Source organism: Amblyomma maculatum, chromosome 1, assembly GCF_055883805.1.
Source record: "Amblyomma maculatum isolate TAMU_Amacu chromosome 1, ASM5588380v1, whole genome shotgun sequence".
NCBI lineage: Eukaryota > Metazoa > Arthropoda > Arachnida > Ixodida > Ixodidae > Amblyomma > Amblyomma maculatum.
Genome location: NC_139344.1, coordinates 23,450,406 through 23,594,584, shown reverse-complemented (window position 1 = coordinate 23,594,584; position 144,179 = coordinate 23,450,406). Strand labels below are relative to the sequence as shown.

The following is a 144,179-nucleotide window of genomic DNA, read 5'->3' as shown; positions in this document are numbered from 1 at the left end:
CCCATTTTAGTCTTTGGTACTGTCATTTTGCGGGCCAATCTTTTCCTATGCCCTTTTACGGCTCTACTTTTGGTTGCGCGACATCACACCCTTGACGTCACATTACTTCCCTTCTTGTTTACCCATTTTAGTCTTCGGTACTTTCAAATTGCGCGCCAATCCCTTCCTATGCCTTTTTTCGGCTCTACTTCCTATTACGTGACGTCAGATCATCTACGTCAGTATAATTAACTCCTTGTTTACCCATTTTATTCTTTGGTACTTTTAAATTGCGCGCCAATCTCTTCCTATGCCCATTTTAGGCTCTACTTCCGGTTGCGTGACGTCACATCCTTGACGTCACATTAATTCACTTCTTGTTTACCCATTTTAGTCTTTGGTACTTTCAAATTGCGCGCCAATTCCTTCCCATGCCCTTTTTCGGCTCTACTTCTGGTTTGTGTAACGTCACATCCTTGATGTCACCCTAATTGACTGCCTTAATTAACTATAGTCTTTCGTACTCTCAAATTGCGCGCCAATCCCTTCATTTTCCCTTTTTTTTTGGCTCGATTTCAAGTTGCGTAACGTCGCATTAATTGACTGGTTTAAGTAACTATTTTAGTATTTGATAATTCAAAATGTGGCGCAGCCATTAGCTAATGAGACCATTTCGCCTTTACTTTTACATTTCTGTATCTAATTAATGACCTAATTAACTTATTGGATTAATTATTTTTTCAGACACAACATTACGTCCGCTTCTATCGATTTACACTACTCCTTAACCTCTATCACTTTTCAATTACAACTGCTGCGGACAAGATTTTGCGGACACGTTCTGCGGACGCGGTCTGCGGACAGAAATCTGTGAACATATCGATGTAATTCTTTCGTATTAATAAATTGCAGTATGTATCTAACAAAGCGAATTGACGGCTTTCTCTTCCTTTTCTTTTTTTTTTTTCTTTTTTCTTTTTTTTTTTTTTTTGCCTGCGTGACAGACCGCCGCACATCTACCGGTCGTAAGTGACCACCCACTGATATAAAATTCCGCTTTAATCAACCCGTGCTAGCTTGCCTGCGTGGTGTGGCGTAGCTTGCCTGACATGACATCCATAAGCACTGGAAGATTGATGGTTATCCCAATCTCAAACCTCACGTCAAAAGCCCGCGTTGGTGATACAGTTATTAAGACGGCAGACTGCTGTGCCGCAATACCCGGGTTCGTACCCGACCACCAGCGTTTCGATGGAGTCGAAACGAAGAGGCATCCATGTGATGCGCAATGTCAGTGCACGTAAAGATCCCCAGATGGTCGAAAATACTTTGTGGCCGTCCACTACGGCACCTCTTTCTCTTTTTCCACTTTCACTGCCACCTTCATCCGTTCCCTTACGGCGCGGTTCAGGTGTCCACAGAAACAAGTGTGACCGATACACTGCGCTTTTCCTGTGAACCAACTGCGCCAGCGCTGCGGGGCATGCTACAGCACCTACCAACTTGATGAATCAGTCAGTGGTCAGCGATATCAAGCTGACAATCACGTGCCAGAGCCATGCCCATGATTTCTCGCTAACAGCGATCAGCTGCTAGTCATGATAACAGCTGTAGGCAGTGCTTCAAAGGCTATGATTTTTGTGCATATTTGCTACACTAACCTACGCCGATTTTTTTTCTCGCTTAGAGCAAACAGAACTGTTTTGCACAGCTATGCGCATGTTTTAGCATGACATCTAGTGGTATGTGGGTGTATCGTTGGCTCTCATGTGGCGATCGTAATCACTGTGTATTCTTATTTGTACACCACAAAAACGGCTTTATTATGTGATGAGAACATAATTCCTGCTCCTTTGGTAAAAGCTGCCGGGCAAATTTACTCGGTTCCTGAAAGACAGCGCTAACGGCTTTCTTCTGACTCGACTTTAGCGTTGCAGAATGTACGCTTCCGTCAGCGTGTCAATTCTGAGGTGAACATTGGAAGCGAAGCAATATCTTTTTCTCCCTCAAGTTTTGCTCGATGATAAGTGCCTGTCACCTGACTTCGCCAAAGCGGCATTTTCGCATCTTGAACGACCGCGCTTGAAGCCACTTTCCGGCCCGTTCGCTCTTCTTTGTGTCGAGAACAAAGCCATGAAAGTGTTGGTGCCGCTCTGCGCTCTGCTGAGCGCTCTGCTAACGGCATAATCTACCAACGTGACTAACCGGCTCAAGTGAGGCCCACAATTTATTTGACTTCTTCTAAAAGCTCTGGCAAGTTCTCTGCGATAGTGAATCGACTGAGGCATACCGCAATATAGTCTAGTTTTCGAACTATAGGATTCCGCTGTTCATATTAAATGTGTAAGTTAAAGAAAAATAGAGTTTCATTTGTGCTGCTATACACAGTGACTGAAGAGATACTCAACTTTAATGACTTGTATCCTTGTACGCTGAATTTGGCCCAATCTCATTGAAGCTACAACATTGGATGGATAGTATTTGCGTTTGGAGACATCTCTCGCAATATAAATGGGAACACGTATCGCTTTTATTTGTAGAGCTACAGAATTAATACCTTTCTGAAATTATGCGCTGGACGTTTCAGAAGCTGACAAAGCATAATTATGCCATTCCCAACAGGTTAAGTAGCGCTTTCGAGTAAAACGGCACGTAAGGTTATTGCAATGTGGCCTCCATAAAGGTTCGTGAGTGTTTTGTTACGCAATATTGCAGCGTTTCAATTTCCTTGTTTTTCTTTCCTATGGGCAGTATTAGGTTTAGGTCGCGTGCGCCTGGGTAGCGTACCGCTGCCACCAGTTATTACGTGCGGCTCGCGGCCCCTCGGTAGCGTTGGCCTGGCGGCTCCGTGGACGGCATGAACGGTCCCAGCAAAGACGAGGCGTCTTCTAACGAAACAACCTTTACTAAAACATCATGAAGGAGCGGGCAGAGAAGCTGACCCGGAGAGAATACAGACACGTTCACACAGCTGGTATCTAACGTCGTCTCAACGGCGCGTCAAAGTAGTCTCTGTCGCAGCGGAGTCTGCCGCTGCTTTTTATAGGTTTTCGAGTTCACAGGGAAAGGGGGAGAGCCCTGTATAATCAGACACGGCGATGACTCAATCGCAGGTGGCGCGACCACATCTCCTCCACCTCCTGCACACGGGCGAGGGCGGCGCACTCTCCCCCGAGCTCCGGGCTTGGCCGGCGTTCGCACACACACGCACGCACACACATTTGGCGCGTGGCAAGATCACGTCGAAACTTGCCCGCGGGAGGAACCGTTGCGCGGCCGATGAACGGCGCCGAAATGGCCGATCCGCTCGCGGTTCTGCCTGTTGCTATGCGGTGGCCGCGTCAGCTGTCCCACTTGTCGGTGGGGAAACGTAACAGCAGCCAGCCGTCTAACTGAACATTAAAGTTGCTAATTCATTGCACAAAAAGTGTGTCTACCACTTAATCTAACTTTTTTTTTCGATGTCACGGGGGTTTTTGTGTACTGGTCATATTATATTGTTTTATATTTAAACATCTAAGAAAATCGCTATGCAGCTGTGCACGAAGAATTACACGCCTACCATCCTCACAAAGCGCAATGTGATTGGTTATTCAGTTAGTCCGACTTAGACTCTTTAAGAGCGCATCAGGTCACAGTCCTGCAAGAAGATTTGATATAACACAATCGATCATGTCAAATTTGAATGCTTCGGTGATCAAAGTAGATCTTTAATTCCGCTCAATCTTTGCAGGATTCCTCTGATATACGTCGGCCGCAACTACTCAACGTACCTGGGACGATCGCCGCTGGCGGAGCGCCTCAGCGCGGACAAAGGCGTATGAAGCTAATACCGCCATATGAATGTCAAGGCCGTTTTTCAAGTCATAGTGTGCCTCTCCAAAAAGCAGGTCGTAGTTAAAGGGCCCCCGAGTTTCCCCCCGCATTTTTCGTTAAAGCTCTCTGATACCAGCCAGTCTTAATAGCGTGCTGGAAGATGCCAGACGCGCCAAATCTGCACGCCCCGCTCCCAAACAATAACTAATAGCACTACGCGATGTTATCTTCAACTGCGCCTTTCTCAGAGTGCATTTATAAATCGCTCGCAAAGCTGAAGTCCTTTCCTTCCGGCTGAGGCCACTGGTCAGCGACAGCACGTTGTCTCTGGTAATGCGCCGAGCAGGTAGCCGATGGGAGTTATGGGGAGGGCAGACGATTCCAAGAGATAGCAAACGTAATGGAAAGATTCAAGTGAGCGGATCAGCTTAGTAAGTTTGAAGGGAAAGGGCCAACGCAGCTGGTAAAGGACTGTGTTAACAATACGCCAACGAAAATGAGTTTGTCCTACAGTGGATGTGGTTAGAATGACGACAATGATGACTGCAGTAGAACTAAAAGAACTTTTAGACGGGCTAGATGGTTTTCAGCTTCAGACGGCATTTTTAGCGCAAAAAAAACACACACGCACACGAGAGAAAAGGAGATTGTACTTTTGGGGATTGTAGGCAGATGTTGGTAGCGCTTGTCCCGTGCCCCTCCTTTTCTCTCGTGTGCGTGTGTGTTTTTTTGCGCTAAAAATGCCGTCTGAAGCAGTAAAACTAGCGACGCAATATGCTCGCGTGCTTATGGCTTGAAAAGTGCATGGTTTTAAGAAAACACATGGACTATTCTTCCACAAATAACATAGGTATATTCAAAAGGTCTTTGTCGTACCGTTCATTTTAGGTTTCGCCGGATTCAGACGACAGCCAGTACCCACCTCGAAAAAGATGAAGCTGTATTTCTTTCCAACAGATGCGCTATGTGGGCGTCATCTCAATGGGCACACCACCGCAGTCGTTCAAGATTCTCTTTGACACTGGTTCCGCGAACCTCTAGGTGCCATCGATCAAGTGCGTGGATTCGAACTTAGGATGCCGTAAGACCTTCAGCTTCTAATATTTCCTTTGTTTATAAGCGATTTGGCTCAATGGCACGATGCAATGAGTTTGTGAAAACAAATCAACGGTAAAAATCAGTGACGTGTTCGATGTGGCGTTTCACACTTTCGAGGCGCAAAAAGCTGGTTGTGCGAGCGAGAACCTTAATAGTACCAATGAAGGAAAGAAGCCAACAGTCGGCGAGGCCAAGGAAAGCATTGGGGATTGTACTTTATTTATTGTTAATTTAAGCAGCGCGAACAGGAAGACACAGGACAAGATAAAAGGAAGCCACAGTACAAGAGCTGACTCACAACTCAGCCTAAGCCTTTACTCCAAGGCCCAGATAAAAAAAAAAATATGATGAAAACGAAACGATCACGTGAAACAACCCCTGGGTTCACCAGCTACATAAAAAAGTCCCTCAAAAAAGAAATCTCTTTGCTTCAAAGAGCAAGAGAAGTCTTGCTGACACACTTATTGTCCTTTGAAATAAAATATGCTTCAACTATCTCTCTCGTAAACTTTTCTTTGTGGCGATACAAAATCCTAGCCTAGTCAAACATGGGAGTACACTTCTCCTTCTTCATTGTTTCGCAGGAATGGCAATGTGAGACCAGAAATGCTTTGTCCACAATGCTTTTTTTGGCCTCGCCGACTGTTGGCTTCTTTCCTTCATGTACCGAGCACCCTCATTTCCCCTTCAATTATCTGCTTGCAGCTTACGAGGGCCTCTGTTTTGGCAGTGTATTAACAAGAGACTACTGGAACACCGGAACAATTTGGAAAGTGGAAAGGACGAAACATTTATGGTCTCACATTGCCATCCCTGTGAAACAGGAAGAAGGAGAAATGTACTCCCATGTTTGACCAGGTTAGGATTTTGTATCGCCACAAAGAAAAGTTGACGAGAGAAATAGTTGAAGCATATTTTATTTCAAGGGACAATAAGTGTGTCAGCAAGACTTCTCTTACACTTTCAAGCAAATAGATTTCTTTTTTGAGGTACTTATTGTGCAGCAGGTGAACCCAGGGGTTGCTTCACGTGACTGCTTCGTTTTCGTCATATTTGTTTTTATCTGCGTCTTGGAGTAAAGGCTTAGGCTGAGTTGTGAGTCAGCGCTTGTACTCTGGCTTCCTTTTATCTTGTCCTTTGTCTTCCTGTTCGCGCTGTTTAAATTAACAATGGATACTTACCAACAAAGTATCTTGGTAAGCCATATTTTTTGTACTTTATTTCTTTTTTTTAATTTTTACTTTGGTATTCACCTAAATTAGTAAGGTGATCTGTTTAGGGGGAAAGATAAATACAAAGTAGAAGGAAAAACAACTTGCCGATGGTGGGAACCGAACCCACGACCTCCGAATATCGCGTCCGGTACTCTTACCGACTGAGCTACATTGGCGGCTGTCCAACCTGCTACTTTCTTAGGCATTGTTGCCTGTAAACGAATCTTGAGAGTGTTCACCAGCGCCACCCTCAAGCATAGTGGCGAACGTGGAACGTCCTGTGTTACCACCAGCATCACGTAGAACATGATCAAGAGGGAGGGCGAAAGCTTTGCTAGGACCCTCTTACGCTGCCTATGACTTCAAGACTGCCAGAACCGAGACCCTCGTAAGCTACAAGCAGATAATTGAAGGGGAAATGAGGGTGCTCGTTATAATACACAAAGGAAAGAAGCCAACAGTCGGCGAGGCCAAAGAAAGCATTGTGGATTGTACTTTTATTTTTTATTTTTACTTTGGTATTCACCTAAATTAGTAATGTAATCAATTTAGGAGGAAATAATCAATACAAAGTAGGGTCACACTAGTGAGCATGACGGGTAGGTCGCCTTCTCGAATAGCTTGTTCGCAACGACGACTGTCCAGATTGACGCTGCCTGCGACATGAAGTCGGGTAGAAAATAAACTGCGCGTCCCATCAGAGGTGAATTTGCTCGCATTTGCAGCTCCGCAATTCAGGTCTGCAGGTCACAGCAGCGCTCGACCATTCTTCAGTCATCATTCAATTAGCCCTATCAGTGTGTTCAGCTGTCAATCGGGATTGGGCTTATTGAGTTCTTATTTATTGCTTGCAACTCCGCCTACTTTCAGTGTTCACATCAAGAGCACGGCGAGGCAGGCTGCGTAGAGAGGAGGCAAGTGCATACAGTGCATTGCATGCCTGCGACTGCACCGCGCAGCTTATACAACCGGGAGACGCGCAAAACGATCCCATTACACCGCAACATTTCCCCGACGTGCACAGTAGCCGTACGAAGATATTGAGAGACCTAAAAAACTGTAGGCGGCACGATTCGCACAAGCATATTATTAGAGGACTTAAAAACATGCGGCGCCGATACTAGACGGCAAAAATGGCATTGTTTGCCTGACACCCATACGTAATAGGCTCTCGAAAGTTCACCGGCATTCTATGGGTACCAAAAAGGCCGGTTGATGAATGGATGGCAGAACAGATTTTATAGCTTTAACGCAAGAGGAAGTTACGTTCCACTCAGCCTAACGATTATGAAGAGTCCTGTGGTCCGATTATGTGCACATATACTCGTTAGAGTAACGATGCAAGATACCATTGTGCGTGGAAGATCACACGACTCACAAACCCATGCTTGTTCACTATAGCCATACAAGCGTACATTGAGTGCCCTATAGTCGGTAGCGTGACAGGCCCGCAACCAGAGTTCGTGGTTTCCGATCCTACCCGCAGCCCTTTAAGAGTGATCACTTACTATAAAATCGAATCACTTGAGACACGCGGCGACCTTTAATTCGTATTACATGGCACGCTTTTGTCAGCTTCATCCCACACGTGACGTTGTGTTTGACGTGAGAGTCATGAGAATGACATTCCTCCTCGATATCATATGGCTGTGACGTAGTTAACTTATCAATTAATCAGAATTTCGTGCTCACGTCCAACGATATCGCAGACATGCTACGCTTATCCGGAAAGGGATTTGTACACGCCAAGAAGGCACTAATGATTGCCTCTGGCTCAGCTCACCCGTGGCAAGGGAGGAATTCAGAGTTAGACTATAAAACGCAGCTGTACGCGAGGCACGCATTCAAGGGGCCAAAGCATCGATCGGTGACATTCGGTCATGTCCGAAGTACTGCACTACATTCCCACTAGGAACCGCCAGGGTAGGTGGACATGGAGGAAGAGGCGTAGGGGGTACGGAGCAGTAAGTGGTCACGAAATGATTCACAAGGCGGTACAAGACAGGAAGACAGGCAAGGGAATGCACTGTGAGCGAAGTAAGGCTAAAATCGGGGCTTTATTGCTGAACAGTGGTTGGAAGGCGCAAGCTGAAAACAGGCGCGCGGGATAAAACACGGTGCAGCGGAACAGTCTTCAGAGCGGTCGTGCCGTCTTCTGCGGATTGTAAATTGAAGCAGGCAGGGGAGGAGGCGAGATCTGGAAAAGAAATGATGCAACAGCTTTAGTGCATAGTGACGCAAGAGCAGCAAGAGGCGTATGACACAGCAGTTCCGAGCCATGGCATGACATACTCGAAGGCTCCGGCCTAAATCACCGGCGGGTCGAACGGCGGCGAAGAATCAGTACTAGAGCATGTCGTACATAGTAATGTCATCGCGCCTTTGATAGAGCCTGCGAACTTAGGCCGACCACCAGAATGTCTGAAGCCACCCATTGCTGGTGCAAAAGAACGATTATAAGGACATGAAAAAAAGTAACCTTCGAGAATACAGGGTGGGCCCAATTGTGTTCTCTACCGGTCATAGGTGCGGTACGACAGGAAGACGAGAATTAAGGATAAGACTCAGCGCATGTCTTCTTTGCCCACGAAAGTGACTTGGAATTAGTTGGCAATAGTAACAAAGGGACCCGACAGGAACCTCCAACGGGAGAAGTTCTGTGCCATAGCTTGTCTTAAACAGGCAACACAGAATCCACCACCCAGGAAATAGTGAAAGCAGCTCACCCAATTCAGGTTTTCGGTAGTGTACTCGGCAGATCGACTGCCTGACATCCGGGAAGCCTAGCCGCTCACGCCGTTGTCCGATGACGAACTTCCGCTATTGAGACCGTTGGAGTCCTCGACCACGGACGCGGAGCGTGGCTTGACGACGTTCGGCTCGCTGCCAACATTCACGTCCTCGGAAAATGTCACAGACCGTGTCCTGTGCTCTCCTCCAGCTCCACGTCGCACAGGGGACCGCAAGGCTGGTGCTAGCGGCGGATCTGCCTGTAGTGGGGCTTCCTGCGGCGGTGGCATGTTGAACTCCTTGATGTTGGAAGCGACAGATCCGTACTCGATGCCTGCATGCAACTCGGGTGCCAGCACACTGCGCTCATCGACCTCCACTCGTCGGCGCACGAAAAACGAACACAGGCAACCCATTGCTCCTTGTACTGCAAGACTACGAACTTGAAAATGCTAGAAAAGAGCAGGCGGGTTGCAGCTTCTTCCGGGTAAGAGGCGTAGTCCAGTAAACTGATTGTGGCGACGTTCAGCGCGACCGCTCGCTGCGAGGCTGGAACAACCTGAAGGGAGGATCTCGTGAGCTGCGATGTCGCTTTCTGCCAGCGGCACGGGGCTGCCAGTCGTTTTAATAGCCCTGACCACGGGCGCTTTGATTGGACGAAGGCAAATATAAGCGTCACCGTTAAGTTCATGGTAAGCGCGGGCTCAAGCGCAGGCTCGAAAAGTAAGTGATAATTATGATTGTCTCGTATTATCAGGCAAGATATGCTCACGCTGAGGACATCAGATATAAGGGCAATGAAAAAGAAACTAAATTTCGAAGGGAAAGCATCTGCGCATGCACTGTTTCATCTTTTTTGTTGGCGCAAGGCGCTGTAACCGGCTCCTGTTTCCCTTTGAAAGAGACGACGCCGTACAAAAGTTCTCACAAGAAACTGCGATTGAAATCTTGTAGTGTTAGCATTAAGCAGGGCAGACGTGGCATATCTCGAAAACAGCTTAACGCTCGAGCGCATGGCCAGCGATACCTGCAACATTGTCTTGTGGTGCCAACTTTTCTTTTTATCATGAGGCTTCGCGCATCGTGTTCCGGGCCTTGGACCAACCAACTTGGACCAAGGTTTTAAAATATACAGTTAGCCCTAACACAGTGAAACAAATTCAGAGATCTTCAAAGTCACCTATCTATACCTCCAGTATTTTTTGTTCACTACAGTTGAATAATTAGCTTGAGAGAAAAAGTGTCTATGCAAGAGTTGTAGATCTCGAAAAACGGATAGCTACGTTGTTTCCATCACGCTACGACTTACGCCTCCCTATCAAAAAATGCCTTCAAAAAAATGCTGTCACGTGACCAGCTGTTATTTTAAAACCATTCGCCAAGTGCGTACAACCAGCTTCATCGTAGAGAGCATGGCCTAGAAAAATGTGTTTTGTTATCCCAGACGTGTCTCGAGGCTTTAAATAGACGCCGCAGTCACGAGGAAGTGTTTTTATCATACCAGGCGTTGGTTTCGGCTGGCAAAAATATCACTTTACGTAAATGCTAGTTTGATGAAAGCAACGTGGCAAGCTGTTTTGTAGCGTTAGCTACACTGGCCGAGGTTGAGCAGTTTCGCGTGGCTCCTAGAAAGCCATGCTGCGCAAGAGCGAGGAGCAGTGACGTCAGACGGCCACTGCCGCACGCGCGCCTCGCTGCGAATTCCAGAGGAGTGACGTCAGCCGCGGCAGACGCACTGGCGCCGGCGCGTGCCCAGCTGTGCGCTTCCGTTGCGTAGTAGCATGTCTGACGCTGCCCGAGCGCTCCGCCGCGCGCGCGCCTCGCCGGTCTGCGCATTCCAGAGGAGTGAGGTCTTCCACGGCAGACGCACTGGTGCCGGCGCGTGCCCAGCTGTGCGCCTCTGTTGCATATAATCCATGTCTGACGCGCCGCGCATGCGCAGAGGTATCAGTGGGGTTATATATATATATATATATATATATATATATATATACAATGGGGCGTTTGCCAGTGTGGTGTAGCCATGGAGAAAGAAATCGAAATTGCTGCTCAGCGGCGCAGAAGAGCGTAGAAGCTTAACTCATTGAGAGTACGAAGAACGAGCATGACAATGCTAAACGTGCTGGGAAAGCTAAGAATAACCAGCTGAGCCCCGTCATAGCCGAGCTAAGCCACTGCCACTTTTTTTTTTTTTTCTGGAAGATCTACAACTTGTGTATTGACACTTTTCCTCTCAAGCCAATAATTTAAAAAAAAAAAGCTAATTAGTCTTTACTAATTAATCAACTGCAGTGAACGAAAAAATACTGGAGGTTAGCATAGGCGACTCTGAACATATCTGAATTTGTTTCGCTGTGCTAGGGCAAACCGTATATTTTTAAAACTCGGTCCAAGTTAGCTGGGACAGCCTATATATTGTGAGGATGAACATGCAAGCGCATGCGTCTTTTCAGGGACGAGGGTTCGTGGATTCCACTCGCCAGTCTCGCCGCAACCATCGGCATTCGGGAAGAATGCGCCCTCGCTGCGCGCCGCGCAGGGCGACGGCACAGTAGCTTTTTCCTGAATAAAATCAAGCGTCATCGATCGCTCTCCGAAGGATTTCATCATTGAAAGGTTCTTTCGAAACCTTTCAGTTTAAAGTAACTGTAAGAACTCGCTTATGGCTCATAACCCCTGCATACGTGACCATTCCACTAGCACAGCTGGCTGCAGCGAGAATCTGCAGCGGGCATCACTGAGCGCGCGCTCGCTCCATACTGTCGATAAATCGAATCGTTTCGACCTCACGAACGCTAGAAAACATTAAGTTGCGTAACTGGAAATTCCACGTCCGCTTCTTTTTCAAGCGAAAGCTTCACTACGCTAGCTAAAGCCGCGCTTCGCGTGTCCGATAATTTGACCTTCAAGGGACTTTGACAGATGGTGCGCCTTCCTTTTAAAAACCAGTTTACAATTGAAGCGAAAGCTTCACTACGCTTCAAGAAAAGCTTCAAGAAAACATAAAGCGGATTAAGTTTTATACTCGTCTTTTGAGAAGCATACATAACACTCACATCATTCCTGGCTGAGTGCTGAAACACGCTTAAAGGTTATAGTAGTTATTCCTGTCTGGTCAAGCGCAGTACGCTGTGCGTCTTTCTGAAAATTTCACTCCGAAATTAAGAGCGGGCCAGACGCTTTTTAGCTGATCCGCCCGTATAATGTGTGTTGTCGCCTTTAGTGACTCTTGACTGAATGTTGTATCCGTAATATTTTAGAAAGCTGGGGGGGGGGGGGGGGCGGGTTCGTCTCCACGCGAAAAAGAGGTCTCCAGAGTGCGGTACTATACGCTGTTACATTTTTTGCTTAGTACACAACCAGAGAAAAAGACAAAAAAAAAAAAGCATAGTGATTTCTGGAACGCGAGGTGCAAACCACACCGCAGGCGCATACTCAGCAGAAAGAAATGCAGCCGGAACAAGCCACTCAGCCGCCTTTGACGAGTGCCGTGCACTGGGACCGGTACGCCCTGTGTAAGTATACATTTTGTATTTTCGATAATTTACTCAGGAGCCCGCAACAAGTACGACAACAGCCAGTCGTCAACCTACAAGAAAAATGGACAAATCTTCAAGGTCAGGTACGAGTCCGGCCAAGTGCGGGGAACGCTGAGCAGGAATGACCTGGGCATAGCCGGCGCGAGCGTGAGGGGGCAGCTGTTCGGCGAGATCACCCACACAAGCGGAGAAGTCTTCAAAGTGGTCACCTTTGACGGCATTTTGGGCCTTTGGCTACCCAGAGATCTCAGTAAAGAATCTGGTCCCGCCGTTCGATAACATGCTCAAGCAGGGGCTTGTCACGGAGCCGCTCTTCTCAGTGTTTCTCAGCCGCATGCCTAGCGAGGAGGACGGAGGCGAGATCCTCTTCGGGGGTGTCAACGCCGCGCGCTACACCAAAGAAATCACCTATGCGCCCGTCTCTAAAAGGGGCTACTGGCAGTTCTCCGTGGACGGGTAAGACGCCTCTTTCGTATGGTATATTGACTTTATAAAGAAGGAGCCGATGCGAACTTATGCCATTTTCCAAGAATGACGAACGCACCAGAAGCGAATATTGCTGGAACATTTTAAAAGACTATAATAGTTTGCGCATGCTAGCATGTATAGACACAGACGAAAAACAGTGTGAACAGCGCTATGCATTGTTCACATCTTTCTTGTGTTTGTATTCACCTGCGGCGCAACAACCTGTCAGTATTTGGTGTTTTGCACACGCACATAAGTGCGGGATGAGTATATGCAGTGCGATCGGCGGCGTAAGTATAGATGGCATCGTATGGCGACCACTCTTCCACAGGCCTCGAAAATAAGTACGCTTCGAGTATGCCAAGTTAGAGCCATGCCCTCGGAAACTATCAGCTAAACATAGTTCTGACCACCTGAATGCATGGAAGATTTTCGGAGCTCTGGAGCGGCGAGATGTTACAGGCAATAGCCACGGCACACGTCCCATAACGATAACCACCAAAGTATAGGTATGTGCAGAGACGCCGGCTGTCAAATCATTGCACGAAACACCATATGGTATGAGCATTTCAAGGCCCGCAAACATCTGTCCGATCAGCCAATCTACACTTCAGAGTATCTTTTTTCATATATATATATATGTGTGTGTGTGTGTGTGTGTGTGTGTGTGTGTGTGTGTGTGTGTGTGTGTGTGTGTGTGTGTGTGTGTGTGTGTGTGTGTGTGTGTGTGTGTGTGTGTGTGTGTGTGTGTGTGTGTGTGTGTGTGTGTGTGTGTGTGTGTGTGTGTGTGTGTGTGTGTGTGTGTGTGTGTGTGTGTGTGTGTGTGTGTGTGTGTGTGTGTGTGTGTGTGTGTGTGTGTGTGTGTGTGTGTGTGTGTGTGTGTGTGTGTGTGTGTGTGTGTGTGTGTGTGTGTGTGTGTGTGTGTGTATATTTCCGGAGTCGTCCACTACGGCGTCTCTCATAGCCTGTGTCGCTTTGGGACGTTAAATCCCACAAACCAACAACTGTGACCATCGATGATCAAATCCATCACGGCCAGCCAGTATCAATGATAATTTCGTTGACGTATATAGTTAGGTTTCATTTCACGAATTCCGACAAGAGGACTGATTTCCGGAAAGGCTGCTTTATGTACCATCGGTCGCAAAAGTTCACGTGGTGCGGATGCGCTGATTTAACGTGTGCTTAGATCATGTGCGAATTAGGCGCCCTATAACTTTGGTTTTTCCCTTTGGCTTCAGGTTTCAGGCCACAGGTACCCTTTACTATATAAAGTCGTAACTTACCATATTAAGTCAAAGATCACAGTACATATATATAAGCCGCGCTAACGGGCCTGCATGATCTAAAAGTAGCGTGTCTCGCTCGAGACCCAAGGGTCCCGGCGGGTTCAGTTCAGAATTATACAAAATTTAAGGCGGATCTACCACGCCCGGATTGGCAGCGTCTTCCAATTCAGCCATGAAACATAGTTCCTAGACGTCGCACAAAGCGCCAATCAACCAGTGCCTGGTCATGCCACATGCCAACTATACCACCTGGCAGAGGTGCGCTCATGCAGAGTATCGGACAAACATTGACGAAATCCCGCAATGGGGATCTTAGTGCTGGCCCAGCAAAACTTATTTCAGCGCAGTAACGTTAGCCGATCGCCTTAAATGGCCGTAGATATTGTGACGAAGAAGAATTGAGGGATTGAGCAGAAAGACGACGACGCTAAAATGTGTGCAGTTAACTGGGCGCTACTATATTTCCCGCTCTGCTACATTAAGCAGATTGGGTTAACTGGTCATATCAAGGCCCCCGTAACACCTTGGTGGAGGCGTTGGGTAAAAGTCTTACCGACTTTTTTGCGGTAAAATGTCGGCCAAATTTCGTCCTTACTTGTGTGGCCGACATTTTACCGTTGTTACAGACCACTACGCCATTTGCTTGCTTTCTTCTCTTAAATACGTGTTGGAAGCTGGGCGTTACGACTCCTGTAGTACACCTCCTCGATAACTAATAAATCCGGTTGACATAATCGTGATGCAGACTGTTTGTCCCGCTACCCAGTTCAGTCCCCTCCTTCTTTTGAGTGCGGAGTTGGCAGCTGCGTCCTCTCAATTTCCGATTTCTCTAACATCGCCCATAAACAGCACTCGGATGTCTTCCTTGGCAGAATCATCGACCAGCTCACCACCAATCCAACGCATCCTTCTGTTGCCCAGTTTGTGCTACAAAGGGATAACCTGTACCGCCGCAATCTGTGCCCGGATGGCTCAGAGTTCTTGTTAGTTGTACCCCACCACCTTCACTCTACAGCTCTAGAACAGCTGCATGATGCACCCACAGCTGACCACCTGAGCGTTACCCGCACCTATGACAACGTAGGTACGTCGACGTTTCTTCTGGTCTGGACTCTACCGATCTGTGCTGCGCTATATAACTGGTTGCGAGCTGTGTCAACGCAGGAAGAAGCCCTCCGTACTTCCCTCCGGAACTCTTCAACCGACTCCCATCCCGTCCACTCAATTTTCGTGCATTGGTGTTGACCTGCTCGGACTGTTTCCAGTTTCTGTATCAGGAAACAAATGGATTGCTGTTGAGACGGAATAGTATACGACGCGCTACGCCATCACCCGAGCCATACCAACAATCTGTGGGACAGACGTCGCCAACTTCCTGCTGAATGACGTCATACTGCACCATGGCAGTCTCCGACAACCGACCGCGGACTCTGCTTCCTGGCATGGGTGGTAAACTAAATCCTTCATTCATGTTCTGTCCGTCCCTAATTCAGTACATCTTACCACCCCCAGACTAACGGTCTCACGGAACGCTTCAACCGTAGTCTCACGGAGATGCTCTCTATGTACGTCTCAGATGATCATCGCGATTGGGATGTGAGCCTACCTTTTGTGACCTTCACATATAACTCCACCCTCACGACACCGCTGGATACTTTCCTTTCTATCTTCTTTTTGGAGGAGATCCAGTGTTTCCCGTCGACACAGTCTTCCCTTTACTGATGCCGTCAGGTACACGCAAGATACGATTGTCCGAGCTAACGCCGTCTTTCAAATTGCCCGCAGCCGAATTTCTGCCTATCAGGAAGCTCAAAAACGCCCTTACGACAGCCATCATCTTGGCGTCCATATATGCACCTCGCTCTCTTGTTTTGCTGTGGCTCTCGTCCCATCGTGTCCACCTATGTGAAAAGCTCTTGCCGAGGTACAAATGACCTTATCATGCTGTTCGCAAAGTGACAGACGTTACAAGATCGAACCCTTGGTACCCAACTCCTTGCTACCCGCACCACCATCTGAGATCATCCATGTGACCCGTATCAAGCCTTACCAGCCGCCTTCTCCGTTCCCGCCGTAGCAACCACCGGGACTGTGCTTTCAAGGAGGAAAATCGAGGGGTTGTGCAGAAAGGCGGCGACGCCGAAGTGTGTGCGGTCAACTGGGCAGTACTATAAAATTAGTAGTGGTTTAGCTCAGGTTAACCCTAGTTGAATGGAGAAAGAAACGGTGGAAGCTTCTTTTTCCTGCTACATATTCCCCCTATCACGCCCTATTTTGCGAGGAGCTTGGAGATGCCGTGCTGTAGCAGTGGCTCACAGAAGTGGAGAACTCCAATGATGGCCTCCAGCAGCCACAGCACAACACGGACGTAGAAGAAAGCACCGGCAGCGAGGTCAGGACAGCACTCGTCGAATTCTTCAAGCACAGATGATTTCACATGGCTGCTGCGGCTATGTGTATACTGCAGTGTACCAGGACAAGGATGTGCCGAGTTTGTCAGAAAGACACAAAAACGGTCCTTTTCAGGACCACCAAGTGTGTGCCTTGGCAAAGCCACAGTGCAGACCCCTCCGGAACCAGTTCCCTCTCTATAGTGTGTCATTATTTACAATACACACATCTAGACAGTCAGATTACCTCCGAACTCCCTGTAAAGTCAGAACACAACTAATTTCTACTGCAATAGGACATAATGTACCAGAGCATGGCAGTACCTTTTCTTGCATGTCTGTAATAACAGATTGCATTGAATATTTCAGTGCAAAATCAATGTTTGAGGCCGTGGTGACATCACCTAATGTAGTGAAGAAACAGCTTACATAGCATTGCTGTAATTTCCACTGCATTGCCATTTCTACACACAATAGAAAGTGGTGAAGCTGCTATACTTATACGTCGTTTCACAAGCTGTTTGCAGCACTACGAAAGCTAAGAACGATCTGGGCCAATAAGGATAGCACACATTGCGTGGCTGTGTTCCTGCGTGCCTATCGCTGACGGCAGCACAAATGATTATGAGCATAGCCATGCAATGCGCACCACCCTCATTGGCCCAGATTGCTCTTAGCTTTCGTAGTGCTGCAAAGAGCTTGTGAAACGGAGTACAGTATTTTTAAAGACGCATTCGTAGCAACAGGCAAAAATTTAAACGGGCTAAAAGCACCATGTCAAAAGATGTGCACCATGCATCATAAGCAGCACTGGAATGTTTATCATGCATATTCTGGAGCAGACAAATGCTTCATCAAAGCATGTGCCTACATTCTTACGAACGAGCTTTCAGCCAATATAGAGGTCTGATTGCTGGCGTCTCTTCTGGAGCACACAAAGGTCATGCTGTTATACTCAACACAGAAGTAGCACAAATTGTTAACAGTATTTTATTTTATTTCTGGAAGTAATCTTTCAGTATATTAATGAGTTCAACTTGCAGAGCAATCTGTCGCTCCCTCTGTTCATATTCTTTTGCGCGGGCTGCAAGCAACTGTTCCCGCAGAACCTTTTGCTCTTGCAGTTGTGCAGCTTGAGCGTCTGCTTGGCAGTTTCCCTGCAGCTTTCTCTTTCTTGCCAGAGGCGTAGGGTGTGGTGGTGCGGCACACGACTGTGGTGGCGTAGGCGGTGTGGCACATGGTGTAGGCTGTGTGGGACATGGCACAGGCTGTGTGGCACATGGCGCAGGCGGTGTGGCACATGACGTAGGTGGTGGTGCCACCTCGAAGTCCTCTGCGCCAGGGCTGCTGCAACGCAGGCCATCGTCCGTGCTGGGCAGGGGTGCTGGGATCTCCTTCAATGTGCTGGGATCTTCCCCTCTTTCCATTTGCAGAATTATCTGCATGGCAGTCATAAGAACATTATGCAGGAGAACTGAATAGACAGCAAAAGATTCTTTTCACAAAGCTCCACATTTCTATTTTTTTTCTTTATTTGTTCTAAGAACAAGTACACACAGTCTGTTGGACCCATAACTTTTACGGCTACTGATGGGTCGAAATACAAAACAAGCACAATGTTACTGGCAGACATGGTAAAGAAAAAAACTTTAAACGCACACAAACTACTACATTCTTACATTTCGATGGACATTAGCTAGTGTTTGATAATGGGTAGCCTATATTCATTTATGTACTTAGAAGAAGTACATGCAACTGCCCTTAATGACATGGCTATGCTGAAATAAACACTGCTTTGTTTAGTTTACTCCTGTTGTGCTGTTTTCCTATGACATTGTGGCACGGACAGTGTACTGAAATAAACTTCCTGTACAGGCATCCCGGCACAAACGCAGACGGTGCATCAGCTCCTGTTTTCAGCTATATGAATGCTGACTGCGATTTCAACCCATTTCTGGGCATTAACTTCATAACAAGCACTGGAATGTTCTCTACTGGAAGAACACTAATAAAGAAAAGCACGCTGTGCAACAAATACCACTGCTAAAAGCTGCAATAAATACTACCGCTTACTTCCTCAACTGTCACGTCGCTTTCCTGCGCCGTAGTCGGGTCATTGAGTGGGAGCGTCCCCAGAAATCCATGAATTCTCCAGAAGAATTCCCAGGGGACAGCTCCCGAGCCCGTCGTTCGCTTCCTCAGCCACTGCCTGAAAAGTGTAGGCAGTCAACTGTTCAGAAAAGAGAATACAGGAAAGTGGAATGGGGAAAAAAAAAAGTGATTTTGCGCTTATCTAGCCTAGTGCATGCAAAACTATGCTGGCTTTGACCACTTCAGCAGGTGATGTTTACAAACTTGCAAAGGCTTGTGGAATCATTTTGTTAGCGGTAAAAACACGGGCACAAAGAACACGATACACAAGGGACACTTAACGCTAACAAAATTATTCGAAGAAGAAATTACCAACTAGCCCAGCTTGCAGTTTTAACGAAGTTGCAAAGGCTCTGCGCCAACATTTTAACGCGACGGACACCATGAATATAAACCCCGTGCACAAAAAAAAAAGTCACTTACCGGTATGTTTGGCCTAAATTCTCTATCTTATTGTGGACCTTGGCGCGCGTCCTGAAGAAGCCGTAATTCCGCAGGGCTGCAGCAATATCTTCGTAAATCTCCCCGTTCCTTTTCTGACGACGGAGGTCGTTGAGGCGATCTTCCCACAGATCTATCAGCAAATACGTTTCGCGCTCACTCCACAAGTGCCGCGACGCCGGCGCGACGGAAGCACGTTTTTTATCTTGTTTAAACGTCATGTCAAAAAAAAAAAAAAAAAGGCACGTAGAGAAAAGGAGGGACAAAAAGAAAACACCTGATAACCGCTGGTTCAATTAAAAAAGAAAACGCTTTAAATGAAATTGTAAAATTTAACGAAAGAAAGGCAGAAAAATATTATTGCTAACGATCGACAACCGTGCACCGTGGTCCGAGGACTACACCAAAATGGCTGTGCTTTTCATTGTGTTTGCTTTTCTTGGCGGCGCAGGTTACAGTGGTAGATAGCACAAATATAATGCGCCGAAAATAAAACGATGCTATTTTTAAATTATTACGCACACTAATATTTTACCGAGTAAATTAAAGATATGAAATAATAACGCTTTTTAATGTTTTGGTATCGTAAACGCGTTGCGCGCGAGGGTGCGCGTGCGTCAACGCTAGCAACCTTGCGCGACGTTCGATGGCCTTCGAAATCTCGATAGAGTTCTGAGCTGCTCCGTTAACTCGATAGACTATCGACTCAATGGCCGTTGAAAACACCCGTGTGGCAGCGTTCGAAGGCCTTCGAGTCGATAGACAATCCGTTCGAGGGCCTTCGAAATGCCCGTGTGACAGCGGTATAAGGTGCTACATTATTGGGGACATTTAAGCTCATCCTTTAAGCTCACATATAAATGAGAAGGGTTCAATGCTGCTGAACCGAATGTGGAGTGAAAGGATTAGCTGCGAGTGACCGAGCGTTCTTCTTCTTTGTCTTCATCCTCTTCGTCTTCTTCTTCTTCGTCGTCGTCGTCTTCTTCTTTTTCGTTTTCCTCGCGGCTGTTCAAGGTCATTCGTGACTGCAGCCACGGACTACGCGACGGGCCGAAACCTGGCGAAGTATTGCTATCGCAATAATATCCCGCTGTGCTACATAAAGCAGATTGGGTTAACTGGTCATATCAAGGTCCCCGTAACAATAAGTGGAAAAAGCAAGTGCATGGTAACATTGTCATGCGGCTTGGTCGCAAAGCAACAATATTTTTAACGCGATAGCATTTAAGGCCATCGTTCTCCAAAAAATCCGGCGTTGACGTCCGCAAGCGAAAAATCCCGACCGTGCATCTGGCAGGTGGTAGTTGGCAGGTGGCATGACCGGTCACTTACTGGTCGGTGGTTGTGTGACGTCAGGAGACACATGGCATGTTCGAGTTGGCAGGAGCTACCAAATCGGGCAGCTAATTTGAAATGTAAGGATGAAACATGTCAATCTAACCTTCTGGGACTCTTGGATTCCGAGTCAGAGACCATGCAGGCCCGCTCATGCGGTCTGTTAGTAGGTGGTAGTTGGCAGGTGGCATGACCGGGCTCTGGTTGGTGGGAAGATTGTGTGACGTCACTAGAACACATGACATGGCCGAGTTGCTCCGAATTATTAACTTCTACTTCCCTGAAATGAGAGTGGAACCTTCCGTGACCCTTCGATCCCGAGTCGCAGACACGTGCTACACAAGTCACGCTGACACATTTGTACAGCTTGTTTAAAGCGGGGATTTAATCTATGTCAGATGGGCTTTCAGATATCGTGTTATCTTACGAATACTTGCTAAAGAGTATGTGCGATATAAGAGAGTTACAAATCGGAGGAGTAGCTAAGTGCATTTACGCGAACATGGATACGCAAGGGAAGACAGCAGACGGAGCCATTAACGCCCTCATGTCCTACCCCCAAAGACGTAGCTTAAATGACCCCCAATTTTTCTTGTCCGGCACAAGCATCCCGACAAAGTTCGAGGTCGATAGTATACCAATCGAAAAACTACAGAACCATGTCAAAAATACGACAGATTATTCTGCAGTTAATTCTGTCGTTTTTCTGTAGTAGTTTTCTGTTGTCTGTAGTTATCTAGTACTTTTCTGCTGTAACTGCAGAAAATCCTGATGTTCCTATAATAAGTTTAGTTGTCACAGCAGGTTTCCTGTCAAAAATAGCACACAAATTTTGTCGTGACAACAGAAAGCTTTCTATAGTTTTTTTCCAACTGGACACGTTCTTTTCCTTAGGTAAATCGTAATGACATGAACAGATCTGGCTCTTAGATAGAAAAGCAAATCTCTTTACTGTTATTTCGTTCTTGAAGCTGAAAAGTGGGCTTGAAGTGAGCAAAGATAAGCCCAGCAAACTAGCGCTGCAAGCGCCAGCGTTATGCCAACCGGACAGCCAACTGCTACGCAGCCTGTTGCGCAAGCTCCGTAATGGTTGGCTGTCCTCGTGCATTGTGTCCCAGCTTCCACTACCACTTTTTCAACTAGTGAGTTGTCATTGCCAGTCGGGGTTATTAAGGAGGAAGATGTTCTAGTCGAACTTGGAAATTAATGTCTTGAGCCTCTCGAGTCTCAAGAATTTGATTAAAAGCTTGAGAGTGTCCCCGTCGCGGTGGTGCAGTGGTTAAGATGCCTGACTACTGTGCCGGAGTACCTGGGTTCGATCCCGACAGCCGGCGGCTGCATTTCGATGGAGGCGAAAGGAAGAGGTGTCCGTAGGCTGTGCAATGTCAGTGCATGTTAAAGATCCCAGGTGGTCGAAATTACCCCGTAGCCCTCCATTGCGGCTCCTCTTTCTCTCTTTGCTCTTTCACTTCCACCTTCCTTCATTCCCTTACGGTGCGGTTCAGGTGTCCACAGAAACAACCGTGACAGAGTTTCGGTGTTTGTAATTTGCTTTAGTCTTGTCTTCCGGTGTTTAGCCTTAATGGTACTTGGCGCACGCTGCTTGCTCGACTGGAAGCCCGATCTCCAACAAACACTCCCACTGGGTATTATTATCCACCCAAGTGCCGCCATGCGTACGGCTACAAAAAAAAAGCTACATACAGTTTTCTCAGTGAAACACAAAGTTCGTCCTGAACTGGGGTTCGAACCTCAGACCACCGCCCAGTCCGGGCAATCGCTCTCTAAAACAGGACGGCTGTTGGACCCCATGGTAGGGCAAGAGCTAACTGATCAACAACCCGAAGGGTGACCGGTGTTTCAGTTAAATACGTACAGTCTCGCAGGAAGCGGCTGCTATTCATGACCTTCCTTTTCAGCTTGGAGGCCGCAGGCGGCCTTGTCGCGTACAAGCTGCCGAAGAGAATAAATCGAGGTTAGCTGGGTGGCTCTCCTTCCAGGGGCGCATTAGCTTTTTGCCGCCTCTCTTGCACGGTTCACCAGCCAAAGTTAGCATTTCGGGTGAGAGCTAGACAGCGCTGCCTCCAGTGCTCATTTGTAAGGTCACTGAACCGAGAAATATCTGGATTACCAAGCAGTTAAGTTTGATCACGAGATGGCAGCGCCGCATTCTCCCCAGTCCACGGCCGGTCTCGAGGGAGAGCGCGCGCTCTCCGGCCGTGCCCAGTCAACACCACCTAGAGTGTTGGCCCAATCTCCCCAGGCGGCGGACTTGAAACATAGGGGCGCTGCGGTAGCCGCGGGATCGCGATCGCGGGATCAGTCTCTCTCGGCCCGCTCGGCTAGTTTCATACATAGTACGTGCGGCGAACGAGTGGGAGAGGCGGTATTTTCGCGATGATAAAGCGGTAGGTCTCGCCGAACGAAAAAGGAGGTGCGAAGTATTGCTTTGCCGTGGGCCACCACAACGAATCCAGCCATGTAAAAAATTGCAGCGATTTAGGCCGAGCAAGTGGTACGAGAATGTAGGGCGACAAGCGTGGTTCACCGCAGTTAGGAGAATCGACCGTGCCTTGACGGCTTCATCTCGCTTTCTGCGACGGCTCTTGCAGTTTTCAGCTTCCCTTGTTCTCTTTCAAGTCCAGAAGGCATACACGTAACGACTGCGCTAAACCAGAAATTTTGTAAATGCCGATTCACTATCGCGTCGCGAGACCAAAGCCGTGTTTTGATACCCCGTATTTTATCGTACGAAGACGTCGATACGGATATACAGCTCTCGATTCGGCGTAAACATGCGCACTGGAACGACCAGTTTCAGTTTTTTCACTGCGATGGACGGATAGCATGCATTCAAAACTACTCATCTGAACAGGTGCGGTGCACCTCATAGCGACTATCAATCCTGCGTTTTGTACGTCTTGACAAAAGAAAGCTGACGAGAAGGCTCAAGTTTAACGCAGCTCGAAAACAAATTGTGGAGGTTGATCCCGACTATAGCTATTCCGAGCATAAGAAATGTTATGGATGGCTATATACACTGTAATGCTGACGTTTCTTCTCGCTCTTTGTCGGTCTCTGCTTCTAGCCGATCACGCTTCCTTTCGCTGCTGCTTCTCGACGAGCTATACAAGACCTTCGATATCGCTAAATGATCAGATTCAGCCCGAGCCGAAGCGTTGACGTACTCGGGCCGGCACGCACCTCATTCATGGCGAGACTGAGCAACCAAGCGCCGATAAAGCAGTTCTAGTCACATGGTATCACCGCGGAGAGCCTCCGTGTCCACGATCTGTACGATCGCTCGGTGGCCCCGTGTAGTGAGTTCTACGGATGAGGAAGCCAAAGAAGTGGGCAGTGGCGTGGACAGGGTCTAGAAGCGCTCGCGCTAGGCCAGGTTCGGTGGCTCAAGGTCAAACGCGCGAATTAATGACCTTAGGAGGGTATGAGAAGAATAATGCGAAGAGTAGAGCTAGGCTCTAAAAACAGACAGCCTATTGTGCGGTCGGGGGAAGGACCAGCGGAGTATTTTAATCTATATCATGCGTACTTGGGCATCTAGGAAGCATTAAATGGCAGAAAATTGTAGGTGGAATATTTCTGGAGATGGTACTGTCTTGTGATGCGTTTTATTTAGTGTATCGAGGCTGTTACTTAAACTGGATGTCTCCTCCAGGCACATGATATCAAAACGATGCCCAATTATGAATTAATTTTCATTACTGAATTTTATCTGAGAATAATAACTTGATTTAGTAATAAAATTTGAATTAATTTTCATTACTGAATTTTATCTGAGAATAATAACTTGATTTAGTAATAAAATTTGAATTAATTTTCGTTACTGAATTTTATCTGAGAATAATAACTTGATTTAGTAATAAAATTTGCTAAAAGTGTAGAAATACGAGGGGTAATTCTGCTGCCGGGTAAAGTGTTGAAAACCTTTTTTCTTTAGCTTTTTTTTTCATATAAGGCATGCCGCATAAAAGAAAACTATAGACATTGAGTGCGTCTTTTTTCCATTTCTTTTTCGGTGCAGTCAACACGGATGACTCAACAAACGGAAAACCCGCAGCATACGGAGTCATAATACATATCGTCTAGTTTTGTTGGCAGAAAGGTTGCAATGCTCACTAGCTTTTGTTCTTTGTCTTACGTATACATTCATGCATGACATGAATTTCCTAAACATTGGTGTCAAATGTGTATAAGGTGCAAAACATGTCCATTTTCAGTGCTCCAGCTGTGATTCTACCGCATATATGTTCTTGTGGAATTGTGAAGTCTACCAGGAAATGGACATTGGTAAGGTTAATTTAATTCTTTATTTACCCTGAAGGCATTACAGAGAGGATATTACATGTTAAAGAAACACCAGTAACAACAACTACAAGAGTGGCAGTGAAATTCGTTTCTGTGGCCCCTGGCATGTGAGCAATCATTCTGACAACTTACGCTTTGCTAACCACTGGTTCCGTTTTAAGCCTTCACACCAACGCCAGCGCGTGGGAGTCGGCGCAATGCTCTTCCAGGTTCAGTGTGGCGCCCAGCATGTTATCGCATGCGCAAACCGCACTTTTATCGAAAGTCGAACGCAACTACACGGTGAAAGAAGTAGAAAGGTTTTCCGTCGTCTTCGCTTTTAACAAATTTCGATCCTATCACGTGACCGTCACTTCAATGTAATCACTAACCATCACTCCCTGCGTTCGCTTGTTGGCTTACGCAACCCCTCTGGTCGCGTCTCCAGGAATGCAACTTTTATCATATATAGGAACCGTCGCCGTCACGCTGACCTGCAACCCCTTACATTATTCAGGATGGTCTGCTCTTCAAGTAAAACTACACAGCTGGTGGTGCCCTTCTGCTGCTTGTCGTGCCGTTTTCTCAGGCGGCGCCGTCCTACATTATGCCATGCATAACGACCTCACCACAGGTGATCTCAGCATTGCCCTCACTCTCGAGAGAGCCTGACATTTTTATTGGCACAAGTTGTAAACGACAACGAAGCGTTACGTAGTAAATTGAGCCCCTGCCAACGCCTGAAGCGATGCACTACGCCACCGGCTGATCTTCAACCGGTCAAGCCCCCTGCACTCCATTTTGAAAAAAAAAAAAAAAGAAATGAAATTGAATGGTTCTTTGTGATGTCGCCCCACGACCGCCGATGGATTATCATAACTGTTCACTACTTGACTCTATATGTGCCCATATCTGCGCTCGTTACTGGCAAAGTGGCCGATGTGTTCCACTTTTTGCTGCACCAATCATCCTTCACAACGGCACGCCCCGAGTGATCATCAGTGACCGCGGTCAACAGTTCACTGCCGACGTTGTGGAAGAACTGCTCCGGCTCTGCGGCTCAGAATACCGCCATTTTACTCCCTCAATCCACAAACAAATGGCCTTACCGAGAGCCTCGGCCGGGCTCTCATCAACATGATTATGTATGTAGCGCCCGATCATATAAGAACTGGGACGCTGTCCTGCCCCTTGGGACGTACACATGCAGCACAGCTAACCATGAAGTGCATATTCTCCTTCCTTCCTTGTTCTCTGCGTACCCTTACCGCAAACCTTCCAGGATACAGTTCTTCCCTTCTCCGTACACGATTCCGCCTCGCAACACATCTGCCTCTGAGGAAGCCCGTTGTCTTGCTCGACTGCGAACCATCGCATCCCTTGCAAGACTGTGTAAAGGTCCAGCACGACGCAGCGTATATGTTACGGTCACTTATGAACCAGGAGGTCTCGTCTGGCTTTGGACGCCATTACGACGCCAAGGCTTGTATCAGAAGTTTTTGAGGCAATACGCGAGGCCCTTTGTCGTCTTCAGTCGGCTGAATGACATCACCTATGTCCCCGCAAAAGTGACCTTGACGAATCGCTGCTCACGCTAGACGCAGCTCACTCACGTAGTTCGATTAAAATGCTGCTGACCTGGACCTTCTTGACTCGCTCGAAGCCCAGCTTCCTTTGCCCGGGGCGTGGTGCGACGTGCGCATGAGGTAGAAGACAACGAGGTTGAAGCGCGAGGCCTTGGATAGGCTTTTCCGATAACATTTCTAAATTTGCGTTGGACGCTGTGTAACAAAGAAGCCAATGTTCGGTCAACGACGCAATATTTGGCGTTGATAAGCGGCCCACCTTTCCTGCCTCATGGCTGCTATGAAGCGTCTAAAGATGAGCATTTCTGTTGTTGTTCAGTGGTCTTTTATTATCGGCGTAAGCCAAAGCGATTCTGTTTGAGTCCTGACTCCTGCGTAAGGACGCCCTTTGCCAGTTAATTCAGCAATTTTAGATTTAAATATGAGCCTGCCCGAACTGGACCTCTCGGAGAATACTGGGAGGAATTCATGAAGGAAACCTCGAGTTCGTTATTAATTGATAAGCAGTAGGCTCTTGCATGATCCCTAATTGGCTTGAACATATTTTTTTTCTGAAACAGAAGTCAGCTGCACGAAAAAACAGCAGTGGTTTTGCTGCCATTCCATGTCCACTCATTGACATCATCGTGAGCGTAGTGTGATAGAGTTGAGAGCACAAAAAGGGCCATCACAAGTCATAAATAAATGAATCCGCGTAGACTAATCATAATGCATGCAAGCATGTGTGCACTCTTACATGAACTGTGGACAGGTATTGTATAACGCTTGATGTGGCACTGCTCGCCAAAATATAGGCACATTTCTTTTTTTCTAAAACAGCTGTTTACCTGGCGGCACTAGTGGTGTACATTTAAACACATTTATCAGTCGACGGGAAGTAGTGAAACTTCTCCTGAATCTTGGACGTTCGTTTGAACGCCAGAAAAAATTGCATTGTACAATAAATAACAGAATACATCTGCCCATAAATCAGTAAATTTTATTGAGTTTTATTTCGCTGCGGACAACACAGAATGCTGAGCGGAAGGACGTCACAATGTATCGAGTTCGAGTCAAGTGTAAATGGAATTATGGACCATACCTAAAACGTCCATGAAGACAATGTGTACCGAAGGTTTTCCCATGAATTGAAATTATGGGGGTTCAGATTTTTACGTGCGTTGAGGGTATACTAAGAGCTAGGTGGTAATCATTTCGGCAACCACCATGCTGTGTTAAAAAATTGTTACGATTTAATGGGTACATTCAGAAAAACAAAGGGGGTGCACATATCGTATGTGTAGGCAAATCATTGACCAGATACATGCGGCCATATATAGTTGGATTGAAAGCGAGCGCGGTCGAAAGAATCCGTTTCTCTAGACTCTCAGAGGGCAAGCCAGAGTTGCTGGTTACGCGGTCTTTACACAAAATCTAAAGAGTGAAATATCAGGGTCTGACGGTTAACACTCTTGGTCGGATTGGGGGCGAGCACATACGCCTAGGGTTCCTCGATGCACGCGCTTCTCCGCCGCTCCGTGGCGAGAGCATGCATCGATGCACCCTGTTACTAAAAGGCGAGTATAGGAGGTATTCACATGACGTCACAGCTGACGTCAGTATGCAGCCGACGCCATCTTTGCGTCCTGTTTTGACTAGTACTAGTACGGGGCGGCGGTTATGTTAGCTGTTCGTGCGCGTTCGTTTGCTCTGTAACTCTGCCTCATGCCAGCACCGTTGTTATGAAAACTCAATCGGTATCATGAGTGACAGTTCGATTTATCAGCAAAGTGGGCGCGATGCGGACAGAGACCTGTACGAAACAAAACTTCGGTACCAACCCGTGTGCAGTCGATATGCGCAACTGCACGGTAAGCGTCGGCCTGTGCCCACGCATAAATATGTGCGACATTCATGAATTCCTTGTCCTACAGACGAGCTTCATTACAAGAAACCAATTGCAAGCCTACCGACCACTCGAAGAACGCAATTACGTGGGTTAAGAGCCGCGGTTGAAGCAGACGAACTCGTTCTTTGTGCAATTACGTGCGTGTCGTCCAACGTTTATACCAACTAAACCACTGAATTTTTGTAGCCGATATTCTGCATAGAAATGGCGTTTGGTAGTCAGTATCTTTTATACAAAACTTGTTTGGTGTACTTGCCTAAATCGATCAGAAGAAGTCGGATGTTTGCATCGTCTGTGGCGGTAAGGAAGCAAAAGAAACCGCTGCCACACGCCACAGCGATGACACCGGTAGCGCCACCTCGTTGCCTTGCGGGCTCGAAATAACCTTTTGCAGCAAAACTCTTGAAATACAGCGCAGTTTTGGCCAAGCTAAACTTGATTTATTATTAGAGATAAATTTGTTTATAAAGTTCTTCAAACCTTCTGCAAAACAACTCTGCCCGCCTACGTTCCTTCGCCGAATCTGCATGCGGTCTGCTTGATTAGCAGCCGACACAGACGATGCGAACATCCGACTTCTTCTGATCGAATGAGGCAAGTACGGCAACACAAAGTTTAGCGAGTCCTCTTTGAAGGATTTTATTTCAACAAAACACAACCAGGAGGTGTTGGCGGCGCGCTGAATGCATGCGCATGACTGTAAGCGATACATTGCCGCGCTGCTCTTTTACCGGGAATGCGTCTTCCGAGTGCGTGAAGAACAGTCGTGCACAGACAGTGACAAGAGCTGGCTGCTAGAGCGCATCCGGAAGATTCCAGTCAGCCCATTTTGACATACATTTCTCATATTCCATGATAATTGTGCGGTTGTGCCGTGCCAGCCATACGTGGCTTCGCATCTCGGGGAAGTGTCTCGTTCAGGTGGAGTTCGTGTGTAATTCCGGAACCTAAGTGCACAGACAGTGACAAGAGCTGGCTGCTAGAGCGCATCCGGAAGATTCCAGTCCAGCCCATTTTGACATACATTTCTCATATTCCATGATAATTGTGCGGTTGTGCCGTGCCAGCCATACGTGGCTTCGCATCTCGGGGAAGTGTCTCGTTCAGGTGGAGTTGTTCGTGTGTAATTCCGGAACCTTAAAATGCCGAGGTATTTCGCGCAGCTCTTCAGCTTCCGTTGTTCACACTGTGCACGCGTCTATTACAGTTTACGATAGCTCAATAAAAAACATATAGCTGCGGGTGCCACTGCTTGTAGAACCGCACGACAGCACTTGATACGTACGTTCGCCCTGTTCGTTCCGTGGACACAAAAATGGCCGACTGTGCCTCAATTACCCACAATGCACCGCGCACAGCGCGTCAGTGAATACCCCCTATAGGTGGAATTCTGTAGCTGCCACAGTAAGCTACAGTGTGAGATTCTGCCTAAATAAACGTGGCGGTCAGAAACATGGGGGCCTCGTATCGATTAAAACTATCACACTCGGGTAAACGCGGCTAGTGCACCACAAGATCGTATGAGAGCGTGCAAGGGCACCTGCGATGGAGGTTAAAAACGCGTGCTCGAACACAACAGAGTAAGCATCGCAAAAAAATCTATTCGGCTATCATCTCTTGAGGATATTGTACATTCATATGCAAATAAAATTATCACGCACACGGTGTCATTTATATAAATGTTGCTTTCCTTCTTGTGTTTTTCTACGTGCATACACGAAACTAGATCGAATTTCAAACAACGCGGTTGTCGTAATCGTTGCACTAATTGCGAGCCACCTAGTATGTGAGGAAGCGCCCTATGCATACGCTTTTCTGAGCTCCTTTCAGAATAACGGGGATGCCGGTTGTATCTTTTTTTTCTGCGGGAAGCGATTGCGACGCATCTATTTTTTTACTCGAGAGCGCATACAGCTCGTTCCGTGGAATATCATCGCCATAGCACAATTTCGGCTCGGGTGTAGCGGAAGTGTTCGGAACGTGGCAGAAAAATTGTCAGGAGTTGTCGGTATGGAGGCCTGTATATATAGTTGAGGCGCTCATTTCTCTTACAGCGTATTTCAGGTGTCTATCGAGAACTAGGACAGGTACTGCGCCTTTCCTTTCCTATAAACCAACTTACAAAAGTGCTATTGCTTCTACTCATAAGGCGAAGCTTTCAATCTCTTCTTTCAACTGCTTTCTACACACGGCAGTGATGCCAAATTTTTGGGCTCCTTATAAATTTCAAATTTGGCGGCAAAGGTGTCATATTTAATACACCAATCAGATGATCCTCTCACGAAGGTGAACATTTTTGGGATGACGACAATCTAGATGCTATTGCATTTTATTTTTATATACTTAATGGGCACAGATATGAAGTGAAATGAATACCGAAGTAGGTACGTCCAGGGCCCCATCTACTGGTGATCAGTTGGTTTCGCTATGGAAGGAACGGAGCAAGTGTGGAGCACTTTTAGCCCAGTTTTCTTAATTTCTGTCGTCACTTCAGCACTCGCATTAGTATTTACTGCAGTGTTTGCCTACAGAACGTCAAAGTGCGGCCGTCTTTTAAGCAAACACGGAACGTCTCTGGAGCCTAGTGCTGTTGTAAGTGGATATGGCAGATTTTGCTATCTTAACGTTTATTAAATCTATTGATGGCGCGGTTTTGTTTACAGTTAATGATGTATGAGATTTTACATGCCATGCATTTAAAGGTCAGGCGAGTACTGATAGCGGGACCTGTCCGACTGTAATTAAAGGGGAGCGAACTTACTTCGGGCTATGTAATATTCATATGCGTAATTAAACGTAGGTTCAATCCTCCGTTACATGCGGCACTGCTTCCTGCTGCATCTGCAAGTGAAAAATAGAAAAAGAGTTCGCCTCCTCGGGGAATTAAGCTTCATTGTATCAAAGGGTATAAGTAATACGTCGGAATATCCAATCAGCGTTTGTAATATACGTCAGACATGCCTCAAACTATTTTGCGCGTTTGGCTGGTGACGCACGCAACCACTCCGAACTGCGCGCGGTTGGAGCAGGACAGCTTCTGAAGTGTGCAAATGGCTTGCCAGTCGTACCACTCAGTTTGGTCCTCATTGACCTCGTGTGTGTGAATTATATTTTTGATTCGCGATTGTTTTTCCACTGCCGTGATTGGGATTATTGGCGGCTGGTGACAGTATCCCAAGTTCGGGAACACGCGTTCTGCTACGCGCATAACATGCATCATGTGTCGCAGTTGTGCTGTTTGCTGCACATCATATGGGTCTTGCACGCGAAGCATAGAATTACTCTTGGCTGTTTCCGTGCAAACACAGGAACCTGTGCTTTGCTTCCATGCGTCATCAAGCTGTTAATGTTTAACATATCTTTTGTGACCCAGCGCATAAGAGCATTTGTGCAGGGTTTGATTTCTGCCATCTTTAAGTGCGCTTCGATATAATGCTTGCAATTTGTCTACGTCTGATAAGTACGCATGTGCATTCGTGATCGCCAATTCGGTGTGCATATGCAAATAAGTTTTCAACAAAAGAGCTCTGTTCAAAAGGATACCTCCTGGCAGGAGACCATTGAGGTCATTCTGATGGTGCTCACAGCATAACTGTCACATAAAAATATGCTATAGACAGTTAATTCTCGTGAATGTAACAGCACTACAAACAAACACTGCGCAGTTAAAAGCATGAAATTATACTACTGTTGCAAAGAAAATATATCTGCAGCTTACGATTATTTTTTGCCCATTAGATGTTTTATAAGGAGAGTGTAAAATAGCACCTCAGTGTATGTTTGTAAATAGTAGTAAAACATGCTCACTGAAGAAGTGCATCAGAAAATTCATGTCAAACTGGACAAGGAAGGAAATGTTGGACATGAGTTTGGCCTTGAGAAGTCTCTCCTTGCTGCAATGTTTGCCACACCTCAAATGAAAGCTTGTAGGATATATCGGGCATACATTGACACACCTTGTATATATATCTGGTACATTAAAGTGCTACAAATTTAAGTGGCTCACCGCCTGTATCAGAAAGTCCCATTGGTCACATGTACCTTTAACATATTGTACCTCATGCCCAATTTTTGTAGCTGTTTGAAAGTGGCTACTTCATTCATGCGACATTTGTTTGGTTGTGCTTTACTACTTTTGCTGCCCCGTTCTGTAAGCTAGGCAGCATGTTACGGTTGTTTCTCTTTGCAATGTGTAACTGTTCTCTCTCAACTAGAATGCTGCCAACTGTGGTAACCAACTAAATTTTATGCATTGAGGAGCATGCTGCATTACATAGTAGTGAAATGGCAATGGGGGTAAAAAAGGTTGACAATTGACCAAAATTGTTACTGTTAATCAATTCACAGCAGCTGTGTAATGTGGCTAAATCTACACATTATATGCTGTGACTTTTGTATTGCTGTTGCTGACATGACTTTAAGATCTTTGCAGTTCTTTGCTGCCCATCTCAGCTGCTCAGACAAAATGGTGTGATAGTAAATTACAACTGGATATGAAGTGTCGATAGTAAATCTGGAAGGACTATAGGCACCTCATTTTTGTTTCATGTTTCCTCCCTTGTAATATTGCACAAGACATTAGAAAACATGGATCACCATACAGTAGTTACCTATGACCGCTAAACGATTTCATTTTGAACTTCTCCTCTCATGCTGTTTTGGTTTTTGGTTTTATAAACCGAACGATAGCTGTGATTTATAAGATGTGTTTAGGCCACGTGAAGCATAAAAAACTGCAATATAACTTTCAATACTTCATTTATTGTCACTCCAGGCCTTGAAGCACACTGTTGTAAGCACTGTAGTGAATTAAAACTATGTATCAGCTAATATATTGCAGTTCTTTTAATGCCTCACATGGCCTATACTATTCTTCCATGTCGCAGCCATCGTTTGGTTGATGAAACCAAAGGAGCATACAAGAAAAAACACAATGATGAATTATTTAGTAGTCTTAGGATAATACTATGAGGTGAATCATTTATAATACTGTCTTATACATCATTACACGGAAGAAAACATGTAACTAAAATTATGTACCCATAGTTTACTAGCCAGTAATTCCACCAGCCAAAACAGGATTACCTAGTCAGCCTGACACTGATCCACTTGTGAAATGCAGTGTGCATCTTGAAAACAGTTATGCTTGAAACATCTAGTACTAAAAGCTGTTTGTTATCCATATATTCTGTCTCAAGTCGAGACCTGTAACAACACTTTTTAATCTAGTTTTACTCTGACCATAATGTAAATTCTTGCTTACATGTTCAGTTACCTTTGGTAAATGCATTTTATAGAAACTTATGGTCTAGGCAGACGTTTTAGTCGGCTTGTGAGTGATAACCCAGAATAAAGACAAGGCATTTGCCGGTTGATCTCCCAAAATATGGGCAAGGATGCCAACAGTAATTAGCCATAAGTCAATTTTTAGAAATAAAAACTGGGACTTGAAGATGAGTTGCATATTAGCTAATTCAAGTCTTCTATGCATGCGTTATGTTCAGCAGTACATTTGTATACAGTTAATTCACTGCGTAAGAAGTGAGGAATGTCTATAAATGCATTTTTCATGTCAGGTTTTTCACAAAATTCTTTAACTTAAGGGACATGTGGGTAAAAAAACATTGGGTAGGAGCAGGTTTTTGTTTAAAAGTTAAAGGTGACAAACTAAAGGTGATGAATCCACTAAACGTGACACATTACACGTGTCACGTTAACAAAAAGTAGTCCAGTTGTGTTTGTTTATTTTTTGTATTTATTGCTTGGAGTAACCTAGCTATCCAAGTTAAAGAGCTTGAACATGCATGCATCTTTGGAGTGCATTGGAGGGTTAATCATGTTGCTATTACCTTAAATCAATTTTACAGAGTGCCGTGAAAACCACTACAGTGCAAAGAAGACAACACAAGAAAGAAAAATACATCTGATATGCACTACGAACTGTTTATTGGAAGAGAAGGGACATATTTAAACCATCGGCCACGCGTGTGTTCAAATCTTAATCGCTCTCAACCCTGCCGGTATCAGAAATCACCAAATGACATTACTAAACACTTAAAACAAAGATAACGAAATATAAACGAAACAACCCTTAGCAATAGCGGGCAGTCAATCGTAGCAAAAGCAGTGTCAAGTATTTGAAGCAATAGCAGTCAAAACCTAAAACTTAAAAACAAAACAAAAACAAGGTAAAATAACAAAAACAAAGGTAACTGACAAAAAAATTGTAGCAATAGCAGTCAGTCACTCGTAGCAAAAGCAGTGTCATGTATTCCAAGCAAAAGCAGTCAAAACCTAAAACGAACAAACAAACAAAAACAAACAAGGCAAAATAAAACATTACATAGTGCCACCCAAGGCAGGTCATCAGATACAAATAATTTGTGGCGAAGCAGATCTTAATAGAAACATTTACAGAAAGCAAATTTATTTTTTCCTAAAAGCCACAGAGTTATCACTGATACACATGCTCCCCTTCTATTTAATCAAACAGGCTTCAAGAATTTCTCTCTTGTGTTGTCTTTTTTAGCGCCGGACTGGTTTTCAAGTCATGAACCAACTCGCCCCACAGGCCGTCATTCTAATGTACAGAGTGCCACCGCATCTGATCTGCTGATTAGAAAATGATGTGTATGAGTTCAGATGGGTATGTGCATAGAACTATATGCTCATACTGAATTTTGTTTTCAGATATGTATATGAATGGTTACTTGGTTTGGGTTGGTTCATGTGGGCTTACCCTTGTATGGATCAGGCCACAATGGAATAGCTTAAGTATTTCAGTGGCCAGACTGTGTTGTGGTTATTTGGGTAGGTGATAAGCTCAGTAAGCCATGATTGCTCTGAGGTGTGATAAATTTGTCCATGGGGAGCTTTATTGTACCATAGTGCTTCGTTTCATACAAGATTGTTATACTCCTGAGCATCTTTTTTTTTCCTAGTGCATATTCTAGATGTGGCCTGCAAGAAGCTTTTGCGTGCATCAAAATAATTCACATAATTTTGCACGTTGATTCATAACGTAATAATCAGTGCTTAATGTGCACTCATTTAATTTGTATGTTCAGCAACACATGTGTAGATACTTGCTGTATGCATAGAATGCTGTAAAACAGCTGTATGCTACATGTCAGCATATACATAGCAGAGTCCTCCTTTAGGCACACATCATGTGTATTTTTATCACCTGCATTTCCTTCTGATCTTAAGTACCTATATGTGCCAAAGGTATTTTAGAGCAAAAGCCAGTTGAAAAACATTTACAAGTGCTTATTTTGTCAATTGTGAGCACCATTGTCATAAATAGTCTTGGGTGGGGTGTAGCTGCCACTGTGCTGTGGTGTCCTCATCACAGAAGAAGGTGAAGAGATATGCAGTTTATTTAGATGAGTGTCATTCACACTGGCTTGTAACATCCAATAAGGATGTTACATACCCATGATTGAGGCAAGTATGAATAATTCTATTCATGCTTCTTGTCTTCCAGGGTTCCTGTGTTGATGAGTTGTCTGATGAGGAGGATGAGCGTATACCTGCGAAGCCACAAGCAGCAAAAGCAGCTGAATCATTAATTGAGGCTGCCATGACAGAAGAACAGAAGACAATGGAAAGAGAGTGAGTGGAGAATTTTATGGTTATTCCAGTGAGAGAATACATTTGCTACTAATTAGGTATCAGGTTTGCTTGCTAATGCATACATCAGTTACACTTAGAAGGCAGTCCACATTAATTTAGAGTTTCAAAGCAGTCCTAAGGGTGTTTCAGCGGGGCTGCTTTGCCTCATAGTTGTGGAAAGTACAGAAGTCCTCTTGGAAAAGGTAATAATGCCCGGAGGAGAAGCTTGAAGCCATCAAAATTGCTTTGTTGACTTTTTGCACATATAGCACACAGAATGAATTAGCCTTCCTAGGAAAGGGCAAAAAATAGACGTATAGAAGTATATGAAACTGTAGTTCATTAAATGCTCCAAGTTACAGTTTATGAACACAGTTTTCGGGATTCAGGGCAAATTACATTACATACCATATGGTACCAGGGCTGCATTTGAGTTGGTGTAATTTTTCTTAACTGCTTTCTGTACAAAGCTTCTGACAGTTTGTCGCTGCTTCATTCCAGAGCAAGTCCTGTACATTGAACAGAAATCATAAATGTATACTACATTAAGTGATGTTAGTTGAAGGAGTGATGCAAAAGCTATTTATGCATGGTTTTAACTAGGTAGCATGCAGAAATGCACAGACTGTATGTTGCTGCAGTTGTCCTAGACTTAGTTGTCGCTTTTTGTCTGCTTGACATGGGGTGCATCGTTCGTGAACCTGGTCAGTTTATTTCGAGTGGCAACTTATATACCAGGTATCCCAATGTAACATTAGTTTGGAATTTTACAAATTTGTGCACATTCCTGGAATGAGCTGAAGCAGCATTCTTGGCAGTTTTCACAAGTAGGCAGGGATGTTTTTGTGACAATAGCTTTACTCGGAGTAAAAATGAATTTATTGTCAAACTTTGAAGCTAAATGTACGAAAATATCCAACTAGCAAGCTGATCAAGTGTCAAAAGGAATCGCAAACAACGTAATTGGAACTTTATGTGGAACATGCGATCTGCACAGTGGATTTCACACATGAAATCCAATTTGTCCTAGCAGCAGTCCTGTTTTGAATGTCTCACATCCAGCAGTCTTTCACTACCAGCCATTAATGTTGTGTGCGTATTTCTGCTGCTGCTATCAACGTGCTGAAGCTGCAGTTTTATGTTTCTTTTGAGCTTTGTAACTTTTCTAAAGAGTACAGCAAAAAGTGTAATAAAGATATCTTTACAGACATTGTTTCATTTGTTTCTTTTAACGGTCTGAAACTTTTTCATTATTTTTCTGTGCGTAAGTCCTAAGTGGTTCAAAAATTTATGAAATGGTTTTAGCTCATTAGTTCAATTCATACAGCATAACAAACATTCCATATATATATATATTCACCTACCTCCAGTACTATCTTTCTGTATCACATACCAATTTTTCTGTACCTATGGCTTGACACTAAAGAGAATGTATAGGCTCTTCGTTTCAGCAGTGTATTATATTGTCATGTGCTATGGTTATGTGAAGAGAGAACTGTTATATTTTGAAAGGAACATATTGCAATGAGATTTACTGAAAAGTTACAAAGAACGGGGCTGTAGTCTGAAACATACTGCTTGTAATGTGAGAACTAAGTGAATGTACGAGTGATTTTGTAAAGGTAATGGAACAATCTTTTTTATCATTTATTTAATAATTACAAATTTTCTTGCGTCTTTCTATTGCTGGTATGAATTTAACAAAGACTGGGTGGGCCGACTTTATTCATGACAAGTGAAACTGTTCATTCTGCATTATGGCACATAGGCAACTAAGGCCACCATGCTCCAAAGGTTTAATGTGTTTGTGTAGTCAGCAAAAATGAAAAGTATTTAAGATATTATAACTCATTTTAGGATCACTGTTTCTTTTGAGATACTGAAGACAGGAGCAAGCTGAGAAGCAGAGTGATGTACTAATTATAAAACTGTGTAAAATTTTTAACGCAGGAATGCATTTAACGGCTACATTTTCACCTTCCTTTGTCCTGAGTAAGAATGGCAAGCTGGGCTAAATGGTTTGACATTACTAAAGGTAGTGAACAATGCAAAAAGGACAAGGGTAAAATAAGAGGACACATGTTACGTACATTGTTTGACCATCGATCTATCCACACTGCAAAGAAATGATTAACTCAGCTTAGCCATATAAATTCAAGAAGAGGTCAAAAATATTCTGATTCACACTAGATTTTTCGAAGGTTCCTGTAACCAAAGGAAACTAATTGAGCTGGAAATAAATTTGGGGGGTCAATTTGTGTATGGTGGGAGGGCTTAACCCAAGCACTTCTGATTGCAAGATGGGCATGCAGCCTATAGGCCATGGCCATAGGGCTGTCTTCTGATGGAGTTTTCCCATTTCAGTGAGTTGTCATTGTGTATTATGAATTATATCCATAATTCTTTGAATGTAAGCCAACCTAAGAGTTTCATATTGCATGTAAGCTTAGTTCAAATATATACAGCAACATTTGGTAAACATGGATGCACACATTGGTAGCTTAATTATAGCTTTAATACTACAGGCACAAACACAGTGACTGCTTCAGTGTGTGACAATGATCTTCAAGCTTGACCAAGGTCAAACTTAGCCTACTGCCATGGTACAGGTGTCCACCAAGAAATGTGAAAGATACTGTGTCTTTCCTGTAAACCAAATTTAGCCAGCCTAGTGACAAGCTTCGCTTAGTGTGGTGGGCTGCAGTGAACTGGTGCATTATAATGTGGCTGATTGTTTTACTAATTACACAAATTAATTACAGGAAATCAGTTAACCATGATTAAAAATTGAAATTTATGCTACAGCGTCAAATCATATATCATTGGATAGCTCATGTCAAGTACAGTTGGACTGAAATAATTGCAGGTCTCGAGTACCATTATTTAATTAACTGTGAATAAAATTGAACTTTAGGCTGTAACATCACCGGATATATTGTTAAAAAGGTTTCGAGTAGAAGCAGAAAATATGTGCACATTATCCTACAGCTATCGCTCGACCTTGGGTGTAACTAGGGCTAAAACCTATGAAATGTTTCCCCAGTTATCTTGTACTGCTTCACTTCCTATGCAATTTGTTGTTTTTGAGCCGTCTGTATATAATTCTGTGTAGTTCACATATTCATGTAGCGAGAGGCATTCTTGTAATATATGTTAAAGTGGTGTTTTCTTTTAACATGCCATATATATCGGCAAGGCTGTACAATGATGGCAGTGGATTGTATCTTGATGTGGTAGTAGGAAGGGCATTTAGTATTCGTAATTCTTGACATCTTTTACTGAACTGGAGTATCAAAGGTCGGATCACAGTTTGGGTGTTTCAATAAGGAATTTATTTTCAGCACATATGCACATGTAGCATTGTTCTCTTGTCTGTCTGTGAGATGTGGTTCATTGGCTTTTACTTAAGGACTGTTTATGGAGTAATGCTGTACATTAGGATTTCTTTAGGATGACGGTCTCGAAGCCCTATACATTGTGTACAGTCGTCTGCCAAAGTGGAGAGACCATGCAAACCACTACAGTTACTGTTTGTCAATGTAAAGGGGCACACCTAATGAAAGCAAGCAGGCAAACATTTCTAGAAGGGGCCACCTTATGTTTATCTCAAAAACAGCTGCTGCACAACACCGGCATGCAGTTTCACCACCGTGTTCTCTCCACTTTTGTACCTCGAAGCAAGAGTATATATTATCAGCATCAGCTAGACTATACCCATTGCAGGGCGAAGGCCTCTCCCATATTTCTCCAATTAGCCTTGTCCTGTGCTAGCTGCACCCACTTGACCCCTGCGAACTTCTTAACCGCATGCGCCCACCTAACTTTCTGTCGCCCCTTGCTACGCTTTTCCTTCCCTTGGCATCTAATTTGTTATCCTAAGCGACCATCGGTTGTCCTCTCTTCATACTACATGCCCTGCCCATGTCCATTTCTTCTTGATTTCCACTAGAATCTCATTAACTCGAGTTATTTCTCTGATCCACTCTGCCTGCTTCCTATCTCTTAACGTTACGCCTACCATTCTGCGCTCCATAATCCTCTGCATTGCCCTCAGCCTAAGTAGAACCCTTTTCGTTAGCCTCCACGTTTCTGCCCCATAGGTGAGTACAGGTAAGATGTCAGTGTATATACTTTCCTCTTGAGCAGTGCCGGTAAGCTGCTAGTCATAATTTGCGAATACTTGCCAAATGCACTCCATCCCAATCTTATTCTCCTGGTTATTTCTCACGTATGATCCGGATCTGCGGTTACTACCTGTCCTAAGTAGATATACTTGTCTACGACTTCCAGTGCATCTCTACCTATTGCAAACTGCTTTTCCTTCCCTGGGCTGTTGAACATTATTTTAATTAGTCTTCTGCATATTGATTTTTAAGCCCACCTCCCTGTTTTTTCTGTTTAGGTCATCAATCATTCTTTGCAATTCATCCCCGAGTTACTTATCAAGACAGTGTTATCAGCGAATCGCAGATTACTGAGGTGTTCTCCATCCACCCTTATCCCTAACTGCTCCCATTCCAAGTCTCTGAATACTTTCTCTATGCAAGCTGTGAGCAGTACTGGGGAGATTGTGTCTCCTTGCTTAATACCTTTCTTTATGGGAATTTTGTTACTTTCTTTTTGCAGAACAATGGTTGCTGTGCAGTCACTATATATATCTTCCAGTACTTTCATGTACGGCTCGTCTACACCTTGATTTTGCAATGCCTGCATCACCGCTGAGGTTTCTACTGAGTCAGAGGCTTTTTTGTAATTAATGAATGCTATGTATAAGGGCTGGTTATATTGCGAGGATATTTCTATCGCCTGGTTGATGGTATGGATATGATTGATAGTAAGTACGCTTTCCTAAACCTTGCATCATTAAACCCCATATAACTAACTTTCCTAAAACATGCTTGATCTTTTGCCTGATTCAAGTCTAAGGTTGTCTTGGTTCTGTTATTGATTACTTTGGTAAATACCTTGTACGTAACAGATAGTAAGCTGATTGGTCTGTAATTTTTCAAGTCCTTAGCATTCCCTTTCTTCCATGATTCCGATACTGTCTATGACACCAGGCATTGCATATATAGGGTCGTCCTAGCACGATGTCTCACCCGTCCTTCAACAAATCTGAAGTTACCTGATCTTTTCCAGCTGCTTTCCCCCTTTTCATAGTTTGTAAAGCTTTTTTAACCTTGTCCTTTGTCATATTGTCCTGACTACTTTGCCTACTGTATAGATCAGTATAGAACTCCTTGGCTACTTTGATTATCTTGTACATATTCCTAATGGCATTGCCTGCCTTGTCCTTTAGCACATACATCTGATTTTTGCCTGTGCCTAATTTCCTATTCACTGCTTTACGGCTGCCGCTGTTCTTTAGAGCATGCTCAATTTTTTCCATTTTATGCTTCCTTGTGTCGAACACTTTGCACCTATTGATTACCTTTGATAGTGCTACAAATTCTATCCTGTCTGTTGGGTTGGAGGCTTTCATGCTTTGGCGTTTCTTAAATTTTTCGTCTGCTTAGATAATTTGCCGGTACCCTCTCTAACTATCCTACCACCTACTTCTACTGTGCGTTCAGTAATGATATCTCTGAAAGTATCGTTCATCGCTTCTATACTAAGGTAGTCACCCTCGGTTAACATTGAATATCTATTCTATAGCGAGATCCTGAACTCTTCTGCCCTCCCCCTCACTGCTAATTCGTTGATGAATATCTTTCTTACTAATCTGTTTCGTTCCCTCTTCAAACCTAGACTAATTGGAGACTTTACCATCCTGTGGTTACTGCATTGCACCTTTCAGATTACCTCTACATCCTGTATAATGCCAGGGTTAAAGCATAGTATGAAGTCAAAGTCAATTTCATTTTTAGTCTCCCCATTAGGGCTGTTTCATGTCCACTTCCGGTTCCTGTGTTTGCTAAAGAAAGTATTCATAATCCTTAAGTTATTGCATTCTGCAAACTCAGCTAGTAACTCCCCTCTGCTATTTCTAGAACCAATGCCATAGTCACCCACTTCCTGGTCACCAGCCTGCTTTTTCCCTACCTTGGCATTGAAGTCGCCCATTAGTACAGTATACTTCGTCTTTACCTTCCCCATTGGCAGTTCTACACCTTCATAGTATAAGCTTTTGACTGCCTGGTCATCATGACTACATGTAGGTCCGTAGGCCTGTATAACCTTCAGTTTATACCGCTTAGTAAGCCTTATTACGATGCCTGCCACTCTCTCATTAATGCTATAGAATTTATTTATATTACCAGTTGTGGCCTTTTTGACAAGAAACTCCACTTCTAGTTCTTGTCTCTGCGGTAAACCTCGATAACAGAATACATGCCCGCTCTTCAGTACAGTATATTCCTCATTTGGCCTCCTAACATTTTATACCCGCCAGTTCCTCGAAGACCACTGCTAAACTAGCCTCACTAGCTAGTGTCCTAGCAGAAAATGTTGCCAGGGTCAGTTTTCAGTGGTGGCCTGTCCGGATCCAGAGATTCTTAGTACCCTTTGCTGCGTTACAGGTCTAGCCGCTGCCTTGGCTAGTTGCTCAGCAGCCGCTGGAGACTGAGGGCCAGGGGTTTGTTGGAGTGTTTGTAGGAGGTAGCGGCCAATTACTACATCAGGGTGGCCAAATCCTGTTCTGGTGAGGGAGCACGTTTCTGGAGGTGTACACCGGCATCAGGTTGTACTCCAAACATGTTTAGGCAATTCCATCGACACGCAGATTTTTTCTTTCTTTCTTTATTTGTAAATCTGGTGGAGAATTGCACGGCAACGAGATTCGAACCATGGTCCTTTTGCACGCAAGTCGGATGTTCTACCTCTGCGCCACCACTGCTGTCACAACAGAGTGATAAATGTGTAAAAGGCATTTCATATCGGGCCTCCAGTGTTTCCCAGGGAGCAGTTAAGTTTGTAGCGATCTGTTCAAATAATCTATCCTTGAGCTTTCGCTCATGATGCATTCCATACACCACAAGGGTGGCCTCTCACCAACCATCACAATAGTGCATTTTCTTGGCTAAAATCCGCGCAGAGTATGTGCTAGCTGTCGTGCTGAGCTCGGCTAGGAGACTGGCCACCGCCGTTCAAACCACAGGAGACGGGAACGGGCCTAGAGACAAGGAAGATAGATGGGTACTGGTAGGCTCGTCTGGCGACACTCGCACAGGTTGTTGCGAACAATTCTGAGAGTAGGTTCAAGGGTTGAGAGGCTTTCTTTTTGGGCATGTTTTTGTGAGGCAAGAACGTGAGTTCTTCGTCTTTGTTTTGAGATTTGTTGAAGTGAAACTGCTAAAAGACACGTACAGCTGTTATTTGTAGCATATTGTTTCCAGTAAGTGTGCAGTGTCTAGGATATTGTTTGTACCTAATATAATGGTCAGCCTCTTATAAGCGAGTGCAGTGCAGCAATGTGAAGAGAAAGGAAGCGAGCGAGGGCTTTGTTCTGGGATGTTTTGTATTTTCAGCACTAGCTTTGAATCGATAAATTCAGTCCACCTGAAGGATGCTCTTGAGAGACCATTTTGTATCATTAAGTCAGCAGCCATAGAGGTTGCCTTGTGACCCTCGGTGCAGCTTCCGCAGTTTTAGAGTAATAACATTTATTCTTCAAATTCATACTTAGGTGAAAATTATAGTTTGTCAGTTATTAGCAAATGTAAGAAATAAAAAAATAGAAGAGTTAAGCATTCTTCCGTATCTGTTGTGTAAAGAAAAAAAAATGATTTCTTATGAATTTCAGAGCACGGCTTTCAAAATATTGAACACCAAGGTGAAAAATGAGGGGTACCATGCTGCAAGCAAGTCCGAAATACCTCTACCTTTAAACACAGCAACCAGTAGTAATGACTAAAACTAAGAAATTTTGGAGTATATTAGCTGGCTTATTTGTGTCTACACAGAGGAACAGTTTTGTTTATATTCACTGTTAATATGCATTTCTGATGCCACATTTTTGCCATTGGAGCTTTTTGTTGTTAGACTTTATGAACTTTTAGTATTATCAAGCATTAATATAGTAATATATGACAAGTAGGTCATGCAAAAGCTTTTGCGCACAAGTGGAAGTTGATGGAGACGATTACATACAATGCAGAGTGCAAGAGTGTGTTCACAGTCCGCACAAGGTGCAGTTGATTGCGGTAATAGCTATGACAGCTTGTATTCTGTTCCCACAAGAAATTCTTGGGGTCTAGTTTGCTCCGTTCTAAAATTATTTCTTAGTCTGAGCTCGACACATGCAAGCCGCAACATTCTTTGTTGGGTTTGTGAAGTTGTGCTTTTGCACTAGGATTATCTGGGGTTTAGTCTGGTTAGACCGATGATACCGTGCGAAAGCTGTGTTCGAATTACCAGTGCCATTGCACGTGGACTGTGGCGTCACGTTCTGGCGGGCCTATCAGAAATAAGGCACACAAGATCCAAAGTCCTTGCTCAGTTCTGGTGTCCGTGTGAAAACTTGTTTGCCCAGAAACCTTTTCTTTTACTGAATGTTGGTGAAGTTTAGAAGTACCTTGCTGATCACTTCTCTACATACAAGTTTATTCTAACCAGTGAGACTCCTTATTAGTAAGAAATTCATGCACGCTGGTACCTTGATTCTTAAGGAGGCATGCTCCTCGAAGACACTTTTCGTAATATTAAAGCTAGGTGAATGAAAACTGCGCCACTTAAACACCTTAACTTCGTTTTTCAAAATTTGTTTCTAAATTTAAGATAACTTGATGCTTTCTTGTTCTATATGCCATGCACAACAGAACAACAGTGCATGCTTGTGCAGCTGCTGGGCATGGTAGTAAACATGACAGAGCAGTGCAAAATGGTCTTGTATCTAACACTCCGCTATGTGCAACTGTGCAAATTAATTTTGTTCCTTTAGCATGTACCCTTCTGAGACAGTTTTACATCTAGTGAACTGTTTTCAGTGACTGATGCCTGAATGTTTAAAAAATTCAGAGTCTTATAAACTATCGTCGAATAAATTAAAACCTAAGTCATTGTATTCTGCACATTTTTAAATATAATGTGTGCCATGCTTGGACAGATTAAGAAGTTGAGGAAAACAGGATTGAAGGTTATAAAAAGGTCATGTGAAAGACTTCAGTTGTTCAATGAAAATTATTATTGTTACTTTCTGGAAGTGTCAAATGGCAAAGCCATCCTTTGGAAGAAAAAGCATAGGCCTGCCGGCTTGCACAAGAATGTCTGTGGGTGACGCCTTGATTTGATGCACCATTCACTTGAAAATAGGTCAGATCAGCACTGCTCATAACTGCTGCAGTTGCTTTCATTTGAATTGTTTAATTTGTCAGTTATTTGTGGCTCTGGCTCTTCCTTTATGTGAAAGAGGAATGATCAAGGCTGCTCATTAGTCAAAATATTAAAACTCGACTTTTAAAGAAAAAATTATTTGTCAGCAAGCATGACCCCTTAATGGAGTTCTGTTTATGACCAGAACTAAGATGCTGAGAAACCATGATTTAAGTTTTATGTAATTTTTCATAATTATAGTGCAGCACAAATGAGGACACAAGAATAAGAGGAAACCTATGAACACCAATTTCTATCTGTTAACAGAAAATCGTAATATGTAGGCAAGCCACGACCAAATATGTGAGCATCGGAAGCATATTTCAGTGTAGCCTCATATATTGAAGCTGCTTGTAAGAGAGAGTGATTGAAGAGTTTGATGCATGTTATCTGTGCTACCAATCACCCCACCTCGGGTCAAGTCACCACTGTACCTGTTAAGAGTACACTTTTTGAGAACTGATCATTACTCTTCGGATCTTCTAGATGATTTTTCTCTCAATGTAGGCATATTCCTTGAAATTCGAAGGCCAATTGCAATGGCCATAAATGCTCATGCATCATGTGTTGAATTTTGTGGTGGGTGTATGGGGTAAGCATGTAAAAAAAAGGGCAGACAGTGCAAAGGGCACTTGACTTTGTCTTGTCTGTTTTTCGGCACTGTTTGCCCAGTACACAAACCATCACTGAATTATCCAATTTTTATTATACTTCTGCTTCATGGTGATTAATGTGCGTGTGAAAAAAAAGCTTTTTTTTTCCCTTTCCTGCCTCTCTAGGGCTCAGCAGAAGCAGTTAGAAGAAATTTATCGACTCATGGCAGAACACAGCGACAAGTTTGGCAGCACTTCAATGGAGGAAATCGTCAGCCAAATGGCATTGTATCGATGATGAGGGAGGGGACAACTGTGGACATTTTTGCATTTTTCTGCTAGTTGGCTTTCAGTTTTTTATGCCTAGTGTTCATGTCTCACACTATCCTCACTGTGAATGCAAATATACTTCGAAAAGCCATTTTTAACATTCATCACATATGCCAGCATTTTTTTGTGTACAGGCAATATCTAGAGTTAGTCTGTGCTTTATGAAGCAGTGGTTACTTAAATAAGAAAAAAAAGTGCTAGGTTTTTAGTTACATTCCAGCATTCTTATAAATTCTCTTCCTTTCCATAGTCATGCTACTTAAAACATTTCACTGCCATGTTAGTAAAAATGCTAGGAAAGAGACGAGAGCTTTAGTTTTCTTCAAGTAATCATTTTATCTGAGTGCAAGATGTCATTTAGTGGTGTTAAGAATGAACTGCACAGGCCACAGTAGCATTTATTGTTTCGTGCCACACGTGCATAAGCTAAAGAGATTACATTGCTTGCTAGCATCAGGTAAGGTATTTTTTATTTATTTTTATTTACAACATACTGCTAGCCTCAGTTGAGGCTGTCGCAGGTTTGGGAGATTGTATTTTACAAAAGGAACAAGCAAAAAGATGGAACAGAAATTGTAGGTGCCCTTCAGGAACAAAACAAAGCAACGAAAAACACGTAGTTTACTGGTGTACCTGTGCCTCTTTTGCTGTCTGCATTTTGTATTGCTTAAGTTATTTTGGTGAAATACTTGTCACATTTCTAAAAGGTTATGATGTTTGACTACTGAGCATGAATTTAAAGGGACAGAACACTGACCAAAATATGTAGTGGGATTATGGTGGAAATGAAAAGATCTTGCCTCATATGGAATAGATTGAGCGCTACAATATCCAACAAACGAGGATTTTTTAATTAATTTGGCACTAAAAGTGGCATGAAAACAACCAGTGCCGTCTCTTGTGGCGAAACACTGTACTTATCACTGGAGTAACCCATATGCAGGAGCATATATTGGGAAAATGTCACTGGTTTTTGTGAGGGTGCAGTGTTCTCTATACTATAAAGAGTGCTCGCGTTAATTTATTATATTTTTCACTTTCTCGACTGCGCCAATCAGCAAATACCAGTCTCCTTTCATATTGCCTATGATGTGCTTTTAGCGTTTGTCACTAGATAGCACCATAGTGTTGAATATTTTGGATGAAGTGGTGACCATGGCCCACTAATGGCGAATTCGAGTGGGAGAGCAGGTGCGCTAGAGAGCACTTTGAAAGTGCTCTCATACAAGTGGCTGCCCTCCAGTGGGAGAGCAGGAGTAGAATCACTGGCTTCCAATGGTAGAGGAGGAGGGCTTTTCCTCCGCTGAGAGCAACCGAGTGCACTCCCTGCTGCTCTCGCCGAAAGCGAGTGTAGAGGAAGTCACGTGGCATAAAGCGTCATATCCGCAATCTTTTTTTCTTTTTCGCTTGAGTTGACGACGCTCAAAATGGCGGCTGCAAAGCGTTGGTGCTCGGTGGGGCTATTCGGAATCAAGTGAATTTGCGTCAGGAGCGGAAAGCATTGCACAGGTGCTCTATGCATGTTTGAGAGTCGCTGCTGGCGTCGAAAGGGCCAAAGGAGACAAATAGCCGCACTGTGAGAAGAAAGGCATACAAAATAAGCAGTTCTTCACGGAGCGTTGGCCTCTCCTCGGGTTGCAACTGCCACCACTGTCGGCAGGCGGAGAATGCTGGGGAGAGAAGTGATCACGTGGTCGTGACGCGCTAGATGCTCTCGACATGCAGAGAGCGTTCCCGTGGGAGGACTGTTACACCCTCACTCAGCATGCTCCTGTACTGCTCTGCAATGCTTGGCACCTCTGCTCTCGTCCCCCCAACCGAATGTGCCATAAATCTCAATGATGCATACGTTTGTGTGCCGTGACACCCTTAGGTGTAGAAACTAATCTTAATGCCTAATTACTGTCTGGCAGATTAAATTAGTTTTTGGTTCATCACTGTCAATCATCATTACGGTCGCTACTAATGGTTTCCAGCATCGGCTTACATAAAAACGGGTGCATGCACTGATCTAAAAATTCTCGATAAAATTTCTCTACTGCATTTCTGGCAAAACCATTACGCAATTGACCGCTTGAAACAGGAAGCTTTGCATTGCGGTGAAAAAAATTGGACACTTCGAGTGCAGTATTCTGTCCTTTAACTGGATCTCAGGAGTGACGGTTGTATGAAATGCAAAACACCTGAGGCACCAATAATGTAGTGTACATTGAGGAACATGCATGCATGGTCAGAATTAATCCAGGGCCCTATACTGCAGCATGCCTCATAGCTAACTTGGATTTGGTCTGGTTTATGGGGTTTAACATCCCAAAGCGACTTAAGGCTAAGAGAGATGCCATAGTGGAGGGCTACGGAGTAATTTCGACCACCTGGGGTTCTTTAACATGCAATGACATTGCACAGCACACGGGCATCTTGCTTTTCACCTCCATCAAAAAGTGGCCACTGCGACGGATTCAATCCCACATCCTTGGGCAGTGTAGTTGAGCGTCCTAACAACTGTGCCACCCTGGAGGGCTAACTTAGATTTGGCATGCGAAAACTTATTAGGTCTGGGAAAAATACTTTTTAGCAGCAGAGGGCTACTTTCAATCTTTACTGTGTTGTACACTGTATGCTTTTGTTATTAATGTGAATATAATGTTTTAGTTAATGGCTAAGTTTGCGTATTTTTGGCTGTGTGAAAAGTGCACACTCTAGTCAAATATATGGTGCAATGAATACTCCCCTAGTCTATCAAAACAAGGTGTTTTTTGTGGGCACGTGACAGCCTGAGATGTTTGATAATTATGCGACTTCTAGGTAAGTGGGTATTTTGCTGTGCACTAATCACTCGCTGCATTTTAAGAACACACTCTTGCGCACTGTAACATAAACCATTACTATATGATGCACTGTGATGGGCCGTTGAGCACTTGGAGCGTGCCTGTGAAGCTGTAATTCAGTTAATAAAAAATAAAATCAGCTCCTCTAAATTGTGGTCCCATCACTGAATCCAACTGTGCCACACACCATATTTTTTATTTACTTTTAATTTGTTGTGTGCTTGTGGATGCATGAACACAAACCCTTTATTGTTGGCCTTCGTCACTGGCTCACTTTTTCGTTAGGTCTTTTCTCCCCTCCTTTTCTGAATTTGCAGTTAAGGAGAGGGGGTGAAGGGTAATGGGGAAGCTGTGGCCATCAGTGTAAAAGAAATCACAAATGATGGGGGTGCCTCCAAAAACAAAGGGATGTGTGTGGTTTCCCAGATGGAAATGAACACTTGTTAGGCTTTCCTCAGGCGTATCCATTCCAGCTGGGAAAGCACTTTTCCAATTGAATTTCCAGCTGGATTTGCGTTTTCCAGCTAGAGGGGGATCAGATTCCATCTGGACCTATACTTCGTCTCGCAAAATATCTTCAGCACTGCGAAAGGCAGAGGAGCCCTTACAATTGTGCTCCTAAGTGCCTCTTGCTCCTGCACACTATAATAGAGAATTGTGCTGCTCCTGTCACCCCCGCCAATTTGGGGGGCAAGAGGCGCGTAGGAGCACTATTCCCTTCTGTAGTGTGCGTGATCCTGAGTGGGCCGGGGTGCCTCTGCCTTTCGCAATGCTGCAAACATCTTGTGAGACGAAATATAGGCTGAAAGTAAATTTTTTCGGGGACAAAAAAGGAAATACGCCCGAACCGAAGGGCGCGTCAGGAGACGGCGGTTTCATCCCCCTGATCGCCGGCCGAGCGGCCACTCGCGAGTGTGTGTTTGTGCGTGTGAGTATGTGTGCGCGCCGCAGTGCTCTTCATCGGCTTGTGCAAAAACGGCATGACTGCTTCTTGCTACTGTCGGCTGGCCGGCGCCTTGTCGCCCCTCAAAGCGTCCCACTCCACCGGCGCCGTTGAAGATGCAACCGGAGCCATAACTCACGAAACTCTGCGGGCCTGCACCACATGTCAGCAGAAGTTCTTGGAAACCCAATGGGCACAACGATGAGCTGAACCGCGTTCAGGCCGCGGTGATAGAACGTTTCAGGCTTGGACATGTAACGCGCGTTACACGTCCCATGCAAGCGGGGGACCTCCCTAGTACGAAGGAGGCAAAAAGAAAAGGGAAATAAGGCAAGGCCTGGAGAGCGGTACATGACAAATCATTAAGGGACAGTGGCTTGCAAGACGCCGAACGAAACGGTCGTTTGTATGAATTGCTGTAGTTTTCATCATTTGTGTAGCCATTAAATCAGTTTGTTCAGTTTCAGCGGAGTTTTCTTATGTGACCAAAATATCCCAAAGCATACATGACTACAACAACGACAACAAGTTTTCCAGCTGGACATAATTTCTGGTTCCATAATCCAGCTGGAAAATTTGGGTACACGGTTTCATAATCCAGCTGAACATGAACCTTTTTTCGTCTGTGTTTGGTTTTGGTTTATGGGGTTTTAACGCCCCAAAGCGATTCAGGCTATGCGAGATGGCGTAGTGGAGGGCTCCAGGAATTTTGATCACCTGGGAGTTAACGTTGCACTGACATCAAACAGCACATGGGTGCCTTGCATTTCGCCTTCATCGAAAAGCGGCTGCCGTGGCCGGGATTCGATCCTACATCCTTGGGCACAGAAGTCGAGCACCCAAACCACTGCACATGTCAGAGCAGATGTATGGAGATCACTGCTTGTACTTGTGAGCCTTCAATTGAACACATACTATAGCACAAGAAAGTTATCCTGGAATAGTTTTCATCCGAGTACACTACAGAGGTTTGTGTTGTGGCACAGTGTACTGTTGCTCACCCTGCTGTCTATTAAGAGTGAAGATCACTGGGAAAAAATGCCAACTCCAACTGTCACAAGTATTAACTCTCACTTCAGGGTGGAATACCTAGCCTTCAATAAATGGGATCCTGAATGCCCCTTCAGCAAGTGTAAAACATAATTCATAAGGTGCTTCATGACTGTCATCCTAAAGAGAAGAGGAAAGAATTAAGACTAATACATTCGGCTTCTATATTTACCCTCGCCCTGAATCTTGTTTCTCAACTTGTGCAACTGGGAACATATCCTGCATATCAAGGCCATGTTCTACCACAGTCGCCCCTTTTACCCTGTGCTGGCCAATATCGAGCACAAGCTCTGACACGTGGCGGTTGCTTTATAGTTGCAGAAATCATATGGAAAAGAGTTTAATAGATGACAGAGATTACCTATGCATGCTGCATTCGACTAACCTGACTGGGATGCTCACGGTGACATACTTTACACAAGAAGTGTCAAATTGCCCAGCTCAATGGATGGACCAAGGCCCATTTATGGTGAGGTGAGAGTTTAGTAGTAGTAAGAATAAAATATTTCGAAGCACTGGTGTAATCAAAGCCAGGATAATGAAACTTGACACAAATGATGCACAGATGTATACGTTACAAGTTTCAAATTCTCCAGTTTCAAAAATGAATGCTTTCTACACATTTGTACCTTTCTCTTAAAGGTGACCAGTTACTTCTACATGATTCACGTAAGATCAGACCGGAAGACTTCATCAAAGCAAGCCACTCCCGAATCGCCTGTTACAAACACCCTTCCACTCTTGAGGAATTTTACTGCTGTAATAACACTTTTACTTTTCCTTTTTTCTGCAAGCAGTGCAGATTAGAATGCACTAGATGCTTCAGTTGCAGTACAATAGACTGTCCAGAAATTCCTGGTGCTTGCTGAACAGACTATTACCACCTGATCTGTGTTAAAGCATTGGTCAGAGTTTCTAATGTATAACTGGTATTCTCAAAGTTGTCTTTGCCTTTGTTTAATCTAAACCCATCCTTTCTACCATATAACTACTTACCATTCAATAACCGTCGTATCCAGAATCTGTTCCTTGCACCTATCGTGTAAAAACCCCTGTTGTGGTTGACGATATGCTGAAATAAATAAAACGAATCTTAAAACTATTTCCCGGCCACAATCAGGAAGAGTAATGTGGGCAACTTTGACGTCACCAATGAAAAATCGTCAATATTCACTCTGCTTTTGCTGAGGAACGAAAATTCGAGGTTTATTTTGGTAGTTTCAGACAAATAATGACCCAAGCTGTCACCAAAAGTCATCAGTTTAGCTAAACAATGCATACACAGTTGGTTTCATGACAGTGTCTGTCACCTTTCATGAAGATTTGGGGTGGGCATCATAATTGGCTCACTACTTTGCTGAAAAGCAGACCACATAGCCTGGAAACTTCTGACCAACCCGATGCATCATAGATGTGCATCGGTGGCATAGAGGTAGAACATGCGCCTCGTGTGCAAGAGGACTGTGGTTCGAATTCTGGTGTCACGCGATTCTCCGCCGGATTAAAAAATATGTGTGTCAATGGAATTGCATAACAAGGTTTGGTGTGCGACCTGACGCTGGTGAACACCTCCGGTAATGCACTCTCTCGCCAGAAGAGGATATCGCCACCCTGATGTAGTAATTGGCTGCAACCTCCTATGAATAATCTAGCAAAACCCAGGCCCACAGTTTCTAGCAGCTGTGGAATAACTGACCACTGTGGCGGTCAGACCTGCAACTTAGCGGAAGATGTGAAGAATCTTTGGCTCTGGACAGGCCACCATTGGAAACTGACCCTGGCAACATTTAGTGCTAGAACCCTAGTTAGTGAGGCTAGTTTTCAGTGCTCTTTGGGAATCTAGTATGCATGAAATGGGATGTCAGAGGGCTTAGTGAGGTTAGGATGCCAAATGATGCATATACTGTACTGAAGGGCAGTATATGCATATGCAATATATGCAGTATATGCAATATAACATGGAGAAAATCGGGCATGCTGTAAAGAATGGTGGTAGCCATAAAGCAGTGAAGAGGAAATCAGGCATAGGCAAAAATCGGATGTATACACTAAGAGACAAGGCGGGCAATGCCGTAGCTAATATGAACAATCAAAGCAGCTGAGGACTTCTAAACTGACCTAGCTGCAGTAGTCAGGGCAATAATGAGATTGGCATTAGTGAAGAGCAATCAGAATTTCTACCAGTGATGAAAGACGAGATTAAGAAAACTTTAGAAGGTATAAAAAAGGGGGAAGTAAGGAAAGTAGACAAGGTAAGGAAGCACTTGAAGTGGTAGGCAAATATGTCTGCTTAGGACAGGTAGTAACCACAGATCCGGACCACAAGAGAAATAACTAGAATATGATTTGGCAAGACTAGCATCTTACTGGTATTGCTGAAGAGGAAAGTATATGAGGCTTGCACCTTGCCTGTCCTAACCTACGGGGCTGAAACATGGACAACGAAAAGGGCTCTACTCAAGGACAATGCAGATAGCTATGGAACGAAAAATGGTAGGTGTAACATTGAGAGGAAGCATGCAGACTGGGTCAGAGAAATAACTCAAGGAAATGTACTCAAGTGGAAATTAAGAAATGGTCATGGGCGGGGCATGTAGTTCAAAGAGAGGATAACCGATGATTGCTAAAGGTAACAAATTGGATTCCAAGGGGGGAAGGAAAGCGTAGCAGTAGGCAGTACTAATTAGGTGGGCGGATTAAGTTAAGAAGTTACTAGGGGTCAAGTGGATGCAGCTAGCATAGAACTGGGTTAATTGGAGTAATATGGGAGAGGCCTTTGGCCTGCTTTAGGTATAGTCTGAGTGATGATATACATCATGGAGCACAACTAACTGATTAGCTATTTTGGTTTCATGGCACAAAATTATATATTGCAAGGTCAAAGTCAGCCAATACCAAAAGCAAGACCACAGTATAGATCTCCTGAATTTGCATTGTGATTCACAATATGGACAAATGAAAATGCACTTTTAAACTCTCAACAGTACACAAATGTCATCTTGGCTACCTTGACCATCAGCTCTTGGTGGGACACATACCAAGAGCCGTGTGGTTGTGTATCCAGCTAAATGATTTTTTTTGGCAAGCAGATGCAAAATTTTAGTGCACATCATTAGTACTGATTTTTGTTTAATGCAGTGTAACTTGCAAGCCTACACGAAGCTTCATCTGCTTCCTAGGAAACTTCAGCTACGACCTTAATTAGTTCCCTCCCAATATGCAATGTTTCAACCCTTCAAACATTCTTTAGTACCGGTTGAAGCGTGCAGAACTGCCAATATTGTGATTTACCGCGGCTAGAAACGGTCTCGAGAATATACAATTAGTTTCATTTTAATTACACGACTGGCACCTCAACGTAGGCGGCATGACAGTTCCGCTAAGCAGTTCACCCTGACATGACACGCAGCGTAAACTGTCAGGTATATTGATTATGATTACCAATCATACCTTTACATTAAAATACCAATGATGCAATGTTTGCAAGCTCTTCCTTGGTCTGGTGCTTGGCTTCTCTTCAGTGATACTTTGAAAATGGGTTTTGCACCCAACCTTCTGTAAATACCTTGTGTACACTTTATTCTATGCTGTCATTGCACCATTCAAATTTAACACCATCATGCTATATGCCTACAACTGAAATGAACGACTGCCAAGCCCTGACACCAGTACTAGAAAATACTGCCCAATTATGCCTGAGCAAACCCCCTCATCTACATTGCCATGTATGGCAGGTGTTGTTTAGAAATGCACATCTCTGTTCAGATGTGCTCATTGCCTTGCAATAAACGAAAGCAAGGTCAGGCATGGAAGCAGGCTCACATACTTGGTGCAGCTCATAGAGCAGTAATAATGCCATATTGGAGCAGTTTCGGAGCAATAAAACAAGTTTTGGAGAACGTCCTAGGGTCAAATGCTTTTATGACTGCAATTCTCCATTCTTGACATACACAAAAATCCAGTTTGATTCGTTTTTATTCAACATGCAGTGCTTTGCTCACTATGCATGCATCTGTGGCAAAAGAAACATCCTTAAAATAATACGAGTGACCAGAGCTGCAAATTACAGGACTAGCAGCAAACAGAAAGCTTGCATCTACACTCGGTAACTGAACATGTTTGACTGAAAGCTTTCCACCATTTTGATCTGATAGATTCAAACGTGGAACATATTACTTTGACACACTCAATCACCACTAGTTTGAGTTCACATCAATGTGTAGCACATTTCTGCTCCCTATCTTGTGCATGTCCTTTTTAATCCTATGCCTGAGTTAATAAATTCCTGGGCACCAGTAGTGCCTTCAGGGAGGTCAGATAATGAAGAGCAGCCTTTCCCTCCTGTAGTTTCACTTCACTGCCTTCTGCCAGTGGCTCATGCCTTAATCTGAGCGACGCTGGGGCTTCCTTAATTTGAACATCATTGGCAATAGGCTTTACAACACTTATAGAGAATGTTTCTAGTGATTGGCAGCTTTGTGGCTCTAACCACATAATGCTTCTAGTACACTTCTGTAGGCCCGAGTTGCTTGTTATAAGAGGGAAGTACCTGCTTTTCAAAGCAGAAGCATTAGAACAATGTGTGTAGATCTTTTTAACTGGACACATTTCCCAATGGACCCCGCCGGGGTGGCGCAGTGGTCACGGTGCTCGACTACTGTTCCCAAGGACGCGGGATCGAATCCAGGCCTCGGCGGCAGCTTTTCGATGGAGGCGAAAAGCAAGGCGCCCGTGTGCTGTACGATGTCGAGGTGGTCGAAATTTCCGGAGTCCTCTACTACGGTGTCTCTCATAGCCTGAATCGCTTTGGGACGTTAAACCCCACAAACCAACCAGCCAACATTTCCCAATGGCTCTTGGTAGTTTGCTTTGCTTGCTGCTTTCACCACTGTTGATTCAAAAGGTTGGGAGGCAGTGCTGTGTTATGTAAAAATGTATTTTTTTTTTTGATATTCCCTCCTATCACTTGTGCACCATATCACACCTAGTCTATGGAAATGCACTTGGCATGGCAGCATAAAGGTTTGGCCAAGCTGATGCAACATGCTTATTGGAAGGAATGGTGTGGCAAGGCAAGATGTGGGTGAAGGTAAGAAAACACATTTCCCATTTTATATTTACCGGCGCACAATAATTTATTACGCTCCATGCATTTCTAGTCAGAAAATTCTATTCCCAGCGCAAGAGGAGTTATGCTGCCACCAGTGTGCTGCCATCTTTTCAACTATGGCAGTCCCTACAGCATGGACATGCAACTCTCAACATGCCACCGGCCTGCTGCGCTTCTCATAGTCAAATTGGATCAGACCACATTTTGTGGGCAGTACCATTATTGGCCCACTGTGTGGCAAAAGCCCATGCTCTGCTAAATTTGATGGCAGCTGGAGCAGCACTTTCACCTATGAAGGCTTATTATTAGACAGGTGGTAGTCGTAAACTGGTGCTTTCACACCCTTAACTCCACGCAAACTATGACTAGAACAAATATAAAGATGTTTTTTTTCTATCAGATTATTCATCCACATCCGATTTAAAATAGAAAAGAACATCAACCTTTCATGCTTCTCTGGTTTTACTGGTCATGCTACAGAATTATTTTTGACAATATTATGTTACACAGTGGAGACCACTTACAACGAAGCCACTTACAGTGCCGGACCAGATATAATGCAGTTTTTGCTGGCTGCTGGTCTGCCTCCCATAGGACTCAATGTAGAGTCATACCACTTGTTATGCAATCACAAGAAACGAAATACTGGTTACAGTGCACTTCCAAAATCTGCTTGGCAACAGCATGGAACAGCAAGCACACTTCGGTGTGGCACAGCACATCACACCACGTTTATAGGGCACCACACGTGCATGTTGCTCGTTTCCTTCTAGTCTTCCCTTGTTGCTCTCATCTTGCACAAAATTATGCAACAGCTACTCTTCCCTTTGCTTTTCTTCTTTCCATGCATCTGGATCGCACATTTTTTTGCCATGACTCCTCTAAAGCTTTTTTTTTTTTTTTTTTTTTTCACTCACATCACTCTTGTGTAAAAAAGTGAGCAGTAACACTTGTTCTGATTGTGTCTTCATTTAAGTTTGGTCCCGCAATGGCAGCAAATTTTCCGCTTAGCAGCGAACTGTGAAACATTGAGGTAGTCACTTGAGTGACACTGGAGCACCGCTAGCACACACTCTGCTAGGTTCTCGTGATGTACGTTGCACGATTTGTGAGAGGCAGTATTTCCGCGATGACACAAAGGTCCCACCAAAGCAAAGCAAAATATGGGTATGACGTCGTGGATTGCCACAACAGTGCAATAATCACCCAGTCAGCCTCACTGCAAGGCTTGCTTTCCAACCAAATGGTCTCATCCCGAGACGCTTCACATTCGCTCTCGGAATTGAACAGCCAAGTGATATCTTAGCATATCCATGGTGGTCATGCTGCATGCCGAAACTAAACTAAGCATGAAGCGGAGTTAGTGGGATTCTTTTCATCTACCGATCAATAAAACATTTTTGAAAGGGAAGCTACCCATGTGGCATGTAGTTTGACTTCAAAATCTAGTGTTTTGATTATAGTGTGGTACTGTTTACAGGAAGGATTTTCTCAGTTACCACGACCTACGTAATAAGCAGTCTACACTGTATATAAAGAAGTCCAGTGTTGCATACACAATTTTCTACGCACTTGATTGTGTAAGTAGCTTGAAGCGTCGAGCGATGCGTCAGATGGAAGTGGAGCCAAGGTGAGCTTTCAGATAATAATAGCTGGTGTGAATACACAAACAAATTTGAAGAATATGGTGTTCTTTTACAAAAAGCATTTATTTCAATTCTACAAGTAAAACCAAAACATACACTTTAAGTCTTTGTGATGTATGTGCACATAAAAAAAACATAAAAGATGCACAACTTCCTTCATAATGTTGTGAACTGACCTCCTAGGATGGATTCACTGACTGGCGTTTATTCACAAGGGAATAAAAGCAGAAGAGCAATGTCCTTTCTGAACTTATATACACTTGTAGGGTAAATTAACGTAAGCCGTACACAAGAACAGACAAGTCAGCCATATCCACAAGCTAAAGGAATGGCAGACAAAAGCCCGTTCCTCATATGGTGACACGAAGGCTATTTTACAGTCCAGCTGGTCACTAGCAAGAACAGTTTCAAACAGAACACAAGAGAGCATCATGTGATGCTAAAACAAAACACCACGCATGTGAAATATGTTTAATGAACACTGCTTTTAACCTCAGCATTACCGGGGGAAAAAAAATACAATAAAAGGGAGGAAGGTTAAAACACAGGCAATTCCAATTCTGTTGAGAAACTGTATGCAATCCAATGATGTAGCAGCTGATTCAGTGGTGCACCATTCAGCTTCCACCTAGAAAGACAAGCACTACATTTATACTAAAGACAAGGATACGGCAAAGGAAAAAGTAAACCGCAGGATAAATACAATGCAAGATTATTTTACTAAACAAAGGCCTACTATAAGATCAAAATCTGCACAAGTCAAGCAATTACAGTTCAAACAGCTCTTCTGTACAAAGCTGCACTGAAGTACAGAAACTTGATCACAAAAATATTTCTTCGATGGCGTATGTACTGGCCACTTGGATGCTTCTATTTTTCGAATACCACTACTCAGAGTGAGCCCTCTAGCTAACCTTTTCCATACCGTGCCTATTGACCATTGTTAGCCTGCTAATGATTAACGCTTCAACGCCGTTCTTCAATGAGCTAATCTATCTGCTTTGAAGCCAGATAGCTACAGTGTGATACTTTCTGCTCAATGTAACTTTACTCAAATCTCAACAAAAAGCAAGCCTGCTCTAGTACACAAATGCATATTTCATGCACCTACTAAGCACTACATTATGCTGAGTACAAGCATGCTTATTATACTCAATGAAATGCAGTCCCGTTAAGGGCATATGCTATCCTAACAAGGTAGAAGCTCAAAAAGGTATGCTGGCTGCACCTCATACAACGAACAGCCACAAAAATTTAAGCCCTAACATTTAAAAATCAGAGAATTTTATATTACAGTGAAATAAAAAATTTTCTTGCAGTTCCATACAGGTTTTAACCCTTTAACTGTCGGTTTTTCATGTGGGACACGCCTACAAGGAGGGAGCATTTTCTGAGGGCCGGACAAACCAATACTAATACCAACTTGCTAGAAAAAGCTGAAAGGGAAATAGAAAAGCAATGCAGCAATCTTGGCTTGTCACTGAAAGCAGTAAGCAAACTCTCCAAGGGGTAGCAACGCGTCCCCTTTAAACTTGATGCGCCATTGCAGGAACAGAGCAGGGATGTTAACCAAAAATTTGTACAGTGTTACAACAGATGGCAGAACCACTCTCGTGAAGGTTAGAATGAAATGTAAGCATAGGAATGCTTGTACGCAGAGAAGACTACACTCCTTTGAGAGCTCATGGCGGTAGCGCTGAGCCCTACCACCTCTGAGCCAACCCCTTCCAGGAGAGAAGGGTGATCTGCGACCAAAGTATGCTACAGATATTTAGATATATGTTACAGACAGAAATGTTACATGTTACAGAATTATGTCTAGAAATATGTCTAGAAATAAGTCACAGATGGCAGCACCACTCCAAGCACGCTAGCTCTGCGTTCCGGAGCAGTGTATGCACATGGATGTCAATGACACCAAATAATTCAAACAGCCAGTAGACCACTAGCCAGACCATTCACTGACTGCAGTTACAAGTTGCCGAGACTCCCAACATGGGTGAAAAGTGTGCAAGTTCTACTGTGCTCCTCAACTCTAGTAATGCTCAGCTCGTAAGCTGGCCACTTCAAGTGATGCGCCTGCTTACAGTCTGCATACTTCACTAAGCTGGCTTTCTTCACTATGCTCTCAGCAGTCAGTATAACTAGGAAGGTAGCAGCCCAACATGTCCTAAAAAGCATCTCTTCGAGTTGCACATCCTTCATTAATTTCTCGATGCTCGGCCATGCAGATAAGCAAGGAGCCTTACGCTGAGCTTTCCAATCACCAATTTACTTGAGAGATGTGCAAACATAATATGCAAATGTTACCATCACCTGACTAAAAACAACTGCAACCACAATCAGCCCACTTGCACCTGTTCATCATCCATAGTTTTTGCGAGTGCAATAGTGGCAGGTCCAAGACACTATGCAGTACTGAACAGTTTTAAGCTTCCTTTTTTGTTTCTTTTAAGAGTATAGGGTAAGCCCGATCTTTTCCAAGTATATTGGGACATATTGTGGTGTACTTCTCTGCGCAACAAAAAAGGTAGCGGCCACATATTTACATCAGTTTGTTCAGCATTTCATCTTCTAGCAACTGCACTAGAATTATTTTAGGATACAAAAAAGTTCAGTTATTAGGGATTCTTTTTACGTCCTACAAGTTAATTTTGACCAAAGTATGTACAGTTGAACCTCAATGTAATGAAATTCGCGACGCAACACATCTCATGTCCCAATCTCTGCCCTATTGAAAAACATGCAAATTTTTTTTCGTGATTTAACAAAGTACTTTTATGTTGCCCTTTCAATTTAACCAAGTCCTCGTGCAACACATGCATGTATCAGCAGCCATTTTGACAACGGGATGATGAGAACTAAAAATTTTAGCCATGACGCACTCATTTTGCATTTGCCCGACATCGACATCAGTTTGAGGGGAGGGTTCAATACGTGGTAAAACTTTTTTTTTTTTTTTTTTTTTTTTTTTTTTACAACAGTCATCAGTCCTTTCACCCATCACTTGTCAAAGAAAGCAGCGGTCAGCATCGTTACTTCAAAAGGCATTTGTTGTTACACACGTTCCAACGATTTTGCGGCAGCGGATGGAGCCCACCCCAATCGCTGCGTGATACAAGGAAGGCACTCTGCCAAGCCCCCCCCCACCAATGGAACTAACGCACACCGTGAAGTTCTCACTGCGCGATATATTGGCGCTGCCAAGAAATACGCTGGACTGAGAGCGCAACGGAGGGCCGCGCTAATGACTAGCGTTTTTTTTTTTTTTTTTTTTTTTTTAAAGTTATCAGTGGCAAAAGTGAGAGGCAAGTTCATTATGCATGTAAATATGGTATGGGTAGTATGGGTACATATGCGAGGCCTGAACAAAAGATTGCTGCATAAAAGTAGCCGCCGCACGGGCGTGGGCTATGCACTCGCTCTTTGATTACATGAAAAATGATGCATTCCCGTCTGTTTGCTATCACCCATTATCCTCTTCATATACAAAACAACACCCTGTGCCCTTATTAACGCTGTTGCTAAAATTTCTTCCTTAGTTCCTGAATTCGTAATTACAAGTTCCCATCTACTAACAGTGTTCCCAAACCTATTACTTTATTTGGACAGCTGAAACATGGGAAAGTCGACGTAACGAAATTTTTGGCTGCAAACAGGACTTCGTTATAGCGAGGTTTGACTGTACATCATTTTATTAGAAAATAAACGCGTTCTTCGCACGCCAATAATTTTGGTACAGTAAATTGTTATATCTGCAAACTGTATGCACAACAACAACAAAAAAGAAGGAAATCGGGAGTAAAGACAGGTGCAGGACAAGAGTAAAGAAGGCACACAGTGGTGTGGTGTGTATGCCTTCTTTGCTCTTGTCCTGCATCTGATTTTGCTGGTTTCCTTTCTATGCAATATCTACTGTCATTTTGAAAATAATGGTACCAATAAAACAAAAAATCTTGTTTTGAGAAAAACTGAGCTTAAAGTAAAGAAAACCTTCAATCCCAAGATTGGAATAACTTGGATTGTTGCCAGAGGGCTTTTTCTTTCAGCTAAAATGAAAATTTCGTGTTTTTTTGTTTTAGTAGAAAAAGCTGGAAAAAAAAAAAAAAAAAAACGCTCGTAATTGGGGTGTCACACTGCCCGCATTGCTTTCAGATCATTTTTTTTCAATATGATAAAAATTGCACATGAAGTGCGATACTTCAAAAGATGCAGAAAAGAATGTAGCATTTTCATATTCCAGAAAAGAAAAAGCTTTTTTTTTTAGCTGACACTATCCCTTCAAATAATTTAAAGAAAAAAATACAAGTTGAATATTTCTCTCCATCCAAGACAAATTAATCAGGCGCCAACATGCATCCAGCTCACCTGCAGAAATGCTTCCAACAGACAACTCGCTGAGACAGATGATTCACTTCTTGTGCTTCTTGCGTTGCTCAGAGCCTTTCGAATCAGATTCATGGCGCCGCTTAGCACTGCTGCTGTGCTTTTGGGGACTGCTAGAGGCAGTCTTCTTTTTAGGTGAACTCCTTTTAGGTGAACTCCTTTTAGGTGAGCTCCTTTTAGGTGAACCAGGTCGCTTGCGGTCAATGCCTTTCCCGCCCTTTCGTTTGGTGTATTCATCCTCAAATTCGTTGCGGTTCCGGTCAGCTGCATATGCATTCAAAATTCACTAGCATCAACACCAATTTTGAGTCAAAACATAGGTGTGAACAGAAATGTTACTATCAAGTGTACACTCAACATATCTGAAAGCAACAAGGATGCAAAGGACAGTGTGCAAAAGCATTAGAATTACAGTGAAATCTTGATACAATTCCGCATAGTACATTTTTTTTTTTCCTTCTTCGTTCTTGGCCGACGCCCTCTAGAAGCAATGCCTTATTTTAAACAGATAATGCAATCATATTTTCACGTGGGTTTGGATACTACGATCACAAAAATATATGGTAAACAGGCATGGTTTTGAATTTCCCCTGCGAGAGGCAGTGAAAAAAAAAAGATGCGGAAAGGGGAGGGGCCGAGATTAGCTGCAGCAAAGGTAAAGCTCGTGGCCGATGTTTCAGTACTATTTTCTCGCGTAATGAGCCTCCCCTCCCACTTTTGTCATTGAGAATTTCTTAAACAAATTTTCGTAGAGGGTCTTTCTTGCTTCAAAAGGCATCAAAGTTCCACAATCTTTCCTTTTTTAGGCTTATTACCGACAACCTTCACCAAAAACAGACAGGCAACAGAGTTCCTGCAGCCTCCCTGGTACATCTAGGATTTAGAGGGGCACAAAAAATTTCAAGCAAGCTATCTAGTGTTCATCAAAATCCAAACCTGGTGGCCATTCCTTATCTCTACTTTGTGCTTAGTAGCACAGTGTCAATATTTTAACCTGCTGCACAAAAAAGATATCCATTGCTAGCCTCCTACGGTAGAACTCGCAGGTAGGAAAAGGAGAAGCCAGGACTAAAGGCTGTGGAAAACTGCACGGCAGGACCCTATCCCCCTTACATATAATAACATACAAGCAGTAAAGAAACGTGACCATCAATCACACATACAATGGACACAGAACACACACACACACAAAAAGAAACAGCCTACATATAAATCGCAGAATTGGGAAACGAACAAAAATATGATCACCATATATGTTTAGCGGAAATATTACAGAAAACCAGATGAGGATTAACAATGTACAGCTAAAACATAAAATCACATTTCGATAAAATATTTACGAATCTCAGCTTTATTATATCCTATTGTGTTTTTTGTTTGAAATATTGGGCAGATTGTAGGACAGCATTTGTAGTTTGTAATTAGTCCTTTCGGCCCTGGCGACGCCATGAGTAAAAATTCATTACGTGCCGTAAACAAAACCAAAATTTATTTTTCTCTGAGATGATGCTTAAGAAACTCTACTGCCATCGACATGAGTAATCACATGATGCTATGATGCTGAAGGCAGCAAAGAATTTTCTCCGGCGGAAACATGGCGAGCAACATGCCTGGCAAGCTTGCACTTTGAATTATTATAACTAAATAATTCTGCGAATACATGCGTTCTGATTTTTATATGTTGTTTTTCATGGTTATCTGAGTGCACGAGCTGAAATAATTTTGTGTGCAGTTTTTTCGTGATGCCTTTTTTCCTGCATGTGCAATTTTGACGCCATCAAGGCTCAGTGGTTGCAAATGGTGCCCAATGAGTTACGACGGCCGCCATGTTTGAGGTTTGTTTCTGTTTTCTCGCAAATTCTTCCATACCGACAGCGTTGCTTTACACCTGTCATCAAGATCAGCCTAGATGGCTCCAGGCAGCTGCAGACATGGCGTTTTAGGAGCTTGATAATGAAAATTTGTCGGATGTTGAAGACGAATGCGATGAGGACGGTGACGCTGTGGAGCTTCCTGCGACCGACCCAGTGCAAACGGATGATGAGAGCTAGAGCCCTGATGAAGAGTGCATACTCGGAACGTTCAATGCATGGAAAAGGAGACGATTTTGGCACCCTGACGCAACGTTTGAAGGGGGCGTTCATGAAGTACCCGAATTGGATGGGGAAATGCCATCACCATATCAGTATTCCAGGAGATATGTTCCAAAAAGTGTGTTTCTGGAACTTGTGGATAGAACTAATCAATACTCGGTGCTTCTGAAGGGAACGTCAGTGAAAACTGATGAAGATGAGATTAGGCGTCTCGTCGCACTTCACCTCACAATGGGTGTTTTGCGCTACCCATGATTGAGACTCTACAGGAAGTCTAGCATGAAATCCACCCTTCTAGCGTCAACCGGAGTATCATGCAACCGCTTCGAAAAGCTGTGGAACAACCTGCACATTGTTGATACTAATAAACCCTGCAAGACCGACCGCCTTTGAAAGGTGAAGCCCCTACTAGATGTTTTTCAGAAACAGTGCAGTGAGCTTGTTCCTGAGGAGCGGCTCTGCATTGACGAGCACATTGTGCCCTTCAAAGGCAGCCTTGACATTAAGCAGTACATAAAAGGAAAGCCACACTCTTTATTTATGCTTTGTGGCAAACCTGGCCTTATTTATGACTTCCTGCCATACCAAGGTTCGACAACTACGTTATGCGACCGCCTAAAGTGCAACTTTGGCATCATAGGTGCAATAGTTATGCATCTGGCTCAGTGCATTCCAACTGGCGTGGGACACAAGTTGTTTTTTGACAATTATTTCACATCTCTGCCCCTGCTTCGTGAAATGCGAAAGAAAATATTTGCTGCGGGAACAATAAGGCCCAACAGGTGTGAAAAGTGTCCTTTGATGAGTGAAAAGGACCCAAAGAAAAAGCGTGACTGGGGACGGAAAGGTGGCTGTGAAGAGGTGGCTTGATAATAGGTCAGTGACCTTGGTATCCAACTTTCTGGCTGTGGAGGATGAAGACAATGCTCGGCAATGAAGCAAAATCGAGAACAGCTTTGTGGACATCAAGTGACCAGCTGTAGTCTGCGCATACAACCGCAGTATGGGTGGCATCGATAAAGCGGATTTTCTTGTGGCTCTTTACCCACAACCGTCCGGTCCAGAAAATGGATGCTAAGATGATATTTCATTTCATGAATCAGGCAGTTGTCAATGCCTGGCTTGAGTACAGAAAAGAAGCAGACTGGCAGCTTATCCTGCCAACTGAACAGCTCAATTTACCCAACTTCACCTTGGCTGTAATTGAGGTGCTTTCGGCAGCTGAAAGCAAACCTGTGACACCGAAAAGAGGAAGACCTTCGGCATCTCCTCTAAGCCCTTAAAGCAAGCAAGGTTGTCAGAAACAAGCCTGGTCAAGATGTCAGGTTCGATCAGATCGGACATTGGCCCATTCAAGAAGACACAAGGAAGCAGCGATGCAGTGGAAAATTTAATTTTGCAACCCCCTGATGTCCTATTTTGATGCCATGTCACTAAATTGGTAAATACTTGCACTACAAGGTTCATATTTTCTAGGGATATTATTTGCCCCGTACAAACCTCAAGAAACCAGCTGAAAAAATCTGAACTCAAAATAAAAATTCAGGGCCGAAAGGGATTCAGTGCAAAAATGTATATCCCATGTATAAGAACACCATGTTAGCACGACGAGTGCCCAGAGATTCGAGAGTGCAATAAAACTTGGAGACAGAAGCCGACGAAAAGTAAATTCTTTGCAATAGCTTAAAATTGTATGCATTATCAACTCGAACAACATTATGAACTCGGAAGGCGTGTTATCAAGATCAGCTAATATTAACGGATAATCACCATCAGCTTGGCTAATAGTCATTTAGTCATTATCATCACCTCTCACTAGACCCACGACAGGGCAAAGGACTCTCCCATGCCCCTCGATTCAACCTGGGCCTGTGCTAGCTGCACCCACCTATTCCCAGCAAACTTCCCAATCCCATCCACCTATCAATATTCTGCCGACTCCCGCCACGCTTGCTTTTCTCTTGGAACCCATTCGGTTACCCTTATCTTGCCTCAGCAATACATGCTTTGCCGATGTCCATTCCTTCTTCATTTAGATTAGGATGTCATTAACTCTAATTTATTCCCAGGTCCAAGGGAATAATAAATAAATAAAAAAAAAAAAAGGAATTTATTCTAAGGGAAGGAAAGCGTAGCAGGGGGCGGCAGAAAGTTAGGTGGGCGGATGAGGTTAAGAAGTTCGCAGGGGTCAAGTGGATGCCGCTAGCACAGAACCGGGTTAATTGGAGAAATATGGGAGAGGTCTTCGCCCTGCAGTAGGTATAGTCAGGCTGATGACGATAATGATTCCCAGGTCCACTCTGCTCACAGAGCAGAGGATATTGAGAGATACTGACAAACTACCAATCATGACCTGAAACTACAGTAGAACCTCGATTATACAACTTTCAAGGGAACTCGCAAAACCATCTTATAATCCGGGCGTCTTATAATTGGAAATCTTGCAAAACTGACGCACTCGCGTTATAAATGCACCTGCCACTCTTGTTGCCAAAATTATGGTCCTTTCCCCGCACATATTTTTTGAAAGCGTCCTTATTTTCGTTCTGCAAGAGTTAATGCATTTACCTGCACATTTTGCACCTTTATACCTCCGTCAAATAAAGACTACAAAATGAGGGTGCGCAAACTACACGAGCTCTCCCTCAGAGCTCTATAACAGTGTCAAAACACGCAATATATATCGCATAAGCGTCTATCCCCGAACTCGCACTGGTCATTGGCAGAAATAGAAATGAAAAAAAAAAAAAAAAAAAAAAAAAAACTTTGCTACAAAATTATAAGTTAATGGTGACGCAAAGCTCCCGCCCATTCTTTTTGTCGAATGAGGCTGGCATATGCACAGCTCAGAGCAATAAATGAGCAACAATACAATCGCAAAGCTAGTAGTCAGAGGTAAATGGAGATAAAAGGCAATAATGAGCCTTCGCTCGAGGCCCAAGTGGCAAACAGAACTCGGATCAGTAGTTTTGGATTCCAGTTAAAACGTCGCTGCTTACTGCGAGTTTGCTACTGCGTCTGTCCATAAAGCAACTGAAAATCAGCGCGAGCAAGCTGGGTGAACAACACGCAGTTCAAACTCCTCCTTATTTTACTGGAGTCAACATACAAATTAATGAGCGTCATCGCCAGCGTGATGGCGTCCGCTCATAGGTTACACCTTTTACAGCCGCACACGACGACACAACCCCACTGATCATCCCAAGCTTGTCTTGCATGTATCAGTGTGCATTCTGGTGGCTTAGCGCAGAAGGTAGCGCAAAATAATGCAAGTAGAAAAAAAGTAGAAGCCCAGGAAATGAGTTACCGGTGCAAAAATTGAGCGAGTAAATATGGTAGTGCCGAGACTGCACAGCCAGACCTTTTGGCATTGAAAACACCACCTTTGAAGGGGCTCACAAGCGTTCCCGTCCCTGTGCATTAATAGGCGTCACATGCACCTTATAATGAAAGGCTGGATAAAGCGCCATAAATACGTCTGCTTCAGCTATTCGAAGACATTTTACGATGTACAGTACAGCCATCCTTGTGATATGTTTCTCTCGGACTTCATTCAGAATTGCAGTCATCCCGCGGCACCAATGTCTGCATTAACTCTTTCGCTACTGCGCCTATTCAAATCGATCAATCTGATTGACAGTTCAAATTCTTGCACGCGCGAGCAGTTTGCGGGCACCTGGTGCCATCTAGGTTAGAAAAAATGAAAAACAAACAACATCCGACATGTTTTGTTGGCTTTTTGCTTTTCGTCGCTTCTCCCGGCGCCGTTTCGGATTGGAGCGCTTCGAGCATGGCGCCATCGCACGAATGCTTTTAGAAGAGATCGCGTTTCTCATCAATTGAGCGCTTCAGGAGCTGATTTTGTGAACGCAGACAGCAGTGGCGAGCCAGAAGATGTGGACACATCAGATTTAAGCACCCGTGAGGAGGATGTGTCGTAGTCAAGCCAGAACATCCAGCGGGTGTGTCGGCTCGATGTGCAGCGCATATTTCGATTACTAATAAATAGTTATGAGCGGCGGAGCATGTGCTCACAGCTATATTATTTGTTTTCAAGGTCACAACCTCATACGGACATTCCTTGCCAGCAGCTGTGAAGCGTGTGGTTTTTTTCTAAATGAAACCGGCGAGTCGACGTTGGTGGCACTAACTTTTTTTTTTTTTTGCTGAAAGAACAGTTTTCGGCAATAGCCTCTGAAAATTGTGTCATTTTTTTATGCCATAATTAGCTACAGGATGTATATCTTCAAATTTTTCCACGCTTGGTATTTTTAAAGTTTTGCTCTTTCTTCAATAAGAATGATGTCCTCACTGTACAAATTTTTAAATTATAAACACTTTTTTCACTAATTTGTCTAATAAATATATATATGTAACATTTATATTATTGAATAAAACATTGTGATACCAAACAATGTAAATAAAGCATTAGTGTCTAGTCGCCAAAAAATATTTCCTTCCATCTAGTAAAAACTGCCCTTTCCCCCGTGGTAGCGAAAGAGTTCAGCAGTAGCACCATTTTGACAGAGAGAGAGAGAAAAAAAAATCAATCTAGTATTTGTCTACGGTGCAATCGAGTGCACCCACACCGGCGGTGCGTTTCCTACAATGATAAGCTCCACGCCGGGTGACGGTCGTAATGTGATGCAGCAGCGGCAGGTGCTTTCAAACTAGCCACCGCTGATCACAGACATATCTAATCCGTTACCGCGAACACAGTAACTTCATTCTGCGAATGTAAAACTTGATTTCGATAATGCCGCTGTGCATGTAAAAGCAGACTAGGTGCAGAGACCCGCCAAGGATCAACGGTTGTGGGTTGCACACATAGAGTCAGAGCCGTCAGCAGAACTGTCGCTACAGGCCATCGTATGCTTGATCACATCACTGCACATACTTGAATCCCCGTCTTAGTTGTGATTTGGAAGACCTTGGGGTGACGTGATGTTTCTTAATGAAGTGCTGCACTAGCGATCATCTTTCATTCCGGACAGTTCCTACCGGCGGTCATACGGAGCGGGGTGTGCACAATTTTACGTTTTATAATCACACTGAACGAGTAAAACTGCGCGAAAAAGATGGGACGTAAGAAACACACAGGCACAAACAACTATCCCTTCACGTCCCGTCTTTTTCAAGCAGTTTTACTCGTTCAGTTAGTGTGAACCAACTAGCCCTTCAGAGTGTATTACTTCTTTATAATCAAGGTTTTTAATGCATTATGCCTATGCGGGATTTGCCTAAACCTGCGCCGATTTGTTGTAAAAGGCGAGTCGTCGCATTAACCCTGGACATATAATCGGGGTTCCACTGTGCTTGCCAAACGTGCTCCACCCCATTTTATTCTTCTAGCCTTTTCACTTTTGTGGTCCGAATCTGCAGACACCACTTGTCCTAAGCATATTCCCTTGCCACTTCTAGAGTTTCGTTGCTTAAAGGAAACTGCTGATCCCTTTCACAGCTGTTGAACCATATACCAGGTTTCTAGATAATATTTAGAGCAGCTGTTCTTTATCTGTCTAGGTCATTGAGCATCCTTTGCAATTCCGCCCTTCAGTTACTTAGCAAGGCAATGTAATTAAGTCACTGATGTCCCCTTTCTCATAGGTTAAGATAACATTAACATTCTTCTAAGATTACCATACTCTCAAGGTCATGAGGCACAGTATACACAGAGTGGTTAGCTTTTAGATCTGCAGTTACCTCATCCTACTCACCTGCTTTCCCTCTTTTCATTGCTTCTATGGCTTTTTTTTTTTTACTTTATTTTAAGGCTTAATTAGGAACCAATATTTGGCACGCCAAGTAAAAGCTCCATAACAGGTTATCATATTTTACATCCTGCGACGCGACAAAAGGACCACTCACAGATTATTCTCTTTTTAGTAAAAGCCTGATTCTCACCCGATTTCTGAGAAAAAAAAAGAAAGAAATAGTGCCCTACTTTTACCCACCTAACTGGGGAAAAATACAACAAAGAAGGGATGCTGTTCATTTTTTCAGCAGCTTCACAAGTAAAAATATATGTAAGAGTACAAACCCTCTCGAGCTTCTTCCTCGAGTTCAGACCAATCCTTTCCACTCTCCTCACTAGTTCCAAGCTCTCCACCTGCAATATTCATGCAAGAGAGAAAGCATTTATTTTTACAACGTTCACATGCATGCATGCATGCATGCATGCAAAAAAAAAAAAAAAAAAAAAAAGGGAGCATATTCAGTAAAAGTCCATTAATCAGAACTTCAAGGACATCTCTTTGCTATATCTGCTGACGCACTTTTGTGTACTTCATTAGAACCAGACTAAAAGTGCATTGAAGATGCAAAAATAGAAATAGGAAATTGAAATCCCTTTGTTATACAGTCAAAACTCGCAATAACAAAATCGCCGGGGTGAGCAAAAAAATTCAATTTCGCAAGAATTTCGTTGCCGCGAAAATTAGACAGAAAAGAGAAAACAGACCGCAAAAAGAAAATTTATTGCCAAAAGTCAGTTAGCTAGGTTTGCCGAGCCCTGCCTTGCAACGACTTCATAGTTCTACTTTCACGTCGCAAGCCACAATACCGTGACGGGATTTAAAGCGGCTCAGCGAGCATGCAGGCAAAGCCCAGAGCCTTCTGTTGAAGCAATTTGCCAGACAGAGGCACTTTGTTCGTGCGCTGTTCACAAAACTAGGCAAACACCGCCTTATCGACGTACGGGAATGCCGCAGCCATCACTGTTTTGTGTTGTGCTCGAGCACCATTCTCAAGCGCACCGAGAATAGCTGCCTTACTTTTCAGAATTGTGGACAAAGAGCTGCACACAATCCCGTACTCGTTGGCGATATCCGTTTTCCTGCCAACGTGCCGACTGCTGCGAATACCACCACCACCACCACCGCACACAACAAACGCACGTGCACTGCTTCGGCAGGCTTAAAAGTGTAGCGCCGATGATAAGTCTAGTGTCGCCCCTGATGGTGTCGTTGCGAGGCTGCCACCTTTAAAAAACAGCCTCCAAGATTCGCGCGCGAATGCGTGCGGGTGATCTCAGAGGTCATGCTCTGAGCGTGTTCAGGCGCGGCCTCCGCGAGCACCGCCCTCCGGAAGTGATCACAGAGAGCACGCACTGTGCCGGTATGGTGGCTAAAGTCGCGGCGGCTGCAAAGTTGCCAGGCGCCAACACCGTCGCTGCAGCCACGCAAGAGTGCTGTGGCAGTTTACTCAATTTGAGCGCTTTTTTGGCGCTGCTATTTATAATATTGCAGACAGTATGCGGACCGGCATTGCAGCGAATTTTGTTAGCGTGGGATTGCGGTACGAAAATGTTTTATTACCGAGAGATACGAAATACATTGGCCTCTATAGGCATTTGCCGGGGATCCGGAAATATTTCCGTTGCGGCGAGAATTTTGCAGTCTCGAGATTTCGTTATCGCGAGTTTCGACTGTAACCGCTATTTCACTATAAGTGGCATTGCTATAACTAGGCTAGACTGCACTTTCATGCGTCCTTTAGTTAAGACGTGCTTTCACATAGCAACCACGACTCACTGCCATCCCAGGATGTGCAATGGCACTTACAGGTGCATCAATGAAAGAAAAGCAATAATAAAGAAAGCACGCCTCCACGTGAAGGCGTCCACAAACTGCCACAAAAGGTTGTGGGAAAGCCACCTTGCAAGAATGTGCTATCCTAAAGTGAAGCGTTACTGCTGGTGCAGAAAAGGCAGGGGCATCATAGCACTTGTGCTGGAGGAGCTCTGATCAGACCTCGGCACCGCGCGTGCATCATGTGCTTGCGAAATATATGCGGACACACCTAGCATACTTCCACACCTTTTTTTAGAGGCAGTTCTGCTTAACTACACGTGCAACAGACGGCGAAAACACATTTACCGGCAGACTCTTCGTCTTCACTGACTTCAGAGGCGGAATAGTCCTCAGAGTCGTCATCGTCAGAATCAGATTCGTCTTCGGCAGAGTTTTCTTCTTCACTCGGGTTGTACTGGTCATCTTCTTCGGAGTCATCATCTCCATCACCTTCCTCACCATCAGACTCGGGGTCCAAGAAAGACCAACCACCAGACTCAAAGAAGCCCTCGGGGTCATCCGTGATAGTCTTCATGATCTTGGTCCAGTTCAAACTCTGGATGCCTTCTGTGTAGCGAATGTCACAGGAGCTGCACAAAAACAACCACGGTTTCATGTAAGAGGAAAATGAATAATAACAATAAAATTTTTATTGTCCAATTTTCAAAATTCTTGGCACCAGTATAAAGCCCAGTAATTCTAGCAATCATATACATAAAAGAAGGACCTACTTGAGCCACTCCTTGACATGGTCCAGCATATTCATTGGGACGGCATTCACCATGGCACACTTTCTGTGGTAGTCCTTGAAGACAAACACCATGTCAAAGTTCTTGAGGTGAAACTGCACTCGTTCAAAATGAACCAGCTCCACTTCCTCCAGGGTGACAATGAATGGCGGCTAGAGTTCAAAGAAATCAATGAAAGAAAATGACCATCATAAAGTGGAGGTATACAGTAGGATCTCGGTGACATGAATCTCACGAGACCACGGAAAAAAGATCTGTACCATGAGAAATTTCACGTTATCGAAATGAGCAAAATCTGTATGCATAAGCTTGGGAAATGTTTTTACAAAATTCTGCTTAATGTTGAGGGAATTCATTTACGGCCACACAGCTGCAGCTCGCTACTCATGATGAGTACAGCACAACTGGTGTTAGCGATGTTGGCTGAATGCCACTGGAAACAACTCGCAGTGCCTACACCACAACTCCTGATCGCGCGACGTCGGTAATGTGTTGGCCAACGGCTGCGCACTGCCGCAAACTGCTTCCGCGCATGCAGTTCTTGAAGCGGCAGTCACAACTCTCACATTTGTATCATCTCCAGTGGCACAGGAGTGTTCGGAATACTATCCAAAATTCTACTCGTATAACATGTTGCACTCCGGCTGGGATAATGTATCAATTCGTATCACCCTGAAATTCGTACTAAGTGGGTTCATACCACTGACATTCGATCGTATTTAGAATAATGCAAAGCTTACCATGCCATTCTTTCCCAAGATTTATCTACCAAAGCTAAGCTATAGACCTCCTTCATGTTTACAAACAAGACTATCGAGGTGGCACTATAGTCATCTGCGATCCCATGGTAGGCAAAATGTACGGGAGTGGCGCTGTGGCCAAGCTTGTCAAGAGCGTGTTATTGTGAGGTGCAGGCGCCTTTTTGGCACACGAAATAACCATGTGCTCGGAGGGTTTACTCATCCCAACAAAAGTCGAGTACCCTTTTAGAGGGAAAGGGCAAAACGCAGAGGAAGAGAACAAAACACCAGTCAAGAGTGTCCCGTTAAATCTCGTTACAAGAGACACTGCTACAGAGACACTCTGTTATAAGAAACATGTAAAAATGGTTTGGTTGGATTTCCTATGTCTACCATGTTAACAACATTGCATACAAGAGACACTCGGTTACCAAGGACAACTTTTGCAGGTTCCTGGAGTAAATTCTTCACTAATTAGAAGAGACAAAACCCAGGCGTGCTCATGCAATGCAGCTGAAGCGTGCCAACTCGTGCATGATGCATTTCAGATTCCCTTAGCTAAATTCTGTTCCATATCGGCATCCTTTTTGTTGTATATGTCAGGAACTGGAAGTAGTGCTTCCCCATGATTGGAAAGTCAAGACGACCCCGTTGTTTCAGCCACTGGCATCGCAATACTGTCGCCTACAAAGCAAATCAAAAGGCACGAATGACATCCAGCATTTTTAACTCCCCACAGATAAAAGCTCAGAATCCTGACGTCTTTCTCTTTGCGGACAATACTTCTTGCAGCACCAAAGTTTTTGTGCTCAAAGCTACCAGTTATTTTTTCCCTCCAAACTCCACACCCTACCTTCAACCAATAGAGAAAGGCATTATTCACTGTCTCAAGTTGCTGTACAAAACAAGGTTGATAGAATGTCTGTTGCTCGACAAGCAGCAAGACTGTACAATAGTAATTGATACGAAGTTTGCTGTTCAGGTGATTTCAGGTGTCTGGAATGGCCTGAGAAGTGAAGCTGTGAAAAACCGTTTCAGACAAGCAGGCTTCAAATGTGGTGACATGATGTAAGAGGGCCCTATATGGATACTGTGGAAAGCTTCCTTGAAGATAGCTTGGGCGAGCATCTAATGGTGTCTTCGACTGGTCATTTCAGATCGCTCTAGAGCGCTCTGTGATGCAGCGGCACATTCGGCTGGTCGAAATCAAGCGCTCTGACTACATTCGGCTGGTTCTTTATAAGCGCCCGCCTCCAGCTCAGAGCGCTCTGAGGCGCTCCGAGAAAAAAGTCGGAGCGGCCCCGAGATGTGCTCACGTGACAGAGCCACTTCCGCCGTTTCGCAGGGACCGATGCGAAGCCAGGGGACACCACGACCGGTATTTGAGGTTCTTACGCATCCGTAGAAGCAAGTTTAGGCGCTTTATGTATTAGATGCAGTTAAAACGTCCCTGCTGTGTGGCTTTGTGAGGCGAAATGTCGAAAAGAAGACGGATCATTACGCTAGGTACGCCGTCTGTGTTGCTGTCGCATCTAGGGCATCACAACAAACATCACGACTTCGGCAAACATCACGACTTCGGCCGGTGAAGGGCTTTCGGGGGCTGCCGCGGCATATCCAGAGTGGTACCACGGGACACTCATTCTTTTTTTTTTTTTTTTCTACGCGAGCCGGAGACTGAGAACGCTGAGAACAGCTGGGGCAGTGATACAGGCAATGGACAGGTTCAGCGGCAGCGGCGGCGCCCCTGCTGCCCCTGCGGTGTGCGGTTCCGGAAATTACGTCCTTTTTCTGCTTCCTGCGCTTTCGCTCGCTCTGAAACCTTGCTGACCATTCGGCTTGACCGGTTGCGCTATGCACTCGGAGCTAGAGCGGCTCTCACTTTGCCAAATCCGAACCGGATCGTGGGAGCGACCAGTCGAAGACACCATAAGAGACTGCTGAGGTACCAGAATCGTTTGAGGAATTCGTATCTGCAGATGTGGATCTTGTGTGCTCCCAAAGAGCTTACAGACTGCAATTCTCGCGCAAGTAAATGGCACATGTGCCATAGAGGACTACGAGGATATTTCAGAGGAAAGTGTCAGCATCTGAGGGTGACAAGCAACAGGAAGGCTTGCAAGGTGAAGTGCTTTACCTGAAGAATTTGGGAAGGAATACACTCTGCACTCACAAAAATACACACTAGTATGAATAACTTCTTTAAGCTTTCCTGAACAATTTTCTTTAATGCATGTAAATGCATTTATGTGCTGGTGTGCAGTAAACTGATCAACACAGTGCTTTTAGAATTTTTGGTTGCAAGAGACCTTGCTTACAAGAGACATCTTTTTCGGGTCTCTTGAGTGTCTTTTGTATTGAGGTTTTACTGTACTCGCTTTTTCTCTCGAATAATTGACACGACTCGCATTGTGTCGAGGTTCATCTACACAAGGCTCTGCGAGTATTTCGTGAGCCTCAGCAGTAAAGATAAAAGCGATACATGAAAAAAAACAACTGTGTACATGGCATGCGGTGCCCGGTCCCAGCCGCACTGTTGCTATCTTTTTGCTGTTTTCGTCCAGCAAATCAACCGCGGAAAGCATCGAGAATTTCAAAGCTTCGGGTGCTTAGAACTACTTTCATTCGAGTAAGTAGACGGTGATTTTTCTCCCTCGTAAAAATCGCACTGTAGCCATATGTGCAAAATAATCAGCTCGAAACATATTTCACTCTCGGATGATTCGTCACACTGAGCGGCAAGTGAACGTTTGGTAAACGTGAAGCCCCTCGCTGGCTTCCAACGGCTTTTAGGTTTTCATGAACACAGAAGTAAAGGCGCTGCGCCTTGGCACCGCAAGGATTTCTTATTGCTTATTCGTGCGTGATTGATTGAAATCGCCACGCCGCACCCCTGTTAGTGGGTGGCTGTCGGCGTTAACTTTCGCAATTTCATCACGGGTATTTACACAATTAGACTGCATTGCAATTACAAGCGCGCAGCGGTCGCGGTGGTTTCGTAGCTAGGGCGACCCAGTTCAGTCCCGGCCACCATGGCTGCGTGTACATGTAGGATAAACTCAGAATGCCACAGCGTGCTATGCAATATGATGCAGTATGTAAAAAGATCCTGAGAGAGTCTGAATTTTGAGCCCATATATGTCGCTCCGCGATGCTGAACCCCACAACTCGCATTCACAATTAGCCGCTGTGAATACAACTAAAACCGATCGGTATAAAAAAAATTTAGCTCCAGTCGAGCAAATCAGCGGCTGTCAATGCACAGTGGTAATCTTCATCACGGAACAGATTAAAATAATTTGAGGTGAACACCGCGAAGGCTAGCCATGCAGCATAACCACGAAGAAGTTCAACACTGATCACTCGCACAGCAGCTCACTACGCGTACGCACAATTACCAAAGAGAATAAAAAAAGAAAACGTCTTTGAGGAATTGTTTACATAGGTAAACATATCTTTGAATGCTCCAACAAAGAACAGGCTTACGCATTACAATATACTGGCCTTTGAGCAGCTATACAGTTCTGGCGTAAATATGAATAAGCTCTATAGCTTAGCCGTGACAATGTGTTTGCTGCATATCCGGAGCCGGCATCGGTATCCAGCCTTGGCGCTTCACCGCTGCGGTCAACTGTTTACGGCAACCTTCACTGCCAAGAAACCTGAGCAAGCTTACTAAAATTCCCTTTCGGTGCCTTTTGGCCCATGCTACGGCGACGCAACTAGTTGGCCATGGTGCTGTTTTATTTCCGACAGCAGCAAGACACTCCACAATCACGGTAGGCAAAAGCGACTGGAATGTTGTTTTGCCTACCACGCGAAAGTCACTGACAACAGTGCCACTGCATCTTCGTGATGTAGCCGGAGTGAAGGAGGTCAATACAACACACAATATATACACACAAGGCAGAAATGGCCATCACAATTGAACCTTGTGTAATCTAAGGGGCTTGTCGATAGTTTTGTTTTTCGAGAAAGCTAAAGGCGCGCACCTTTTACGAGTCATGATACCATATCACAAGTGAAAGAATTGCAGTAAAAATTTAAAGGCCACACTGAACAATATTTTACGTGATGCACAACGGCTACCTGAAGACAGCACAGGTGGTGGAAAACGTTTATGCCCAAAATACGCAGGCACATAAAAAATGACCCAGGAAAATTTGCTTCCGATAAAACAAAATAATAATAAATTACCAGCTGCCTGAGGTGAAAAGGGCAACTGTGGGCAATTGAACCCAGTGCCCAGTGAATATAAAGCCATGATGGAAGCATGCACTCACCCAGTCAGTCAGGTTCACCAAGCAGCCTGAGGTGGGCTGAAGCAGAACTGTACTGCGATAGGGTACACCAGGGAAACCCAAATCCCGGAAGGGAGTATCAAACTCAATTTCCCCTTTGGTAACTGCCTCAACTTTTTCACAGAATGTTTTGAAGGCAGTTTTCAGCTTCTGGCGCAGTTCACGTTCTGCCTGTTGATAGATAGCAAGAGTCACAGTTAGCTAAGCCATGAGAACCTCAGACGTTCAATTCTCCCCTGCACGAGTTCTTAATACAGAATTTGTGGAGGTCACTTCAATGTGTTAGAGAGAAGGCTTCTTAATAGTTCCTCAAAAATCCAAAATAAGCTCCTTGGTTCCAAGCAGGATGCATGAAGTTCTGAAAGCCCTTTAATTCAGATGTTAATTGGTTCCACTTCTGATAATTCAAGCTGTACCACAAACTGCCTGCTCATTCTGGTGGTTGTTTTCTTGGCCTAGAGATTCCCGGTTCACGATGAAACTTCCTGATAGTAACGGCTACAGCATACGCCATGGTTTCCATTTAAGGTCAGCAGACCACAGGCTGCCTGACCAGTCCAGTCCACCGTACACCAAATCGTTGACCCCATGGTTATGCCAAACGTGCTACTACATCTTTACTGCTCTGTTTCTCCATCCTGCTTGTGTGTCGTAATGTCCCCATCGTGCAGAAAGTGGTGAGCCAAAATGCTCGAAGTTGGTTACACTGCGGAGGTGTCGCATCAAGCACCATGACCTGTCCCTTGTCCCACGGGCAATTTCAAAGGCTGAGACAACCCTAAAAACTCTGCACTGCTATCAAATTCTAACGAGTTGTGCCAATGCTACATAGCAAATGCTACTGCCATCAAGAGAATCCATCACCTCACACTAAATTTGTTGTGCTATCGCCAAAAATAATTTTGCAAGCATGCTAGCAAAAAAAAAAAAAAAAAAAAAAAAAAAAACCAAAGCATGTTGCGGTCGTGGTGTAGATGGCAGTGATGAAACTGGCTTAACTTTCATGGTAGCCAGGACATCAAACTTTTATTGTGAAAGCACTACAACAGCCAAAGCAAGACCTCGTGCGGCCGCAGCTACGCCGAAGAAGCGCAGCTACAGTCTCCTCATAAAAAAACAGCCTGCCATGACATTTCAATTCACGTTATCCCTATGCCACGGGTAGGAGCTGCAAAATCGGGTCGCTCTTTTCGTATGGGAGGGTGATATCAGAATCAGCCCGCCAGAATCGTTTGCATTCTTATTACCCCTATGACACGCATACGGCTTGGTTAAAGCATGACTTTATATGTAGGCTAGTAGCTTATGCTCTCACGTCATACCCTTAAAGGATGAGCTTAAGTTTCCCCAATAATGTAGCACGTTACACTGATAAGGCGTGAGAGGGGAGTAATGTACCAGGCAAAAGAAGCTTCCGCCGTTGCTTTCGCAATTCAACTAGGGATAACCAGAGCTCAACAACAACTAATTATTCTCGTGGTGCCCATGCGCAGGTTTGTGTCCAACTTTGGAGTACAGGACCACTACATGCCAAGAACACTGAACATTTCCAGCTAAACCACAAAAAGCAAACTTCAGCATATTTTTGTCCTTTTCCATTTAAACCGAGAATTCAGCTCCATATAGGCCAAAATAAAATGTACAGTTGTCAAAAGTATAAAGCCTAGGGGATTTTCTTCTAAGCCCCGTAATGGGGCTCATACCACAACTTTGGCGCTCCAAATGTCATAGATGACATAACTCGCCCTTTTCTGCTCTAGCTTACATTTATATTCCAGTATTGCTACCAGGAGCCGCATTACAGGGCTTAGAAGTGAAACCCTTGGACCGTATATTTTTGACAAAATGTACATCTGCAATGCAATGGTTTACAGAACAAGTGATCACAAAATTTTAGTCTAATTTTTTTTTTTTTAGAGTGAAAATACACGCTACCTACAAGCACACATGAGCTGAAGCAGGCTCAAGCGTTCTAGAGCAGTTCAGGAGCAAAGGTAATGCCATTTCAGAGCATTCAGATTATGTATGAAAGCATGTTTCTAGGGCCAACCGCTTTTAATAATTGCAATTTTCTCTTCCCAGCATACAAAAATTCCATCTTGATTACTATTTATTCAACACTCAATGCTTTGGCAACTATGCATGCATATCTCAATATGTACAGATACCGTATAAGCATGTGTAAGGACCGCACTTTTTTCGTCACTTATTAGGGCCAATTTTGGGGGTGCGACCTATACATGCGACATACGAATGTTTTTTTTTTTTTTTTTTTTTTTAAGTAAAAAACAGGCCAATCAATGAATCCACGGCACTTATGATTCGATCGTTACTCGCATAGTCTTGCGACAGCTGGTGCTGTGCTCTGGTGCATGTTCACTCTACAAGTCACAGTCTTCAGTCCCATCTAAACTGTCTGAAATCCCGGTCACCTTGAAACTACGGGATACAATATCTGTAGACACTGAGTTCCACACGGACAAACTCCAGCCAAGCCCAATCGCAAGCGGTGCCCTTTTGTGCCACCCAGTCGGCGTCTCGTCGTGACTGCTGTTTACCATCCATTCCGAGAACTGCCTTCGGAATTCAACCTTAAAAGGCCAAATGATGCTGATGTCCAGGAGTTGCAGCATGCCGGAGGGGCTATCCGGAATGATATCCATGATATCTGGTTCACCATCTTCGGACGCACTTCTCGTGCATGCCAAACTTTTTCTGCCCGCCGCACGCTTGCCATGTTCAAGGCCAAACTCTACTTTCAGTTTAAAGCCTGCTGTGTAACTACCAATATGCTTGCTCATTGTGCTGGAATGGCAATGCTCAAAATAAGTTCACGGAAAATAAACCAGAGAGCACACAAGAGCCACAACTATGGCATGCGACCACGCCAACCATGCTACCACTACTCATGTGCCTTTTCAGCACGAGTCGGCAAAACAACGCTGGGGCTGGCGATACCAATATGGATTGCAGAAGCTCGCGGCAGAGGGAATACAGCCAAACCCACTGTATTGAATATTGAAGTGACATGGAAATATCACTGTTACAACCGATAATTGTTATAACCGAGTTAGGCAGAGAAAACATTATAATCTACACATTTAATGAGGACGAGGTAGCTTACACTTTTTATTTCGCAGTGGGAAGAAACCCGTAATCCGTGAGCGTTGTCTTCTTCACGGCAATCTGGCTGACATCTTTCTGCAGGGCATCCAACTGCTGAACACAGTGCAGAGGGAGGTTCTTAGCAAAAACAAAGTCCCGTAGGGAGTCATTTTCAAAGCCTCTTGTTGAGACACAATCTGCACAGTTTCCGATTCATCGGCGTCGTCACTACTGTCACCGTCCTCCGCGCCAGTGACTGCTGCGACGATAGCCTCGTCGGTGAGCTCTTCATTGGTCACTGCTGTGTCGACAGGAGCTTCGCGACCTTCTGCGTTGCCGGCATCCCCAGCAAATCTCGCCTTCCTGAAGCAAATCATAATGGTGGAAGAGCTTACTTCTGCCTATGCTCCAAAAATGAACTGCACTGCCATCAGGAGCGAGATGAAGTATGGCGCCGATCGGCGTTCTCGGACAGAAAAGTCGAGGTTTAGTGCGAGCCTGCTCAAAACATTTTGGCGATACAGTGCCTTGAAGCAAACAATCATGCCTGCATCCATAGGCTGCAAGCATGCAGTGGTGTTACGTGGAAAGAAAAAACTTTCACGTGAGAAATCTCCTGAGCTCTTTGGTGTGCAGTGCAACTGTTGAGCACCAATGTCACCTTCCTGCCTTCGTGTTGCATCTGCTGATTAAACTCGACCAGCCACTCGCAGAAAAATTTGCGCGTCATCTATGCTTTCTCGCTATGACGGTAGCGACCCAGGATCCTCGCGGCCCTAAGAAAACAGTGAGGATTCATGGATTTCCCTACGGCGAAGGCGGGGCACTTGTTGCTGCCGCCCATGTCGGCACACAAGACAACGGTCACATGCAGCAATCACAGGGATCGCCTTTGACGGTAGCATCTGCAAAAACAGCCAAGTTTCGTCCCCACTGTACAAGTATCGCTCTGCGTATGCTTCTCAGATGCAGGGCAGTGATTCCTGAAGCAACTTCTGCCTAGCATCGACATCGAGCGACCCTGCCTCGCCTACGACTGCCTTGCAGACGATTCCATGTCTCTCCTTGAACCGTTGAATCCAACCACCATCAGTTTGGAAATCGGTATTGCGCAGGAGGTATGTGAAGTTCTTCGCCTCCTCTGCTAAAATCGGGCCACTAATCGGCAGGTTTGTTGCACGGGCGTTCAAGAACCGCTGGTAGAGCACCTGTTCTACGTCTCTGTAGGCCCCACGGCGACCCCTTTTCCGGCCGTCGTCCACTATGGCAACTCTGGCATCTCTTTCATTCTCAATCTTGAGCACGTTGCGGATGATTGTCGATACTGTCGGTTGCATCAGGCCGTACTTGTGCACCAAGTTGCACACTTTTACACTGTCCTTGTGCTCACGTAAAATGTTCCGCTTAACTTCTAGTAGTATTGCCATTCGCCTTCTCTTTTGCGCCGGTTGTGTCGCGGTTCTTAAAGGAGGATCCTCCATAGCTGTTCACGAAAAATCCAAGGCCAACAAGATCATGGCAATGGTGATGGCACACTAGGAAAACCACACTAGAAAGATCCGTGCCCAAATTCTGCTGCACGCCTGCCACAAAACATGTGCCCCGCGAAAGGGGGCCTGGACAAAGCAAATAGGGGAGGATAGCGCAGCGCACCACAGTCAGTGCGCCCTCAGAATGGACTGCTCTAGCCTGCAGAGGCAGAGAGGACGAGAGTTGCCTAGGTCTGGAGGGGGAGTGCTCAAAGTTCTCCCTCAGAACAGCTGTGCCTAGCAGTGCCTTATGCCTTCCCTCCTCCTACGCGTGAGGAAGCGCTCCATCCTTCCAAGCTTCCCCGGCGCACTTGAACAACCCACTGGCTCGATGCACTCTGTCCTGTTTTCTCGCCATCAGTGGGCGGCATCTGAAAGCACCTGTGCGAGTGCATTTTGAAGGCTATTCCCGCATGAGTCATGAAAAGTTTGGGTGCGGCCCTTACACGGGTTTTTTCTTTTTAAAATTTGCTTTGGGAAACAGGGGGTGCGGCGCCCATACACACGTTTATACGGTCGCAAAACAACACAGGCGATCTGATCAACAATTTAGAAGACTAGCAACAAACAAAATGCTTGCTTGTATATTCCACACTTCCATAAGTTTGACTAAAAGTTCTTTTGTTGTCTATTCTGACTTGATAGCTTCAAACATGTAGTCTAACCCTCCAATGCATTCCAGCACCACCACTAGCTTGGAATTCACACAGATGAGCAGCCCATTTTCGTTCTCTATCTTGTGCATATTCATTTTGGTCCCACGCCTGCGCTGATAAATTCCTGGCCACTCATCAGTAGTGCCTTCAGGAAAGGTAGCCTGTTCCTCCTTCAGCTTCTTTACTTCACAGCCTTCTGGTAGTTGTATTTTCGTATCAGCAACATTGGGGCTACCATTTTCAACATGTTGGCAATAGGCCTTCTATGGCTTTCCAACTCTCTTCTCAGCATTTATTGTGATGGCACCTTCCTGGCATAACCCCCATAGTGCTTTAAGTATGTGTTTGTCAGATGCAGGCTTGACAGGTTTGCTATCAACAAAGACACTGAAGTGCATGCCATTAGAACAACTTGTGCAGACCTTCGTAACCGGACAAGTTTCCTAACAGCTCGTGGTATCTGCTTCACTCACTAGTCTCGCTTCTCTCACCACCGCTATGTGCACAGAGCATTTTTCTCGCAATTCCCTCCAACTGCTTGTGGCTCGTGTTATAATTTGAGACCAAACATTTATTATGCTCCATGCTTTTCTGCTTTATGAAAATTTTATACGTATTAGCTAGGCCCAGCAAGAGATGCATTATACATCTACCACCGATCTACTGCCACTGTTTCGACTATAACGGCCCCTAAAGTACAAAATGGCATCTCCCTACTATGTGTTTCTAACAGTCGCTTAATAGAATTGCACTGGATCACATTGTTTGTAGGCAGCAAAATTAATGGCCCAAAGCAATCATTGTGAGGCAAAAACCATGCTGTGCTAAGTTTGATGGCAAAATATCAAGGCATCCGGTTTGTAGCAGCTTTGGAGCAGAATGGAGCAGTACTTCCACCCCCGAAACAGAGCTAATGGGGTCTGCAGCAGAAAAGTCATTACAGCTTGAGCTAGCTGTGGGCCAGTTTATGCAGCAAATTGGACTCAGACAGCACTTTCATCCGTTTATTAAAAAGCATAGTCACAGCATACCACATGCTTCCACTCACCTGCTCAGCAGCGAGGTCATCCCTGTCATGCATGTGCTGATGCTTTCCCAAATCCGTTGTGATTTCTCCAACTTCAGTGTAGAATTGAACATCATTGTGTTTCTTTTTGCCGAACATGATGGCATTCTGCAGGAACAGTAATTCATTATAAACAAGCCAGTCTATGCCAGCCCGTCTAGGAATACACGGCAGCAATCATGTCATTTTGCAAATCTTTTCATGAAGGAGTTTGTAAAATGGTAGACCACATGAAAATAATTTTCTATGTGTTTCAGGACTTTGAATAAGCAAACAAAACAGTGTACTGCTGCTATGCTCATAAAAGAATATAATCACTCTCTAAGTGATTTCAATTCTAAATAATTTCTAAGAAAGTGCTCGCCTACCCGAATAGGAAGAACCTCATTGGTACGTTCCCAGTCCATATGACTTCCCGTTTCATATGTTCAAAATCGCAGGCAGTAAACCACTTCCCATAGAGTTACACTACTTTTCTCCCGGTTAATACATTTTTGAATGAAACAATTTTCCGGTTAGTTTAAAATTTCTATAGACTGTGGTCGTATAAAGACAAATCTAGATACACCGCATTTGAAGGGGATCGCTAAATAGTTATATATACAAACATCGGCTTCAGACGTCGCTTGTGATCGTGAAAAATGATACCGTATTTGTCGCGTAATCAACCCACTCGCATAATGAACCCACCCTCCACTTTTGTCCCCGAGAATTAGAAAAAAAAAAAAAAGCATTAAGACCGGTTCACATGCAATGGATTGAGCGAACTCAGCGACGAGCGGCAGCGCCAAAAATTTCTAACTTGTTGGAACTGGGTCACTCGAGCAGCCGCAAACAGCTCAAAACAGGTTTTTGTGTCACCGAAGAAATCACGAGCGTGTTCGCTTGCATGTGAAACAGCCTTTAGTCGGTGGCGTGTTCTTTCGTTTCAGCCACTGCCACAAAATCATTGGAAAGCGTGACAGCTGCAAATGCCGTTTGAAGGAAATAATGCTAAAAGCCGGTGTGATGATCGCAGCTGACCGCATGCTTTCATTGATTCACAAATGCACAGATGGACGACTCTCGCAAAAGAAAAAGAACACAGATCTGCCATTTTTCAGCCAGACGACAAGGATGGCTGACTTTTGGTGATGCAAGGGTGATGCGATCGTTGCAGTGCGATATATCGAACAACCAATAAAGCTAAGCTTGATATACGACGTAGCTTTCCCATACTTTTACATGGGATTTTCAAGGGGATATTCCGCGAGTTCGATATAACCAAAATTAGAATTATCCGGGTTCGACTGTAATACTGTTTGCGATCAACCTGACATATGCTAACGAGCACTCCGATGTTAAAAATTGATCAGCGGTGCTCATCCGCCACAGGTGCTTTCCTACAGTACCTAGGCTCAACAGGGTGAAGAATCAAAGAAAGCCAACGAGCTAACATATGAGGTGCCTGTTCCCGCAGAAACATGAATTCATGAGAAGAAACGCGGTGGCTTCTTGGCGGTGCCTTAGGGCCATGAGCGTGAGCCATTTGATAACTACAACTATTCGATTCCCAAGTGTGGGGGAAATAGCATGAGCAAAAGTGCGGTGATCATAAGCCACCTCGATGGCGCCTCCACATGACACTGGTATAAAGAAGGCCAAGCATTCGGAAACAACCAAAGTAGGGATCCCAGCTCGCCATTCCTTCTACAGGCTGGATTTGTTACTAAATCTCTTCTGCGTTTAGGACAATGCAAATACAGACTGAATTCTGTGAGAGCTAAGAAAGGAGCTGCGCATACTTGATGTCTATAAATGTTAATCTACCTCAATTCTAAATGCCTTTGTACCCCATTCAATAGTTTTCTAAAAAATCATGCGGTTCAGATCATACATTTTTCCATATAATATGTTTTTTTTTCCGGCCTGTTTTAAAGAGCATATCAATCCGTATCACTCTGTACAAAACTCACCAATACTACTATGCTTAAGAATGCAAAGGTAGATCTTTTTTTTCTACTTCAAAGCGAGCTCCAAATCGGGAACTGAAAAATATATGAATCATAAACAAGGCAAGGCGCAGCCCTTGCAACGAATGCAGGAAAAGGAGGGAGAATATGATGCCAATGGCTTACATGTGCCCTAGAACAAGGACGCTATAGGCTTACATAGGCGTCAGCTGGGTTACGCGGGATGAATTAATGAGATTTTACTGTATGATGTTCACAAATGTTACCTAACTGAATACACTACACGAATCATTACTACTGCTGTCAATCTTAGTCCACAGGTTGTAAATGTTCAAATGACAATGTCACACAAAAAATGAGAGCTGGGATAATATTAGAGAACCAGTAAATAAACATGCCCTCACCCTGAGGGTAAAGTGAAGGAGGATTATCATTTCTCCATCACAAGGCTGAAAAAAGGCATGCTTGGTGTTGTTGTACAGGATGTCGACCTTGTCACCCCTCACTGATGTAAACCTGAAACCTGTAGAATCAGAAGGGTCAAACTTTGGCACACACACTGAGCATATGTAGTGAAAGATATGCTAACAAAAAAGGTGGGTGAAATAATACTACTACAAAAATCAAATTATATCACTGTTTACATAATAACCCGCGTATAGTACGAACTCGCGTATAATACGAGGTGCAATACGAGGTAGCGAAAATGGAAAAAAAAAGTTTTCACCCGCGAATAACACGAGGGAAGAAGGCCTTTATTTTCACAGCATCTCGTTTTCACTCGTCGTCCGTTTCAGTGTCAGAAGACAGTGAAACGTCTGACAGTTTGTTGGACAGCTCTTCCCACAAGAACTCGTCCTCTGTGCCGTCCAGTGCATTGGAAATTGCACACTTTTTAAACGCCCGAACGATGAGCTCCTCAGGGATGGCAGCCCATGCGTCCGCGATCCACTTGCAGAGGACTGCTGGAGAAGCCCTCTTCAGTCACCCCGATGGAGTCACTTCGGGGTCTCCCGACCTCATCCACTCAGCGTAACAGCGTTTCACGGCGTCTTTAAAAGGCTTGTTAATGCATACGTCGAGTGGTTGCAATTGCAATGTCATCCCTCCTGGGATGACGACGAGCTCGGTGCGAGATTCGTGTAGCAGTCTCCTGACAGAGTCTGCTAGGTGGCAGCGGAAGGCGTCCAACACAAGGATTGACGGTAAACCGAGCAGTGCTCCAGGCCGCCGACACCATACTGACTTTATCCAATCCAGGACTAAAGTCTCGTCCATCCAACCTTTGTCCTGGCATCGGACGACAACATTCTTGGGAATCTGCTCACCTTTTGGCAAAGTTTTCCGCTTGAACACTAGGTAGGGTGGTAGCTTGCGGCCATCTGCAGTGCACGCCAACATTATGGTCACCCGTGTTTTTTCATTTCCGCTCGTACGCACACAAACTTGCCTGCTGCCTTTTTCATGCACTGTGAGTGCAGAGGGCATGTCTAGGTACACCAGAGTCTGATCGGCGTTGCCGATCTGGCCCAGCGGAAAGTTCACATTTTTTCGCAGCGATATAATAACGTACCGCTGAAACGCCACAAGCTGCTCCTCATAGCTTGCGGGTAGCTTCTGGGATATTGACGTCCTTCGACGCAACGAAAACCCAGCGCGGTGCATATACCGAGACACCCAGTGCCTACTGGCTTTGAAATGGCTCCGTGGGATGTTTTTTTCCGCTGCGATCTCTCTTGCCTTTGCTTGGAGCAACTCGATGTTCACAGGCAGATGTCGTCCACGCTGTTCCTGTACGAAGGAGGTCAGGCCTTGCTCAATTTCCGGATATGTTCCGTTTTTTTGGCCCCCGGAAACTTCGTCTTAGGCCAGAGCACGCAAAGAGGGCTTCTTTCTGCTTTCTCCATTCACGAATGCTGCCCTCGGTGACGCCGAACTGTCGCCCTGCCGCAGAATTTCCGATGGTCTCAGCTGCTGCTATTACTTTTCTTTTGAAAGCAGCTGAATATTGCTTCCGTGGACCCGACATTGTCACTGACATGCGCGCTTCGCCTAGTAGCCTAGTCGATGTCCAAAATGGCGACAATGGCGACAATGGCGACGCATCAACAGAGTACAGTGTTCTAGAACAGAGAAAGAAAGGTAGCTGACGCCACCACTAGACGGCGCATCCTTCATTGCGAACCTTGATGATATTTCCGGGCTGTAACGAAACAAGAACTACGAACTTGGGGCTGAAAATTTTGGGACCCGAATGTAGTACAAGGCGGAAATTTTACATCCTAAAATTTTGAAAAAAAAAAACCTCGTACTATACGCGGGTTTTTCTTTAAAAGAGACACTAAAGAGTATTATTGACAACAAGAAAAAAGAAGTAAATCAGTCCTTCCGAAAATGTTCAAACAAATTAAAGGTTGCAGTGTGGCAAAATTTACTTAACAACACTTGCATATGATATAACGCAAGTGGAGAAACGCTGGCCGCCGCAGCCTTGAATGGACAACGCAAAGGTTCTCAATGTTCTTAGCCTCGGGATGAATGCCCAATTTCAATCAATAATGACTAGCTGTGTAGTGAAACAGCCTGTAATAAACAATTATAGTGAGTTACAGTACCTGCTAGATTTTTATCGCGCATCTTTATCCTCCCCGCAATTAAAGATGGCATGGGCATGGCCAAAAACAAAACTATGTCAAACACATCACTGTCATCCCCATCACAAAATCGCAACTTGGTATCTGCATTATTACAGTCAACCTAATGCAGTCATTGATAACAATAGTCCTTGTAAGTGTCTGAGGCGTTCAATCACTGGCCTGACTTTGAATGACATGCAAGCGTTGGTTGCAAATACAATGCCAGGTTAAAAAAAGCGGCATTTTGTGTGCAGAGGTAGTGGAGGCGAGTGGCGATGAGTGGCCTCATGTGCATTTGGTGTTCCTGAAACCGAGTGTGTGACTGGCACTTGCAAGTCTACTCGGCAGGGTTTGAATAGACTGAAGGCAGTCAGGCTCTCAGAAACAGAAGAGCACGCAGACTTTGTGCAACAACAGTGTGCTGAGAAAGGCCTTTTTTTTTACAATAGAAGTATTGAGAGTTAGGGCTATGCTGGCAAAGTAGAAGGCTTAAAGCAAACTGATTTCTAAGGTAGCAGATGCTTGATTAAAAACTTTGTGAAAAGGCATGGTTTTCATTAAGAAGGCAAACAGGCATCCAACAAAAAGATGATCAAGGTTACAATGTCATATGCTTCCTTATAACGTAGAGTGGTTGTAAACAAGGTTGGTTTATGCGGTTTAATGTCCCACATCAACTCAAAGGCTAACAAGCATTCAATTTTTAAATAAACCATGTACTACCATTGGAGTGAGCCTCCAAGATTCCAGAAATACGCTTGGAGTAGATGTTGGGTCGAATGTACAGGTCCTTGAGCTTTGGGTTGCCTTTGTTGGTGCTCAGCACAAGAGTGTCTTGCTTCACTATTCCCTGCAACAAGCAAATAAGGCTCATTAGAGAGATTGAATCAGGTCAACAGCAATTTGAGAAGAGTGACAAAAGTCAGCACCTCTTTCTCTCGTTCCTCAGCCTCTCTAGTCTTGAATTTCTTCTGAACTTCTTTGATGAGCCGGAAAGCAGTGTTCAGATTGGATGATGGGGCCGAGATTTCTCCGGGTTCCTTCACATTGGTGCTTCGGTAAGTTCTAACAAAGAAAAAAATTTAATTGCGTAAAAAAGTGATCTGCTAGACCAGGGGTTCTCAAACTTTTTTGCTTGGAGGAACCCCAAAAGCCTTCAATAAGTTGCAGGAAACCCCGCCCCCTGCCTTCACTTACGAGCAATGTTGTCGAGTGCATTTTTGCAAAGAGAGTTGCAAAGGTTAAATGTTTATTGCACAGATTAATACAAATACTAATGTGATGGGTGGTACTGCTTTCCTTTTAAGAGCAAGTCAAAGCGTGGCTCAGTAGCACTCAGAGCCAGTCTCATATCAGCTGCCGGGTCAAGACGGCTCCTGTGCTTGTTCTTCAGATAGGCGAGGGCTGAAAATGCCTGTTCACAAGCATATGTAGTTGCAAAGGGAAGCAAAATGTCCACTGCCCTTTCAAAGAGGCTTGGAAACAGTGAAGCAGTCCCCATCCAAAATGTCACCAAGCCTTCACCATTAAATTTCTCTTTGAGAGCAGTGCTTGCCCTGAGCTCTGAGGATTCTCGCGGAAAACAAGAAGACAGCCCGCGGAACCCCTGTGTTCCGCGGAACCCAGTTTGAGAACCCCTGTGCTAGACAACCCATGTAAAACCACAAATGCGCACAACATGCTTTTAAGGGGAGATGCTACTCGAAGACACTTTTTCTTTAATATTTGACTTAGAGCTATGAAACTCTGGTTAATAATTCAGTTTTTTATGCTGATTTCAAATCTGCAATTGGATTTATTTTAAGTTGCATAGTTTTTGTTCTGTTCAGTGACAGTGTGTAAAATATACACTCTTTTGCCCCCCTTCTTTGCCATACTAAACTTCCATAAACACACATCGTTGATGGCTCATTTTGATCCATATAAACTGTAGAGTGAAAAATTTGAACCTGGCAAGTCTACATTGTCAAGACACCACCATGTGGTAATTTTTTTTTTTCTGTAAATATTTGATCAGTATTTATTCTTGAAAGAGATAATGGCACTCCTCATACCTCAGAGAAAATGTGTGCAAAAATTTATTCAGATATGAGCATAAGAAGTACCAAAAACATGAAGGCCAAACGCTGAAAATTGCCCAAAATTGCATTTTGAGAAAAATGCATTTGAAGTTAAAATTGCATGTTTATTTAAAAAAGAGAGCTTCAGTTCCGATCAAACTTTGGTTCAAAAGAAGAAAATTGTCCATAAAGCAGCCACTGGCACTAGAAACTTCCTACAGCATATGTCGCTCCCTCATGACCCTTGCGAGTGGACTCCGACATGCGCTTTTTTTCTTCAGTGTGCGGCGATTTGCGTTCGCTTCCGCAGTCAGCTTCAAGGACATTTGTTTCTGCATTGTTATTTCTCTGGATGTGCCAAGCTATGTTGCATTGGCTTGTGGAGTCCAATAATTGAGGAAAATCGCACTAGCTGCTCATATCCAATTCCTATAAAACAGGCCGCCACAGCAGCTTTGACGTTGACGGCGAAGCTTTCATCCTAGCTCCCGCTGTCAATCTCTGCTCGCATCCCTGCACGCCATAACTCGCCGCAATCAGTATGTTGTGGAAAGCACACATTGCGGGCAGGCAGAGTTCTCACAGAGTAGTTCAAGAAACGAAGCGAGTCTGCGCTTTGCGGCCGGTTCCCGAATACTGGAAGTCCTGAACGCTGGCTTGGGCAAATCGCGCCGCGCACAAGAACGTTCACCGCTGCCAAGTCAGTAACTACAGATGACGCCTCATCGCAGGCTATTTCCTCACCTTAGAAATGCCCAATCTTTTTTTCCGAGGCACTCACACAATCTAACGCCGCTTCAAATTCCTCGGAGGCATCTGAAACGCTGGAGGGATCGGCGTCGGTTCCACTAGGCCTAACTGCCACAGGTGGAGTTGTCACTGGACGAGCCTTCTCTTTCGATTTTCGCCAACGTCCTCTATATTTGTGAACAGAACGATATTTCACTCCTCGGTGACTGCGCCGGCTCAATTGTGCTTCATCCATGAAGAAGATAAAGTTGCCGAACGATCGTCACTCGGAAACGCACCTCGACGTAGCATGGAGCCAGCAAGTGGGCTTCGCCACATGCACGCGCGCGGCGGCCAATAGCGAGGCTCGATTCGTACCACGTGATTTAAAAACCAGTCGCAGCGCTCGAAAAACTCGACGTAGGCATGCTTTTTTTTATTATTGCTTGCGTTTTAGTCGCCGGGCAACTGTGGTGATTGGGAGAATGTGGCTTGGCTGATCTCCTCACGTGATCCGCAACGGCGATCAACTGCGCTATGCCGACCGCGAGACGCTCGAAGATAGCATACTTTCGGTCATTTAACCGCCACCATGCGCTCTTTAAACGTAATTTCAGCCCATTTCCTGTTTAAACTCAGCTTTGATTTTTATTGTCATGAAAGTAGAGATACTAAACTTGACAAAACAAGTAAAAACAAAAAATTCGTCATTTTCGAAAAAACCTGCGTTTTTCGACCCGCATCTCCCCTTAAAATCGTCTCCAGCTGTACTGTTTCACTCTTATTGAAAAATTTAGAACCAGTTCAAAAGTGCCGACGGTCTAGCGAGAAATCAGATAACAGAAAAACATTTACACTGCAACGAACCACTGACCTCCCTATAATTATTCTATCTTTATAGATACTGTGATCCAGTACAGATCATAGCAGGGTGGGGAAAAATGAAATACAAGCATATAAACACAACTTCAAATTCATAAAATTCATATCATTTGCAGGCACTTTTCAAATATTACTACACTATTCTGAGTAACAGTCTCGCTGTTAAGTTCGTTCCACTAAGTGATTGTCCTAGGAAAGAAAGAATATTTAAAGCAGTTATTTCGCGCATTCAAGGGAGTTATTGTCAGATCATGCCTTTGCCTCGTGTTACAACCTGAGGAGTACACAAAATAGTTAGAAGTATTAATACTATAGTGACCTTTTATGAGCTGAAACAAAAACTTTATTTGACAGACACGATTGTGCTCACTAACTGGAGGTAATTCGCTGCGTTTCACGAGCTCACTGACAGATGCACGGCCTTATGAGTTAAACAAAAACCTAACTACCTTGTGCTGTATTCGCTCTAGTTTACGAATGCTGGTTAATGTGAAAGGGTCCCAAATAATTACGGCATATTCTAAGAGCGGCCGGATGAGGGAATTGTATGCTAATAGACAAACACTGGAGGGGGCAGACTTCAATGAACGCCTAAAGAGTTCGCGAACTGAATTTGCTACAACAGTATCTATGTGTTTTGTCCAGGTAAGGTTGTTAATAATTCGTAGGCCCAAATAATTATACTCTAGTATTACCTCCATCAATGACATGTTGTTAGTGCCGTACACAAAGTGAAGAGGCTTTTTTTTATGTGTATATGAAAACTGTTTTTTCAAAATTAACACACATCTGCCATTCATTGTACCCCGCAATCACTTTCACAAAATCATAGACACACTTGGTCATCAACTCAGGACTTCTCTTTGTACAAAATACAATAATCCGCGTACAGCTTCACATTGACTGAAAGACCTGTAACAATGTCATTAATAAATAATATACATAAAAGGACCTAATACAGATCCCTGGACGCCAGACGCAACCTCGGTACTGTTAGATGAAATGTTGTTTAGAGTGACAAATTGACACCTGTTCGAGAGGTATGTCCTTATCCATGTAAGTATCTGGTCGTTTTTTAAATAATAGCTTAGTTTATGCATTAGTTTGTTATGCGATACCTTGTCAAATGCTTTGCGAAAGTCCATAAATATGGCATCTGTTTGCTTTCCCTTGTTAATCGGCTGAGCAAAGTCATGCACAGTCTCAACTAATTGTGTAATTGTGGAAAATCCAGGCCTGAAACCATGTTGAAAATCTGTGAGTACTTTGTTCTCTTCCAAGAAACCTAATTTATGTTTACGAATTATGTGCTCTAAAATTTTACACGACGTCGACGTTAGTGGAATTGGTCGGCAGTTCTTGATGTGCGTTTTTTCCCCGGCTTTGTGCAAAGATTTTATTGCGGCCTCTAGTTACAGGCTAATTGCATTTACAGCATTTTCGTGACACCGATGGTCAGGCACCATGACCTTCCGCGAAAATTATCCAAATAAATCACTTGTCTCAGTCACTAGAATGACTTTTTCTTTTTACCATGTTTGGCAAGTCGCTTCATCCAAATCATCCTAGAATACTCAATTATTATTCCTTATACTGCAGCCTTTTGAGATTCTAAGTTATAAAAATTAAATTTCATCCACAAGGCCTGCTTACTAACCATGCTTCCTCCAAACAAGAAATGAACCTTTGCTTGATATACAAACTACCTGTTGCAAGCAAAATATGTATTCACTTTTAAGATAAGCACATGAAAATATGCAGCGAAAATAACGGGTAAATCTGCCCATAAATAAAAGAAACGGGTCTAAAAGGAAGGTTTCCCTTAGGCATGATTTGCAATGTTTTTTCTCAGAAAAATTTCCTCAAAACCACGATTATGATGCATTTCTAACAGTGCAGGGACGATGCATCTCCTCTTTTTTTTTATGAAAATAACATTGAGAGTGCGCATTAAGACTAAAACAGGAGCGATTGCAACACAGCACATTTAGAAACAATTTTTCTGAGTCGCCACACTGAATTATTCTTGGTAAAGTTAAAATGCTGCAACTTGTTTAAATGAACCAAAACACTCATTTCTGTCTTGCTATCCAAGGGCATTCTTGATCATTTCTGTATGCTAAGCTTTGCCACAGTTTTCACTGTTACATAATTACCATTGCCTGCATGTTTCATACAGTGGTTTTCATAAGACACAGTGAAGTTTCATAAATATATATATAGAGAAGTATCGAGTGTCCCCCCTTAAACGCTGTTGTTTCTCTTGCTTCCATCTGTGCAGTTCTCCCAGTGTGTCCCATCTGCACACTCATGATACGCTGTTCACCCATTGAATGGAAAAGCATCCCCACAAGTAATACAGTGGACGTGAAAAGGCTCCGTTACAGCGTCGCACAGTGAACAATGTTAAGGAGGCATTTTTTTTTAATTATTATTTTGGAGCTGTCCTGACAACGTAATAAAGCAGTGATGGAAATATAGCGACCACTGCATAGTCTTTAACCAAATAAATTGACTGCCATGCAGCCAGTATTTAGGGTGTCATTTGATAACTTAAACTTTGGAAATTTCAAATACTTTCCCTGATCCTTTGAAGTTCGCATTAACAAGCTTTTACTGTATAATCAGAATGCCCAGAGTAAATCGATGAAAGAAGTAAAAATTCTAAAGAAAAAAAAAAGTGCACTATGAACATGTATAAACCCACAAGTCATCAAAACAAGGACCTCCAGCAACGAAAACCAACTACAAGCGCTTCCTCACAACTGCAATATAATCCAGCACACAAACTGCAGCACTAAAAGCTGAACATCTGCTCATGTGCCTTGCAGTAAAGACGAAGACTTCTAACAGAAAATATGACAGCCCGCCAAATAAAAAGGAAACTAACACCAAACCTCAAACCTACATCTCTTTGAGAAACGTCGCTTCTGGATTGGGAAAGACGTTGCCTTCATTTCGGCCCAAAGCAGCGCCAGGGTGGAAGAAGTTGATACGGAGATAGGTGTAGTCCCCTTCCACAGATTGGGATATGTTCTGAAACCAGGCAAAAGAAAACAGCACTATAAGCAGCCACGACAACTGCGGCCAGACAGTATAAAAAATGAACAGGCAGGTGTAAACATAATTTCAGAGATGGGATAGCCAGGTAGGTTTTGGAGCAGCCTTTGGAACAGAAAAATACATGTAATGCATAAAATAAGCGGAGTCAAAGGTTTTCCAGCCATGACTGTGAAGTGCATTTGCATTAAAACAGTGCATAATGAATGCTGTTCTAGTGGCAGTTAGCATTTTTTTATGCGACCAATTATAGCTAATTTGCTTAGTCGATGATGCTATGTGGCTATCGATAGTGAAGACAATGCACCTTCAGATTTATCAGTGATGGTTTCACAAAAACATCCTTCCATGAGCAGAGGCCGCTTATCGGAAGATTTAGGGAAGTGGTCAAACAGTTGGAGAGCTCGGTAAAAAACTGGAAGTGTCCCAGGCGAACCGGAACGGTTGGCAGGTATGGATAACATCCATTTCAGAAAAACCGTGTTCAATATATGAAGTGAAAACCACATATGTTTACCAAAAATATTTATAAGTGTTCCATACTGCCAATAAATTGTAATATCAGTGTTTGTTATATCGAGATTTGACTGTATTTGCTTCAAACTGAAAATTCAATATTCGTACAAGCCTTGACAGCCAATACAAACAAAACCCATTTATACTTCAACACAGTTCCCATCCGCGAGATGATTGTTATCAAGGTTTAATTAGATAGCTGTGGACCAATTTTTCAGACTCTGTGATACCCAGGAAATCATACGAATAATACGGAGCTATACGGCAGGCTTTAAACTGGAAGTAGCAGAGTTTGCCCTCGAACACGGCAAGCGTGCAGCGGCAGCAAATTTGACGTGAATGAGAAGTGCGTTCGAAGATGATGCAACCAGAAGCATGCGTTGAACATCAGCTATAAAAGGAGTGCTTTTCGAGGCAAGCCATGCGAACAGTTTAGACTGGACTGAAGACAACTTGTGGGGTGAACATGCACCAGAGCATAGCACCAGCTCAGAGTTGGAAGACCCCGCGAGTGACGATTGAATACGCCTTCATATTCACCGATTGGTCTGTTTTCACTTGAAAAAAAAAAAAAATCGTATGCTACATGTACAGACCGCACCCCAAATATTGGCCCTAGAAAAAAAAAATGCAGTCCTTACACGTGTTTAACGGTAATAACAACTACACTTTGCTATGAGAAATTGGCCTCAAAAGTCATAAGCTTTTCTGTTTTTCAAAATTTTGATAGCATTTATGCCAAATTTATGGCGTAAGCGTAAAACACAGTGACCGCGTCGCAATACACATCCTGTGTCATGCGAAAAGAGAGCAGTGCTGCGCAGGTGTAACAACACCGGTCACAACGACCAAGAGCAGAAATTAACAAGAAGAAGTGCAAGGAAGCAAGCGCCTTTCTGACTGCGCCCTTCATCTTTGCTACACTACTGGTGACATTGTCTAACCAATTGCACCCCATTTTCAATGTGGCCTTGGCTCACAAGCCATTAACTCAAGCGGCAACAATGGGGAACATGTAGTCAAACCTATACAAGCCATTACATCCAGCCGACTACACTTGGAAATGGTGGCGGGCAGACTAAAAACAGGAATATGCATAAAACAGGGGACTCCACAGCAAGTGGCAGCAAGACTGCGTGCACTATCCTCTAGCCTGGCCATGGCCAGCTGCGCAAAGATCACAGCGACTTTTTTCGAAGTGATTTCCTCTACATCTATTTCATATTTTGGTTTCTGTTCTACCTTGTCTTTTGAGTCTTGCAAAAGCTGCACATAACGAAAACCTAAATATAAAGAAAAATCATGCTCATTTTTCCATTCCGTTTAAAACACTCTTCAGCAAAAAGCTGGGAAAGTCCCGGATGTAACAAGAATCACAGACATATTGTAATTTCGTCATAGCCAGGTTCAACTTTACAGCAAAAGTTCTAATTATTGGAGTCCGAAAGATCAGTCCGCGACTGTATAATTTGGAAAAGTCGCACAATCAAACGCTCACCTTTATCGTTGAGATATGGTAGGGTACTGGTATGCCAAAGATGGGTAGGATCACAGACTCGTACTTCTTGTCTGCAATAGTAAACATGGCACACATGAAGTATAAAATAGAGTAGCAGATAGCTGCATTGGCTGTGCATGAGCCACTGCGCAGCTCCCTTTGCAACAAACAAAACAGCATTCTAAATCATTCTGTATTTTCGAACCTGAATCATTATAGTCGTCGACTGATATTTTTGACTGTGCGGGACCCGGGAAATGGTCCGAATTGTCAAACAGACTGAAAGATCTATAATATTTTATGAAACGTTTCTGCAAAAATTGACTCAAATACTGCGACATTCCTCGCTTCCCACGTTCTGCTTACAAGCCTATAATTAGAGAGTTACAACACTGCAGAATTTGCTACAATTGTCATCTGGAGCCATATTACAAACTTGGGTCGTTTTTGCCTCTTTCACTCTCATCTGACTGGTGGAAATGCCGCAACCGAACTGACATCCGGAACCGTGTTTCTGCCAATCAAATAACTCAAGGTCACGGCGAAAATGACACTTTTGAAAATAACACAAACTCGGAACACGGACTCTGTCCTTGCACGCTACCTGTGGACACGCTCTAGTGCCACCCATATGGCAAGCAGCCAGTGCACAGGCATATATTGGTTCCGATGCGGCGGGCATGCACACCACATGCGACTCTCTCAGTGATCTGCACATGCGCAGCTGCGCCCTGCGGAATTTGATCGCTATCTCAACCAGAGTCGCGGTTTCGTCACGTCTGCATCACTCCATCTCATCAGACAGTGCGATGCAGATTAAAGTAACGCCACAAACAAATGCACGTGCCGTGCGTAGCTATTAAGTTTTGTTTCCACATGGGTAACGACGATCGCGAGGACCACAAGTTGGAGCTGACAAGCGAGTGCCTCCAAATAACTCCTCCCCTCCGCCGTAGCAGCGTTAAGTCTCACGAGACGGTGGCGTTTTGCAAAACAGCTGTGCTCTGTAGGTCACCTCGATGACAACGAATAGTGCACAGTTATTGTAGTTACCTCAAATGACAACTATGAAGGAATAGCTAAGCTAGTCTGTACAAATAACTCCGTTTAAATCCAAGATGGTGCATTTCACGACCTATAAGAACCAGTTGATTGTGACGATGCCTGCTCACGTGTACTGTATTTACTTGCAAAATGCTCGCACTTTTTTTGCGGAAAATTGATGCTAACCCCCGAATGCAGAGATGTAACTTGACTTGGACTTGACTTCCAGTGGTCTCAAGTCAGCCGCAACGCGTGTCATAAATCGTACTTGACTTCAAAGGCAGATTGCTCTCGACTTGGCTCGCTCGAAGTCGGGCCTAGTTTCAAGTCAGCTCCTGGGCAAGCTTGGAACGGACTTGACGAGTTTTTCAACATGGCTGCCCGCCGGAGCGATGTTGCGCGCAGGATTGCGTCTTTCGAATTTGCGTGCTACGCGATGGATGTGCCGTTTTCGGAAGCGCATTCCCTCCCTAAGATTCCTCGACCAGCCCTACGTGATCGCGGTAACCCTTTGGAAGAATACGACGACGAGCAGTTCCTCTCTCGTTATAGATTTTCAAAGAGCGCTGTGAAAAGGCTGCTCGCCATGCTACCGCTGCGAGAAAGTGCCGACAACAGGGGACAGCCCGTGCCTCAAATGCTCCAGCTACTCATGGCCCTGAGATTTTATGGTGCCGGCACTTTTCAGACGGTAACCGGAGATCTTGTGAGGATTCCGCAATCAACGGTGTGCCGCGCAGTCGGTAGGGTGACAGTGCTGATAGCGCAGCACCTGCGTCCAATGCTGGTGAATTTTCCGTGTCCCAGTTTTCGAGTGTGATGCGGGAGTTCTACGAACTGGCTGAGTTCCCTGGAGTGACGGGGTGCATCGACTGCACTTATGTGCGCATCAGAAGCCCCGGCGGTGACAACGCGGAAGTCTTCCGCAACCGCAAGGGGTACTTTTCTATCAATGTCCAGGTAAGAAATGAAAGAGCTCTGAGCTGTTTTATAGTGCTGCGCGCGTGCCGATTTTATTTTTTTTTCCACGGCGCTGTGAACTACCTTGAGTCTAGCGTTATCGGAATTAAAAAACGAGACGTGTTGCTCTGTGTACTCAAATCGCTTCACTCGATGTCCACCTTTTCTTCTTTTATACACAGTAATTGCTTTAGAATGTAGCTTTATTTCCTATGCAGTGCGTAACTGGAACGATATATGTATAATACCTTTTTTTGTGCTCGTAGCGCATGAGGGTGGGTCAGTAACTTCTCCCATGCATCCCACTGCTCGTTTGCCACAATAATACGTTTTTTTTTCCTTGTAGATCTTAAGGGCGGATCTCTTGGATGTTTTAAATTGGCGTTTTGTTAACAAATCTACCGTGTGAGCAGTAGTAGTTTGCAGTATAAAGTGTTCCCAATACATGGGTTGTTTTTCTGGAGCCGGAAATAAATTGCACCGTACACAGCCCTATAGTTTTTCTAACTAGTATATTTCTGGTTTGATGCAGGCTGTCACCGGGCCACAGCTGCAATTCTTCGACATTGTTGCCAGCTGGCCAGGCTCGGTGCATGACAGCCGAATTTTTTATAATTCGCGCTTGCGGGTGCTATACGAGGAGAGCCGGATACCTGGTGTGCTGCTTGGAGACGCTGGGTATGGATGCCAGCCATATCTTATGACACAGTTATCAGACCCTGGCCCAGCAAACACGCCGCAAGGAAGGTGAGACATTGAATTGTAACTTTTATGTAGGTAAACATGTGATATTTTTTATTCATACAGATACCAGAAGGCCCATATAAAGACACAAAACAGTGTAGAAAGGGCGTTTGGCATTTGGAAGCGCCGATTCCCTTGCCTTGACATGGGACTTCAACACAAGCCAAAGCAAGCAGCCTGCATTATAACAGCCTGTACAGTGCTCCATAACTTTGGCTGCCTAATGAAGGAGCCACAACCTCCTGTTCAGACAGCTTCACCAAACCCTACCTCCATGGCTACTGTGAGGCGACCAGCACACCTGCTGCCTGTCGATGACCTCATTGACAGCGCATCGGGCATGCAGGCATGGAAGCTGATCATTGAAAAGAGCTTCACTTAGGTAAAAAATGTAAATGTTTTTACACTGTGCCATGCATAACAAGTCTTGCAAGTTTGCAAAGTATAGCAATATTTGTGAAGTAAAAGAGCTAAAAGACAAGCAAGTGGATAGAATGGGCATGTTTCTAGTGTCATATAGTGATGTCTTTTTTATTGAAAAATTCCGTACCACTACTGTGACCTCAACTCTCCATTTTACTAATGTGCAGCTACATCTACTACCCATGTCTTATTCAGAAAGCGTTCAAATTGTTTCAGCCTAGGAGGCTGTTGAATTGTGTGTAACATCTTACAAAGCTGCCGTTCCTTGTTCGAGCTCTGTATTTGTTGTGTGTTATTTTGCTGCCACTCTTCAAGAGTGCTGTATTGATCTCGCAGGAACTGAATACCAGCATGCTGCTTCTGCACAAGAGTAATGTCTCCAGAAGGTCCATCTGCACCGTGGGAGCTTCATCTCACTATTCATTGCTATAGTGGCATTTTGCATCTTGGCAATGCTTGATAGCTTGACAAAGTTTGTGAAGACCCATTGTAAAGACTGTGTTGGCTGGAATGTGCACTGTTTGGCTAGCATGTTGAGTGCAGTATTTACATTTTTATACACTGGAAGCAGTACCTGCTGAGCTGCTCAAAATCCTGGGAAGACAGTCTGATCCTCAGTGTGCTTCGGTGAACTGCAAACTTTTCTCCAGTACATTAAAAATAGGTGAGGCAATGTAATTGCAGCAGTGCTCAGCATCTGTGGGCTTAAAAGAGTTTCAAGAATGCAGTGCAGTCCCTCTTCTAGGTTACAAGTGCTTATAAATCTCTTAATAAGTAAAATAGTGCCTTGTTTTTTGATGGACTGATTAATTGAAAACACGTTTATTCCACCTTTTTTGCTACGGTGGAAGAGGTTTTTTCTGATGGCAGTACAGGGCACTTCACTGTTTACTCTTGGAACAGCATTCGTTTGTCTGGCTCCAAGAACAAGCAAAGTATCTGCTACATGTAAGAATTCATTAAGTAGCTGACAGCTGCAGCTTTTTCTCGAATGACCAGTATTGTCACTGAGCCAACAACATAATAGGCTAATACCTAGTTGGCTCCTATAGTTGTCTTTCTGTAAACTTTCAAAGTGGCTGTAGAGTTCCTGTTGCTTAAGATCACATTCATTTTGCACGTCTTCCTCTCCAACTAAAAAGCTACAAGACGTTGGGCGATATTTTTCAAAACTCTTTCTCGTGTATTGTTTTGGTAGTGCTCTTTCAGCAGGCTGTAATGGTATGACAAATGATACTCCAAAAACTACATTTATCGCTTGAGAACCATTGCATCTCTAGCAAACACATTTTGTCCACTCTTGGCAGGAAGAGGGTGAGCAATGCAGTTCTGATGAAAAGCTGGCTCTATAAATTCCTTTCCTTGCCCCAGTTGTCTGAAAGCGTGCTGCCCAATTTCCTTGCCTGTGAAAGGTCAGTGTTAGCAGCTGTGATGCCTGCACTGCTATAGAGCATGCAAGAGCTTTGAACAGCGCAATCATGCAAACACTGTAGCTTGACGTCACATCATCACATTTTTGTTCAGTCTGTTTATTAAGGTTTAAGCATTTTCTGTAGCCTGTAGCTTGCGAAGCTGCTTCTTTAATTTTTTTTTTCAATTTTCAGGATTGCAGTCCACAGTTGTTGCTGTTCAAGCTCGTGTTTTTGTTTTTCGAGCTCGTTCCTTTGCTTCATGAGCTCGAGCTCCTGAAGTTGATTTTTGTAAGCTCTTTTGGCTTCTCGGTCCTTGATTATGTGTGCGTGGTCCTCTTGTAGGAGCCGTATGCGAACCGCATGCTCCTCCCTAAAAAGTCTTGCACGGTCCTCATTTTCACATGCAAGTGCCTTTTCCAAAATGGCCATTCGCCCCCTCGGAGCCCTGGAACCAGAGATGTCCCCTGCGGGAAAAGCCGCTACAGTCGAGGAATTGGCACCTCCTAACGAAGCAACACCAATATTTAGGGCTGCTACATCTGTGTTGGAGGCGGCATCGGGCTGCATGATTGAAGAGGAGATGCTGGCACTTCTTTCTGGAGCTCCTTGTGTTTGGCCGTCCTCACTGGCTGTAGGTGCTGGAGGCTGCTGCCCATCACCAGGGCTCGTGTCCCAATTGTCATCTGTATTAAATGAAAGGAGGCATATAGAATAAGATAAATGCAATATGCTTGTACTAGTGACACAAGAGGTTAACATGTATTGAAATACTGAAGTCCTGCAGAACAAAAAAAGTCAGAAACTTCCCCGATGTTTTTGTGTTCGGTCACCACGGACGATGCAATTCCTGTGATGAGTGCTGCGACTGCTTGTACATGAACATTTCTTTTTGTGAGACATGAATTGTCAAGAAACAAGGCATGCGAAACTGCCTAGTATTGTCACATTATTACATTGCAACAAAATAGATACAATAAAGGCACCCTCTGAAGCTTTCACTTCACTCTCCTCCCCTCAATTCCAATTTTCATGCTCCTGCCGTCTTACTGGAAGACATTGCAGTCCGCAAAATGCTACCATCACTGGTGCTGTCATCGACACCCTCAATTTTTCTGAGCTCACCCTTAATATTTAAAGTATGTAGCGACAAAGTACAGTTGAAAAATCGGTAAAACCGAAAGGGAGCACTGAGTGTTGCATAAATGTTACCACAAAGAAACCTTAACATAAACATTAGGATATGTGCTACTGGTTGCATCAATGGGTGCAATGCAGAGACACTGAACAGTTATTTCACACAACACTTCACATATTAAAATGTCCCGCTGTTTGTGGGGTACAGATGTACATTTCCAGTGACCAGACATACTGATTTTTTTTTTTTTTACTGTGATGAAAATGACGCGTGGATACCTACACCAGGTGGTAATTTATGAGTGGGTGCAATTAAGGGAATATGCGCACAAAATTCAGAATTCATATTTTCATTCTTTGCAAAGATGCAGAGACATTATACACTCAAGGGGTGTTTTGAGTTCTGTGGAATCCAAGGTACCGGCCGCACCACTGTCCATGCATGCCTTCTCCGCCACCTTTTTAGGTTTCTTTTGCACAGCTTATTTTTTGGCTAATCGAATTACTTGTTAACTATAAAGCTAGTCATTATTAACTGAATTTGGGCATTAGTTCATCTGTTTACACACATGGCTTTTTATGCATACATGTGAGGTGGGAAGGGGGTAAAAATCAAGACACACAGGGTTTCTCAACAGCTTTCGAAAGCTGTTATAGGTTCAGCAAGGGTAAAAAGATTGAGAATTACTACGAGATAGGTGCTGCATGGTGTGAACGTATCGGTACCAAATAACTAGTGCTACATGGCAGGTCACGGTTTCTCGAAGGAACAGAAAATATATTTTAGGGTTGCATGCTGTCGGTGATCTCGAAGGAATTTGCTCCAAAGAAAATGATGTCTTAACTCTGGCACATTAGAGATGCGAAACACTTTACCTGTATAGTCGAAGTCCACATCATTTGGCCCATCTATCATGGGCTGCAGCAGCCTGACAACTGACAGGCTTTCAACGGTAGGCTGGTAGAGTGTTGTATCAGAATCAAATTCATTTTCTATTCTGGTTGCCATGTGACCAGCTATTGCTCCAACTAGCTGGCTGATGGGGGCCAATGTAGCCGGTTCCGATCCTCCTCCTAAACAAAAAGATGGTTTTAGCACACAACGAAACCGTTCTCAAACAATTTCACAATTCCACTGTATGTGTAGCACGAACCAGTTTTCCTAAAGCAATGTTAAAAAATCTATGTGTAGAACACAGCAACCCGTCCTGTTGTTGCTTCCATAAAACTGCTCTTCTTACTTACTCAGAATCATAGCAACACCTACTAAAGGCTAGTTTCTTTCTGTACATGACACTGCTCTAGAACTGCTTAGTCGAATAAAGCAGCTTGCATGCGTCTACTACCTTTAATCCAGCTCGGAATGAAACACAGACATGCACATGCCTAGTTTTTCTGCTTTGCAGCGTACTGTATCTTTACGACATATGAATCCATACTGTACTTTAGTAAAGGCTGTAGCCAAGAACATACTTTGGGCTACTTGCATACAGCAGCAGAAAGTATGAATTATTATTTGCAAGGTCTCACATTTCATTGCGACCAAATAATCGTTAAAAAATAAGATAACATACTTTGTGCAAAGCACAATTTTCAGATCATTTTCTTTCCCTACTGTTCTCAAAGACGTAGCGGCCGTCATCGCGGCACCACAACCGTCGCATCAACGGAACAGTGCAGTTTCTGCTGATCCGCGAGGCCTTTCCGCCAGACGTTTACAACTGCCTAGACCTTGCGACATCTAAAGAGTTCTAGCCACTTCGCGCTTACGATCGTATATACGCTCACTGCGCCGAAACGTTGCACACTCATATCTTACAAAAAAAAAAAAAAAAAAAAAAAATCATGCGGACAAGCAAAATGTAAACATGCTTCAAATGAGGTACCCATGCAAAACTTTCAATTGCGCTTACCGGTCTTGTGCCTCTCCCTCTTTTCTTTCGCTTTTTCTTCTTTCCACTTCTGCTTTAAGTTCATCCAACACTTCTTTAGTTGAACGTGGTCGCGCCGTGTGACCCCGTGATTAGAGTTGTAGATCATAGTCACCTCTTTCCATGTCTCGGTCTTCTTCGTCAACGACGCGACGTCATTTTTTTTGCATTCCAAAATATGTATGTACTTCTTCACAAACGAGGTGAGGAGCTCTTTCTGTTCTGTTGTGAAACGGGCTGCCGCCCTCCGCTGGGGAACGTTTTCCTCAGAATGCAGGGGAGTCTGCGACATCTTGCCTTGTTCCGTCGTACAGAAAAACACGTGCACGGAGTCCGCAACTGTGGTCAAGTTTGTGATCGCCGCGCCACTAGCGTCACCGTGGCTACTATGCATGTTGCCAGCTGAAAACGTAATTCGTGCAAAAGTGGTGTCGAACGCTATTTTGCAGTGCCATCAATAGCATCGGTTTCCAAAAAAACGCTCATAGTATTCATGCGTTAACGGGCAATTAGCAAAATATATGTTTCTTGCCATGTAATGTTCATTAAGATAGTAATTGTATGACTAATCTTGTTCACAGACGATCGATGTGCTCTAGAGTTCAAGCACATGCTTGACCCGACGAAGTAAGTCAGCGTGAGCGTCTAGGTAACGCGGACGACGACTTCAGCGTTTTGAAGTCAGCTTGCTTACTTCAAGCCGACTTCCCCAAGTCAAATCCAAGCACGATTCAAGTTACATTTCTGCATTCGGGGGTAAGTTAGGGGGTGCGATAATTATGCGAGGAAAATTTCGAGCAAATGTTTTGGAGCGCTAAAAGCAAATTTAAATAGGTGCGAATCAGGACTCTTATGTCAGCTATTGTAAATATAACCATAACATTACTTTCAAGCAGAACTTACCCTTGTTATAAAAGTACAGGGTCGCCAAAAGTACAAATTGCTAAATCACTATATTTACCACACGCAGCCTCATTATCACTCCCCGCGTTCAGTGGTATAATGCTCACAGCAGACCATACAGTTCTACTCTTGATCAGAGACTTGATCCAAGTTCGTATCGACACCGCAATCGCTGTCTCCAGTAGTGCACTACACAGAATTCGTTGCCGCCAAAGTGCCTGCTAGCAGCGCGGTTGCTATGCTGTAGCCCGTACTCGAAAGCTTTCAGCTTAAAAACAGCTGTATAACTTGTGTACCGCCCCACCGCGATGCGGCACCAAGAACACGGTAAACGGTGGAACAAAGCAAGTAACACGAACGGAACGAAGGAACAATGACGACGAGACGCGGAGACACCTCGCAAAATGGCGACTATGAGCATTATGAACCCCCCCCCCCCCCCCAACAACAACAAACAAACAAAAAAGAACAAGCATAACTGATGATGATATACCCAAGCACGCTATCGCCGCCTGGTAGCGCGTGCACACGAGGCCAGCTAGGCTCAGTAGCGCTCCAAAGATGGCGCTTGTTACTACTAGCAGACGACTCCTGCAGTGGTAATATTGGTGGTGCGATGATTATGCGAGGAAAAAAAAAATTCAATTTTTTGACGCCCAATGTTGGGGGTGAAAGCATTACGAGAGTAAATACGGTATATCATGTTGAGAAAAAAAAAAGAACTACAGCCAAAAAATATCCCCACAGTATTGCTGACGCCTATTTTGGTCTGAAAAATCTGACTTTTGGACTCCACAAAGCCCGAAATATCAGTCGCGAATATGTACACGTTCCTATGGTGTGCATAATGTGATGGTTCTTAAACGAAGTCCGAAATATCATGCAAGTCTGAATTATTAAAGTCTACTGACAATTTGAATTTTAAGGGAATTGTCTAGAGTAAAATATTAATTTGACCATCTTCAATTAAGAAATCAGGAAAATAAACTAGGCGTGCTGTCCTGGCCCATGCAAGTTCATGGTACTGGATGCTCGTTAATTCAGCCAAGGCGGGCATGCACCGATTAGTGGCGATCCCTGTTATGTTTGAGGATTTCTTCTCTGCTGGCAACACTTTAACAGTGGTGCCGTGGAACCCGAACTGATTGACTGACCAAGAAATTTTCTATAAGCAGATTCCTGGAAACGATGCCAGTAGAAAGTGAAGAGCAAGCTCTAAAAGGTGCACAGGCTACTAAGCTACCTAGACAATGTGCCGGCGGCCAAATCCACTAATGCACGAATTTGCTATGTAGTATCGATTTCGATCCTCTCAAATATTAACAGTCTAGTTTGTAAGAATTGCATGCATGCTTTCACGATATATACAGGACATTATAAATAATAAATTTTCACTCAAAATAAGACTGTTATAATGATGTTTGACTGCATTTCCACTGATTCAAAGGCCTTCAACAGTTGCTATGAACCACGAGCGCTGCATGCACACATGCTCCACCCACGCCTTGTTTAGTCACCAGAAGACTGCTCACCAACGAATATTTTCAGGTCTTTAACTTCTGGCTCCTTTGGCAGCTGGTTCACAGACTTGTACGAGACGTTCGACTTTCGAATCCTGGTACAAGCATAAAAAGTAACAACAAAAAAGAGATTGTTAGTATCAACAAACAAATGCCTAAATGCTCCTTCACTCACACTAGAGTTCAACCATGCAGTACCACATCATCTGTGGTACATTAACAAAACAGGTTACTCTGTACCAGATCACTTACTTTATCTCAAATTTTTATATTTCAATGACATTCACTTTCCAACTTCTAATCACAAATCTAAAGACCAACAGCCCAGCAAAGTTGAATTATGGCAGTAGCTTCATATTTGCAGAACAATACCATAACAAAAGTACTCTGCCATTTCCATACGTAAACATTTCTTCGCATACCATCACCAATAAAATTCCTGATGTATACACAACACAGTAAACTAACTGTGCATAACCCAGCCCTGATACAGCTGACTTTCTGTAATTATTCTGAACTTGCCAAAAATAAATCAAAGTAATGCACAATACAAGCTAAGGACAGCCCCTTTAATGCACTTGATATTCACTGCACAAAAGAGAAACATCAGACTATTTTGGTCTCCAGTAAAACTCAATACAAAAACAAAATAAATAAATAAATCAGTGAAGATAAACTGTTGAGAGTCTTTCACAGCGATCAAAAAACATAGCAATCCTATGTGATGGCATTCAAGGGTCGTTCATACAACGTCTCGGAATGAGAAAAAAAGAAAAAAAAAATTTGCTTCAACACAAGGAATTGCACCAGCCCAAGAATGCATCCGCACACCTGCGCAAAAAAAAAACTGAGGGAGCGCTTCCTTGTGCAAAGGCATTGTGTAAAAAAGCAGGGCATCAAGAGCACATTTACATGTCGGTGCACTACCTCCCACAGGCTAAAAAACATGCATATGGAAAGTGCGCCTGCTCGTTCAATTCTGACATGGAATCAAAACATGCATCATCAAAGCGTAGAGATGACCAGACACTGCCTCGCTGCGCACACTGCTGACAGCGCACATTGCCAGTGTGCCTGCGCGTGAAGTTGGTAACAGCAGCTATGCTGCAGGAGTGAGATCAGTAAGAGAATAATACAGAACTACCCTGCTGAGCCTTTCTGAAGCACTCGAAGCAGAGTAGGTAAAAAGTAAAATGTGAGGGAAAAAAAGCCATACAAATAGCAGCCGTCATGGGGTACAATGAGAAAACAGGTGGAGAAACCAGAAAATTAAACAAAAGCCTTTTTTCAAGCAGAATAACATGGGCTTATTTTATGCTCTCATGTCGTGCACAACGCAACAGATACTCTACTTGCAACTATCCCCTTTAGCATGCAACAGATCTTTTTGAAGCGAAAAGCTTAACTATGAGGGTCGGAACCGAGCTTTGCGTATGCTGCGACCAAGTGACGTCACGCGTAGCGCAGGTGGATGCAGCCGTCGCTTCACTACCCGTGTCAGACCGAAGCTTCACGTGTCTCCACATAGCCTAGTTCTGCGCATGCATGTGACGTCACAGCCATGGCCAGCTGTGCAGCCCCCTCGCCAAGCTCTGCCGGCGTTGCTTAGCAACGCTTCAGAGGTGTGCGACACCTCCTCATTAAAAAAAAAATGTGATGTCACCCATATACTGTCTGCTATGAGGACCAAGCTAGAACGAGTGCGCTCCAACGCCGCTGTGCCGCTGGGCGGCGCTTCTTGCCTTCCGCGAGTGACACATGCTGCGCCTTTCCTTTCCTATAAAAGAATTATAGAATGCTGGCGAACGACGCGCTCGAGATGGAAGCCGAGGAGAGTTTAGCTGCTGGCGAATGCCGCAGAAGACTGGAGAAATTAACTTCTGATCCGGCGGTAGTCACTGCTTTTCGCTACGTATATCCAGGCATAGCAGAGCTAAGCCATCTTTCTTTTTATGGGGACTTCTGTAAAGACAAATTTAGTCAACGTCTACTCGCAGAATTTTGTACGGCGCTCTGGAAAGCAGGGCAAGTCACCTCAACGTCCCACCTATATTGCATGGTGCTTTGTAGCACGCACGCCTCTTATATATGTATGTGACAGAAAGTGTGACGACAGGAAGCCCCTATCGCCAGGCCTATAGTTTCACGTTTCTGTGCTTTGCCCAGCCTCAAGGTGAAGGTGGATAATGGCCGCATGTACGCCAGCTGACTGAATGAATCCAGCTGTGCACTATTTTTTTGGATGCCGATTGGTCAGTGACTGGTCATTTCTCCTTCCCTTTAAAAGCAGCTTAACTGTCCCACAGCGTACGTTCATGATGTTCCTCCAATTCTGCACACTTGTCACAAGCTGCACGTTGCTTGTGGATGGAGCCTTCTCACAAGGCACCACCCCATTTTTAGAACTTCTTTTTGTGGGGGGAGGCCTTCGATAACTCAACCTTGCGATAATTTGGATATTTTATTTAGTGCCTCAAAGCCCAAATTAAAGAAGTTTAGTACCCAACATATTATTTTATTTGTTACCACCTTCATTCCTATGCCAAGTCAGCATGTAAATTGACCGATTTTACCTTGCCACCTACTCTGGATAATCGCATTATAGGTTGTGCACTGGCATGATAAGCTCTGTATATTTTTGTGCACATCTTTGAAATTTAAGTTGGTCACCTCCCCAAGCCATTTAAAATAAAAGTAAAAATAAGGTCAACATTTGGGAATTTATTTTCCCTTGAAACGTTTTCCACACTGAATAGATACACGATTTGCCATTTTTATGCAATTTGTTTTCTTACTATTGATACTGAAAATATTCAACATTACACACCCCTAATTAGTATCCTTTTTGTCACAAAAAAAAAAAAAAAAACAGGTTTGACTGCAACAACAGGTTCCCCATCCCCAATAGCCTTCAATTACTTAAGCGCTCAAGTTTAAACTATATGCACCTAAAAAAGAAAAAAGCATGAAGAACCATCAAACAGAAAAACACGTTTGACCTCTAATTCATGATATGAACACCGTATTTACTCGCATAATGCTCGCACTTGTAATGCTCGCACCCCCAACATTGGGAGTAAAAAATTGAATTTTTTTTTCCTCGCATAATCATCGCAACACCAATTTTACCACCGCAACAGTCATCTGCTAGTAGTAACAAGTGCCATCTTTGGAGCGCTACTGAACCTAGCTAGCCTCGTTGTGTGCACGCGCTACCAGGCAGCGATAGCGTGCGCAGGTAGATTATCATCACCGATCATGCTCGTCTTTTTTTTTTTTTTTTTTTTACCTCCATGATGCTCGTAGTCGGCGCCATTTTGCAAGCTGTTTCCGCGTCTTGTTCCTTCGTTCTGTCCGTGTTGCTTGCTTTGTTCCATCGTCTACAGTGTTCTTGGTGCCGCATCGCGGTGGGGCGGTGCGCAAGTTATACAGGTACTTTTAAGCTGAAAGCTTTAGAGTACGGGCTACAGCATGGCAACCGCGCTGCCAGCAGGCACTTCGGTGTCGAGTTCTGCGTAGCACAGAGACAGCGACTGCAGTGTCAACACGGACTCTGATCAAGTTTCTGATCAAGAGTAGAACTGTATGGTCTGCTGTGAGCATTATACCAAGAAACGCAGGGAGTGATGATGAGGCTGCGTGCGGTAAATAAAGTGCTTTAGCAATTTGTGCTTTTGCCAACCCTGTACTTTTATAACAAGGGTAAGTTCTGCTTGAAAGTAATGTCTTGGCTTCAAAAACATTTGCTCGAAAATTTTCCCCGCATAATTATCGCATCCCCCAGCTTAGCCTCAATTTTTCGCGAAAAAACGTGCGAGCATTATACGAGTAAATACGGTACTTATTCATGAAATGAAAAAAAGGAAGAAGGACACAGACCAGCACACAAACGTTCTAAATAGACAGCGCAAATAAACATACTTCTCATCCTTCTGCACACCTCGCTGTGATGCCAGACGGTCTTTGGCAGCCTGGTTGAGGCGTTCCGCCAGCAACTTTTGGTTCTGCTGACGTTTCTCCTCTGCAGACTGCTCGGTCTGCAATCAAAGTGCCACAGAAAAATGCTCGACAGTATGCATACCACTGAGCAGTATAATTTCCTACTGCCAGTGCATCCACAGCCAATTCAGCAATAATAACCACGGTCACCACAGGCATCCATAGGTCCAATTTCCCGATAAAGGGACAGCCCTCTTAGAGCATCAACATGGACTGCAAAAATTAAGTTTTAAGGGGAGACGCGGGTCGAAAAACGGCGATTTTCAGTAAAAAAGTCACTTTTGTGATTTTGACTGTTTCAGCAACACTGATCCTTCCTCTTTAATATATAAAAAAATCAGATCCGAAAACAGTCGCGAAATCATTTAAAAAGTCTGTTAAAGCACGCAAGGTGGCTAAAGAAGGGGCAGATACGACCCATGTTCAAGCGCGTGACGCGTCAAATCGCGGCGTCGCACGCCACTGAAATTTTGCAAGGCGGCAGACCTACGCTTTTTCTCCCTAAAGCTGGCTTTGCCGCTTCACAAACCCCCAGCAAATAATAATAAAAAAAAGTTTCGCCGCCCAAACCTAGCATTTTCACTGGCCATTTAAATCACGTGGTGCGATTTCGACCACGCCATTGGCTGTCAGTGTGGGAAGCGGCCATAGCTCGTCTGCTCTTCATGCGACGCGTAGCTCGCTGTCACGCTTGCCCGCTAGTTTTCTCTCGGCATGTTTTCAAAATTTCACGCATCTCCGTGCTCGTCGCTGCGATAGAATCCGAGAAGAAACGTGACTTTCGGTGTCGAAAGTACCGATCAAACCACGCGTTCAAGGGAAGTCACCGGCAAAGTGAAACGGCGTGCAGTGGAGACGTCCGCGGAAGCTAGGCCTAACCTCGGCGGAGGCGACACTTTTGACAGCTCGAAGCCGGCTGGGCACTGAAGTTTCAGTGACAGCTTAGACGATTTCGTCAGTGCATTGGATAAGAAGATAAGGATCTTCGAGCATTGAGGAGACCTAGTACGGCGAGTGCCTTTATCGGCGAGATCGGTGCCGCGAACGCACTGGCGAGCGAGCAGCATGTCGGGAGCGCGGACGGTGCTAACTTTCCGTTCGCGAGTTGGCCAAGAAGTGAAAAGGACTCTCGTCGTTTCTAGAGCTGTGTTGCAGCAGTGTAGCGTGTGCCACGTCCGTTGTGTCGTAGTCGTGCGCGGTGTGCAGCTCCGGTGGACGACGCCCTTCAGCCAGCCCGAGGGAGATTTTTGCCGTGAACGTCAATGCAGGGGTTGCGGCGCTCGTTATTGGTGCTGGATACAATCAACTTTCCCGATTTTGTGTGGTTCTTGGTTTGCCGAAACAAGTGCACCATAAGGAGTTTAATGCCATAACAAAAAATGTGCACCTTGTGGTTACAAAGCAGTGGCTGACAGAAGCAAGGTCTCAGCATCACTAAAAAGCCAAGAAAGCACGCCTTGAGAATGCTGCTCACAATGTCACTGTGGGAGCAACATATGGTGCTGGTGAATTCTAAAACTGTGCACTGTATCATAATACCCTGACCTGCATTGTGTGCAATTTTCATGCAGATAGTGCTGCTACAACAGCAATAAACAGCTTTTGTATCTTTAAATCGCATTTTTCTCGAATTCGTATTTTGGGTCGAATATGAGTTTTGTGCACAATATTTTATGTCGTTATTTTAGTTCAATCAACACCAAATTTGGCATGCATAATCTTTAGGATGTGTAGAATGCAAGTATCTAGGTTTAAATGCAATCAGCAGTATTTTTGGGCATGCAAATTAAAAAAATTATCTGGTGCTAGCCACTAAAAACAAGGCACCAGATATAAAATTGTCTCAAAACATTGCATGCCAAGGGAATGTTGCTATGTTGCTTATTTGCACTCAGTGGAGTGTTGGGGACAAGAAGAACTAGTTGGCTCTGCCCTACCATGCTTGCTGCTATGTACAGCAGCTGCACAAACATGCATTGTTTTTCACTTATGCATGGCATTTAGAATATGAAAACATTAAGCTATTTTAAAACTAAAAGCATATTTAGAAAGAGGAGATCAATCTCTATAAGTGGTGCAATTTTCATTCACTTAGCATCAATATTAAGAAAAAAATGTTTTCGAGTAGCATCTCCCCTTAAGAAGCTCAGTGATTGCCTTTAAACAGCAGATGTCAAAATTTTATTATGCCCTACATTCCCTCAGTGGAGAAAGAGGTCTTACCCTGAGCTTAGAGTCCAAAATGGCAGTCCGCCGACCACCACGTCCCAAGATTGGTGCCTCCTCCTTTTTCTTGCCCTCTTTTTCTTCCTCTTCTTCATCCTCCTCTTCCTCCTCATCCTGCAGAACAATCAAGCTCAGCCCAAGACACAAAATTACCTAAGCTTTCCTCACCTTGATGAAAATAGCAATGTTCTTCAGTTTTTTCTTGCTGTTTGTAATGACGGTTGCTGGCTGACCCTAGAGCCAAGAGAAAAAGAACATGTATATACTTCTAGTATAACATTATTTCAAAAAAATTTGAGCCAATCCATCAATTGTTCATTACTCTAAAAGTTACAACAAACTGGCAGCAACACCCTCAAAATAAACTAGAAAGCTCTTTCCCGCCCCCAAAAACCCGCATACACTATGACCCCCATATAATACGAGGTGTAATTTCGAAATAGCAAAAACGGAAAAAAAAAAAATGTTTTTATCTGCATATGAAGGCCAATTCACATGAGAGACCATCAGTCCACGCATTACGTGTTCACATGTCACTACTATGCGAGACATACTGTCGGCCCACGGAACGGACATGTGAGAAATGTGAAATGCCTTCCTCCGACGGATTTAGCAGCGGGTTGCGAAGCTATGCGTGCTAGGTGTGGCAATCAGCCTCAATGTTTCGGCTCCCAAAAATGGACTTCCTCAATGCGAGCACGCAGCCTGCGGCTCGCACAGTCGTGGGACAATAAAAGGAGACGGGCCTTTGCACTCTTGCGATGAAGTTTGTTGACTGTTCGGGCTGGGGTGCAGAGGGTTGTTGAATAGAGGAATTTCGACATGACGAGGTTGGCAGGCCCAAGGTGCACATGAACAAAAGCTTGTCTCCTCCCTTTTCCAAACTGCTTCCCGGCATTGCCAATCACATTAAAGTAGTCTACCAAATTCAGTTCATTCAGTGAGTTGCCTGTCTGCTTTTTCTGTACGCCGAGTCCGCTTGACAGCATGAGACCGCAAACCAGTTTGAGGTGACGTGCGGACATGTGACATGCAACCCGCAGACTGACAGTCCCTGTGTGAAATGGCCTAAATGCAAGCGAAGAAAGGTCAACAAAAGTACTCATTTGCCCTACATTTCGTGGTTGCTCCGTGCGGCGTACGCACTTCGCACCGAATGCCCCACCATGCCAGTTGTCAAACAGTGCCGCATACATTAATGTGCTGATGCTGCTTTGCTCCCCTTTTTGCACTGACACGCTTGATCAGAGAATTTTATACACAGTGAGAAGAGCAGCTCATATTTGCCCCAGCAACTGCGAAAACCACAGGGTTCTCTGGCTGCTGTAAACTACTAGGCTGCTTCCAGCTCGGATGTGGGACGTCAGCACACAAGCTACTCTTTAGCATGTGCCACGCTCACGCCTGTTCCCGTCTAGCACAGCGCACAGGCATGCGCTGTGTGCACTTAGGATGTGTTTTCGGGTTTGGTGCTTCCGCGACCGTCACCCCTCGCTAGTGACATCTTCCCACAGAAACTTTTTCTTCAGCACCTCTAGCCACATTTGTTATCCTGCATTTCTCGAAAGCGAGGTCAAATGTCCGCAATTCGGCTGTAAGGCATGCCCAGCATGGCTACAGGAGAGGCCTGTGTAAAATTCCGAGTGGAGCTTTCGCCAGTCTTACACCGTACGAGAAACGACTGACCTGCTTCCGGTCATGCGTGTGTCGCAAATACCGTGGTCATGACAAGGTCGCGATGGATGTGGGGCCAGTGTGGGGTAAACAAAACCACCAAAACAGTCAACCGAAGCTACCGCTAGATGGCACCTACTCTAGCTGGAAGCCTGATGCTGATTGTGCTGAATAATAATGAGACAGCAACTGCAAATTTAGCTGAAATTTGTTTGGATCCATATATAATACAAGGCGGGAAACAGACATGATGAATTCGGGGGGAAAAAAAGCTTAATCATACGTAGGTTTTTACAGTAGCTTTTACAAATAAGCCAGAATACAAACTACATTATTAATATATATGCTCATACACTGTACAATAACAGCCTGTAATTTGAACTGCACAGGGATGCCAATGGCTGAAGTGGGCAAGAACACATTATAATGACCCAAACAAGATGGCAGAGCTCTCACCAGAAGAGCTGTGAAGGCAATAGGATCAGTGCAATGAGTGTCAGCATTAAGCAATTAGCCTATTAAGGAAGGATTAACAACAGCAAAAAACACACTTCCTTGTTAAGGTTGTTCGGAACGAAAGTCAGTTATCTTTTTTTTTCATCAGGTGTCTTACCCTTCTGAATGACTTGTGCACACGATAACAATGGAGAAGCAAAGGGGCAAAGGGGATGCCTTTGGACTAATTTCGTGGCACTCTGAAATCAATCTTCAGTCAATCTGCACAGATATTATGGTATGGCCCAGTCTAATTTATGAAAGTCTGCATGGTATCCGATCACTAGAGAATAATAAGCCAGAATATATATATATATATATATATATATATATATATATATATATATATATATATATATATATATATATATATATATTATTAATATAGTTTGTATTCTGGCTTATTTGTAAATAATCCAGTAAACACCTCATGGTAGCTGAGAAAAGTACCTTCATGTAGAAAACAGCCAAGTGCCTCAATTATTACAATTTATCATGGTTAACAGAGTGCACACGACGAGAAACGGCCGTTAGTTTCTTTGCAAAAGTGTTCTCTGCGGACATCTGAAGAGGAATTTTCATTTGATGGCGAGAAAAAACAGTTTGCAGAATATGCAGTTAAACCTGGATGCAACGAGCCACCACACAACGAATTCCTCAATATTATGGAGTTTCTGAATTCCACAATGCCACACCAACTGAAACATATGCATTTGAACACTCCACGCAATGAAGGTGCTACTATGTTTGACCTTAGTATTATGAACCCGCTACGCCGACTATCTGCAAGCTAGCGCTGAGTAACTGCAAATATAGCATAACCAAGCAAAAGTTCCATGATTACAAAACATGAAACGACGCGACAGTTACGTATACGATCCCAATTAGCGATCACAGGTGCACCGTTCTCCAGCAAAGATAGCACATTTATGCGGTAAATGCACCAATTTCCGATGCTTTTGCTTTTGGATTGTGGCACAACAGCGCATGTTCAAAAGCTGCAAAAAAATGCGTGTTTACAGTAAACATTTTTAATTAGATTTCGCCTACATTAATTTCCTTTCTGCAATGTCTTCTTCAAGCCTCCATACAAAAACGACTTGTGATCGAAAATGAATTGTAGATTTCGTTTGCTTTCTTTACAGCCAGGTCTAACTGTATGTCTTTTACTGGGAAACTCAGTTCAGGTATAAAGTGCAAAGAGCAGGTTTAAAAGGCAGCAGATGGAAGCCCATACAAGTTGCTGATGGAACAAGAAATACTCCACGCTTTGCCAATTATCTCAGCATGCAGTCATGAATCTCGTTTAACAGGAGCCCGTAAAAAACTGCCTTACCTCATTCACCAAGACTGTGTCTCCAATAAAGAGTGCATATGTCTTGACATTCTCATCACCACTTCCTTTGCATTGTAGACCTGAGAAGCCTATGCTGACATTGAAGACCATGCCTGCAATATAGAGCATACCATTAACGTGGGCATCGAACCAAGCTTAGGCTACTTCCAAAAGCTTAAAAACCAAAATTCCTACTGCATCCCAAAAGGAAAAGTCAGTTCGATAACAACATTAAACCCTCAATAGAACAAAACAGCACGATCAACACCAGGTCATATAGTACAGACTACAGTTGATCACAAACATTCAACGGGCTTTTAACGCTTTGGCTCGGCCCGAGTGCTTCAATGCTCATTGGACAGAAAACTTCCTTGTAACGCTGCGGGAGAGCTGCCCTACGGTGGTGCCACTTTCTGCAACAGGGCTTTTGTACATTCAGGTAGAGTAATTTGTGTGCATGCGACCATGGCAAACACTCGTTAGGTGCCAGCACGCTGTTATGGCTACGGGAGTATTACTGAGGAAGTCTCATTGGTACCTTGTGCCAATGTCATGGAGCACACAGATGCCAAAGGAAACGAAGAGTGCAGTTGCATGGAAAAAAACGGGCTGCTTCACCTCCCCTTCAAAATGCGTGCATACTAGTGAAAGGTGTTTCATATTTTTACAGTTCAAAACAGCAAATGCCTGCTCTCATCTGAGACAAGCACCTAGCGAGACCACAACAGTTGAGCGCAATTTTCGACAACTGCGGACAGAAACTGCGCAAGTTTAAATGAATGCGACTGGAGTTAATATGCGTTTCTGGTGAAAGTGACCTAAAATCGACGATTGCCAATGCCACAAGATACGCATGCAGTTAGCGGGAAGCATCGGTGCAGCTGCACAGTAAGTAAAGGAGCACAGAAAGCGGCCAGCAACAAATTAAGCCATTTTAGGCACTGAAAATAGATGTCCAACACACCGCATTTACTCGCATAATGCTCGCACTTTTTTTCGCAAAAAATCGGTGCTAAGTTAGGGGTGCGATAATTATGCGGGATAAAATTTTTAAACAAATGCTTTAGAGTGCTGAACACAAATGTAGATAGGCTGTGAACCGGGGTTCTCAAGCCAGCTATTGTAAATATAACCAAAACATTAATTTCAAGCAGGACTTACGTTTGTATTAAAAGCACGGAGACGACAAACACTGACTGCAAAAACACTTTATTTGCGAAGGCTGGCCGCCCACAGCATCACCATCACTCCGAGTGCGCAGAGTCTGCGTCGACACTGCCATGGCTATCGCTGGTCGCTGCTTCGTCGGCTTACTCAGCCTCACAGTCTTCACCTTCACAACCTTCGTCCCCCAACAAGTTGTCTTCCGTGGCGACCAATGCGTTGGAAATGCCAGTTTTTTTTTAAGCTCTTCACGACGACTTCAGCTCCAATCATGTTCCATGCTTCTGTTACCCAGCTGCACAGCTGCTCTACAGATGGCCTCTATCTTGCCGCCCGGCGTAGGAGCACGTTGGGCTTCAGTCATCCATTCTGCATACAGCCTCCGAATGTTATCTTTGAAAGGTTTGTTCAGACACGTCCAGAGGCTGTAGCATTGATGTGAGGCCGCCTGGAATTATTGCTATGTCTGTGCATAATTCAGTCAACTTCGCGCGAACAGAGTCCATGAGGTGACCACAGAATCTATTGAGAACGAGAAGCGACAGACAAAGAAGTGCTCCCAGTCGCCGTGCCACACAGTCTTTAACCAGTCGATCATCAACTCTGCCGTCATCCAACCTTTCTCTTGTACCCTTACGTGTATTCCGGAGGGCTGCTTTCCTTTCGGCAGGGTTTTGCGTTTGAAAATGACATATGGTGGCAGCTTCCACTTGTCTGCCCTCACGCCTAGCATCACAGTGCATCATTGTTTTTCGGCACCAGAGGTCCTGATGTGCACAGACCGCGCACCTATCTGCTCAACTGTCGTGTTGCTCGGCATGCCAAAATTGAGGGGCGTTTGGTCCGCATTCCCTATCTGTGAGAGTAAGCAAGTTTTTTTTTCTTGCCGAATTCGTATCACGAAGCGATGGAAGTCCACGATATTGTCTTCATAGGCTGCAGGTAGACGCTGGCAAAGCGTCGTCCGCCTCCTGAATGAATCGCGTGGCCCACCCGTTACTTGCCTGGAAATCTTGCGCAGAGATGCCTTCTTTCCTGGCAATTACGCGAGCCTGGTTCTGTATCAGCTCTACTGACACGGCGCAACCATCCGCCCGTAGAGCCTTAATGTAGTCTAGGAGCACAGTTTCAACTCCAGGAAACTTGCCCTTCTTCGGACCACGGAAGGAACGCCGAGTCTTGCTGGTTGCCTTGAGTTTGTCGTGCTGCCGTCTCCAGTAGCAGACGCAAAACTCGTTGACTCCGAAGTGCCTGCTGGCGGCGCGGTTGCCGTGCTCCAAAGCGTACTTGACAGCTTTTAGCTTGAAGGCGGTGGTGTAGCTTGCGTATCACCCCATGGCGAAGCGGCACCAAGAGCACAGTGACAAAAGTAGCATGCACTGAACGAGGCCTATGAACGTTTTCGCGCGGGACTCGGGAGAACGTGTGGCGGAACCAGCGGAACAACAAAAGTGACAACAAACACCTTGACGTTTCCTTCTCTAGGCGATAGTGATCGGAGCTGGTGATGATGATGGTGGTTCGGGTAGCGCCACCTGGTACTGCATGCACCTAACCGGGCCAGCTAGTTTCAGTAGCATTTGAAAGATGGCGTTAGTCGACTCTCATGGCAGTAAATTGGGGGTGGGGTGCGATGATTATGCGAGGATAAAATTTTTTTCAATTTTCGATAGGCAATGTGGGGGGTGCGAGGATTATGACAGTGCGAGCCTTATGCGAGTAAATATGGTAGTTCTGGATAAAACAATTTAAAACCAACTACCGGTCACACTGACAGCAACAGATACAATGAGCAAGAAGTGGGGTTGGCTGAACAGCCCTGGCCATCTGCTGGCGTTAAGTGCTCTACAACCACGTGAAGAGGAGAATGTGGGGTTGAGACAGCTGTCGAGCGGCCTGCTTCACTACTGAAATCGTTGAATATGAATCAAATATGGGGAGAAAAAAAAGAAGAAAAAAAAAAGCGCGTTTTAGTACGTAAGTGAGAAAAATTTAAAATAGCAAACACCCCTCATCTTGTTTATTTCAGAATGCCCATAGTATTTGCAAAGGTAAGCCAAAATGGCAGAGAAGTGTATACCCTACTGAAAAATCAGCATAAATTTTATACAGGCTTCACACCGTCTTTTTTTCTTTAACCAGAAAGAACCTGTATGAAACCGGCTGGAGCTGTGAAATCACTGCTGAATACAGTAAACTCTTGTTAATTCAAGGGACCAAAGAAAATGTTCGAATTACTTGACTGACCATGGCAGTGCAGAGTTCTGTGCTGCCGCACTCAGTCAATAGACCAGGATTTCTCAAACGACGCTGTGGAACCAAGGAGTTCCTCCGGCTGCTTTGGTAATGCTCCCACATGAAGCAATGTCTACAATCGCAATGGGTAACCACAGTTGCACCGTGCCCCAGAGCCAACGGAACATTTATATGGAAAATACGGCAGTCTCCAATGCTTTCACTTTTAGAATGTGGCACTAACTGCAACAGTTCAAACTCAAAAACAGCAAAAATACAAACAAAGGCAACAGGCGAGCAGCATGCGCCCAACACCGCTAAGAGCTTGTTCCCAAGGTAAGAGCACCAATAACTCCTTTGTTAGTACTGGGGACGGTAGAGATCACCAGTGACTCCAGGGGAAGAGTCAAGTTTCCTGGGATAATGGTGGTGGGTAGACCAAGAGAGGAAACGTGTAATTTTCAAGGTGATTTCACCTACATTTATTTTTAATTTCCGTTTCCATTCTGTATTGTATTTCTGGATCATAAATGCAATGACTACATATAATGAAAATCTACATGGAAAGAAAAATCCCGCCCAGTTTTTTTTTTTTCAATTCTATTTTGTTACAATCGGGTTTAGAGACTGAAGGGCAAAACAAACATGTCCCACGTTAGTCCCATCATTGATTTGATTTCACAGTGCTAGTGCAGGTGCCTGTGGCTGCACAGCTGACCCATCTCTGTGCACAAAAACTGATCAAAGACTGCTGTTAGGAGATGCGCCGCTAGTATGGGTGCAACACACTGAGTGATATACTGAATGACAGACGAAATACTGCATGATTTTTTTTTTTTTTAGATGGGATATTAAAGGGAATAATATGTGTGTTCATTATATCTGAGCTATATCTGAGCTCAACCATAAAAACTGTTCAGCAAAAAACAAATGAAGTACTACTCTGAATGCCTTTGTTATCAAAATAGAGCTGAGAACTTACTGAAGGAAGTGATAGCAGCAAACATAATCAGAACAAACCTTTTCGAGCAACTGCTGTAGTCTTCGACTGGATTACCAACGAGCTCTCACGGAACTCAATCCCTGTGGCAAACCTTCAAAATGAAACAAGATATGTATTTAACAACGATGTAATAAATTCAGTGTCACTATTTGATGTCTCCTTGCCATGAAACTTTCCACTAACAATATTTTATTTCCCCTCAGAAGCAAAACTAAAAAGCACCAAAGGTAAGCCATACTGCCCATACTGCCAAATACGGTGCACAAGATTTTACATGCAAGGCCAAAGCACTGTTGTGATAAGCAATCAATCAGGCACTTGTTGCAGGTACAGCTACGCGAAAAAGTTGAGAGATCATGTGATTTGGCAAAACTGCATGCCAGCGTTTTGCGACCCCGCCCAGCAGCTGTTTTCAAAATATGCGTAGAGTGCTACGCCTTTTGTTCAAGCCTGCTTGCGTGAGCATTTTTGTCATGTGTACCTTTTTATATATATAAAAAAAAAAAAAGTAATCATAGCTGTTCGCATGGCCCCTACGGGTTGCGACACATTGCTGCCACCCGCCAAATTTGATAGTGAATAGGGTTTATAACAGCACACACACACACACACAAAAATTCAGGCAATCAATCTGATCAATGCGCATTAAGGGGGGACGCGACCTTTGAAAACCGAAAAATCGCGAAACAGTTGATTTTTGGAAGGTTATATATTCCGGTAGTATGTCTTATAAACTACCATTTCTGTAATTATCAATGCCCAACTCGGCGTAGAAATACTCGAAATTAATTATTTAACAAGCGGCGGCAGCCGCGTAGCAGCGAGCAAGCGCCGAAAATTCCCAAACTTCACGCGCGCGCCATTTCTCTCCCGCCGAATTGAGCGCTGCCATCTTGGTCTTGTTTAGTATGTGAATTCTTGCGCTTTCTTCCGCCATCCTCAGCAGCGGCGACGGCGGCGCGGTCGAGGCGTGGCTTGCTTCTGATTGGGAACCTCATGGCGGCTTTCGAGTTTCCCGCGCTCGAATTCAAGGCTGCGATTGGGCAAAGCGCGCGCTTCGAGAGAACACGGGGGATCAAGCGACTACTATTGGCTGCTGCGGCCACTGGCGCGTCGGTCTGCGCCGGCAACCTCCCCGCGTCGCCTGCTCCGGCTCTTTGCTTACTGTCGTTGTTGGCTGTCTGTACTTCGTGCGCTCTGTTCGCCTTTCGCCATTTTTGCGATCGCCGGATTTACGATGTCTCATCGTGCCCTTGAACGGTTTCGTGCAACGTGTTAAACGTTGCGTGGTCGCTCACGATGCCTCGAGATGCAACACGCGTTCAGTGCAGACTTGGCTAGCTTTTTTTTTTTTTTTATGCATTTCAGCGCTTATGCCGCGGAAGATAACCCGGGAAGTCGCTTGCCACGTTTGGGCCGCTCCTCGTTCTTCCAGCGAGATGCCGCGAGAGATAAACCGGGCAGCCGCTTGCTGAGTCTGCGCCGCCCATCATGCCTTGGGCGAAATGCCGTGGGGGAATCGGGAATGCAGATTGTAGGGGCTTGCAGAGGACAGGATAGACGGATCTCGGCATGTGGAAAGTAGTCCGCGACACCAAGGCGTTCGCTGTAGCCGATCGGCTAGTCGCACAGATGTTCGTTGTAGCCGAGACGGAGCGCCATAGCCCTAAATGTATACTTTGACGGTCGCACTGGACTTGTTCGTGATAAGAGAGTGTTCGTCTTAAGTGGGGCCGTTATAAGAGGGCTCGACTGTACCTGAATAAATTTTTGAGGGCAAGGCAAGCCCATGTATTCAGAATATGTCTGGAATTTGTCATAATTAATTTGATTAATCAACATAGGTCTAATTGATAACAAAAAATTCAGTGCTATGCTATTTTTCAGCAAGAAAATTTAGAAAAAGGGCTTTGTCTTGTCCTGAGGAACCTATCTAGGAATCAGCATGACAAACTGCACAATGCCAGTGCCTTTCGCAATTTCTCCAGGCCTGATATAAAGGACCTATTCGAACCAATTTGATATGCTTCTTAACTTGAGAACAAGCATGCACAATCCTATGAAACTTGGCGGTTTTTCATTTGTTAATGTCATGAGCCTGTCCTGAAAATTTCATCATAATAACTTAAGAAACAAAAAAGTTATTGTTCTCTCAACCTTTGAGAGCCGTTTTCTCAGAATCAATTTTTTGCACGGTGTGGCTGCTAGGGAAAGTCATATCTCAAGAAAGAACCGCTTATTGGATTTTCATGAGTTTTTTTTTTTTTTTGTTACTTAAGTAAATTTCTGAGGGCAAGACAATTCGTTTTTTTTCCAAAATATTTCATGTGCAATTAGGGGTAGTCAATTAAAATATCGTTAAGTCAGATGTAAATTATAAGACTAAATTTGGGGCTGTGCTAAAATTTTTCAGAGAGGAAATTTGGAAAAAGGGAATTGTCTTGCCCTGGGGAAACTCTAGGAATGACCATAACAAATTTCGCACTGCTAGCACATTTTGCAAATTCTCCAGGCCTGCCCCTAGGGACCAATGTAAACTATCTTGATATACTCCTCTAACTTGAGAACCGATGAGCCAAGCTCCATGAAACTTGGTAGTTCTTCAAATGTGTGTACTATGAGCATACCCTGATAATTTCATTTAAATATCTCAAGAAATAAAGTTGGTGTTCAAGGGTAGCCTCCCCCCTTATATGCAAAAGCATACATCTTTCTGACTCCTTTCTTTCTGTGGCTCTGCAGCAAAAGCTAAGCAGGAAAGAGACGGCCCTTTGTGACCATGATGTGGAGTCTATTGTTCGGGTTAGGGCGTGGTGGGGTGATTTTACAGTCATCGCAGAGAAGGTGCAGATAGGGCTAAGGAAGCTGATGCATCCACTCCCATCATCCATAGTGGTGCAGGAGCGTTCAGAACATCCAAAATTCTGACCACTGCACACAATGCACTCCGACTGGGGAATTTTACGATTTTGCACCTCCCCAAAATTGTTATGAATTGAACTGTATCAAGATTCTGCTGTGTTGTGCCTGTAAACAAGGAAACAAGCCCCTGAATAAGTGTGCGCTTTCCTTTATGGCGTTGTGTTCAGTAAGGTTGTGCCGTGTGAATGAAGGACCAATGACGACCCCTTCGACAGGCCCCCAGGCGCACCTGAGCAGATGACTTTTGGCCGTGCCGATAAGCGGCCGCCAGCGAGCACTACTTCGAGTCAACTGTGGACACAACATGCCGTAACACTCATTTTAACCTACAAACAGACATGTTCACAGTGCAACCTGAAACCCATTTTCTTCTACCTCCTGAGCAGGCACACATACTCTCTTTGAAATGAAAAAGGATGCAGGCTTTTCAAAAATACCAGCTCAAATGCGGAAACCACACATCAGAAATATGATTATTTAATTGCAGGTTGCAACTGTCAGACAAGACAGTATCTTGTTTACTAGACATATCCAATTTAAGTACCACATATTCAATTGTCCCTCACATCAAAGGTGCAAGTCTATATATAATGCATGCCCATACAGCAGATTTTCTTCCACCTTATTGCTCTTTTAAGATTCCATTGAAATAGTATGCCAAAACTGATGTGACACAAACAGTAGCTCACCCAACATTCTTGGTCATCTTATCAGCAAGCTCTTTGTGGTCCTTGTTGACACGAGCCATGACAGCAGCAAACACATCACACAGCTTAACTCCGTCCCGCAGTTTTTCAAGAACCACTTCCTCCTCAAGCTTCAGCAAGAAGTCATAGAGGTCTTGCTGTTCTTGGCTGGGGTTCACAAGTAATGTTCGGACAATGTTGGAGCAGTACGACTTGTAGCGGGCTCCCAGTGCACATGTGATGGCGCCAAAGTGCAGCGTATTCTTGTCACTGCATTGAAAACAGCAGCAACTCATAAGCGCACAAAAGCCAAATCTCACAAGGCAGGTAATACAGCAAGGTGGACAAACTGAGTTACCCTGAATCAGCATCATCAAATAGTGTTGTCTAAAAACAGTCACACGAACACTGCCTGCGATGAACACAGCCCATTCTGAGGTAATCTCAGCTCCCTCATTTCACTTAGCCAAAACGTACCAAAGACTGTGTCAATCACGGAGACAGATGAGAACAATTTTTGAGGCTAGCTAAACTCAAAAACTGTCCACTATCGAATTTCGCTCACATGACATTTAGTGTGGTCTTTTACTTGCCTCCGTATTCCCAGTGGCATACCTGCCCGATTTCTGTAAGAATCTTGGTACGGCACCAGCTGACAACACAAACTCAACAATGCAAGATTTATCCCCCAGGAAAGAGCAGTAGCAATGCCCAACCTCAGTGAAGCAAACCGAAAAGACGGAAGACTTTACCGATGCAAGTTTCACACTCCTGGTAACAGATGTAGCCGCCATTTCTTGTTTTACCCAGAGTTCTCTAATACAGCATCATTGATGAAAATACTCAAATATATCTTGTCATAAAAGGCAAATGCATTCCTTGAGCAAAGTATTCTATAAAAACCAGCTAATGACATTTTTGCCTGAAATTTAAACACTATCAAGTTAATTATATTTAAGCGCTTGGCGAAGAAAAGAACCGAAGAAGATAGCGACTGTTTTTTTTTTTTTGGCCCTCAACAAATATTTGGTCTCGGACTTCATTAGAAGCATGTCGTTTTCAACGTACCCCAGACATGGGGGTGAGATACAACAGCACCACGATAAACTGAGTTCGGTGCGCCTGTCCACTTGGGCAACCTATATATACAGGCAGTGATGATGCAAATGCACATCGTGACTTGCATTGCATCGTCATATTAGCCACTGCTTAACTTTTCCAGTGCCCCTTGAACTCTGGATCATCGTTTGAACCTAACAAAACATAGTGAATTTGTTTTATAGTGAATTTGTTTGGGGTAAGTGTCATTCGTCACTCCTCTTTGTATTCCTTCCCTGCAAAGTACAAAGAAAGCAACAGGTCTCAGTTGGAAGCTTCAGCAAAGGTGCTTTGAATCTAGTCACACTTCATCACAAAATGTTTTACCTTGCTACCCGCTTGGCATCAGACAATAACCTCAGGTTCAAAAAGATATATGGCTGACTACCGCAAGGTTTTTGACATGAAAAAAGCAGCCCAAGTGAAAGCCACCCCGCACCGATGGCCATGGATCACATGAGTGTAGCACCGGTTCAAACTGTCAACCAAGCAAGCCATCACAAGCGCTAGATCTTACTTAGGGTCACGCGACGTTTGCCAATGAAGCAATACAGTTGCTGACCAATTTTTCTGACTCAGCAGGGCTTGAAAAATCGTCCAATTATAACTGAACAGTTAGAAAAAACTACAATTTTCTTCGCTACAAAAAAAAAAAAAGAAAGGCTCAAAAAGTTGCCAATTCTCACATTCTGTTTCCAAATGACAATATTTGATTGCATCTGCATCGGGACCATCTTTCTGTCACGTCACCACCTCGCATCACTAATACCAGACTGTTTATGAGGCCACAGGGCATGCAAGCGCGCTGCAATGCAAGCCCCATGCCGCGCAAAGACAGGAGGAGAGTCGGAGGTGCTGGCTGTCAGACCTAGCCGACAACCTTTAATGCAAGGCAGAGGACTGATGACATCCACTCAAAGGGGCAGCTGTGGAGAATGAAGCATGTTAGACTCTGTGGCCACATCAACTGCCACTTTCGAATGTTACATAAGAGGACATGCTGGTGACAACTTGGCAGAAGCACTGTGGCGCCTGAACTGACCAACCAAGAAATTGTTATCAGCTGATTCCTGTAACTGATGCAAGTAGCGATGATGACAGCGAACTGGAAAAAGAAAAGCAAGCTCAAAACAACGCAGAGGCTGCCCACATGGCCAGGGAATTGATGGGTTACCTAGAGAAGGTACCTGTGGCCTGATGTGGAGAAAGCGCTACACGTTACTGACTTCATCCAGAATTTTGACCTCTCAAATACCATCGACTGCCCCCCCCCCCCCCCCCCCCCCCCCCCCATGAAGGCTCCTTTGTTTCTTAAATACAGTTAAACCTCGATGTAACAAACCTCCATGTATCGAATTCCTTGTCCCGGTGGTTGACCTTGATACAACAAACTCGCGGCGCCGACTGTCTCGGAGCTAGTGCTGAATTACTGGAAATTTGTCAGATCCCTGCAAGTTTCAGGGTGATGAAACACGAATTGAAGTGAGAGGAACGTCTACCATAGCAACGAGCGACCGCAGTTGATACAATGTGCTGTGTTTCAGCGCTGACGCCGCATCTACGCGGCAGACGCAGCAGTCTTCACTGCTTTCGCTTTCGGAATGTACAGTTGAATCCCGCCACAACGAATACCGCCACAACGAAATTTCCGCGACAACGAATAATTTTTTATTCCCCGCGAGTATCCTATAAGAATTAATGGCCTAAATTTTTCTGCACAACGAACCATTTTTGCAGAGCGTTTCCGCTTCAACGAAATTTTCGCGTTCAAAATCGAAACCGAAACTAGTTTTATTGGCGAGAAGTCCAAGTCAAATCCAAAGCCACATTAAGCATGAAATCACGTGATTGCAGTTCCGCCATTTTGGCTTTGTGTCGTGGTCGCGTTGTTCACTCGCTGCCTTTCTCTTCGACAACGACGAGTTTTCATCCGCAGGACACGATGGCAACGCAAGTGAAAAAACGCAAAACTCTTTCCCTTGAGCAAAAAGCTCAAATAATCGCCCAAGCAGAAAGCCGAAGGAAGAAAGCGGCAATTGCTGAAGACTTCGGAATTCCTGCAAGTTCGCTGTCAACGATTCTAGGCAATAAGGACAGCGTGAGAATGGCACTTGCTTCAGGCACATCCTCGAAGCACAAAAAGGTGACGCGGCCCCTCCATGAAGAGTTGGACAAAGCAGTGCATGCGTGGTTTGTGGAAGCACGAGCCAGCAACGTCCCCCTGTCCGGAAGCATCGTCCAGCAGAAAGCCTTGAACTATGCATGCCTACTTGGCATTGATGATTTTAAAGCCAGCATTGGCTGGCTAAACCGTTTCAAGGCCCGCCATAACATCGTTGGAAAAGTGTTGTGCGGCGAGTCAATGTCAGCAGACGTGGACGGAGCAGCTGCTTGGAAGGCGAGTAACATGGCCGGAATTTTAAGCAACTTCGCGCCTGCAGACATTTACAACGCCGACGAGACCGGGCTATTCTACGAGATGTTGCCGGCTAGGACGCTCGACTTCAAGGGGCAGCGCTGTCACGGCGGCAAACACAGCAAAAAACGCATCACAGTGCTGCTTTGCACAAACATGGATGGCTCGGACAAGCGTCCGCCGTTAGTCATAGGCAAAAGTGCCAAGCCGCGCTGTTTTAAGGGAACTCGTAGCCTACCTGTGCAGTACAAGGCGAACAACAAGTCATGGATGACCCGCGCTATTTTCACCGAGTGGATGATGGCATTCGACCGCGACATGAAGCGGCAGGGCCGTAAAGTTTGCTTGCTTTTGGACAATTGTTCAGCGCATCACTCCGACGAAGTCAAGCTCACTAACACGGAGCTGAGGTTTTTCCCTCCCAATTGCACGTCTGTCTTACAGCCTCTCGATCAGGGCGTGATTCTTAGCCTGAAGCGCGCTTACCGCGGGAGGTTAATTCAGCGGCTGCTTTTTAACACTGAAACCGGCCGAGACACGAAGGTGGACTTGTACGTGGCACTGCAGATTATGTCTGCTGCCTGGAGCACACTGGGGCGCTCAGTAATTGTGAACTGTTTCAGGCACGCCGGATTTGCCGAAGGTCGACCCGTACACTCTGCTGGCCTAACACCAGGTGTTACAGACGACGACGAAGAGGCGTCACCGGCTCCGGGGATCGCGGCCGCCTGGAAAACGCTGGGAAAAATAGGAACCGTGCCGCCTAATCTCGAGCTCGACGAATACATCGGCGCTGACGCTTGTGTTGTTGTTCACGAAGATGTGAGTGATGAGCAGATCATAAAAGCTGCCCGGAATGATAAGGACTCTTCCGATGAAGAAGACGACGACGTACAGAAAGCGCCGGCTGCGGCAACCGCCGTACAGGTGATGGACGCTTTTGATGTCATCAGGAATTTCGTTGCTGTCCGAGACGACGATGTTGCAATGGGTTTGCTGACCGAGTGCGAAAATCGCGTGACGGCGTTGCTCGCCGTGAAGCGTAAGCAAACCAAGCTTACAGATTTTTGGCATTAAACGCCTTTGCTGCTGCTTGGGCAATTCTTTCTGCGTTTCACGTCAAATTTTTGCGATAACGAAGTTCCGCGAGAACGAATTTTTTTTCGTGCACCGTGAATTTCGTTATAGCGGGATTCAACTGTAGCACTACAATGAATCACGCTCAGAAGCGGCAAAAATAACAATAAAGAAAAATGACACGGGGCGAGCAGTGTGCGTCCATCGCTGCTGCGCGGTTCCTCGCGGGACCCCCCGCGCGTCGGTAATAGCGAGGGCGGCGGCGACGCAAGGCAGAGTCAGTTTTCAGTACATTCTGCGACTGGGCCCATTAGGCGCTGTCCACTGCCACAAAATCATTGGAACACATGAAGCAGTGAATGAAGGTGTCATGATCGCGGCTGACTGACTGAATTTTTTTCTACCAAACTGACTTTGTCGTCATGAGGTTCGACTGTATTCGATATCTGTTGAGCTTAGCTATTTCAAAAACCCACTAAATTCAAATATCTGTTGCGGTACCAATGACTTCGAAGTAACAGGGTTTTACTTACACTAGCAACTGCCAAACCTTTCTGTTATCAACACATCTGTGACCTGCACCTTATGCACATACCAACCTTAAAATCAGCTCACAAAAAAGAAAAAACAGCAGAATGAGCGGCGAATCAAATGCACAGCAAGCTTGCTAGAGCTGCTTCACAAGGTTAAGCTAAACTGGATGAACCCACTGCACGGTGACACCCTGACGAGACTAGCAGCTCAACAGCTTCCCCCGCTTATGCCTTGTGCAGGGCGCGCAATCCACGGCTGCAGCGTGCAGTACTTCTCTCTCTGCTGCTCTTCAAGGTCACCAAGAGAGAAACGGACAGACAAGCAAACAATCACTAATGAAATGTGAAAGTGAGGGTCATAGAGCTAGTGCTCTTAGAAAAATTCAAGCGTTAGGAATATAAAAAAAAAAAAAAAAAAAACCCTGCCCAAATGACATTTTGAAAAGAAAAATTCCATGACACTGACCTGACAACACTGAACTTGAGATTATAGTTGCCACCTGACTGGATAATGGCTGGGTAACAGGAGTCCACTTGAGATGGATCAAGGCCACTCAGATACTTCTTCTCCTGGAAAGCTTGGTCCACACCCTCCGCAAGCTTGCAATGTTTCACTTTCTGGAAGTGTTAGAAAGTCATTCAATTAACCACCTGGCAAACTGTGTAGCCCACAAACTGTAAAGCACTGCAAGGCTAACTATAAACAGAGCACCCTGTTCCGCTTCAACATACAATACAGAGTGGGCCCTCAATTCAGTGGAACTCTTACAGTGAAACTCTGATACCTTCGCCCATAGGTGCACTGCCAATGTTTTCACTATTGCCGGCCCCTACAGAATGGACACAACTCCACACGCCACCATCCTGCTGCGCTTCTAATAATTGCTTAATTGAACTGGATCGGAGACCACTTTTTTGTAAGCAATACAATGGTCCACCGTGCAGCAAAAACCTACATTCCATTAAATTTAACGGTACAGTGTCAAGGCAGCTGGTTTGGAGCAGTTTCGGTGCAATACTGTGTTTTGGAACGGGAGATAAGCACACACCCTGTGCACTAAAACAAGCCCCCGAAATGCTGTGCACAGCAAACAACGTGGCTGCATTCAATGTACACATTATTTTATTTCTCCAAAGAGGGCAATGGCACACAGGGCAGTGCAGCAACATCCGACCTTGTCCTCTGCTTTTTTGTATACCAGGTGTATGGAGCAAAACAAGCTTGAATTGACCAAATCACGACCTTAAAATGCACTAGCAATATAGCCAGAAAGCAAAAATTCAGATACTTGCTTGAAGTAATTGAAAGTTCGAACCATTATGAGTCTACTGTATACCAGTGGTCCATCAAATGTAGCCTGCAAAAAAAGCTGTCTACTAAATACGCATGTAAAAAAGGGTAATGTCAAACCTTGTCAGCATCAATTATCTCCATTATCTGGTCTCGCAGGTACTTGGCATAAACATCCACAGTCACTTGGCAGGCTTTCTTTGTCAAAGCCAACTCCTGTTCCTCCTTGGGGGCCATCACATAGGCCACAGCTGCACTCACATCCACCTGCCGCCCGAAGGAAAAGAAACAGCAAGCCACCATATGACCCTCCAGTGCTCTCAAAATTGAGACAGACTGCTTGTGCTTCACTCCTCTCAGCTTGTGAGGGCCCACGCCAAAGCAGTTCGAATACAGTGGGCCTTCTCCCACCATACACCAGCCCGTTGCACCCATCAACCCCCCCGAGGTGTGTCGCCGCCTCGTGCAATCTTGCTTCCGGCTGCGACTGCCTGACCCCTACCACCACGCCCCTGACGGACACTGTCCAGATCAGCGAAGTGAGAAAGAGCCCATTTGTTTGTACAATCCATCACGAGTTTGCCTGTCTGCCCGTCGGAGAGAGGAATCGCTCAGAGTGCCATGTATACCGGACCTATGCACCAATAAGCTTATTGCTCCTCGATAAAGCTCAATATGTTTATCCCATTCTTAATAAGGAGCAAAGATGCAAAAGTTTTAGCAGTACCTTTGCCCCCTCACTCCAAGGCCCACATTTGCCAAGCCTTCCTAAATTGTATTGACCCATAGCATTTCCTCAAGAGTCCTTTGAGCAAGTCTCAGTGGCCAGGAGGTGAAAGCATCGGGTTTAAAATATGACGTAGTCATTTACCCTAAAGGAACTCTGTAAGTGTCACCGTAAAATGCACAAGAGTCAGAAAACTTGTGCAGTTCCAGCTTTGCACAGGAAGTGTGCTAACATATCCTATAAGCCAGTAAAATGAAACAACTGGAACCCACACACCAGCTACACTCAGTTACACAACTTGAAAACACAGCAAACCGGAGTGCCTCCAGACTTTTCACTACCGTTATGGCTCACCAACAGATAAAAAGCTTTCTGAACAACTGTGAGCTTCAAGCAAGCTCATAATGATGAGTAGGAAGTTACGAAAAGCCTTAATGAACATAAGTATGTCGTAATGGAAACAGAAAAGGTTTTCTTTGGTAGTATAACTTGCCAAGGAACAGCTGAGCGATCGGATACTGGCGATAGCAAATGTGGGCACTTTTCTTCTTGTACAGGGTAATGTCAAGCACGTGGCCCATTTCAAGTCCTAACCCTTCCGTGTTAAGGAGAGACAGTTGGCATCGCAACACAAAACCATGTGAGGTTTCTGAGCAATATGAGAAGTTGTTTCAAACTGTGCGTAACGAAAAACACCTCATGCTTTCATGCTGCAATGCTATGCTGTCCAACACATTGAAGGTGCAGTAAACAGCACACGGTTTTGTGCTGCAATGGCAACGCTTTCTTTTCCAAAACATGGCAACAAAAATCTTCATTGCGCAGAACACATTCAGTTTTTTTCAGTAAACACAAAGAAGCTGCACTGTGGAGGCAGGACAAAAATTAGAGGTAGCAGATTTTATGAAAATGCCGTATAAGAAAGAAAAGTGACCGAGAGATACTTGCCGTGTCAAACTTTTCCGCCGATATGGCTGCCCGCCAGGCATCCATGAATTCACCAGGAAATTTGTCTTTGCTAAATTCTCCCACCACCTTGCCCTAAAATTTTGCACAACAGGCATAATTAAACTGCAGCTTAAGTTCAAAGTGCAATACACAACCACTGAGAACTTTAAACTGCTGGGCAGCACAATGGTTGCTAGAGTAAAATATTCAGTTAAGGATCAAACGTGCTCACATTGCGGCTTTTCTTGATGGCATCAATCAATTTCTCAAAGTTGGCCTTGTCCTTGTCAGCCTGAAGAGCAAGAACAAAATTAAGGTGGTGCCATGCACAAGGCAATGCAATAAATACTGCTCAAAACATGCCAAAATATTAAAAACGAACTGCTAAACGAGTTGGACATATATATCTAACTACTAATAAAGAGCACAGATGCCACTTTGACTACACTCGATTCATTTAATATAGAGTTTCTAATTGTGTACTGTGTGCGTCAACCTTGCGTAAAGCACTATAAAGGTCCGCTGTCCACCAAATAAAGTAACATTTGACCAAAAGCTGCTAGTTTCTAATGCACCAACACGGACCTCCATGCAATATGAATGTGAGCACCTTAATTTGAAAACGATCAGCTGATATCACATCCAAGCTGGATTTGTTCATTATTGTCAAAATGAAGTACACAGAACAATCCTCGAACGCTCCACACAGGATTGACATGCACAGCACAGAACTACACTCCTGACCTTGAAAGAATGGCAAATGGAACTATCTAATCAGACTGTAAGACAATGGACACTATTGGCATCTGCCAAAATTCTCTTGCCAAGCCTTAGCGAGTGAGCGTTTAACCCTCAACATAAAGATTCTCAAATGTTTCTTGTGAATTAGCTATAGTGACATGAGCTGCAATGGATGCCTTGGTGGAGGGCTCCGAACTAATTTCTACCACTAAGGGTCAGTTCTTTAACGTGCACTAGCACCACAGATTAAGCGGGCACTCTGTCCCTCCATCAAAACGTGGTGGCCACTCGACAGTCCAATGTCCCACCTCATACCTGCTATCGTAAAAATAAAACCGCGGAAACAGCAGGACACACACCCGTGCTGTCATTTTTACGATGTCCTACCAACTGGATTCCAACCACGCTCTTTTAAGTGCCAGCATACCTTCCAACCTGGCGATATCAAAATTCGGGAGATTTTGTTCATGCAAACATGGGGGAAGTAGCTGCGTCCACTCCAAATCCCAAATTTTAAATGTCACGCAGAGTCCAAACAGTCTTTTGCAGTCAATGCCAGCATCGTGCCTGCTGCTTTGGGAGCCTCAATGGGAAAACGCCACTTTTGCTATTGCAAAGCCTTTTAGAATGCTGCACCATCAAACAAGTCACAACCCCTTTTGCTTGATTTGGCTTACATCGGCTGTTTATCTGATGGCACTGATGGCCTTACTGCAGTCAATAAAGGTAATGCTGGTGACTGCGATGCGGCTGTGGGTTTCACGGAAAATATTTTAAGAACTTTTTTTTCTCCAAGAAAAAAAAAAAAAAAAACTGAACATAACTACTAAATGAAAAATCACAAATAATGTTACTAGTGCTATCGGTTGCTACTTCAAACTCTCATGAAGTACTGCACTCCAAATGAAGCACAATAACCATGTAATATAAAGTACTAATTCCCCAACTCCTTAATTTTGCTGATGCAATAATGAATGCACATAGCCCAGCACAAATTGCATTTTCAAAAACTATTTCTAGAAGTAAAGTTCAAATGTGAACTGCCAAAATGCTGATGGCCTGTTGCAAGATCCTTACTTTAGAAGCTAACCACCTTTGCAGCTACCTAATAGCATAACGGGCATGCTGCTGTATCAGCAGCTGCTGGAACAACCTTGAATTTCTCTAGCGGTTTATGGTACCTGCACATGCGTGCATTTTCATCATTTCTTTTTAACTTCACACACTGACACTAGTTTTCTCCGTGAAGACAACCAGTGTCTTCACGCATGTGCTGTAAAGGGGCCTGTAACGTTAAAAATACTGGAGGTTCAGAATCAGTTTTCATAACTTTTATTTAACATTACAGACACATAAGACATTAGTTGAACTCACCTTATCCCTGACCAACAGAGTGATAGGGGGCGCTTGTGCCTCATTTTCTTTGCCAGACTCAAGCTGCTTGAGAAATTCCACTTTCTTTTTGCTAGCCAGAAAGTAGATGGCTGACTCGCAGAGCACCATGATGGTGTCAGTCAGCTCATACCCAAACAACCACATCTGGTGCACGAGAAGAAATAGATTAGTTTTGCACGTTAGAATAGCTTTTTAAACTTCCAGAGAGCATCTGCAAATGGCATACACTCTACAGCTTAAATGGGTCAATAACAGTTACAGAAACCACTTGCAAGCAGTAGCTTGCATTAAGACAGTTGGCTGAATATGTCATGAAATACTCTTTACAAAACAGTTTGAATGTTTCGCAAGAAAACTCATTTTTATTTCATGACACTGTCGGCTAACTGTACCAAACATCAAAACCAACAACACATCAATCAATACACTAACACCGAAAACGCCAAACACCAGCTCTGCAAAGAGAGGATACATTCGCATTCTGCTCCAGAAACATCCCGAACGTTTCATCGCAACAAAATGAAAAAGCTCGGATCCATCAGCATCCCAGTAGGATGGTGGCACAAGTACATTTCTACCTACCTCACTCGCTATGAACAGCAGATCAGACCTAGTCATATGATGAGGAGATATTCAATGTCTCTTATTCAACTAGCATGATTTCCTATGATTACCAAGGGTTGACAACAGAAAAGGCTAAGAAAAGCCCCAAACATCAATGCAAGAGCTAGGTGTGAGCAAGATGAGGTCAGCAAATCCTGCTCACACACTACTCAAGCTTCAAGCAATCCGTTTCTAATTACAATTGGCACTGCACACCTTTTTTTCTGTTTTTGGTGTCACTTCAAGCCTTGGCAAGTTTAGTAAATGTGCAGCTGCCTCAAGGCAGCAAGAAGAGTGCCAATGCTCCATCTTCCAAACACCAATGCAAACAAACAAACAAGCAAAAAAAAAAAACTCAAAGAACAAGCAAATGGTGCAGACTGTTTATAGTGCTCACAAAATCAAAACGACACGAAGACTACACCTGAACTTAATTCCCCCCCTCCACCCCCCAGCACCATTTATAAAAAAAAATAATTTGACAGTCACTGTGCATCACCAAGCCATGTTCAACTATGTGGATGACCACCACCAGGTACTCTCACCTGGATGGCTGTAGACTTGCGGTATACTACTTCTTCATCAACTCCAACCGCAGAGACAAGAGCATCCATTTTATTGAATGCTGCACAATTCTCATCTGGTTTCTGCACACAAGAACGTAGTGAAGAATTAGAAAAAAAAAATCACTTCAAACATTCATACAAAATTTACAGTCCTTTACTTTAATACTGATCAATTTTATCAAAACATATGGCAACTAAAAAGCTCTGTAAGCATTCAGGAGGCCATAACAATTCTTCAGGATCACCAAATGTGTCATGCAGTAATACCAACACTAAAGCCAACCCAAGGGTTCGTGTATTTCTATAAAATTTTACCACAGAGCCAACAGAGGTTTGTCCACGTTGCTTTTTAGTAAGTACAGTAGTGAGCAGCCTTGTCTAGAGCGCGCCGACGGTGCTCGGCGGAGTAAGTCAGCGCCATCTAACGTTAGGCTCTGGGTTTGAGCTATGCGTCCTGTGCGCATGCGCGGCCAAAATAAAGCAGTGCCTGCTCGTGGGTCCTCGGTCTCAATTCCGTTCAGTGCCTACGCTTCATGCCGCCAGGTATGCGTTTATGATATGCAGCGGCCGGAAAACCAACGTGTTTCGCTCGAGTCATGAAGTGGGCAGGCAAGGAAGTGCAATTTGATATCGGGTGATCGCTCGGTTAAAAAGTAATTGCGAGTGATAGCGAATGATTGTGCCTTTCAAACAAGGACCAGGCTAAAAGTGTGAGAACTGGGCCTAGTTAATTGTTTGGTGCCTATTTTCATCCTGTCCATATAAGGTTAAAACCATGCACAACACGCTGCAGGCATATTGTTTGATGACATGTTTTGGGCCAGGTTATCAGCTTTACGGGACACAGCATTTGGCATCCATACAGCTCTAGTAACTTGATTTCCTCAAAGATAAAGCATAGGCGGCTAGTGGTGCATATGCAGAAATGCGCGTTAATCCGCTATCACTCAAGCTTGCATGCCTGGCCCTCTCGTTACACTCGAGAAACACAGCAGCATCGCAACGTTCCCGCGAGGCAGTGCGACCCTAGCGGCACGAAAATTACTCTCAAGGCGAGGGCGGCAGAAAGAAGCGATGAGCAGGTATCGCTCTGATTTGCCGCGCATGCGCACGGTACGCATAGCTCAAACCCAGAGCCTAACGTTAGATGTAGCTGACTTGATCCGCAGAGCACCGTCGGCACGCTCTAAACAAGGCTGCCCACCCCTGTACCTCTTTTATAAATGTCAAATGTAAAAAAATAATAATAATACGCAGAAGTACAAAGTTAAAAAATAATTGTAAAAATTGTATACTGCAGAGTTTAGCCATTCAAACTGAGAAATATGAATGACAGTACAAAATGGAACATTCTGTGTTATCTGGGCCACTTATGGGCAAATGACCCTATCGAGCACAAGGGAAAAAAACCTCTACTTAAGCATACATTTTTAAAGAGGAAGCTTTACTAGCCTCATTATGCGAAGATCTACCTGGCATTGTTGTGGACACTCGACGGTATCTATAAGGATGGTGTTACAAAAGCCGTTGTCTAGCCACCAAAGCGCCGAGTGGGACAACGGTATGAACAACAAATACCCTTGTTGCATGAAGCAGACCTCCATGCGCCCCCATATTTCTCCTCCTTCAAAACTTGTGATGAAACTGTTATTTGGGCAGCTGCCAGAGTAATGTTAAACCATTTCACTTCCCATCCAGCAAGCATCTCGGTCGTTGTCAGAGGAGGAGAATTGGTAGGACATATTTTAAGACAGAAGTTTTTCCACAGTCGGGTACAACTCAAATCTGCAGTAACCACTACATACAATTTCTCTGTGACAGAAAGCCATCCACTGCTAAAGCTTTTCTGATTATTTAAAGCTAAGCATCAGATCAAATTATAAGCTCAAGAACTTCAATGCCTCCCTGATCGTATGGTATGACCAAGTTTCAAAAATTACAAGAGTTCAACACTGCTGAACCAAATATTGAGCGAAAGCATTAGCTGCAGGTGGCCGAGCGTTCTTCTTCTCCTCTTTTTCTTCTTCCTCAGCCCGCATATAAAGCCCTGCTTTAACCAGGCCGTATGAACGTGCCTTAGTGGCCTATAGGATAATGTGAATGCAAGGGTCCTAGCAGGCTGATTCTGACATAACCGTCCCATGTGAAACAAGAGACCCAAGTTGGCAGCTCCTGCCAAATGAGCCGCAGCTCCGACCGCATCACGCCGACCGTTTGAGTTGGGAGCCCATCTCTCACTTTTGTGTCTCATGGGGTGTGACGTCACAGCGTCACGTGGGTAAGACGCGGCTACTGCCGCGCCACGCCGACCGCTTGAGTTGGTAGCCCAGCTCTCACCCTAGTGTCACGTGGGTAAGACGTGGCTACCGCCGCGCTACGCTGAAGACTCAAAACCTATAGTATTGCTTTCGCAATAAAAACAGATTCTGCTCACTGTTGGCAGAATAATACACACACTGCCAACTACAGCCCATAGTTAGCAACTGTTATTTAAGCTGTATTCCTACTATAGCCCCAATACGCAAAGTTTTCATCAGTTTGCAATACTCAGCAGTATCTATAAAGATGGCATAGCAACAACCACTGTCTAACCATCAAAGCGCCAACATGAATAGCATGCACGAGATACTCCTTTAGCATGAGAGCAGACCTCCATAAGGTGCCAGATTTCCCCTCATTCATATAAAAATCGTGATGTAACTATTCATCATGCTGCTTTTCGGGTGGTGTCATACCATTTCTCTTCTTATATAGCATACATCTGTTAGCCAAGTTGGAGGCTAGTTTCCAGTACGGATTCAAGCCAACATATGTACCAGTACAAGAGTCCTGAATACCTTTCCAGTCACAACATTCCGTAATTACTCAATGGGGGAGCTTTGCACACTACTAGCAGTGGCCACAGCGCAGTGCTCAAACTGAAAGCAAGCTGGTGACAGGGATTCAAAACAACACATGTAAGTACCTCCAATTGCATGCCTTAATCACCTCACCATACGACCTAGCTTATGGCAGAACACATTTGAAAGCAAAAGCTTTATTAGCTCTTTACTAGTGGCAAGTAGGGCAACAGTATACATAACAGATGCCCCTGATGCATGGGAGTAGATCCAAATTTTTCCTCTTTCGTCAAAATTGCAACACAACTGCTTTCCCTGCAGCTTTCTGGGTAATGCAATACCATTTCGCTTCTCATTTAGCATAAGGATTCGAAACAGACATATGTACGTGCCTCCAATCGTATGCTTTAATTCAACACACATTCGCGAGCATTTGCATTCATTCAAGTAGGCGGTCCTAAGTGTCTCTGCTGGATTTCTTTCATGAGTGATGTAGGCAAGCATTTTATTTTTAAGCTTCCAGCGAAACCTGTCAAGCAAGGAGCCATTACAGCATGCATGTAGCCACAGTGGTGTCCTCGTCTCAAATTAATGTAGCGTAGCAAAAGTGGCTCTCGAGATTCCTCAACATCGACACGTGACTTTGTAGTTGCGAACGACAGCTTCGTGTAAAAAGACATCCATTCGTTTGATTTCAGTTCAGACGGTGATGAGCACTGATGCTGACCAGACTATCAACAAGCTCCAACCTGTAATTTCACTTCCGCTGTTGCCGAGGAGATTCATTGCTTTCTGAGCCTATTTGAGAGTACTAGGCATGCTATGAATGAATCCACACCATCGGATGTTTTCTCCAAGATGATCTCGAACTGGCATTGGTACTGCACTATGAAGCAGCCCAAAGCACCACGCATGATGTATAACTTCAATACTTGTTTCTGACATATTAACAAATAAAATGCATAGTCTAGAATTTTCATTCCCGCTTTCTGACTAATTTGTTTTATAACTGAGTTCTGTGCAAGCCTCAAACTTTGCCCCCTTTTTTTTTTCAGTGTAAATTAAATATTTTCATTTTTTATGAAATCAAAAAGAAAGCTCTTATCTGCTCTCTGATATTGCTGAAATAAAACAAAATGCCTACATTTAGGCCTAAATAAATTTTTTTATGTGCGTAATCCTGAAATGCCCATTTTCACATAGTAAGGAAAGATTTAATGCTCACTCCAAAAAGATACATGGGCCATGATGGACACAGCAATAGAGGGTTCTGAATTAATTTAGGCCATCTGTGGCTCTTTAACACATGCTGACATTGCAGCATACACAGGTGCCGTTTCGGTTTCAGGAACCGAAGAACCTTTACTGAAACACGGCTGTCATGGCCAGGTTTGAACCTGGGTTCTCTGGCTCAGTATCGAGGCCAGACACATGACTAGCTAAGCCCATGCACAGTTTAGTTAGATTTTACAACTCACAAAACCTAACTGGACTCCAAATGCAGTAATTGATCCTGTGAATGCCTCTGCAAGCTGGGGGCTCTTAGATGCACAATTATGGCTTGCAGCCAGTGACAGCTAGAAAGGTGCAGCAAAATTTTCTTTTTATGCATGTGTGTGCACGTGCACGTGTGTAAAGGAGATGTCATAAGTTTTACGGCCCGGAAGCAAGGAAGTAGAAGAAAAAGCAACATGTTGAACACTGCACCGTCACAAGCAGTGCTTTACAAAGAAGGCTGTGGAGGTAGCTGCTTGCCTGGATGTTTATGCACTTGTAACCAAGCTTCAAAAGATTATAAATTCGAGATTATGTATCCAGGACATGTCATTTTTTAAAAATGTGTTTACACAAACCTTGCTATGCAATAATAGGCACCACTCACCGAAAATAGCATATATGGGGAACTGATATTAAACATGAACCGTACTCCCCGAGACATACACAATGTCACTCCTTGCATTCAGTTTCAATTAATGAGCTCCCATTCATCAACACCTCATCTCAGGATTTCAAAACTGCTTGCACCTTCCTTCAACTGTTTCTGCTTAACGCTGTTTTAATAATCCCAATTCACTCAATGCGTAATGTTTCAGGCCTTGTCTGTAGTTTCGTGCTTCAATGTATACATTGGTTTTATATTTTGAATGAATGCATGCTTCTTTTTAAACACTGTCCCACAGTGCTGCTGCTGCATATGTATACTGATATCAGTACTTCTGTCTTGATTTTGCACGGGGCCTTTAGCTCTGGGCTCCGTGACTTTTGATAATCCGAAAATACCAAATTCCAATGCCAATTACACCGTGAAACACGCTTCTTTCTCTAAAAATGGCGCAATCTAAAAAACCTACAGAATTCTCCAATGCACTTGACAAGTGCTACTACATATGACAGGGAAAATGCACAGGCGCGAGCTTGTTATAACACTGGATAAACACACACGAACCTCTTCGTCAACGAGCAGACACTGCTGTCCGGAAAACAATGACACTGATCGTACTGTCCTGTACTAGCTCAACAGCCATGAAGCAATCGCTCTTTAGCAGTTTAAAACCCCAGTGATTCCTTCTATCTACTGCGGAGGCCACATTAGCGCGCTTGATAAGCAAATCACGGCTTTAATCAGGCGCAAAAAAAGAGAAAACAATAATGTATCTACTTCATCGACAGGGTCGGCAACTAACAGCGCTATTCGACGTAATAACGACTTTTCCAAATTACGCCACTACAGCTTCTAGCAGCACCGCTAGACGCCAAGGCACTTTAAATTCCTGTCAATAACACAAGCGCTGCATGTAAACGCAGAACCGTTCGAGGTTGAAGTAAGCTTTCCTCCAGTGGCTTTGTACCAAGACAAAACGTACCAACACGTGCCCCGTCTCGCAAGCAAAGTGATGCAGAGCTGAAGACTTATCAGTGATTTCAACAGCTTACGCATGCTATATTAGGCACTTTAAACCTTTATTTCAAGCAAAAGAAATGGCTGATCAGACGAGAGCACGTTTCTTTGCAGCTACCATCATTCAGACACAGACAGGAACAATCTAGTACTTCGATTCTTTATAGCAGCATGACATAACTCTGAGTAAAGTAATACAGTATGTAATAAAGAGTAACGTAGCATAGAATTCTCACCTTCCACGCGGCGTACAGCCGTCGTATCCGCCGGTAAAAGGTATCTTTATTCACAGTCAAACTCGCCATTACGATGCAGCAGCAACCAGCAATGGCGGTTTTCTTCGTTGGGAATGGCGCGAGAATGAGTTCTCTCAAAACCGTGCTCAAAATGACACATGTGGCGCTAGTTGTAGCCTAGCTATGCAAGTTAACGTGAACGTCAAATTTTTTCTTCCTTTTAAATTTAAGTTATTAATACTAGCATGCATGGCGATTTATTTTATAAAACAACGGACTTAAACAAAAGGCGCACCTAAACTACTTTAAACACATGCAGTGACTGCATAGAGTCCAATAGAATCCGAGCTGAGCCAGCCTAATTTAAGCCAGCGTTTCTTGCAGACCGCGCGCCGCTATGACTATCCGCTTCTGCTATGTAGTTACAGTGACTAGAATACTAAAGTGTGATTACCGCCAAGCGGCGCCTATGGGGAGCATTGAAGCCGTCTGGTGATGCTTCCGCTAGATGGCGCGCCTTCTCGCTTACACGTCAGGTCGGCGCACGAAACGCGTGCTTGAACCCTGGAGTGTGCACGGGATGTGGGCGCTTTGCGTTGTTTTTTGGTGCAAATTCTGCCTCACGGTGTAGGATGAGCCGGCGACAAAGTCATTGTTTTGTACCTCGTTACAAAAGCGGGTACAAATCGCACTAGGAATAGTTGTTCTGTGTGCGAAATTATTGAAAGGCGCAACGCTGCTGTTTGCGAGCTGCTTTGGAAAATAATTGCTGTTACGTCAGCTTTGGCACGTTATTTACGGCACAACTGCTAATGTTAATTGATAGAACGATCGTGGGCGGCCCTTTTGTACGGCGTGTTCCGGACCATTTTTCTGATTGTGCCTTGATATACATGTGTCAAAAACCGTTTCAAGGAAAATAATCATAAGGTGAGGCTGTGCCCATCGTTCAGCACTGTCATAAAGGCGACGACATATAACGATTAAGGGGCTGCGGCCACTGCCATGTGAGGAGCCTGATGACCTGACGGCCAGTTCTGAACATAAACTGGCTTTTAATCACATACATGCACGCATGGACTTTTCTGTTACGTCATAAAGGTTCGTGAGATCAGTGGGGTATCACTGAATGTAGCGCGCAGTGTGCGCCTAACTGCTGATCTGGATCTCCTGGGCGCCGATCGAGGAACGTATACAATAACACATGCAAAGAAGGTATCGGGAAACTTGTTAGCAAGGTAACACAACACACTAATAGAACACTAAATGAATTCACAAGTAATATAAGTGATAACATAACATACATCAAACGCAGCGCTGGTCTGGAATAAATATATCACAACATCATTTCAACGGCACTTTGGAAGCCAGGTGCACAAACTACATCATTCGGAGGCTTATTCCAGTCCAGAATTGTTTTAGGGAAAAACGAATACTTAAATACATTAATGTGGCATTGATAACTCAATCTTTTTCGTGTTGTCTAGTATCTCCGAAATGTAATATGGCTGCTTTAGATAAGTGTTTTTATTAATACCGGTACAATCATTTAAATGCTGCACAAGAACTTCAGCCAGTAGATTTTTCTTCGGGTTGCTAAAGTCTTCCACCCAATACGGTCGCGAAGTTCAGAGCTCTTGATACGAAAATGATAACTGCCAGTTATTTAAATAACGCCGCTGAAGAACTGAAAAACAAAACAAAAAATAAACAAATGGCGGTAATTTAGAAATTTTCCCAATACTTCAGTGCAGGCTAATCAATTATAGAATGAAATTTCGTTGTGCAGCAGAGGTGTTTCTTCTTGTCTCACAGAA

General features: G+C 44.3%; 5 protein-coding genes and 1 pseudogene across 5 annotated transcripts; 2 read left to right on the top strand and 4 right to left on the bottom strand.

Moving 5' to 3' along the window:
* Nucleotides 1-2,112: 2,112 nt before the first annotated feature.
* LOC146201941 (lysosomal aspartic protease-like) lies at nt 2,113-12,836 on the top strand (annotated as a pseudogene).
* Nucleotides 8,146-9,463, bottom strand: LOC146201942 (uncharacterized). The gene is made up of 2 exons (XM_084587863.1): nt 8,834-9,463; nt 8,146-8,304 (listed from the first exon to the last, which is right to left on the bottom strand). Exon 1 carries the CDS (start codon nt 9,251-9,253, stop codon nt 8,891-8,893), a length of 363 nt encoding a protein of 120 aa, XP_084443989.1. The 5' UTR covers nt 9,254-9,463; the 3' UTR covers nt 8,146-8,304; nt 8,834-8,890.
* Nucleotides 12,837-17,511: 4,675 nt separating the features above from the next.
* Nucleotides 17,512-19,336, bottom strand: LOC146201940 (uncharacterized). Its single transcript, XM_084599780.1, has 3 exons — nt 19,098-19,336; nt 18,597-18,732; nt 17,512-17,962 (listed from the first exon to the last, which is right to left on the bottom strand). The coding sequence occupies exons 1-3, from the start codon at nt 19,334-19,336 to the stop codon at nt 17,519-17,521; spliced, it is 819 nt and encodes a 272-aa protein (XP_084455906.1). The 3' UTR covers nt 17,512-17,518.
* Nucleotides 19,337-30,621: 11,285 nt separating this feature from the next.
* Nucleotides 30,622-49,072, top strand: LOC146201939 (uncharacterized). Its single transcript, XM_084587864.1, has 3 exons — nt 30,622-30,821; nt 35,716-35,843; nt 45,932-49,072. The coding sequence occupies exons 1-3, from the start codon at nt 30,657-30,659 to the stop codon at nt 46,041-46,043; spliced, it is 405 nt and encodes a 134-aa protein (XP_084443990.1). The 5' UTR covers nt 30,622-30,656; the 3' UTR covers nt 46,044-49,072.
* An 8,622-nt stretch (nt 49,073-57,694) lies between these two features.
* dre4 (SPT16 homolog, facilitates chromatin remodeling subunit dre4) lies at nt 57,695-142,513 on the bottom strand. The gene is made up of 26 exons (XM_084587862.1): nt 142,363-142,513; nt 136,367-136,468; nt 135,198-135,362; nt 133,315-133,374; nt 133,083-133,175; nt 131,528-131,674; nt 130,583-130,734; nt 124,996-125,262; nt 121,402-121,475; nt 116,983-117,095; nt 113,646-113,711; nt 113,475-113,591; nt 111,174-111,289; nt 107,265-107,347; nt 97,182-97,252; nt 95,016-95,143; nt 89,366-89,501; nt 89,160-89,286; nt 86,205-86,323; nt 83,831-83,956; nt 77,475-77,663; nt 72,434-72,603; nt 72,009-72,292; nt 70,172-70,240; nt 62,021-62,302; nt 57,695-58,280 (listed from the first exon to the last, which is right to left on the bottom strand). The coding sequence occupies exons 1-25, from the start codon at nt 142,429-142,431 to the stop codon at nt 62,064-62,066; spliced, it is 3,282 nt and encodes a 1,093-aa protein (XP_084443988.1). The 5' UTR covers nt 142,432-142,513; the 3' UTR covers nt 57,695-58,280; nt 62,021-62,063.
* LOC146201938 (uncharacterized) lies at nt 101,439-106,144 on the bottom strand. Its single transcript, XM_084583714.1, has 3 exons — nt 104,812-106,144; nt 103,775-103,972; nt 101,439-102,447 (listed from the first exon to the last, which is right to left on the bottom strand). The coding sequence occupies exons 1-3, from the start codon at nt 105,221-105,223 to the stop codon at nt 101,933-101,935; spliced, it is 1,125 nt and encodes a 374-aa protein (XP_084439840.1). The 5' UTR covers nt 105,224-106,144; the 3' UTR covers nt 101,439-101,932.
* Nucleotides 142,514-144,179: the final 1,666 nt, after the last annotated feature.

Excerpts from the sequence above, each read along its gene's own strand:
- LOC146201938 (XM_084583714.1), bottom strand. The coding sequence starts at position 105,223 with ATGCATAGTAGCCACGGTGACGCTAGTGGCGCGGCGATCACAAACTTG. Across the intron at positions 103,973-104,811 it reads GAGGGAGAGGCACAAGACCG|GAGGAGGATCGGAACCGGCT; the intron begins GTAAGCGCAATT and ends CTTTTTGTTTAG. Across the intron at positions 102,448-103,774 it reads TGTGGACTTCGACTATACAG|ATGACAATTGGGACACGAGC; the intron begins GTAAAGTGTTTC and ends CATTTAATACAG.
- LOC146201942 (XM_084587863.1), bottom strand. The coding sequence starts at position 9,253 with ATGGGTTGCCTGTGTTCGTTTTTCGTGCGCCGACGAGTGGAGGTCGAT.
- LOC146201940 (XM_084599780.1), bottom strand. The coding sequence starts at position 19,336 with ATGACGTTTAAACAAGATAAAAAACGTGCTTCCGTCGCGCCGGCGTCG. Across the intron at positions 18,733-19,097 it reads AATTTAGGCCAAACATACCG|GCAGTGGCTGAGGAAGCGAA; the intron begins GTAAGTGACTTT and ends TACACTTTTCAG. Across the intron at positions 17,963-18,596 it reads GCGACGTGACAGTTGAGGAA|ATAATTCTGCAAATGGAAAG; the intron begins GTAAGCGGTAGT and ends ACTGCCATGCAG.
- LOC146201939 (XM_084587864.1), top strand. The coding sequence starts at position 30,657 with ATGGAAGGAACGGAGCAAGTGTGGAGCACTTTTAGCCCAGTTTTCTTA. Across the intron at positions 30,822-35,715 it reads CTCTGGAGCCTAGTGCTGTT|GGTTCCTGTGTTGATGAGTT; the intron begins GTAAGTGGATAT and ends CTTGTCTTCCAG. Across the intron at positions 35,844-45,931 it reads CAGAAGACAATGGAAAGAGA|GGCTCAGCAGAAGCAGTTAG; the intron begins GTGAGTGGAGAA and ends CTGCCTCTCTAG.
- dre4 (XM_084587862.1), bottom strand. The coding sequence starts at position 142,431 with ATGGCGAGTTTGACTGTGAATAAAGATACCTTTTACCGGCGGATACGA. Across the intron at positions 111,290-113,474 it reads TTTTGGACTCTAAGCTCAGG|ACCGAGCAGTCTGCAGAGGA; the intron begins GTAAGACCTCTT and ends CTTTGATTGCAG. Across the intron at positions 62,303-70,171 it reads CGAGGAAGAAGCTCGAGAGG|CTGACCGGAACCGCAACGAA; the intron begins GTTTGTACTCTT and ends ATGCATATGCAG.